Source organism: Harpia harpyja, chromosome 5 (assembly GCF_026419915.1).
Source record: "Harpia harpyja isolate bHarHar1 chromosome 5, bHarHar1 primary haplotype, whole genome shotgun sequence".
In the NCBI taxonomy this organism is placed as follows: Eukaryota; Metazoa; Chordata; class Aves; order Accipitriformes; family Accipitridae; genus Harpia; species Harpia harpyja.
This window is the reverse complement of record NC_068944.1, coordinates 17,326,260-17,470,438: the sequence shown is the minus strand read 5'-3', so window position 1 is coordinate 17,470,438 and position 144,179 is coordinate 17,326,260. Positions and strand designations below refer to the sequence as shown.

General features: G+C 37.7%; 1 protein-coding gene across 2 annotated transcripts; it reads left to right on the top strand.

Annotated features, from left to right (window-relative positions):
- Window positions 1–40,369: 40,369 nt before the first annotated feature.
- Window positions 40,370–122,921, top strand: LOC128142187 (cadherin-7). Of its 2 annotated transcripts, none has more exons than XM_052788061.1 (12): window positions 40,370–40,571; window positions 49,419–49,817; window positions 78,831–79,125; window positions 86,475–86,594; window positions 88,898–89,065; window positions 90,427–90,614; window positions 100,500–100,753; window positions 104,656–104,792; window positions 107,329–107,450; window positions 108,928–109,045; window positions 111,122–111,373; window positions 118,030–122,921. In XM_052788061.1, the coding sequence occupies exons 2-12, from the start codon at window positions 49,608–49,610 to the stop codon at window positions 118,521–118,523; spliced, it is 2,358 nt and encodes a 785-aa protein (XP_052644021.1). In that variant the 5' UTR covers window positions 40,370–40,571; window positions 49,419–49,607; the 3' UTR covers window positions 118,524–122,921. The 2 variants fall into 2 exon arrangements, with proteins under 2 accessions (XP_052644021.1, XP_052644022.1); XM_052788062.1 differs by lacking the exon at window positions 40,370–40,571 and adding an exon at window positions 47,675–47,776.
- Window positions 122,922–144,179: the final 21,258 nt, after the last annotated feature.

Below are 144,179 nucleotides of genomic sequence, written 5' to 3'. Positions count from 1 at the left end.
TGATAACAGTACATGGAGGTGAAGGATTATAAGGAAGCCCATCTTCTTCATTTACATCCTCCTTGCCTTTTTTTGACAAGCTTTGTTCCCCCAGCAAATAGGTTTCCCTTGCTTGTAATAGCTTTATTAATGTTAATTTCCAAACCATTTACAAACCACTTATGACACTGCCCAATAACAAATTAAGTGTGTAGATCCTGGTTTTAAATCTAAAAGGACTAGTACAAGGCACAATACATAATGTGTTTGGAGATCTGTTGAACCCCCAGGACCTGCTGCTGGCCCAGCAATGCAAGCTACTGCATCTGCTTGCAACACGGGAGCTTTGACGTGTGCTGCTGAAATAGGGTTGCAAATGTTTCCACGTGTGGGTGCAAAGCCCCAGCCATGTCTCTCAGCAAGGAAAGAGCTGCCTTGCCCACAGGAGGACTAACGTGGTTGTGAACCACACAGATTTGACATGTTCCTTGGAAAACAATTGCAGGAACACTCTTTTTGACTGCACAGCCTTTTGCAGGCAGATGTGGCTTTGCTTGGCCCATCTTCTGCTGTGGAGTAGACGTGACATGGACATGTTCATGCAGTAACAAGCCCAAGGTGAACAGCAGCTCTGCGTGAAGCTCTGGCATCTGGTTCCTACCGAAAAGCTTCCCCTGCTGCTGCAGTTCACGAGCTACCCTTCCTCCAGCACCTCAGGTTGCCCAAAGTATTCTGGCCTTGCTCAGAGGTGATTCTCTTTACTTTCCCTGTGAAACACAGATGGTTTTTTTCCATCAGGCAACAAAAGAAGGCAGTGCGAACCTTTGCACATCATTCCATGTAATTCTTGAACTCTAGGAGTGTGTCCTAATGCTTTGCAGTCCTTTTGGGCTTTGAAAACAGCACGAAAGGGCTAGAAATAGTGGTGGAGGGGAATATTCTCTGCAAGGTCACAGAACTGATCTAGCTGTTATTGATATTTTTTGGTCTTACAACCACCCCTCTAAGAATAGAATAAAATCCCTGTCATTTATCTCCCTCAGTGGATCCTAACCCTGTCACAATCCGAAAACCATTTCCTTCCCACAATAGATAGTGCTATTCCTGAGCAGTAGTTAGCAGTTACTGTGTCAGTGCAAACCAACAGGCAACTTTGATAAGTAGATTATTGACATAGTAGGTGGTAATTTTTCAGCTGGAACAATTGTGTCAATACACAGTTTTGTAGTTTGTAGTTCATGGAAATGCTATCAGTAGGTGATATGTCATTGCGGAGAGACCTTTAGTCCACAGGTTCACACAGGTACTGCCATGGTCTGTTTTAGCAGTGAATCGGTGCATTTAAAAATGAATATACTAAATAATCACTGTATTAACATTAATGATAAATATGCATCCTAAAAACAATAGAAAGGAACAAACATAACACGGGAGAGTTTTAAAGCTTAGATCTTACTGCTACATTAATAGAAAAAAAAAATCAGTCACTGATCCTAATTACACATAAACAACAATAACATTTGTGGATTTCCCTTTCAAAGCATTTGAGCTACAGTAGTGATGAAAAAAACATCCACAGAGTGTCTTCCTTTTTCACTCTAGTCTCATGTAACTTCATAATATCTGAACCAATTTAAACCTGTATTAATAAAAATGCTTTGAACTGAGACCTTACATGTCAACTTGCAACACAGAATGAATTTTAACTGTCAAGTTATGATCCTCTAAATTAGGAGATGCTTTATAATTGAAATGCTGACACAGACTTCTAATTGTAGAGGTGTTGGCAGGTGCTGCTATGCTAGCATTATATTAGCAACTTTTGCGTGTGAATATTGTTCATTAAAGGTTATGCTTATATCACATGCATACAGATTATAGGCTGTAGAATGACAGCTGTGTAAAATCAGTCAATTTAGAACACACACTATAGATGCAAACAGTCACATATTAAACAGATTAAATTAGTATCCTTCAAACTTTCTTTCACTTTAAAAATATACATGGCAAATATTTTTATGGCTAGGTGCTTAAAAATAAAGCAGTTTATGAAATAGTTTCTGATACAGCATTAATAATAAAGGGAAAATAAAAATAAATCTTCTCTTTTAACTAAACATTAAATTAGCTCAACTATAGTAGTTGCCTGAATTGCAAGTGAATGTTATAGAGCATGGATCTAATTACTGTAGTGTTCCAACCCTCCAAGCAGTGCAGATGTTATGCAAATAGTTTTGTGTTCATTTTCAGACTGTAAAATGTGGTGGGTTTTGCAGAATCAGAATGGTTACCAACATGCATGCACACACACACACATTTTAAAAAAAAAATTACTGAATTCCCTTATGTCTGATTACTAGAAAAACCTTTCAAAGCACAGCCTTCTTTTATGCCGTGTTAGAGAGTGATCCTCACCAAAACTCTTGATCAAAAGATAGTAGACTTAGATAAAATTCGGATCTGAAGTTCACTGGGGCTGCTGGGTCTCACTGTGTGTTTGTGTGTGTGCATATAGAGAATGTTTGGGCTATGAAGTACCAGCGTGGTATGCGGCTACAAATGTCTTCGTAATCCTTTTCTACCCTGTCTCCATCCTGTTGAAAGTCATGGTCCCGATGTACAAATTGCTGATACGTTCTGCTGGTGTATGTTAGCCTATTTCCATCATAGTCTAGTGATAATTTATCATTTAAGTGCCTTAGAAATGAGACCTGTGTAGGTGCTGAAATACATAAAATTTTCCCAGTTTTGAAAATTGTGTAGCTTCTTTCAGTTTTCTAATGTTTCCATAAGCCTTCAGTGGGGAATTCCAGCTATTCAGGGTTACACTGCAGATGCTAGTGCACTTAGATTATTTAAAATACAAACAAAAATACAAGTAGAAAAGCAAGTTTACATCTTTTTTTTAACATTTATCTTTTTTTTTCTTCTTTTTTTTTTCTTTTTTTCTTTCTTTTTTTTCAGGAAGATAGTTAATTTGATGTTAAAAATACATATATTTGTTAAGTTGGTTCTGTGACATTAACTTAGCCTTTTTACATAGAAAATATATATATTCAACAAGTCACCTCCCACTGGTATGTTTAAAAGCTTTGTTATTTTTAGTAGCTATTTTCTTAAGTAGTTTTCATTATTATATTTCCATGTATGTTTTATTTGACAAGGAGGGGGAAAAAAAGATGCCAAGATAAAAAGATTATTTCATGGTAACATTTCAGTGTTATTCATCACAAGAAGTTGGATTCCTTATCCATCCCAACTATTCCTAACCTATTGTATCTATTCCTTATCTATACCTATCTTTAACTGCTCGCTCAATTACATAGATTTGTTTTTTCTCAGTTTAGCCCTATGTGTATATGTCTGTGTGTTGCAGTTCACTCCTATAGTCAGGCATCCACATATAATTATGAATTAGCACGTCTTGGGCTTATTTGTTTAATTCCTAGCCCAGCTCTTTTGCCACTACCACCTACCATAATTTGTTATGTCTAGCTACTTTTTTCTTTTGTGTGATTCATCAGCGTATTGGACCACAGGGACATATCTTTGATAGTATCATGGAGAGTGTGATTACCTGAAATTTTATGTTTGGAAATTTTGAGAGAATCACTGATGACTTTGCATAAATTGTCAACATAAAATGTACTAAATATTAATTAAGTCTTTTATCAATATGATTAGTTTTAAAAAGGGCAAAATTCTGATAATGGAGTTCTTTTATTTGGCAACTGCCTCAAAATTCTTTTGTCATTGGGGTCAGCTTCTATATAGAACTACTTGTTTGGGGATTTTTTAGGTAAAGTCAAAGCTTAGACATTTTTTCTTTGGATAAAAAGCAATTTAAAAAAAAGAAATGAAAGAAAAGAAGGCAGCTGGATACATTTTCTATTCCTGTTCTATCTCAATTTATATTTCTTACACAATGTGTTCAAGAGGAGCGATTAAGATCCTGCAACATAGCATTTTCTCTTGCTGTGGTGAGGAGGATCCTCACACAGCAGACTGCAGATATACATTCAGATCTTCTCTCCAACTGAGTCAGTGCAGAGAATTGAACAAAAGATTTGACCTATTACTAGTCATTATTATAATTCAAGGATAAGTTGAGCTATGAGTAATTTTCTTATTAAGAAGTGACTAGGGGCATGACAGTTACTGGAGAGATGCTTGCATAAACTGTCAGAGAACACAGAAGACAGGCATTTTTTTTCTTTCTTTTTTAATGATTTGTGTAACAGATCATACTTCCTCAAGAAAAATTAAATGCATGTAATTGAGATGATTGAATTAACATTTTCTCCTTTACCAGAGGAAATACAGGACAGAACAGGTGAGGCAGTTATAATACCTTTATCAATTGCTCAAACACCTGCTGCCTGACTGGTATAAGTAACTTTCAATTAGCTAAATAAATGAACATGCAAAGCACTTTTTTTCAAAAGTATGTATTAGCCACAAATAAATAAATAAATTGAGGTTGAAACCAAACAATAATTACATTTTTGCTTCACTTAGTATCTGGCACTTTTTCCATTGCACTCACAGATGCAGTGCTTGTGCTTTACCTGCAGAAGTGCACAATATTTTCCTCAGTTGTAATTGGTGGTGGCTTTAAAATTGCCTTTTGTTTAACAAAATAAGATGATAAGCGATGAAAAAATAAACCAGAACACTCACAAAAGTTTTATTGCTCTAAGCATGCTGAAATGCCAATTTAATTTCACCTCTGCCACCTGGAGGAAGCAGAGCTTAGTTTCTCATCCTAATGCCCATCACTAAATTTCTTTAATATATGACAGCACACTGCAAAGGGCAAGGGCAGTTTGGTTAGGGCAGGTGCCTGAAAAAGAGGGCTCCTGAGTTCATTTTTGGCTGTGTTTTTGATTTGGGGTTTGTTTTTTGGTTGTGTTGTTGTGGTTTGGGTTTGTTTGGGTTTGGGGTTTTTTTTGGGGGGGGGGGCAGAATTAGTTAATTTTTCAAGAGAATCCTAATACCTTGGTAGAAAAGTGCTTTTACAAGGTTTTACAGTACTATTGTTACTGTTATTATTACTTCTTCTTCTACTACTACTACTACTATTAAGCAGTTTTGTTAAAGTGAGATATCCTGCTGTACATAGATTTCTAAAAAATTAAAACAAAATTTAAAAAAAAAAGCAAAAAGGAAAATTGCCTCCTTTATAGGCAACACAAACCTTAATCATGTGCTACTGAAACAGACCTTTCTAATTTAAAGCAAAGACAAGGAAATTAACTGAAGTTATAATGTCAGTGGTTGATCCATTAAAATATCACCATCCTCTGATGCTGTTTTCTCTAACTATGCAGCATAAATAAACAATCAGTTCTGTAGCTAAGATTCAGGGGTGCTTTTATTTGATCATTTTATGACCTCATAAGAAACTGGAGATCATTCATAAGGAAAATGCTAGTTTGCTGTGCCTCAAAAGATGTATTAGACAACATTTGGATAGCGAGTGAAATCACTGTAGAGTGCATCTAGGCAATATTGCACTCATAGGTGAATAAAACTGTTGTCACCAAAGGAGTAACAGTAGATTGGCATGAGCCAAATGAGTTTGTGTATACATATATATATATATGTATATCTGTATGTATGTGTGTACACATACCTGTGTACATGTATATATAAAAACATGTGAAAATATATGGATGCGTTTACTCAAACACATTTACCTTTTTTATAAAACCAATACCATTCCTTTTGTGTTGCAGCAAGATTAAACACTTGGATCCATTGAAGCTATTGTTCCACAAAAATAAGTAAATAATGTATTGCAGCATGTTTTAATGATGGTTTTGTTAGCAGAAAAAAACCCTCTGTTGAAGGCAAAAATATTTTCTGTAAGTAAAGCACTTCGATTCAAGGCAAGGGTGGCTTTAGTTAAAACAATCTGTTTGTGGTCTGACACTGATTTATGAGGTGTAGCTTATTTATCTTCTTTGTTTGAATTGTCTTTTTCTCTTCTGGTGATCAGATATATTTTTAATATACTTTGTTTAGTTTTGGCAGAAAATTAAGTCCTCTGAGGATTAGTGGTGTGCTACACCCTGAATTAACTGCCAAAGATGCAATAATTTTTCCCTTCTGCTTAATTGTATTGTGGAAGCAATCAGTCATGCAGCAAAAGCAATTACATTTTTGTTTTTATTCTATTTTCTTACTATTTTCGTTAATATCAAAGTGCATACAGTGTTTGAAAAGATGCTCTCTCTCAAGCACACTGTCTCTGTGAGAGCAAGGAAGCAAAACAAATCCAACAGCAATGAAATAAGTCTTGGTTTTGAGGTAGGGTACAGGGTAGAAGAAAGAAATGCATATTCACAATTACCTCATCAAAAATATTTTATCAAAACATATTTAATAGATTTTGACAAAATAAAATAAAATTAGAAAGACATGTCTGACCTCTGCAGAAAATTACATCTACTCAACAAAAACAAAACACCTGAATGTCGGAAATACTCAGCCGAAATATTTTTATTCACATCTGCTGATAATAATGCCCCATGGGCATTCAAAAGTCTCATGCCACTACTCTCGGTAGGTTTGATTCATTAGCAAAGATTTTTCCCCTTGATGCACTTTTGGCCAACATGTAACATGACTGTTTTTTTAATGTACTGAGTTTTCAGCTCCTGGGGGAAAAATATATCTATTTGCTAGAAGTTGACACTATTATTGAAAAAATTCAGTGATTTTCTAATTGAAATATTTTATATAGAAAACAATCAACTTCTCAGGCAGTTTTATTTGTAAGCTTGGCATTACAAAGATCCAGTGCTACAGAGTCCGATACCAGCCAACTAACTAACCAACAGGCTGGGATTCCAAACTCAACTACTCCATGGTATGGATAGGTGTTTCGGAAAACTATATGATTTCAACCTATATCATATTTCAACAATAATCACAAGAAGGCTGTCCACTCATTTGTAATGCACAAAAAGGCCTTAGTCCATTGAATACTACATCCAAATACACTGAAATAAATCTGTCTTCCCCACTGTATACTGATTGTACTGTATACTGTCTGATTGTACATCATTCTTCTTCATCACTCAGAGGGTCAGAATTATTCACAAATTACAAGTAAGTGATGCTCTGAAATCTCTAAGGATCCAGGAAAGGTGTTGATGAGAAGAAACACCACAGATTTCTTTGGATCACATTCAGTGATTTCTGCCCTTGATCTCACTGAATCCAACATTAACTACATACACTACGTTTGATAAGTCTAGTTTTCTCCTGGTATAACCTGACGGAAACTAGAGAGGATGCTCTAGTGGAGAATTTGGCTATTGAGTTTCTCATATATTTGTACGGTGAATGTACTTGCTAGGTGTTAAGCTTATCAAATAAATGGCATCCAACATGGGGAAGAGTAGACATTACACATTAAATAGAGCACAAAGAATCCAACCATTCCTGGCTATACTTTAATCTTATATCTTGTAATTTTATGAACTTTCATATGAGCAAGTTTTCATTTTCAAAAAATGCAGCAGCAAGAATAAAATGTAATCATTTTGATGTGTCAAAATTTAGTCATTTTGACGTGTCAAAATTTAGTCATTTTGACTTATCATCTCTAAATAGAGTTTACTAAAGCATTTTTTTAAACATGTCAGAATTCATCAAGTTCAAAGAAAATTAAATAAATAGTCTCCCTTTAAAAATATCTTGAACAACAAAGATAAACTCTACATTAACCATGGAAATCTAATTAATAACAACCCATTCACACACTATAACTCTCAACGTGCATGCAAAACAATAGCTTCTGTTGATGTCTCATTATACTGTTCATCAATTGTAATATATTTTCTTACATTTTGTATACAGTATTTAAAAATATCTTGTAAACATTATTTTTTGTACTGTGGGCTTGGTTGGAAAATCTATGAATATATTTACCAAACAATTCATTTAATAGGTTTTACAATTTTTCAGAATAAGATATTGAACATTTTTTTCATTATTCCTCCAGCCCTTATTATGTAAAATATTGCACATCTTAACATTATTGATTTTTTTTTCCTTTAATGGAATACTTTGGCATTCAAATTAATATTAAGTAACTTTCTTTAAAGCTCTTTTGCTCAACTCTTGAGCTTAATAGGCTGAAATTCAATTTAGTGGAGCAGAGAGGAGGGTGCTGGGCAGGGAGAGCACAAGCACAGTGGGTTCGGGGTGCGCAGGGCAGCTGTGTGCAGCAGGACTCACGTTCTAGCACCTGGGTTTCCCCTTCCATGCTCAGTGCAGACTATTACAATATGCTTTATTTGCAGGATGAAGTCAGAAAATGCCAAGTATTTAAATCAGTGCACTGCAAGACCGGTTGCCTTTTATACTGTACAATTCACTGGCGTCAGCTCAGCTGGACACCAGGTGCCTCCCGAAGCTGCTCTATCGTTCCCCTTCTTAGCTGCACAGGGGAGAGAAAATAAATAGAACAAAAGTCTCCTGGGTCGAGACAAGGACAGGGAGAGATCACTCAACCCATTACTGTTGGGCAAAACAGACTCAACTTGGGGAAAATTAACTTAATTTATTACCAATCAAACCAGATCAGGGTAATGAGAAATTAAACCAAACCTTAAAACACTTTCCCCCACCCCTCCCTTCTTCCCGGCTCAACTCCACTCCCGGTTTTCTCTTCCTCCTCCCCCCCGACGGCGCAGGGGGGCTGGAATGGGGGTTGGAATCAGTTCCTTACAAGTTGTCTCTGCCGTTCCTTCCTCCTCAGGGGGAGGACTCCTCACTCTTCCCCTGCTCTGCCGTGGGGTCCCTCCCATGGGAGACAGTTCTTCATGAAATTGTCCAAGGTGAGTCCTTCCCACGGGCTGCAGTTCTTCATGAACTGCTCCAGCATGTGTCCCTTCCATGGGCTGCAGTCCTTCAGGTACAGACTGCTGCGGCATGGGGTCCTCCCCAGGCTGCAGGTGAATATCTGCTCCACCGTGGACCTCCCTGGGCTACAGGGGGACAGCCTGCCTCACCATGGTCTTCCCCACGGGCTGCAGGGGAATCTCTGCTCCGGTGCCTGGAGCACCTCCTCCCCCTCCTTCTTCACTGACCTGGGGGTCTGCAGGGTTGTTTCTCTCACATATTCTCGCTCCTCTCTCCGGCTGCAGTTGCTGTTGGGCCGTTTTATTTTTTCCCCTTTAATCTGTTCTCCCAGAGGCACTACCACTGTCGCTGATGGGCTCGGCCTTGGCCAGTGGCAGGTCTGTCTTGGAGCCAGCTGGTATTGGCTCTGTTGGACATGGGGGAAGCTTCTAGCAGCTTCTCACAGAAGCCACCCCTGTAGCCCCCCCTCCCCGCTACCAAAACCTTGCCACGCAAACCCAATACATATGGTTTTAACAAAATTCTTTTTAACTGCCTGTTTCCTTAGCAAGTTAGGAAAAAGACCCTCTTGAAAGGCCACCTTCTCTCCTTCCCCCCTGTGACCAGTAGCCTGAGCAAGCCCATAGCCTTCTTGTGCTGAAGAAGCTGGTGCTGCTGCAGGGTTGGCAAGCCCAGCCTGTTCCAGGGGCCTCCCATCCCAGGGCTGGGTTGGAGTTGTGTCATCGCCAGGAACTGGCAGACCTCTGAAACCCTTGGCAGGGTACACTGGAGGACACATTTTCAAAGGAGAAAATAGGGCCTGAAACAGATTAGGGAAGGCTTTTAGTTTGGGTACTAACCATTTGATTGGAATACTCTGCTACATGCTAAAAACCAGGAAATAAATTACCGTAGCACTTCAAGACTCTATCTACCGTAACGGCAGGAGCAGACCTGAGCTCTTTGAACATAGGAACAAAGCTGCTCTGTGTCCATCCAAAGATTACAGAAATCATCAGGAAATCTCAGGTACTTGAGACAGTGCTAAGGAATGATAACTGTATTCTTCACTGAAATGGTTTTCATTTAGCCCCATCATTTGGAGATGATGCAAAAAGGGAAATGAAAGGTAAAAGACGAATGGACCTACACAAAATGGTATAAGTATGCCTGAAACATGATCCTACACAGCATACCAAATAGAGCTCTACAGCAAAGATCCATGAGTTAATGAGAGTGTCAGTAGTTAATGCATTGCTCTGCACGGGACATGAATCAGGCCATACCTTCCCATGGTAAGGAAAGTGTAATTTCAACTTGTCTCTGATATCAACATGCAACAACTGTGAGCAAATATTGAACGTGTAACGACAATCACTGCATTTTAATTACTGAATAAATTTTGTTGCATATAATAGACAGTAAACCTGCAAAAGCTTTGCAACTTTTCAAATGCTAAAAATAAAATAACTATAGATGGAGAAAAAGGAATCCTGTTTTCTCAAAAGCACAAAAAAATCAAAGGAAACCAGTACTTTCCTGAAGTTGATAACAATTTTATTTAAAACAAACAAACAAGAGAATTGGAAAAATCCTATCATGGTAGACATGTTTTCCTCCTTCTTATCTTCTACCTTCTCCTCAACTCCTAGTTCAGATAGTCACAAGAGTAGGGCAATTGGGATGACATCATCTGACCTGTGTGGAACACTGGAAGTATGATTTGCATTGCTGAATAATCAGAATTTTTCTCCTAGAATGCCTGTTCTGTAGTCTGAGATAATACACTATTCTGAAAATTGAATATCTTTGCAATCATTTTAATATAGAACAGAACAAAACTATGCTGAAAGACGCTTACATTTAAATAAATTAGAGCACACTAGCAAACTGCAGAGGTTGAGATACAGAATGAATTGTGGGCATAAGGCAACTTTATCTAAAAAGGGTTCAAAACATGTTTTATCTCTGAATTCTTGAGGGGTGAAAGAAAATCAGCAATAAAGTAAGCAATAGAGGAAGCTAGCTTTTTCACACAGTAACCAAACCTTTGTGAGGGCAGATCCACTGGATAATCCCTATTTACTGGAGTCTAAACTCTTGTAGGCAAATGTAAATCTTCAGCACAAGAATGTGTGCACAATGCAGACATTCTTTATTCTTTCAGAGCAAGGCCTCTGTGGTGTAGCTCATTGTCAAGACAAGATAGCTGTCTGTGGAGAGAAAAGAAAAAAAAATACATTGTCCACTTAAGCTTAAACCCTGCTCCAAAATGAAGGTTACTCTAATTTGAAACACGTCATTCCTGAGTCTTGGCATCAAGATATTTTCAGGCAATAAATATGTATAAACAAGCTCCTTATTACAGATTCCACAAAGGGCTTTATTCAGGTCTCTAAACGAAGTTTTTAAGAAAAGCCTTTTTTGCATGTGCATTGGGCAGTTTCCACATTTCTTACATTTGATAAAATTTGTAAACAAAACAGTCAGGATTTCATTAAATTACTGTGGCATACAGAGACACTGTAAATAAATATGACCACTGAACATACTTATATCTGGAGTATACAACGTGTGGCAATCTTTTAAAATTAAGGATTCTCTAGCTCACTGTGTTTGTTCTGCATGTTGTCAGTGTGCTCTAGTGAGAGTGGTATTGTAAAGTTTTAGTTAAGTTAATGGTCATTTTGCACCATGCAGTGTAAACAGCTTGAACGTACCAAAAAAAAAAAAGGGGGGGGGGATATTTTAGAGTATTATTACTCAATCATCTAAAAAGGTTGGTATGTCATATTTTGTCATCTGATAATTATTTTGTAATGCTCTTGGCAGACATATTGCTTCCCTAGGTAGAGATTGTCTGAAGATTTCATTACAAATAGGAGCCTTCAGGGAAGAATGTTGCCTAATGAAATTAATCATTATACAGGTTTACTCTTTAACAGGTAGTTTACTTTATAAGAGATTATTTCTAGATGGAATATATTAGTGCCGATATGCTGATTTGACACTCGCCACAGTATATGAGAAACAGAGATAGCAGGAGAGAAGAAGGAGAGGGGAGGGGAGGAGGGAAGAGAAGGAGAGAAGGGGAAATAACCTCCTTGCCATCCCTTCCTCTCTCCCCCTTGATGTGTACTGGGAATCATTTGACCTCGGCAAACTATCTGGTTGTTGATCACGCGATAGATGGGAGGTGACTACGTGACTGCAAAGAGTGAAGGTATATCCTACAGTGTATCAGGTTTGGTATGTTCTCAAGCTGTCTTTATTGTGCCTCACTGACCCATCCTGACTCCTCATATCCCCTTCCAGATCCCATGTCACTTAGAAGTTTTCAGGTGGGTATTTCTATGCAGGATTCTTCTGGCAATTTTTTTCTGCAGAATCAGAGAGTCATTGGTTCACTTGCTTCTGCTTCAGAGCAAAGCACTTGAACTTTTTTCTTTTCCTTTTTTCTTTTTCTTTTTTTTCTTTGTACTAGTGCACTGTCTGTTGAGCTTGTGTTTACATGCAATTATGCAACTAGGAAGACCTTTGGTTTGGAAATAACAAAAAATAAATCAATTAATCCAAGATGCAGGATAGATATAATTATTGCTTACAACACCTTAAGAACTACTTCTAGTCAAGCTTCAGATCATTCACTGGTGATAGATTTCCCTGAAATCTATTTTGCTTATTTACAAATATATTTTGCTTCCTATCCAATGTATTTTTAACTGTCTTTGAATATAAACTAATATTTGGAGATTAAAAGAGGAAATATGTTATAACTTGCCAGTGACCACCAGCAGTGTTAGCAGATGGCTGATACTTCATGAATTATCGTTCGAGACTTGTACAACTGGAGAGTTTGGTCCTCGTCTTTCTTTTCTTTAGCTTTCATGAAGATTTTGTGTCGCCTCCAGAGTTAACTCTACAGGCAAGAACATCAGCATATTACCTTGGGCATGAAATCAGAGTTGTCCCACAAGTTAAAATCAGGCAACACTGCAAATCATCCAAGGGTGATGGAGTTCGATGCAGGGGCCCATGCTTCAGCTTCATGGGTGTCCAGTGCCAGGTTCGTTCTCTGCAGGCCACATTGGTACAGGGACACATGGCTTCTGCCTCGGTGCTAGAGCAGAAGGAGCTGTCTTTCATGTCAGACAGTCCTACTGGAAAAGGTAGAAGGTGGCCTATTCCTCCCTCTATTTCCATCCATGCATATCACCTTCAACAGATACCTGTTTTGTTCTTTAGTTCAACATTTGTTCTCAGAATTCACAATAAATGACCTTCTGAGGTGAAAACATGCTATACTCCAGCAAAGGGTATATTATGAATTTAACATAAAAATAAGAAATGTTTAAAATAGATAAGGCATAGGAAAGGGCATGGCATTTTACTTGGTTTTATTGTTGTGAACCCAGGTTTAATTCACAGAAATTAGCTAGAGATCTATAGGCTTGGTATTTTTCTCAGATAAAGAACACAATCTGCAAAAGAAAGGAGGAAAAAGCAATTATTTTTGTAATCATAAACTATAAACTATCAAATTTGCTAATTTGGACACTAGCTTCACTCTGAAGCTTAGCCAGTCTTTATAATTTAACAAGTAGCCCTGATAATCTGCTACGTTGTGCACAATCATTGTGCCATTTCTAATTAAAATTGACAACCCCCCTGAAACTTCCCCGAGACAAATGTGGCAAGTTTAGAAGAGCTTGAACTGGTTTAACTCTTTGGGACTGTATTTTTAAATAGGCACTCTTTAGAAGGGAAGCAACAATGTATAGAAAACTCTACAAACCCTGTACAAATGCCCAGAATATCATCACAGACTTCTTGAGATGATGTGTAAACAACGCTTACAAAACCTTTACCATACGAGAAAACATAGTGAAAGCATCATTTTCTCTCTAGGCATGTTAAAGATACTTTGTCCTTATTTGGAAGGGGAGTCTCTGAGAAAAATACTGTCTCATATACAGTGTGATCAGGGCTGCTGTCTGGATGGCTGCTTGTCTGTTAAACTTCAAACACCTACTGCAAAATAATACAGTGTGTGCTAGGGCTCTTATAAATGACCTACTTAATCTTGATAAAGGCAGTGTTGGACCATTTAATACAAAGGCATCGTTTGATACCTCCTCCTCTCCCGCAATGAGTCGGTGTCCTTGTAGAGCAATAAAAGAGTGACTGGAGGGTGACGTACAACAATCTGTGGATCGGGAAGCCAGAATCCTTCACTCTTCCTCTGTACATTACGACACAGAATTATTACAGTCCTGTCTTCCATACCTAACTGTGATTAAAGCTGGTTGTGTAATTCAACATATTTATAGGAAAATATCTTTCTCTACTTCTGTGAAAATAGTTCGGGCCTTAATGACCAATTTTTTGATGAAGCAAATGAGACAGTGGGGAAAAATTTGCTAATATATACATGTGCTGTATACAGTCATGTAAGAGTGTATGCATTTTGCATATTTCAGGAGATGAATTTTGCCTGCGGCAATGCAGTCCATTTCTGGAAGGTACAGAGTAAATTCCTGAGACCATGCATGGGGGAAGGGAGAAAAAGAGTCAGGAAGAAATGACACCAAAATGCAGACCTGCAGCTACTCATATGTTAGGCGACTTCTGGAAATTGATGTTGTTAACATCCTTACAGAGAGAGTACTAAAGTAGCTTTCTGGAAGAAAAGTACATTTTTATTAATAATGGCTCTCTTTTGCTGTATGAATACAGAACAGATGACGCTGAAGCCCCACTCTTGGCTAAGACACCTAGCTAGTGTTGTAATAAACATATAATATAATGCCCATATTCAGTAAGCACCTGATACACAACAAGAACAGAACTGTGTTCTTTGCATGCATGTCTTGCAGGTAGAGAAGTCAGGAGATCGGTTGAAATATGTGGGTTTGCATTCCTACCTCTAAAGACAGTGTAAAAAACAAAAAACCCAACCCAAACCAAAAAAGTATTGGCCAGAATGTTTGTGGTTTCTGAAAAGGTTTCTTTTTCTCTATTTTGCACTTATGCCTTCATAGGTGACAATGAGGTCCAGGAAGAGAGTTCTGTTTCCTTGAGAACTTGATGTCAGAGAAATTGGTTAGGGAAAGGAAGATAGAGTTCTACATAAAAGTTCTGTGATTTAGAGAAAAGAAAATCATTACAAGGAAAAAAAAAGTCCTTTCTCCATCTTTATTTCCCATCTTTGTGTGTGTGTGTGTTTTGTTTTCTGTTACAAATGCATGAAGGCAGGAATTTTGAGAAAAACAACTATTTATTACTTTAATTGGAAACCAATTTTTGTAAGTTACTTGTGAAAAAAGGGAAGATATAGAAGTCCATAAAAAGTTATAGACTCTCAGATTTCCTAGTGCTATAAAATGAGTCTCTTTTTTTATACCTGTTATTCCTTTAGACTGAGTAATGCACCTGGCCTAGCCTATGTTTCCTCGTTTCCATCTTTGTTGATGAGAGAGAAAGACACATGAACAGCATTTATTTCCTGGCTGCCCTCTCCTTCTCTCTCTCTTTTCAAGTACTTGGATTCATGTATAGCATATTTTGGCTTCATGCATCTTCTTGCATGATGAAGCATCTGCCTGTGGTGCCAAAGCTACTGGCAGTGCCTGTGTTTGCCCCAGAGCACATTACAGATGGTAGTGTCATTGCAGATAATGATAGCCTAATATACTCATGGTAGCAACAGGGGACAGATGCTGCTTTTGTTCAGTTTTCAGTGGCAGATCCGCCCTGCAGACTGGGGCAGAGAGGGGGAAACTCCTCTAAAAACCAAGCAGAGCTGGCAATTTAGGTACTGGCCACTGGGTGGGGCAAAAGTGCACATCATTAAAAAACAAAACAAAACCCCAATCAAAAAAAACCAAACCCAAAACGTGGATGATTTGTCGGAAACAACAGGGGAATCAAAAGCAGGACTCTTTAGGGTGGCCAGGAGATTCTCAAATATGTGAAATAACAGTTTCTACATACGAAACAGTAGACATTCTTCATTACTTTTATGACTGCCACAATAATCCACATCAGATTACACAGGGGACCATTTCAAGGCATCTTGTTGTCTCTCAGGATACGGATGTGAATAAATCACACCCTATAATCTTCCATCATCCCCAGTGTTTTTTCCAGGGCGGATTTACACTCACACATAAATAAACACTTAAACCCCTACTGTAGAATGGTAAAGGACGTTTTTTTCCAGAGACTGCAAGCATATGAAGTACATGCTGTTTATCTTTTGCCTTTGTGCAGCATAGTCAGATGAGGAAAGCCTTACCAGATCATTATATTAAGTAGGAATTTATCACTATTTTTATTGAGTGCAATGTTTTAACAAATTGCATTTGTCCTATTTCTCAGTTTAATAGCTTGAGATCCTAAAAGAAAATTTACATGTTTTTAATGATTAACGTGTTTTTAATGCAAAACAGCATTTTTCCCCTTTTAGTTAGCAACCCTAATGAGACCATGGACCTCAGATTATCCCTCATCCATGTGCAGCCAGTGTATCAGAAACATAGGAGAGAAGCCAGTAGCTGAGCAAAAAAAAAATCACCCTGTGCATGAACTTAACTTCTTGTATATCCTTTTACCCATACCCAGATCTGCAGTCTGTTTTATGCCATAATGTGATTGCTCTGCTTGAAGCCCTTGAAGAAACTTCTTCCTATAGAACTGCTTTTCTTTTTGTTTTTTTCTGTGGGAAGGAAAACTGTTGGCCTGATTCCAGCAAGTCCTTAAAAAGGAAGACATAGGGAAGAAAGGAGGAAGTATTATAGACATTTCTAACAACTTTTCCCAGACGTATTCCTGAAGAGTGATCAGAAAACAAACAAATATACAAAAGAATCCCCATTATCTTTATAACACAACTGCCATTTTCTAAATTAGCCAAAGGAACTGATCTGCATGCGGTTGTCCAAGCACTAAATCCAAGGTAGAGTACTGCCCTTTCTCTTTAAAGAAGGCCTTAAAAATACTTCTTTTTTCTCCTCTTCAACTTCTTACCTCTTCATGACTGTATCCATCTATAACTCTAGAAGACCTCTCACATTTGTGAACTCAGTAACTATTATCACTTGTGTCATAGGGTCAGGGGACAGGACAGCTTATAATATACAGTACCATTTTCTGGAGGGAGAAAAGAACACCATATCTTATTTTCAGCAAAAAGACTAAAACAAGGTGACAAAAGCCATTATGTTTCCTCAGTCATTGAACTCCACGGCTGGCACCGTTTTCACTGACCTCACAACTAGCTCTTTTTCTACAAACACCCCAATGAAAGCCACTTCCTGTGACTAAAGCAGCCATGTGCCCATGCTGCGAGTCCCTCTGCCCCTAGACAGGACTATTTTACCTCACTATTTTTAGAGGAACTGACCGCCTGGATATATTTCTGCTTGTGGTGCCTGGCCTACAAAGCGAACTGCTGATTTCAGCCCGTTTCCTGTTCATCAGGCATACCAGTCAGCAAAAATCATCAGAACAGATGTTACTATCTGTTAGTGGCTTTAAAAGAGAAGACACTGGAGAGCTGAACTACCTTGCAGAAATTTCCAGACGTGAAATGGTCAAATGCACAACACTTTCTTAATGCTCCTAACCTGTGGGTAAATTAACTTCATTCTCCACTGTTGCCGGCTTTGCATTTTTCGAAGTATTAAAAACTAATGTGAGGAAAAGCAAGCACAGTCACAGATAACAGTGCTTGGAGTCTGTAGAGTGTTTCAGGGGATACCAGCATGGTAAACAAAAACACCTCTGCTAGTGTCTTAGAATACCTTTCAATTGTCCTGTTGTGGTGGTGCTAAACACTGAAACAGAAAAAGTTAATCTCAACAGTGTATGCAGTTTTACAGAAAGGGGGATGACGACTGAAATATGGAGCCACTACCCCTGGCTCGCCAAGGGAGTTGGATATTGGGTATCAAACTCATAAATTCTGTCCTGTAACAACAAGATCATCTTTCCACTCTGTCTTGCACTGCAAAGCTAAGATGATAATGCTTTTCAATAATGTCATTACTGATAGTAACTATTACTTAGAAGATTACCCAGTGTTGTAGTACAACTGCCATTCAAACTGTATCTGCTTATACCAGAGCTGAATCTGTTTCGTAAGGCATTATAAAATCTGAAGCACTTCAGACATGTAGGTAACCATGACCATATACAGATGAGGAGACTGAAATACAAGTTTGGGATATTCCTCCAGGTAACTCTCTCTATACACCACTACAGTACAAAGCAGAGTCTTTCAAATTAGTTCAGTTTGGGAGCCTAGTATTGGCTTGAGCATACTCTAACCAGGTCTTCCAAGGTCTCTTCTTCCAAGCACTGGAGCTTTGTGAGTTTCTTCTCTTCCAAAAATCAGTCATGATCCCCATCTAAAGTAGCTGTAGCTTTCCGGCCTACACCGGGAGTACATTGCAGAATTCTATTTAGATTTACACCTCCTGACTACCCATCCTTGTCCTCGACCACTGAGAAACTCTGTTTTTTGATAATTGGGTTGGGAATTAAATGTGATATTACATTCAACGTGGGTTCGATAGTCAATAAACAATTGTCAATAGCAACTTGAAATATTCATTTAGGGCCTAAAGTAAATTTAATAAAAATTGCATAAGAGTTAATTAACATAAAACAGCCAAATGCAAAATGAATTAAATAAACTAAAATAAAGTTCATGTTTTAATCAGCAAAGCCTTGTTGCTTAACAGCTCCTCCAGGCTTAATGTTCAGCTTAGAGTCTGGATCACACTCTTTCAAATTGCTCCACAGAGACATAAATCTGACTGTAGCTACTGTATACTCTTGTGAGAGTGAATACATGTGGATATTTTTTGAGTGGGAATGTAAAATATAGTGTGCTGGTGCCCTGTGTGTGAATTAATCTTTTCTGTAGTAGGAAAAATACATTATAATATTTTTCTCTTACAGAACACTGTCAAATATTTTCAGTTTTCTTTTGTTTGAGGTGATACCAGAGAAATTCAAGAATAATATTGGACTCAATTAGACTGTGTGAAAGCAGAATAAGGTTATTGACTTCACTGGAATTTTCCTGAACAGACACCAACATGTTTGAAATCTAATGCTAACCCAAAGTTCCCTCCTTTGGAGTGCCTTCACTGCAATATTTTTCTTTCTTGAGATGAAATAAAAAAAACATTTCACAATCTGTTAATCCATCGATCTAGGACACATGTATTTCAAAATAATGTTCAAACTTACACTTAAAACCATGCAACTAGATGAATGATCTGGATTATGCCACATGTGTTAGCCTGCTTTGACTGTTCTGTTATGCCTCATCGTGGAATCCTCTGAGCGTTGTGAACACGAGTGAAAATGCAGCTTGAGATGTCTTTTCTCCCTCCAGTTTCTTACTGAAGTTTGGAAAAACTTGACCACAACCTGCTCTAAGCAACAAGGTTGCTGTTGTTTGACAAGGTACAGCAACTAAGCGATCAGTACACTAGCTGGTTGTTTCTTGGCTCTGAAGTGAGTGGGCTGAACTCCCAGGAGATGTCCACTGCCTGCCCCCGGGACCCTGCCCTGGCTGCTGTGTCTCTGTCTGGGAAGATGGAGAGAAAAATGTTGTGTAGCTGTATTGGTTTTGTGTGGCAAGGTTTTGGTAGCGGGTGGGGTTACAGGGGTGGCTTCTGTAAGAAGCTGCTGGAAGCTTCCCCTGTGTTCGACAGAGCCCATACCAGCCGGCTCTAAGACAGACCCGCCGCCGGCCAAGGCCGAGCCAATCAGCGATAGTGGTAACGCCTCTGTGATAACATTTTTAAGAAGGAAAAAAAGTTGGGACGGCGGTATTCGGCAGCCGGAGAGAGGAGTGAGAACATGTAAGAGAAACAACCCTGCGGACACCAAGGTCAGTGAAGAAGGAGGGGGAGGAGATGCTCCAGGCGCCGGAGCAGAGATTCCCCTGCAGCCCGTGGGGAAGACCATGGTGAGGCAGGCTGTCCCCCTGCAGTCCATGGAGGTCCACGGTGGAGCAGATATCCACCTGCAGCCCGGGGAGGACCCCACGCCGGAGCAGGTGGGTGCCCGAAGGAGGCTGTGACCCCGTGGGAACCCCGCGCTGGAGCAGGTTCCTGGCAGGACCTGCGGATCTGTGGAGAGAGGAGCCCACGGAGCAGGTTTTCTGGCAGGACTTGTGACCCCGTGGGGGGCTCACGCTGGAGCAGTCTGTGCCTGAAGGACTGCACACCGTGGAAAGGACCCATGCTGGAGCAGTTCGTGAAGAACTGCAGCCCGTGGGAAGGACCCACGTTGGAGAAGTTCGTGGAGGACTGTCTCCCGTGGGTGGGACCCCACACTGGAGCAGGGGAAGAGTGTGATGAGTCCTCCCACTGAGGGGGATGAAGCGGCAGAAAATAACGTGTGATGAACTGACCGTAAACCCCATCCCCGTCCCCCTGTGCCGCTGGGGGGGGGGTGGTAGAGAATCCGGGAGTGAAGTTGTGCCCGGGAAGAAGGGAGGGGTGGAGGGAAGGTGTTCTGAGATTTGGTTTTATTTCTCATTACCCTACTCCGGTTGATTTGTAATAAATCAAGTTAATTTTTCCCCAAACTGAGTCTGTTTTGCCCGTGACGGTAATTGGTGAGTGATCTCTCCTATCCTTATCTCGACCCACAAGCTCTTTGTTATATTTTTCTCTCTCCTGTCCAGTTGAGAAGGAGGGGGAGTGATAGAACAGCTCTGGTGGGCACCTGGCATCCAGCCAGGGTTAACCCATCACAGTAGCATCAGCTGTAACACTGGCTCCAGGATGTATCACACAGGTATTTTTGGTGTGCTCAAAGATATGTCTGAATTTTCTTGACAAATGTGAAAAACCTTTCAGTTTTGTTAATAACTACATGGAAATCTGCTTGTATGGTCAACTAGCTTACACGTATACTAACAATCTAATCTCCTCTGTTCTTCAGTCTATATTTCTGCTAAGGAATTCTATTATCATATAAGTTGTCTGAGGTTTTTTTCCTGATTTTCCCTATCTGTAAGTTCATAATGGTACTATTCTGTATGACAAAGATTGTGAAATAAAAGTGTCAGGAAGTGCTTTTTGAGCCTCAGGTGGAAAGTTTCACACAAGTGGAAAGTGTCTTTTTATTTTCTGAAGTCTATAAATGAATCTGCAGCTCAGAGCAAGCTTGTGAAAAGCAATTCTCTGAGGCAAAATAGTTCACATGGTCCTATTAAGACAAGCAGGTAGTTTCTGTTGTGGAAGTTATGTGCTTCAAGTACAACTGATTGAATTCTAGAAATTTTTATGTGGGAACAATTAATGAATGAAATCATGCTAATATGCTTTATTAATATTAAGCATGACTTGCTTTTTTTAAGCAGTACTGATTTCACGTGTCTCATTAAATGACTGGAGATCACTATGAAAGAGGGTCGCCTCTGACAAGGCTGTAGCCAGCAGTACTATATCTGAAAAGCAACACTTACGGAAAAAAGGACAGTCATCCTTTTACTGTTGATACACCTTAGAGGGTCACTGCATGAAGTTTTCTGGGGTTAATCACATATTTGATGGAAAAGATTTTTAAGGGAGAAATGTAACAATATGTTTAAAGCCGGAAGAAGACAGTCCCTCAGATACACAGTTGATTTTAAACCAAACTGCTAAGATACAAGCTTTTGATGAATGAAGTTTATAGTTCAAAATGCTTTCTCTGGGACCAACAACTCTGCATCAGTATGTCACTGCTAGACCCACCCGGTAAAACTGATGTGAGTGTGATGATGTAGAGGAAGGTGGTCAGGCTTCTTTAGGTATGATTTCCTACAACTTCTCTTTGGTAAAACTTTCCAAAAGAATGAGACCTAGTGGGCATCCAAACAGGTTTAAAGGCATCACAAGTCAGAGGAACATCATGAACGGCAAAAATAACTATTGAAACACAGGTGGGCTTTCCCTGCCTTGTACCCAGGGACATAATGTCACTTGTTCCCGTGGAATCTCATTAGATGGTATGGTGGAAACTAAGACTGATAACGTACTGCCTAAGATGATATTCCTTGGGAAATTTTTGTTGCCTGACGATTGATATTTCCCATAAGCAAGGGTGGTCCTGGTTAAGGTGTCCAAGAAATTGTGGCAAGGGCTTTAAATCTGTTTCAAAGCAGACTACATGCACTTAAACAGAGCAAGGATAGCCCTGGACCTATAACCTATACAGTGTGCAGTCTCTCCACCGAGTTCAGATCCAGCACACGCTGGTGCAAAAAAGTGTCACTGCAAATTTATCAGCAGAATGCCCCCAAATCAACACAAAAATAGAGGTCAAAATAAAAGTGGAGGGCAAATCAGTTATTGAGCAATCTCTAAAGAAAACCAAGGCCAGGTTAAATGCAGCTTATGCAATCCTTTTTAAAAAGGAGATTCAATAAATTTATGGACCTGCAATCCTGATTCCCAGGCTCAAGCAAATGAGACCTGAGTGAAGAATACATTTTCTTCGTATCAATCTTTGTTGTTGTGCCACAGACAACTGACCCTGCGGACGACTCGCAACACAGTTCTATCAGTCATTGGATCCTTCAATTGCTCCGTTTCCTTACCTGGGATCCGTGCCCAGTAGAACATTTTATTTTTTGAGAGATTGTTCATCAGTTATAAGGACAACTATTCAGAGTGAAGCAGAGGATCTCTCCAGACAAGAAAGAGAGGCTAATGTACCAAAATATAACAAAATTTAAAACATTCAATGTCTAAGTTTAGATGCTCTACAATTAAAAATAGTATGATTTCAGAGGACTTGCTTTATTTGCAGAGTTGTTTCATGTATAAATTGCATATCACTCGTTCATTTAAGAAGCTATATGTGCAGAGTAGTGAATGCATTTTGTTACGTATAATGCATTCTCATTTAACCCTTTAACACTCATCTTCATAGGGCTTGTGTTGATTCAGCATCTACAGTAATTCTAAATAGTGTGGGTTTATTGATTTAACTTGTAATGTCCCAGCAGATCAGTTTGATTAATTTTTTCCTCCAAACTAAGTGAATTGACTTGAAAAGTGAATTTACATTTTGGTTTCTGATTACATCTCAGAACTACTGGTCAATATTAGATGAACCAAGCAACTAACTGAATTTGTCATATTCTTGCCCTCCTTATTTTCAGTGCATATTTACATTCTAGGTTTTGAAAGTAACATTCATAATATATCTCCCAGATACATAGAATCTACTTTAAGAACTAAAGGTAGAATGATCAAAGTATTTTATTTTAATAAATGAAGTATCATCTACATCTTCACAAACCTGCAAATCTTATAGTATTGGCATTCTTACTGTCAACTAGCTCATCTGAGTATGGACAGCTTTGCTAGGGACAGACTATATGCTCAGCTTCAACAAATCAGCCCAGTGTTCTACATACGTAGTTAAAATTAGTTTTAGTAATTATGAACATCACACACAATTTCAGGTGCATGCTGTAATGCTCTTCCAGCCAGCCATGAGACTGAGAGGTGGAGTGTTTTCCCAGTTTACACTGATTATTACTTTATATCCAGGGAATTAAAAATCACTGTAGATATTAAGGGGGTTTATTTCTACATAATAAATAGAGAAGCATTCACTCAGATTCTTTTTTATTTCTTTTTTTTTTTTTAAATCAGTGTTTTTCTTCTTGCAAACACAGATTTCCTTCGGCTATTTGTATACTGTATTAAAATATTCTTTTATCTCTTAAATGTATCTTTATGCATTTTTACTCCTGGTTTCTTCATTCCACATTACAGCAAAATAGATGAGTGCATTGAATTGCTTTTTATAGATTTCAGTGTCTGACAGATGACTACGATTTTCAAAAGTATAGAGGGCATTTGATATCCAGTTCAATTGCTTCATGTCTCTAGGAAAGTAGTAACCTCACCAGACATCAGTTTTGTAGGCTCTTTCTTCTTTTCATTTGAGAAGAAATGCTCTTTAAAAATGTGTTTTAATGCTCATTTAAAATGTATGGCAGTAGCGGAATGCCCTTTGCCATAATCTGTCTAATTAGAGATCATGCTTGGGACGGAGCGACCCTGTGTATTCATGATATTTCTGAAGAATATATTTAGTTTGTGTGCTATTTGGGACCACTTCGGTGTTAAGATTGCTGTATTTACTGAACATAAAACAACTAGAAAAAGTACTGTTTAGGTTCTTTAAGGCTGAATTTTTTATCAATGGAAAAGAACCACTGAAGTTAAAAACCTCTAGAAACATTCTACCTCTTCTCTTCATTATACAAAGAAATTTTCTTAATTTCTCTCTATATAAAAGACTTCAGGATGCTCATAAATATTTCTTGGGTGACCAAAACCAAATTCAGAATTCAATTTCAGGAAAATAAACCTGAAACTTATTTTAAATGTATTTAATTGGATATACAAGGTTTGATGGCTTGTGTTTTATGTTTTAAGACTTCTAAGTGATTGCAGTGTGTTTAAACTATGGCTTATTCCTCGTTCTTTTTGATAGGTTTCTTCTGCTACATTATGATGTGCTTTTCACTTAATTTCTTCTGTACACTTTTTTTCACAAAAGATAAGGACTGCCATCAGACCAAATAATTGGACTGCTAAGGACCAAATAATTTTGAACGTGAATCTATAGCAGAGGTCTTCTGCAGTAATTGTGTGAGTGTTCTTACCGTGTCTGATGATAAGGTCAGGTAACCTGTATATCCCTCAGCTATTCTACAAAGGGAAGAACGTTATCAAATTTATTTTGTTACATCAGAGCAGCTGATACATATTTCTGCTCACACTGTATTTCATATACCTTGTATTGGAGTTTTTTGTGGGTATTGCCTTTGAAAGTGGAATTTATCTATAAATTTGTGATTTGAAACAACAAACACCTTTGTATGTCCTAAGTAAGACCATAAAATGGGTTGAAGGCTTTTAAGTCAGGTCAGTAGTTATATCACCTTTGTAACTGTCTCCTAATGGAAAAGCATCACAATTATACTTGAAGTCTAGCCAAACTGTGAACAGTGTTTTACTCTGAACTGAAAATAGCAAAGCTAGTCCAAAACTGCATTTTAAGTATTTTGAGAAGTGTGTGCTCTCAGGATGGCCTAGTCTCAAGTTACACTACAGCTTGGGGTTTTTTTCTCCCCCCTTATTTATTTTTAACCAGAGTAACACCAGAAGAAACACCAGATGAGGTCTGGAGGGAAGTCAAAATATACTGAATGTAAATTAATACATTAATGAAAACTTCTGGACTGGAAGGGAGCTTAGTTTTGGTTTTTTTGTGATGTTCAACCCAGTGGCATATCTTCAAGCTTAAGTAGCCTGGAGGACATGGGGAATATTACTTTATGGAACACTTCATCTGTATCCTAAATCTTCACTTTATGGCTAGTGCAATTCTTCTTGTCTTCAGTGAGAGTTTTGTCAGAATAAGTAGTGAAGGAACTATTCACATAAAAAATATATATATATATACACACACACACACAGAGATGCATAAACATACATATATAAATACGGAATAGGCAAATCTAAAAATATGATAAATGAAAAAGAAGAAGAAGGATAAAGAAAAAAATAAAAATAATGTGAGTGTCAGATTTTAGAACTGGTGAGAGTACCCTTTCAGCTACCATCTAAAAACTACATTTAATTCAACAATGGTGAAATCCTTTTACTTCAAGATGTCGGTGATATTATTCCATCAAAAAGGAAGCTGAAGACATTAGATGAGGTTTTATAAGGAATTTTTAGCATTGGTTTGTCTTGACTGTTCAAGTAAAAGAGTTAAGGGTAATTCACAAATGAAGAATAGTGTTAATGCATACTCTGTTGAGAAAGTATTAATTAGTTCATGCTTATAAAGTGTTTTGAGGAAGCACATTGTTACATAGGAGGCATGTGTTTACCCTAATATCGTGCAGCTCCTCTAGCTATTTCCTGCTTTCATAGTGTATAATTTTAAACTGTTTGGTAATTGATACAGCCTTCCTTCTTGGGCAAAACTTGTGTGAAAGAGCTCATCATTTTGTTCTAGAAAGGTAAAGAAGTGACACTATGTTCACACTTAGAAATGTTCCTGCAAAGTTACAACTAGTTCTATGACTGCCTTATTCTATTATTACGCAGGAATTGCAATACTGATTCAGATCCAAAGCCTATCCTGAGCAAAGTCTCTCACTGAGAAAGTGGCTGGTGTCAGATGCTTTAAAGTGCTGGAGCACTCTCCATAGGCACTCCGTATCATATAGTCTGTCCCCACTTTTGACCTTTTTTTGGTTGCAAGCAGAAAGTCAACCCCCAAGCACGAAGTACTTCAATATGTCTCAATATAAAAAAATCTAATACTTGGTATCTTGTGTGCAAAAGAGCAAAGTTCTCCAGGTAGAGGTGGATGAAGAAAAGTTTTTGGCAGTTGTACACAGAGGCAACTGAGTGAACCAGTAGGTTGCCATAACTCTCATAATCACGTGAGGGATGCTCAAGGAATAACGGTGTGTGCAAGCAAATTCCAACCCTTAGTTGCTTTTCATTCCCTAAAACCATCCTCACCTCTGTTATCCATCATCTCATTTTCAGTCAACTAATTTGCATCCATGTTCTGATTTTACTTCTCTGGTGTTTTATTGCAGTAGCTGGGAATTGTAGTGCGGTGTAACTTTCTGTATATGCTAATCCTCTCAGTCATAAGTCATTTCTTTATTCTGGGCTTAAAACTAAACCAAGATCAAACCCCTTTATAATCTTTTGGTTTGTGTTTCATTTGGATAATTTTTTGATAGATCTTATAGATACTGTCCAAAGACTAAGAGAGTACTGCGCAAGTAGGAATGAGTGAAGTCCCTTCTCTGTGAAAATATGACTGAAGTTGATACTAACCCCTTGATTACGTTCCTAATTCAATGGCATTTCAGTCTATATTCCCTGTATCTCTTATCAGGCTCTATTCAATTTTAAAAAGATGGAAGATGGTAGATTCCTGTGTAGTAGGCTTTTTACTTTGTAGAGAAGTTAAGTTACTGTCGTGGTTTAACCCCAGTCAGCAACTAAACACCACGCAGCCGCTCACTCACTCCCCCCCACCCAGTGGGATGGGGGAGAAAATCGGGAAAAGAAGCAAAACCCGTGGGTTGAGATAAGAACGGTTTAATAGAACAGAAAAGAAGAAACTAATAATGATAATGATAACACTAATAAAATGACAACAGCAATAATGAAAGGATTGGAATGTACAAATGATACGCAGTGCAATTGCTCACCACCCGCTGACCGACACCCAGCCAGTCCCCCGAGCGGCAAATCCCTGCCCCCCACTTCCCCGTTTCTGTACTGGATGGGACGTCACATGGTATGGAATACCCCGTTGGCCAGTTTGGGTCAGGTGCCCTGGCTGTGTCCTGTGCCAACTTCTTGTGCCCCTCCAGCTTTCTCACTGGCTGGGCATGAGAAGCTGAAAAATCCTTGACATTAGTCTAAACACTACTGAGCAACAACTGAAAACATCAGTGTTATCAACATTCTTCGCTCTGAACTCAAAACATAGCACTGTACCAGCTACTAGGAAGACAGTTAACTCTATCCCAGCTGAAACCAGGACAGTTACCTTAGGCTCCTAACTTCAATAGGAGACCAACTGCCATTGGTGGCCTCAAGGGCCCAACAGAGTGACGCTTGTGAACCAAACGGAGGTGATGAGTTCTCACAGGGGTGGCTACAACGGTGTTACAAAGATCACCCATCCCTTCAGCATGGCCATATGCAAATGGGTGCCAGAGCTTATGCTTAGCAAATAATCGTTACTGAAGGGAGCCCCACGAAGGGCTAGAAATGTCTGGAATGAGCACAGTTTGACCCAAAGGGTTCCCATGGATCCATTGTGGGCTAAATCTCTGAATTGCTGTCCAGTGTCCTTGAAGGTCCTTGATTTGCCTGAGATTGCCAACCTAACAAATGTAGGCATCTCATGTAAACACTAAATTAGGCAGGTGAGCATCCTGCATGCCAACCACAGCCAGTGAAAACTGTGGCCTCTGCAGAGAAAGAAGCCACTTCAGAGCTGAATGCTGCCCTTTGGTTTCCATCAGCTGGCTTCAGGTAGAAAGACTATGCTAAAGCTGTAATTTCCTTGTAACTTCTTTCTTCCAGGTAAACAGTCAAGGAAAAAAACTGTAACACACTGTATCCTTTGGACGAGAACATCACTGTATACCCAGTCCCAGTGAAAAAAGAAAGAAGAAAGATTTGAAAGAGTGTTTTGATTTGTTTTTCCTTTAATTTGTAAGCATGCTGGAGAGCAGTGAATGCAGTTTGGTGCAAATAGGGCTTGCTCTGGCACTGCTGTGTAAAGACACTCACCTCTGGGTTGTGAGCTAGAATACATTTCTACTCTGTTTTCTGTCTCCTAATTAGTTTTTAATCCATAACATGACTGTGCATCATCCCCTCTCATTGCTTAATATCCTCAAAAGAAGAAATTTTCAAAAGGCTCTTGAAATTCTAAACCAGTTATATAACCTGCTTCTATTATGTATTTTGTTAACTATCCCAAGTAGCACTAACCCTTTAAAATGTAAAAATCTCTGTAACAATAAGCTTTGTAGTTTTTTTCCTTTTCATGTTGTATACATCAGAGATTCTTATGGAGCTTTGGTCAGTGATACCAGTTAGGAGCCATACACATACAGGAGATCAGACTTCACTCCATACAGTTCTTGTCCGTTCCTATCAGTACTGAAAGTGCCTGGAGTACAATTAATGTGCTATGGACAGTACCTTTACTAAAACATGGCATAGCAATAACCATCCATGAATTCTAATGGTGAGGTTTTTAAAATTTCTTTTCTTTAGTAGCCTATCTGCTTAAATTTTAAGGGCTTGAGTATTTGGGTTTTAGGCTACATTCTGCTGAGGCCTGTATATATAGATGACTTTTTTTTTTAGATATCACCAAATAATTTGTGCACACCTAAATATTAAGACTTGTACCCTCAAAATGAATATATGGGAACTGATATTAGTTTTTAAAATAGGATTTGCCACCCAGAAAGGGCAGGCACAAGCTTTTGCACACTCAGTATTATTTTATTTTTTTTATGCACAAGAAGAAACTGTGTAGAAGCCCAAATGAGAACTTGCTTCCTTCAGAGCATTAATTCAGTCCATTTCTGTTCCCTGGTGCCTAGCTTATTAAAGTGCGTATCACCTCAGACTGACAACTGGCAAATGCCCGTACCCTTTCTACTGTTCTCCTCAGCAGTGTTTGACACTGTCAGTCATACATTCCGGCTTTCATGCTGTACAAATCTGGCAAGTGTAGGCAGAAGCACACTGAAGTGACTCTGATCTTTCTTGTCAGACTAATCCCAGAAGGCCCTATTTCCATCTCCAGAACTTGCCATTGAGGAACTTGCTAAGGTTCAATTCTTCCTTCCCCTTTCTCATTCAATATCTGTACTTTGGGAAGCTATGACTTGGGAGACGCTTGGGAGAAGACCAGCAAGAAGATATACCCCACTAGCAGAATGAGATAAAAAATAGATAATATACCAGCAGATGTGCCCAAATACCTTTTATATTGAGCTTCACAAAGAAGTATGTATGAATTTTCTGAAGGAATCTTATAGTGTAAGTTTAATTTTCTTGCTTCTGCCATCTCATCCCTATTTTTTGTTCTGCATGGTTACATAGGGACTTGTGCTGTAAAGCTGATCAGGGAAGCGATCTATGTTAAATAAAACAAATTTGAAACTTCTCTTTTTTATTGCTTGATTTAACTTGAACCATTGAACTGATCCATTTCACAAGGTGGTCTCACACACATGATGTCACCCCAGCTGACGGGGACGGTGAATGGCAGCCAGGGGGTAGGAAGGAAGGAGAAGAGGAATGTCTCAGCTGGCTTTGTTGTCAGTGACACTGAAACACACAATTCCACCCCTTGCCTAGCTGAAAACCACATCTTACAAATGGGAGTGAGTTTTCAGATGCAGCTCTTCAAAACTCATACATTTAGTATATCGAGTGCTTTAAAGAAAAGGAAGCTTTAAGAAGCACTATGAAGGAAATTTCATGACACATATTTTTCTAGTTATTGTTTTAAAGAGAAAAAGAAGTGAATTCTCTGTTGAAGATACAAGCTCTTTCTGCTTTTTTGTTTTAAAACTTTTCTTTGAACATACAGCATTCTTTTTTCTATTTTCTGTGTGAAAACAGCAGCAAGTAATAGGATGAAATATTAATAAAGGAAGATCAAGATTTACCTCAGTTTTCTGTCTGTAATTCAAGGAATTAAAACTTTTTTTTCTTGTGAAGCCATGTATCAGAGGGTCTAACATAGCCATTTGGACACTTTCTTTTCTCCATCTCAATGTTTCTGAGTCAACAGGCAGATTTTTATATATCTTTTCCCTTAGCTTCTGTTTCTATACCTGCTAATTGAGTAAATATGAAGAGCTTTTTCCTTTCTTCTCTAGCTTACAAAGCTACCTCATGGATAACTGTACTTCAAAGGCCATGTGTTATACCAAGCCATTCCATTGAAATGCAGAGCCAGAGTAAATGCTATAATTCCTCATTTCCCCTGATCTTAAATCCATGGTTCTATGAATTAACATAAACATCCATTCTTTGACCAGCCTGGTGAAATTACCTATATATCCATAGAGATTTTGCTTTCCTTTCAGAGGCATCAAAGAGTGCTTCCTTTTGAAGTGGTAAGTGCTCAGTATCGTGGCTTAATGCAGTACTGTATTGTTTTGTTTGGCCTCAGCCTCAGAGAGCTGTTGGTCTGATCCTTCACACAGCAGAAAATACTGTGATCTGATATCTGGGACTGAACCAAGTAATTGCAGGAGCTTGGCTGCACCAGGGAAAGGGGGAGGGTTATGCCTTCATCTTTCTCTGCTAATGCCTGATGTGTGCTCTTATCTCATTTGGTAGATTAGAAAGAATTTTAAAAGAGGTAAATACCAAATCTTCTTTTTTTTTTCTTTCTTTTTTTTTTTCTTTTAATTTCTTTTTTTTTTTGCTTGGATAACAGCTATGTAGCAGCTTCCAGTCACTGAAACAGGTTTTAATATAGTAGGAAATGGTGATGGTGACTATTCCTTTCCGTAAATTGGTTTCAGAAATAGTTTAGAGAACTTGCAGACAATGTTTCAAACAATATTGGGGACACATACAGAACAACTGATCTTGAATCACACTTATATCAAGAATACTCTGCCAAGGGATAAACAGCAAGTTGTTCCCAAGCCTGAACTGTCAGTGTTACTATTTTAATTGTTTCCCAATTAAATAATTAGGTGTAACTTCATAAATGTTTGAACACCATTTTCTCCCCTCTTCTTTCAGTCCAACTGTCTTGTAGTTTATGTCACTATGTCCTACTTTTCAGCAAAAGCATGTCTTAATATTGAGTGTATCAAATCTAATCCTACGGTTTATTGTGGGCAGCCCCAGTTGGTCCTGTTCTAAGGCTTTCCCTCCCTTTCTGGTGAAAAGCACTTGTACCGGGGTCCCGCTGGTGGCCTGAATCACCTCAATTTGTTCTAGCAATCAGAGGCAGCTGCTCCATGTGAAAGGAGTGTGGACCACTGAACAGAGCATTAGGACTGACCTCAGGCTGAATGCAAAAGGCTCAGCCTTTTCTGCAAGGCCAGTCGAGCATGTGCAAACAGATTTGCTGAAGTACAAAATGGTCCAGTGATTTAAAGCAAGTTCTCTTCTCTCTCTTTCTCTCTTTTTCCCTTTCAGAAATGAAACAGGATAGAGGATAGCCTGGGTACAATCTTAGCAACATCTGTTGCCTTTCACTGGGGTCTTGGCCAAGGACAATATCTATTCAAAGAGGTACTGACATTTTACTGAAAGAGAAAAAAGCCTTAAATAGAGAAGCGTTTGGACATGTTTCCCAACACACACAGTTAGGTCTTTTTATGGGTCAGAATGCTTTTGGAGAAACACTTTTTCCCCACTCTCTCTCTCCCTTTTCTGGTGAAAGTGTCAGAAAACAAATCTTCAGCAAATTACCGAGCTCCATGGGCTTACAACACTGAAGAACAGTTAAATTTTCCCTTGTTTGCTTTTATTCCCTGAACCAAAGGGTGTTTGACAACCGAAATCTTAACCACACTTAATAAGAAGTGTGAAGGAATTTATGCTTAAGATTGTTTCACATCTGTTACTTTCTCATTTCCACATTAATTTATCTTTTAAAACAACTAGTAATAGCAGTGGAGCAACTGCAGCATTTTAGCACTATTGCGATGACTGATATTGTATGAAGATGTATTTTGTAAAGTTATTTGTTATGTTTGTTTTCCTGTGTGCTGTCCCCCCCCACCATAAACATTAATTTCATCCAGCACTTAGGAAGAGGCAGTTACCTGTTTCTCTCTCCCTTTTTTCCTCACATAGCTTTTCACAGGCAATTTTGCTCTGTCCAACCATGACATGCCTTCATAAAAATGACAGATGAAGCAGCTGAGTAACTGGTGGGTATATTATCCTCCTGCAGGCATCTGCTGCTCAAAAGGCACCTATTCTTTTGTTGGCCTTGAGACTGAGGATGTTATGTTGCATCCCATACGTGTAGCCATTCTTATCAGCCTGCCACTACTTGGAAGAAAATCACAGTAGATTAAATAAAAGCTACTCAAAAGAAGTCTAGTAGAGTTATCCAATTACATAGATTAGCAATAAAACTTTATATAAGTACAGTTTTTTAGACACAGAAGATAGATAGTGCTAGAATCCTCAGAAGAAATCCTTTAGTTTTACTGAATTTTGGTTGATCAGGCCGTGGTCTTTAAGTCCAAAGCAACATGAATATGTTTGGATGAACACAAGCTCCATGACATGAGATGACTTAACATAGCTGACTTATGTGTGTATTGTATGCATGTGTGTAGTACATTATTAATAATTATCTGTATGGTGGTATTTCACACTGAGATTGGGGTGCTTGTGCTCTGCCTGTGTCCCATGACTGACATAAAAAATCCTTGTCTTAGAAAGTTCGCAACAGAAATATGTATGACAAACTTCAGTGACTCAAAGAAAAACAAAAGCAGTACTTCTGTTGAAAAACCAAGGCATGTAGGACTAGTAACACTAAGGTCAGTGTTGTTGAATGATTAGACACAGCATCCTAGTGACCAGTGCCTGATGTCTCCAAAGGCCAGACTGGAGGAAATACACTAAAAGAGTGAAGGGGATTGAATGGCTCTTACTTCTGGTGCTAGGGCACTAAACCATTAACCTGCTAAATGTGGGAGGAAGCAGGTTCCAGAGAACTGCTATTTTCTTTCACCTGCCCTCAGCCCTTTTTTTCCTCCCTTATACATACAGGCACGGGTAGAAGTAGGAGGAAATAGGACCTGATCAGCCTCTGTTTTTATTCTTGCAGCACAACTGTCGGTGTAATGCCTTGGGACATGCATCTTCATAGCAATGGGCAAAGATTTCCCCCACCATCTGTAGGAGTGGGACAAAGTGCTGTGCCCCATACTGTGAGCTAGTTTTCTAAATGGCAATGACTTAGATCTTCCATAAAACTTATTCTTCTCTCATTGAATCAAAAGATGTTTTTCCACTGATTTTAATGAATGCAGAATCTAGCCCAAGAACAGATAGAAGCTGGATAGGATTAAGGGATTTATAATGTTTTTAACATTTTAAGTATAAAAGTAATGTCTGAGTTGTCATTTCTATGGAATAAAAAAATTGATGGATACATTAGCTGGGTGGAAAATTGACATATCAAATTATGTCTCCTTCGGCACTCACACCAAGTAATTGTGAGAGTGGGCAGTTCAAGATGATGAAGATAGTCACATTTTTTCTCTAGCTAACTTTGAAGACATTTCCATCTGCTTCCTATACAACTGCTTATATGCCGTTTTAGAATTCTTTCTCCATAAATATTCAGGTATAGGAGTTTAACATTTAGGTTAACATTCAGACATGAAAAGTTTGATTGCCTGAAGGTGAGAAAGAAGGGTCACCAGCATGCTCTCTGCTTGTAGTGTTTGTTATGCTTATAATGCTCAGAATGTACATTTTGCAAATGTTTAGTGTTTTGGGGTTGGGTTGGTTTTTGTTTAGGTTTTTTGTTTTTTTGGGGTTGGTTTTTTTTGGCTTGTTTTGGGGGTTTGGGTTTTTTTTGAAAGAGAGAGGGTGCTTGTCCAATTATTGTTGTGGTCAGGGGAAAAACATAAAAAAAATTGCTTAGTTAGCTAATGTGTTCACATAGGGAAGGTTATGAGCATCTTGAATACCAGTCATGATGCAGGAGTACACCTAGTTTGGGCCAGTTATTCAGAAAAGTCTTCTAAGATTTTAGCTGTAATCTCTGATTTTGTTCATGCAAGTATTCAAGCTTGTATTGACAAACTACACTGGAACTCTGAAATCTGGTTTGGGTTTAGAGGTCAGTGGAGGAGTTATTCACATTAATTTTGTATAGTTGGTGCAGAGTATAGAATCTGACCTGAAATGACACATCCTGCTGTGTATGGGCAGTTACTGGTTTATTTGTGTACATATTGGCATTTTTCACAAGTAACTTAGCTGCAGATTTTCAGATGACTGCTACACAGTAGCAGTCCCCTGAAGCGTGCAAAACTCCCTGAAGTCAATTGGACTTCCTATGTATAACTTTTCATAGAATCAGACAAATGTTTTCAGTCTAGATTGCAATTCCTCTGAAAAATTGACCTTAGTTGTGCCACAGAGTGAATGCCATGCAGAATTGAGCTTAATATCCAGCAGAAACTTATCTAACCTAATTTCTTTCTGCATACATCAGAAAAGAGAGGAGTGCTGATTATAAAAATGGTGATGCTTCTTCTCCACTAGCAGGATCTTACTGGCAGGAAGCATTAATCCGAGATACAAGTGTCTGTGGATTTATTTACTTACAATTTGAACTATTGTGGTCAAGAGATGCTCATAAACGTAGCTAGGTAAGGTCTGTTACAGAGCTACTGTTTAACTTACCATTGCAATGTTAGTGCAGGTCCAAGGATACACAAGTAGTTGGCACTTTGTTTGCACTTCTCAGAAACTGGATTTTCTTCTGCTCCTTCCCTGACTGTGCCTTTCCTAGCACTTTTGTTTGAATAATCTCCTTGAATGAAACAGAAAAAAAGGTTTTTTAAGCATTCTTCCTCCCTTTTGTCTTACAATACCTCATTTCCTAGCTCTTATTCCTAGCTCTTAAAAAAAAAAAATTAAAAAAAATTTAATGTTTTAAAAATATTTTTAATGCTTTTATTCTCAGCACCTCTCTTTGGTTGCTGCTGATTTTGTTCTTCTTCTTTTTTTTTTTCCCCTTCCCCTATTGGTAATCCATGCTTCTTGCAGAGCGCTCGGTGTACAACACTGCCAGCTTTGTCCTGCCGTGTTCTATCTCAGTGCTGGCCAGCTTGGTACATCCACTTATAATATGATGAATAGCATCTGGAGCCTGGCCACACAGCCTACATTCTGGTCTTAGGGCTTTTTTAAGCCATCTATCCTTGCTTGTACAAATAGCCCATTCCTGTGTGGCCATAATGAAATTCTCCATTTCTCTTTTCAGTCTTCTGACAGCCTACCTGCCATTTGCCACCCTCTTCTTGTGAGGTTTTCAAAATTCTTTCCATGCAGTTGTTTTTCATTTGATTTCTCCTTGTGCTGTTCTTACTGCTGTGTGACTGATAAATTACCCTCAATGGCAGAATCTTTTAATTTTGGAGCCTCCTTATAATTAAACAAGCCTGTTTTCTATCTACAGTTTCTTAACTTTACAGGTTCCTTTCCTACAACTGCCTCCGTTGCCTTTGTCTGTTCTTCCTGACAACATAAACTCCATTTTTATCTGCATTCACAGTTTTTACCTTGGGCATCAGTAACTTCTTATTACTTTTACAGTTACACTGCCTTAGATTAACTAGATTTACTTCTGAAGAAGAATACCACTCTTTCACATATATCAGTTACCCAGATTTGCCAGTACACGTGGGCCAAATAGGTCATTAAAAGGTTGTGGAAACTCAAGAGAAGACGAGGAACTCAAGAAGAGAGGAACAGGTGGAGCCATGATGGTAATGTTGAATTGATAAGGTAACACTTCCTAAGTGGAATGGGTGGTTGTGGATACATAAAGAGACCCCATAAACTCACTAGATGAATCACCACTATTTTTATTTGCTACAGTTTAGTTCATATTCTTACGTCTTTTTGGCTTCCATATCGTTAGAGGATATTCTGCAAAATATCTTCTAAAGAACAGGTTGCTGAATTTTTGGAGGTTATTAGGTAGGTCCCCACAATTACTGTGGCTCCACAGGGGGTGGAAAAAACTCCTGGAATATAGGCAACAATGTAATTGCCTCCAAAAATCAGTTTAAATAGCATATTAAGCCATAACTGGGAGGACACAGAAAGGCAGAAACATTCCTGTGTTGAGTATCTTGTTAAAGGCAGTGAGTGTCTTCAATTTCAGTAGGCCTTTTGTCTTTCCTTCTGCTATTTGTAGAGATGAGAACAAAAGAAGACTGAAGACAAGCAATGCTTGGTTCTAGATTTGAATCAGAGCTGGTGTAACCACAACAATGGACAGTGGGTTCCCATGTGATACAGAAGGTGAGAAATTCACATCAGAATTATAGCCACCTGTAAATAATATCTCTGGACAGCAGGAGTACTTACCTAAGAGTCATTTATAGAGATATTTGTACTTGTACAGGGCAACCATGTGCTAATGGTGGTAAGAAGTGTTTTCCTTTAAAAAAGATCTTAAACTGCAAGCTCTCCTACTTGCCTCATGAAAGTCAAATATCCATATAAATTTTTAGGAAAAGTAAGGAAAAGTTAGCATTTTGCCTCTGAGCATAATACATTCTCATATTGAAGGAAATCTGCAAGCTGTTGCTGAGCACATAATGGAAGTTATTTCTGCCCACACAGTCAATGAGTTACCAGCACCCAGGTAGCAGTTACCAGCTGTTGCTTTTTTTTGGAATGTATATTAGAAGTGTACAGGTAGAAATGTTAATGTCACAAGACTGTCAGTGGCTCAGGAGACTGAAGACAACTAAAACTTATCCATTTTCTGCTTCAGGCCCAAATCCTCCCTCAGCAGCGGCCACCAAAGCTCTCACTGTCTAAGAAGCATTTGAGAGCGTGTCGCAGAGCAGGGTTTGTGGTCCTAAATCTGCCTATGGATCCGCTATACAGAACAGCAACACAACTTGTACTGTGAAGAGGCATCCTTGACACCTTCAAGTCAAAAGATGGGAAAGGTGCGAGTAGCAATGCACCCTTTGATGCCTGCAGTCAGTCTTTACAGGGCCTATGTAAGAGACAGTCTAGCATGGTCCAGTGTTTGTTTTTACAAACCGTACACTTTCCTCCGGAAACGGTATACCCGTACCTCTCAAGATGACTAAATGTACTACAGAACATATTAGAAAGAAATACAACAGCACTGTAAGTACAGGTTACAGCCAAAATGATCCAGTCAATGTATTGGAATGGACTGACTCATTGGCAAAACCCCACACTCAAGACAGTCAAGAACAAATTGTATTAAAAAAATATACATTTGCTTACATTACTAAAAATTATAGATTGCCAAAAGTGACTAAGAATAATTGCTTCTTTATATTATATTCTGCCTGTGCAATGAAATTAAATTGGTCTGCTTAGTCACACTTTTTGCTTGGAGTCACTGGGCTGTTTTGCTCCCATGAAAGTCAAAGGGTTTAATGCATTTTATTTTGATACGACAGTATAAGCATTTAGAAAAATAATCAGACAAAAATATCTATCCTATTTTCAACATAGTAAAAATAAGTTCAAATATTTTCTCAGACATACAGTTTAATGAAAGGTTTTGCTTGAGAGAATATAGATTTTTTGGAACATAAAGCACATCCTTGAGAGAGGTCTGTTAAGTTAGTAGGGACATCATGAAATACTCTGTGAAGGTCTACACATGAAAGCTTTTTAATTGGGTGATAATTGGCTATTCCAATTCTCCATTAGTAATATCTGGATCCGAATGAAAATTAATGAGAAAGAATCCTTCCTTTATAAAGAATTTTAAGTGATTGTAAATCTATTTAGTCCCTATTTTGAACCTGAAGAGCAAAGAAAAAGTTTGAAGATGTTAGGTAAAGTTTATGAAGCACGTGACACCTTGTAGATTCTTTTTTTGTATCATCCTATTCCCAAATAATGATTTTTTTTTTTTTTTGGTCTCTTTTTAAACTGTTCTATCTTCACCATTGAAGTCGTAGCTACTGAATTAAGTAGGAAAAGATAAAGTTTCCAATACTGGTTACCTCTGAGAATGAGTTTGAAAGAAGATAAAGCAGAGGTGTTTGTGATATTTAGTGATGAAAAACGATAATCTGTCCTTGAACCTTGTCCTCTAAGGATCAGTGCAAAGAGTCTTATTTTGATTAACTTGTGAAAGATGAATTAGGGATTGGGGGAAGGAGGACAAAGGAAAGAAGAATCCTTAATTACAATCTTAAGCAACTGTGTGCAATCATGTTCCAGGATTTTCTTGCCTGAATACATCTTATTAAGTTGTAACCATGTACTCAGACGCTCCGTAACTTGGAGAATGAAGATTGCTTCTAGTTGCTCTCTTCAAACCATTTCTTCAGTTCACAAATGCCATGATGCTGAATTGCCTCTCTCGGATTAGAAGGGTGACATTGGAAATCACATGTCTGAAAATGAAGCTAAAATACAACATGGCAGTTACATATTACATTTATTAAAATACTCATGCATGTTTGCATTTGTGTATCCAAAGGCTGCAAAAAAATCAGAAATTAAAATGATTAAAAAAAATCCTTTGTGATCTAAACCAATTGTTTTGTTGGTTTTTTTTTAAGAAGTGACTTTATCCTCACATTACTTTATTATTGTTGACACCACACTTCACAGTATAATGTATAATAGGAATGAAAATTAATTATAAAAGGACATTATTAGTTTGTTCACAGTATGTTAAGAATGTTTTTCTGGTGAAGCTATAAATCAAAAGACATTGGCCAAGGCTCATTTCTTACAGTTGCCCTTGGTACGATCCATTGTTCTAAAAACAGTACGTGTTAAAAATATTTGTGTCCGTGGAAAATGTCAGTTCAGCAGCTCCGTCAACATTTGGAACCTCTGCCTTTTTTTTTTTTTTTTTTTTTTTTTTCCAGAAGGCGTCCTGACTCCCGGGTGATCGCGTTTCAGTTGTAGATCTCTTCCATTCTGCAGACCCAAAAGGCTTCAAGCGGTGCTAAAACGAGGCAGAAAGTTTGTCCTGCCGCTTTCCCAGCCGGACCGAGTCCAAACAAAGCAGGTATTCATTTCCCAGAGCGGCTTCCCCGGGCAGCTCTGGGCTTGCGGGGCTGTGCGGGGATGCTGCCAGGCACCAGCCCCAGCGTGACTCTGCGCCTTCTCCTCCTGCCAGTGCGCAGAGCTCCAGCACGTCTCTCTCCACCGTTTATTCTATGAAAGCACCTGCTTTATTCAGTCCATGGTTTTTTGGTTTTTTTTAACACACCCCACCCCCCCCCCCCCCCCCAGTTTAAACAGGGGCCGGGTAAGAGGGACAGCAGCAGTAGGGAGGCAGAGGGCAGCAGGGGTGCGGGGTTTTAGGTGCCTTGAGCAGTCCGTGTCCTGCCCCGGGACCCGGAGAGGGGACCCCGGCCCGGCCCGCTCGCTGCCCCGCGGCCCCCAGCTTCCCCAGAGCCGGCCAGCTGCGAACGGGCCGGGGGAGGAGGAGGAGGAGGAGGAGAGGAGATGTGGGTTTGGCAGGGGGAAGCAGGGAGGGCTGGGGAGACTGAAAGGGCAAAACTGTCAAGCAGGGACCCCGCAAGTTCGGATTAGTTTTGCGACTTTGCCTTCACGCCTCGGGAGCTCAATTGATCGCGGCTTCTAGGACAAGTTGGGGGGGGGGCGGTGGTAAAAAAAAAAAAATTCTTAAACTCTCTCCTTCAGCTCCGCGTTTCAAATGCAAATCGGGAGATAGATTGGCTCCCGCCCCACCCCCTAGCCCGGCTCCTGATTTTTAACCAAAGGACTCCATCTGTATATCCTGTCAAGGAGGAGGAGGAGGAGGAGAGGAGAGGCGGGGGGGAGCGGGGCCGGGCAGGCTGCTTGCTCCCCGGATCCCTTTTCAAGAGCCACCGCTGGGTCTTCGGGAGGTACAAAGAGTCCCGGTGCCTCCTCCGCACGCCCTCGGACGGAGCCGGCAGCCGGCTCCGGCCGCCGAGCGCTGAGATCCCCTGCCCAGAGCAGCATCCCCACCTCCTCTGCCTTCTTCCCTCCCTCCCCCCTCCTTCCCTCCCTCCCTCCTCTTCCTCCTCCTCCTCCCGCAGCCACGATCCGCACCCAGTCGGAGCCGGGCTTGGCACCGGCACCCACTTCTCCCACCGTGTGCCCAGCGGCTTGCCGTTCCGCGCCGTGCCGCGGAGGAGGAGAAGGGGAAGGAGAAGGAGAAGGAGGAGGAGGAGGAGGAGGAGCGGAGCGGCGGCGTTCCGACCTCCGCGGGTGCGGGCGGGCGCGCAGCCCCCATGCCAGGCGGGCCCCCCCGCCGCCCGCAGCCCGGCCCCCGCCTGGGAGCATCCCGCCAGCGCTTCGCCGCGGAGGCACCGGCGGCCCTTGGGATTAAAAGACTCGCTGCGCCGGGCAGCCGAGGGAGAGGGGGAGCAGGTAAGTGCTGGCTGCACCTGTGCCCTTCCTTGCTTTCCTCTCCCCCTTCCCCTCCGCGTAGGCAGGAGAGCGGAGTAGTTGCAGGAAAGGGGGGCTGTGTGCCGTTCGTGTTCCCCCCCCGTCCCTCGCCCTTAACCCGCCCCGCTCGGCAGCGGGGCCGCGGCTCTGCGGAGTGAGCAGGGAAGTTTGGTTGTGTCCCTGCCCGGGGGCGGCGGGGAAGGGGCCGGCGGGGCGGCCCGGGCAGCGGCGGGAGCAGCGGCGGCAGGGGCAGCGTGGGAAGGGAGAGCCCTCACGCTACAGGCGGGCGTGTGTTCACCTTCTGAGAAATAAGAGAACAATAGCATCTCTCTGACTCTTTGGAGAAGTCTCGCAGACAAGGGGGGAGGTGGGGAGGGGGGGGGCGGTGGAGGAAGGGAGGACCACAGACTTCTGCAAAATACGGGCAGCACTAAGTCCTGACTCCCCCGGTCCTTTCTGCCAAACCGGAGCGGCTGGCTTGCTTGATCTCAGAGTCCGGCACTGATGCTGCAGAGCAAAAGGTTACCGAGGCCAGGAAATTTCCCGAGTTCTTTCCCAGAGCTTTCCTCCTTTTGTGTCAAGGATGTTCCAGAGTTTGCAAATGTTGAAATGACGGGAGCGTATTTCTTTGATTAGTATTCAGCTGGTAAGGCTGGCTCTGCAGTCTTTGGCTGTTTGATACCGACCCTTCTCCCCCCCGCCCCGTCCCCCCAGCTATCCACATAGCCACACACGGGCATGTCCTGCTCTACTGTAATAGATTGTGGGCACCGGTAGCAAGCGGTTTGTGATCTGAATCCTCCGACTTCTGGTTGCTAAATGGAGGAAAAAATATCCCTTTTTGAGATAAGATTTAGCCTTTATACTCGTGCTTTCAAAAGGTGAGGTAGTTCAGGTGAGCCAGGATTCTGCAGACGATGCCTTCCCCCTGCAAATTGGGGGATTTAGGGAGGGATGGGAGATGGAGGCTAGCGAGGCACTCTGATTTTGGGAACTGAGATGTTGATACTTTAATCTTTTCCCATCACAAGGATAAAATCTTGTGTTCTGATAGATAACTTCTCAAGTCAAAGCAGAGACTTGAAAGGGCAGCATATACTTTATAGTCTCTCTAACAAGACACGCTGCCTTGCCATTTTTCAGCTAAAACATAGGTGATTGTACAGCTTTGCAGGAAATAAAGCGCTTTTCCAGGACAAATAAGTAAATACATAAAGGAGCCAAACTCTTAACAATGCCAGTTTCTGAAGCAGTCTCTCCTTGGCAGTGATGTGTGACTTTTCTACCCTTATTACATTTACTAATTGTTCCTCTGTTACCTTATTTGAAGTTTGCACGGAATTGTTACCGGTGAAAGCTAGATACTTATTTCTGTTTCTGAAAAAGGTAGGTCTACATAATCTCAGGGGAAGAGCTATTCAGTTGGGCAATAGCATGAAAGTTGCGTAAGTAAATTAAGTTTGCTTAGAATATAGCTTCTGAAGGTACAACAGGTCAACAGATAAAGATCAGTTGGGAAATGATGCTCATCTGCTCTCAGCAATATCATAACAGTTTTAAAGATGCAACAGTGAATTGAGGATGTTTAGAAATAGTACAACCGTGCCTCATTAGAGCTAGTTCAGTACAACGGGTGTGTTACCACCTCTGGGGGAAAAAGAACAAAAAAACCCCCACTAAACAAATCCAAAAGAACTATCTAGGGACCAAGTGTGACATCCTGTTTAAAGTCCTTGTACGGACTTTTCTATCTCTCCAGCCTGCAGCTACCCGGGGATCTAATCTAGACACACTTCTTTTTTAGGGTCATGAAGGAGGGCTAAGTAAGATTTAAGAAACAATTGCAATAAAATCCATAGCAAAGGGAGAAGAGCAAAAGAGCTAAAAGCTGACTCTGACAAATATTAATGTTAAGTATGTGAAATATCTTGGGTTTGAGTACTTAATATAGATTAAAACCTACCTGGAATAGTAGGGAAATACCGAAGGTAATAATCTGAGCTACCATTGCATGTTAGAAGTGTGTGGCAGTTAATGTGAATAAAAAAACAAACATCAGTAATGTAGACTATTTTCTTGCAAAAAGCCATTAAAGATTGCAGTTTTAATCAGAGGGCATTTCACCCTTATAACGGGAGACTGTACTGTAATTAGAGGCTGATGTAGGTCATTAGAATTGTGTTAAGAGTCAGATGACAGCCTCGCAACTCTCTTAAGTCTACTTTTATTGATTTAATAGCAAAGCACTCTTGATTATTTGCTATTGATTTAATAGCGAAGCATTCTTATCTTTCCATATAAAAGGGTAATTGTAAAGTATTTGTATAACTGCAAATTATCCATGAATTATCTGATGACAAGAATGGATATAGCGTCCATGTAGATTTTCGCCTATCCTTTTCATCTATAGCTGTGTGCATGTGCATGTTGTGTTCATATTTTCCTATGTTTCTTCAGCAGTCAGAGACTTGACTGAAGAAAATCATTATTAATGCAAAACCTGAGGTTGTTCTACTCTAAGTTATAGTCCTACTTTGCTATAAACCTGACTAAGCTTTTTCTCAAAGGTATTTGGCTCACAAATTGACTCCAACGTGCAATGAAAATAGAAAATATTTTAAACTTCAAATGGTTTGCAGGTGAATATACTGCTTGGGAGTCAGTTTTGGTGACAGGCTGGCCAGTAAGTTTCTGTGTATGTTTTTGGCTATTGGCTTCAATATCTGCTGTGTTCAGCGGTTCTTCGATGAAGGCCTTTCTTGAGCCATTCGGTTTCCTTTAGTTTATCGTGCACATTTTTTCTCATGTACGCTTTCATGCTACTATTGGGTATTGTTTTTTCGTGGTAATAAAAATCATTAAATTCTAGCTGAGGAAAGGTGCATAAAAGAGATGATGGTTATTTCGGTTCTTCCTGTCAAACCAGGCTTAACTCTGAGCAGTAATGCAGGAGTGCCTCCTCTGGGAATTCAGTGGTTCTGCAAGAAAGTCATCCCTAGGTATTAGTGTGAGGTTCCTCAGCTTGAATGAGGCTGCAGAAATTGAGCTTGTGGAAATTTAAATATTTATTTGACTTGATTGGTCACAGATATACAAATACTGCTAACGTTTCTTTTCAATAACTGATCAAATTAGCATAATCCTTTCCAGCAACTTAGATCTATAAAATGTACCATAGCAAGGTGAAAAACCCACAAAGCACTTTCACATGGAGAAAATGATATTAAAAAAAAAAAAGAAATCCTTCTTTTGTTCACTTTTCTTGGGGGGAGGGGGGAAACTGTCAACAACCCAAACAACTTAGCACTCTAGCCACATACAATCTCATGAGCAACTGCAGAACAGTATGAAAGAGCAAAAGCTGCTGCTTGGTTTCCTTTACGCATTTTTTGAAGCCCTATCATTTATTGTAGTGTGCCTAGTGTTTTTCTGTTGTCTCATCAGGTCCTTTCACCTGAGTCAGAGGGTACTGGAGCCAGTTTAGTGTAGCAGCACCGTATGTTTGGAGCAGTGATAGTTTTTTTCTTGATAACCAGATGCAGACTGCAGGATGTGCACTACATTTACAGATCTCCCATGTGAATATTTAGGCCAGTTAGCGGCAGGAGGTTGTGGTCTGTAGTTGTAATGTCTTCTGGCACAGGGACTTAATAGGTTTCATCATAATGCCTTGACTTGCAGAGCTTCACTTCATGGAAAGGTCCTCACCTCACTTACTCCAAGGCACCCTTCTTTTTTTTTTTTTTTTTTTTTCCCCCTGGAAAAAGTGATACCCAGATGTAGCAATCTACACCCTAATTAGACATATCTTCTCTAAACCCTTTGTCTCAAGGATCACAGAGTCTCTGAGCCTGTGAAGGAGTTTCCTGTGATATTTAGGACGTGTGACATAGAGGACCAGCAGGCTCACAACAAAGGGGAATTTGCTCTGCCACAGAAAGTGACACCCTTTCCAATGGGCATTGTAAAATGGAATGTCAAAACGTAAATATTTCAGTGAGGGTAGCTGAGCTGTCAGGGGGCTCACCTGCTGATTCCACTGTGTTTAAGGGATCATGGTTCAAGATCCAGTGGCAACAGTCACCCTCAGAATTATCTCAACTCACAGGGTCTTATTTTATTGAATGACTAAAGTAGAGGAAAAAAAACCCCTAAACATGGGATAACTGTGCACTATTGACCAAGCTAAAGCAAGATTTACTAGCAGGTGTTGTCTGGGCTGCACTTCCAGAGACAGTGAGGTCCAGATTTACGCAGTAAATTTTGCAATGGTATCAAAAATTTAAGTGCTCCGATGAGAAGAGAATAATGGGAGGGGGGGGAGAGGGAAGGCAATTGGAGTGGAAAACTCTTCAGTGGATGCCCTGAGCTGACAGCGAGATTTCAAAATAGGGAAATGTAATCCAGACTTGGGGAGTTTAGTAATGGAAAAGCTTTTGGATTTCCACTTCTTCCTGAAGAATTTTGCACGTTGGAAAGACTTTAGGACAACATATGGTGAAGGACAAAATTCCCCGTTGGGTTGAAGGGATTGACGGGGAAATGATATGGTTCATAGATTAAGCTGGCACTGTGACACCGGTAGCAATGTGTGACTGGAAGTCTGCAGGAATTTGCGCTTTGGCTGCAAAGGTTAGGTGGTACGAAGATGATCTCAAAAGCCTTCAGCAAACGCCTTCCAAGGCTGGGGAAATCTCAGGGGTGGGGAAGAAGGGCTTCTGTGAGGATATCTGGGAGACTGAAGACATGTTTTTGTCCATACCTACTGGGTGCTGACTGCTGCACACAAACAGAGAGGACTAGTCTTGATGCGTTGTTTTAGAAATTATGGAGCGAAGCAAAATATTCAGAGAGATTTTCAGTGGGTGTAAATTACCCTTAATTGCTTGCAGTGAGGGGAACAATTCCTTAAAGCTGAGGATCTTATTCATGATCTGAATGTTTTCAACAAATCAAGATTGCCCCTCAGAGACAGTGCATAATAGTGTCTTTTTGACACTAGCAGATTGTTTTGGCAAAGTAGAGTAGTAACATTTTTCAGATTAGCAGTGTTCACCAGAACACTTCTGCTACTAGACTGTGGCTTAAATATAGTTCCATTTCTATACAGCAGATGGGAGAAGATGTAAGTTTTATGGTATATATTGAATAAGGAGTTTATTATTTTTTCAAATGTATATTCTTCAGTCTGATGTTTTATATGTCAACCAGCTATTTAAGAACACAAACATGAGAGATTAGGTATTTAGTGGATATTTTAAATTTTTTTTTATTCTTATGGCTGTTCACACTGACAGCGTGTTACTGCTCTGGTAAGACATACTACGTGCACAGTCCAGATCACACAACATACTCTTTGAATTACACACCAGTTTTTATACTTTGTATTTTTCATATTTGTGATTGTCAGGACTATATGCAAAGTGAATAGGGAGTACAAGCTTAGATGTGAAAGGTAGAGCCTAGTGCTTTAAATACACCAGCAGACAAATTTATTTTATTTTTAAAGCCTAAATTACTTTTTATGTAGGCAAAGCGTGAGTGGGGAGACATGATTGCATTTTGCCCCTGTTTGGGGAGGGGAGTAGCATTCTGGAGATGCAGAAACAAGATATAAAGGTGCACTGATGTCCTAGGGTAAGTAATGACATCAGTTACAAGTGCAAATATTTCTCAGTTCTGTGTACGCTGAGTCCTGTTTGTGCAGAAAGTGATACCATTTTATAAAAGAGCATCTTTAAACACAAAATACAAAATGGTTGCAGGTCAGTTTTGCCTTCACTTCACACTCAAGCCTGTAAGCGCAGATGACAGAGAAGGCACTGGAAGCAGAGCACTGCATTCCCTCTATTGCTGTCAGTGTTAGTCATATCCACTGCTGCAAGTGCAACCCTGAACAGTGAAGTTATGCCTTGATGAGAGAAAAAAAAAAAACCAGCACCTTTTAGTTTTCAGTTTTATGAATGCTGTGGTGTTGCTTATGTGGTCTTGTGGACTTCATACTTATGGACTTCATAGAACAGGTGCTGTTGAAGTGATAGTTATGCTTGGACAGAAATATAATATTTTTTTTTTAATTAAAAAATCCATATAAATATGTATATCTGTATCAGCAAGATAGGTAATGAAATGCAATTTAATAAATAATTATTCCCCAAACAGAAAAGGTTTTTAAATACCAGACACTTTTACTTCTACCTTGGGAAGTATCACACTCAAAAGGCAATGCGCTGAAAGAACTATAAATAAAAACCTAAAAAAAAGGGCTCTAAGAGGAATAAGACTTATCCTGAAGAAGGGGAGGAAGAGAGGGAAGAGTGTTTCAGAGCAAAAAGTGCTGCCACACAGCTGAATAAAAATAATTGGAATTCTGGAGATTGTGTGGTGAAAGTATTTGAGAATGAGTAAACGACAACAATTTTTTTCCAGGGGGTGTGAGTACTCTGCTTTTCATCAGATTGTGCTGTCTAGCATATGGACTGTTTTTCAGTTGGTATTTTGGGTGCATTTTTCAGTTCTGTGCTGTGGTATGTGGCTGGGGACCATGGCACTCCATATGGTGGCTTTCATACTTTCCTGCAGGTGTAAAAGAGAGGATATAAGAGAACACTGTTCGAGATAAAGGTTAGAGCAATTCTAGGTTTGAAATGTGTGTTCAGAGCAAGAACAAGACATTTCAAACTGCTTAGTGGAAAGACTAACATATTGTAAATGTTTTACTGACATTTCTTAAGAAAATCCATTTCATATTTTTATCTCTGTTAAATAACAATCTGCTGCCTCTTTGAAATAAACTGACGGTTTATCAATATCAGATGTCTTTAACCTGATGTAACTTAGACACAGAGAGGGAAAGCAAAGGGTGCATAAACAGCCTTTACTACAAACAACGCTTATCTTATTTGAACTGAGCGGTAGGAAGTGAACCTATGACGGAGGAAGCACAGCCGCTCTCCTTGCCACTCATGGCAGCCTTCCCAGTAATTACTATGTCATATGGTCACGATTTACCCGAAAGGCCAGATCAAAACTGAGCTACGACTAGTTGGGATTCATCATTTTGAGCTATGCTCTGCTGAGGATGATGACACCTGCCTGTTAATTCCACTGCGAAAAGAATCTTCGTCCATGTTGGAGAGGCGTCTTTTATAACTGTAGCATCATGTTTTGGAAATCAGGGTCTTTAGGTAAGACATTGCCTATTCTTGTTTTGCCTGTGGGGAGACACTGGATTTTCACATATGGAAGCTTTCAAATTGCTGCTGCTTAGCAAACACGCTCAGTGGGTTTGTGGTTTATCCCACCAGCCTCTAAGCAAAGCCTTTCTGGTGCAGGGCAGTACCACAGAAGGGATTACTGTAAAAAAGGCTTTAAATACAGTCTGTAATCAGAAGAGCTTTTTATTTGTTTCATGTTTCTGCCCTCTAGGTACCTTTGGCAGCATGATGCTTAGGCGTTCTGCAGCTAAAAGAGCCTGACATACTGAAAACAGATAGCAGAGATCACATTTCACTCAGTTTTAATAGTAGTGGGTAGGTAGGGATATAATGTTAATCTATCTAGAGCATTTAATGTGTATGTGATTTAATGTCTAGCCTTTTTAGATTAATTAAATGTAGGAAGAATGAAATCTTCTTTCTTCCAGGGCTTCCTAAGCAGCAGCAGTTCACTCCAAATGAATGTCTTGTTATCTGTTTTAATTTCATCCTCATTTTCACCTTGTGCTTCGCACTTCTTAAATCCTTCTTGTCTGCCTCATTGCTCACTCGGACAAGGGGGATGCCTCTTTCAGAGAGAGCATTGCTTACCTGGGTTTAATGCAGGTGATTCCCCTGAAAGGCAAAGCTATGGTTGGTTCTGTCTGACAGAACTTACACTTTTAAAAACATTATACTAAGTATACATTTTTACTTGGCCAGAGAATGCTCACAATTGTAAAAGGCAGAAAGAAGACTTGTTTAAATATTGAAGGGTTGGGTTTTTTTGTAATTGGTTTTTTTTTTTAGTGAGTTCTACCAGTTATTAAATGATCAAGATTTTGAAATAAAAAAGGACAAGATGCACAAAAAGATGAAAATTGTATGTGTTAGTGCTGAAAGATCATTTGTTGTTAAATCAAGGTTTCATTGAAAACACAAAATCACATTACCCTCTGATCTTTCTGAACATATTTGTGTATAAGTATATAAACTAGTCTAACATGCTTCTTACCGAGCTTGACATTTGCTTTAGTAATGTAGTAAGAATGAGTGGGGAGACTCTGAGCGCTTTTTAGCAGGCCAGATTCAGATCAGAACAATTCATAACATCTGGTGTACTGTGACTAAGAATCAATCAAATTGTTCCAATTCATCTTATACTCCTTTATTTTACTTTTCCATTGTATGGAAGAGAGTTAAGCTAGCATATGTCCTTACCATTGATGTAACTTCCTGCCTGTAGTTGGTTTGTATCATGGTAATGGCAAGTAAAGAAGACTGTAGCAGACAGAGGAGGAAAAATCAAACCAAAGAACTGTAAATAACTACACTTGCTTTGACTATTTTAAAGAGAAAAAAATTCAGCATTTGTACAGGGGAAACTGGTGTATTAAGAGAGCAGTCACAAGAAAACTTTATAGCTGTCAAGTACGGACGTATCAGCAGTAGTAATGCCATCCAAGGAATGCTCTCTAAACTCTCAGAGATTTATTATGTAAACTCGACTGTGTTGATGATGAGAAAAATCATAAACATTTTTGATGCATTATATGAAGCTGCAAAGAATTTGCATTCTTTAAAAAAAAAAAAAAAAAGTTCTGACAACAGTTCTTGTCTTTTTCCCGGATAGGTACCTATTACACCATTTCTTTGGTGAAGGCTATTCAGCAGTGGTGACTTCTTCCAATCGACCACTCTACAAATTATTATCTCTGGACTCCCAGCTGACACCCTGCCGGAGGCTAGAGCTACTGAGACAACTGGAATTGTGCCCGCTCTCATCAAGGTTTTTTCTTTCACGGGGAAATAAAAAAAAAAGATGAAGTTGGGCAAAGTGGAGTTCTGCCATTTTCTGCAGATACTAGCTCTTTTCCTGTGTCTTTCTGGGATGAATCAAGCAGAGCTCTCAAGGTCCAGGTCAAAGCCCTACTTTCAATCAGGGAGGACAAGAACCAAACGCAGCTGGGTGTGGAATCAATTCTTTGTGCTGGAAGAATACATGGGTACAGACCCACTCTATGTAGGAAAGGTAGGGGATTTAAACAATCTTTGGAGGGTGCAGATGCTTGCTTTTTGTTGTGTTTATATGGTGCAACCTGAAAATTGTAATTCTGTCAGCATGGTTGACTTAAGCCAGGGTGGGACAAAGTTTCGTAGTTTGAAAGTGGAAAATGTTTAGCACTTCAAAACAGCAACATATTGCATTCCTGATTCCTCTTGCAATTTTCATTAAGAGCTATTTTCATTTCAGCTATGATTCTTTAAAGCAGTACGATAATGAAAGTGTTTACCACCTTTGATACAAAGAAAAGATTTTATTACTAATATTGGATTATTTTTTATTTTACATAGGAATAGAGAAAAATATTGATGACTGTTCTTTTATAAGAGCTAACAGCTAGTCCCAGACAATAGAAGTTCTGTGTTCTGTTGTTTGCTCCCTAAAGATCAGCACTACTGAAGGCAAGAGAGAAAGAATCGGGCGTCTGGGGGTGTGACAAGTGAAAAGCAGGGCATGTCTGCATTACTGCTTTGCTTTGACGTTGCCTGGCTGGCAGATTGGCACCTTGGGGGCCTTGCTGTCCCTCCGTGCAAAATCTCATGGCTTTACCTTCCCTCCGACGGGCAGCAGGCCAGCGCAGAGCAAGCCCTTCCATCGGGGCATCCCAAATGGCTTGTTTCGCGCGCCCACTGCTGCACATGGGCAGCTGCACGAATGAATCCTCATTCGCTGCCTTGTGCTGGTGGGTAATACGCTTCCTTCAGCAATTACAAAGGGAAAAAAAACAACAAACAAAAATCCCTCTTGTGTTTCTATGTAACATTTATGCGTAATCATCTTATTGAAAGAAAACCCCATTTTTCTATGTGATATCAGAATCAATAAATAGAGTTTCTCATTAAACTATAGCAAATGCATAGAAAACAACAGAGTGACAGCTTTTGGCAAAATGGCACGCTTACAGAAAAGGAGATGAAGTAATCTGAAATCTACTGCTTCAAGTATACGAGTGCAGTGAATTTCAGCTTACTTAATTTGTCCTACTGAGACAAAAACCTTGATGTTTGTGTTAACACAGTTAAGCACTTAGAATTTAATCATGCCAACTGAATAATCAAGTTAAATGGGGAACTGCTCTTATGATTACAACTATGGTTGTATTTAGGTGCTTTTCTGAACTGGGGCTGGTACTTTGCACAACTGAGCCCTTGAGAAAGATGTGCTAGAATCAGAAATACCATCTCTTATTACAGCAGTCCTGAAAGTTTTTGTGAAGTTTTAGGTTATGTAGCAGTGTCCATTCTGATGCCATGCAGCTGCTGCTTGGCTTTGTGAGTTTTGTCTTTTAGGTGAATTTGTTCTCAGGTTGGAGCTTCTCTTGTGTCTCTGGAAAATGGCATATTTGGCATTCTTGCCCACCGATGAAAAAGGAAGTGTGGCTTGCAAATTGGAATTTCTCTCCTGGAAAAGAAGTGTCTTTAAATACTTGACTGAAGACTGGTTTTGATCTGTAACTATTCTCATAGTCATTCAGTTACTATATCGTGGCCAAAGAAGCTGTGGTAGCGCTGGAGTACGTGATATTTCCATGTATGTGGTTATTTTTAGCTTCACAGTCTGCTTTTCCCTGTCCTTTCCAGGAGTCCTAGCATTCATAAGCAGACATCTTCTGAAAAGCAAACCTTTTTTTCTGAAACAATCTGGGCCCAGCCTGCTTTTGTATCAGCAGGAACTCACATTTGTACCAGCAATTCATTTTGTAGGAAAAGCAGATAAAAATTTGCACTTGCAAAAGGAAGCCCATCTTCCTGCAAACAGAGCACTTGCTGAGCGTCTTAGACAATAAGATATGCCCGGTTCCTAACCTTCTCACTGGAGAGGCTTTTTACTGTGTGGTTCCTGAGGTGCAATCATGACCGAAGCTGCATTCCCACGCAGGGAAGCAAAAAGGTGAAGAAGTGATTTTCTTTCTGTATGTTAACGTATTATGTGTAGCACCACTCTGAAGTGAGCAGCAGTCGCCTTCCTCCCCCTCTTCTCCCCTTAAAAATATTGCTGTTCTTGTTTCAAATCCTTTGCAGGCAGGTAGGGACTGAGAAGACCAAGATTTGGATAAGCAGGCTGGTTTTTATTTTTCTTTTTTCTTTTTTCTGTTTCTTTCCCCTTGGTGAGGAAGCTACACCAAGCAAAGAGCTGGCATAACTCGTAACTCACAACTCACTTCTCTCATCAAGTGAAGTGGAAGCAGTGACCAGACACTGCCTCATGTTCTGCAGAGTGCTCTGCTCCTGGGGTGGTCAGTCCTGCACCGCCTTACGTTCAGGATGCTTTGCAGGGTGCCAATCTAACTGCACATCCAGGAATGAGGAACCTTCCTCCAGATTTTAAGGGCTGTGAGATAAAAATGCTTCAGAAACACTCAGGCAAATGGAGCTGCATTAGGGAATATTTTCTCCCCACCACTATTCCATTTTACAAAGCCCTAGGTGATTCTGGTTGGAAGGCAGCATTTGGAGACTGTTAGGATTACATGGCAAATTGTTCAAGAGTCATGAAATACCAATGTTAATTCCATGTTCAGCATTAACTCTGTCCTCCTGGGTGTGTGAATTCTAACACTTTAATTACATGATCATGCGGGGTAAAACCATATTCCTCTTAAATAATGTAACAGGATTCCTATTTGCCTCAGTAAGATGAGTCTTTCGCCTAAAATAATTTTTCAGTGTTTTGTGTTTATTTAACAAGATTTCAGATCCATACCTGAGGTATATTGCAGCCTTCCTTCTTGCATCCTTGACATCCATTTATTGCCAGAATGTTTTTTGTTTGTTTTTTTTTTTAAAAAAAGGTATTTATTTTCTTAAGGCAGCAGGGGCCTGTTTCACATCACTCTGGAGAAACCTCTGGAGGAGTTCCATTAGTTTTACACTAATAGGAGTCAGAGGTGACTGAGGTTTTTTGCTTCTTTTTTTTTAAATGTAGGTCTTTCCTCTCCATGGTATGAATTTTAATCATCTTGGATTCAATCCTGAGTAATTCTGAGTGCCTCTTGGGAGGTGCTTAACATGTAATCAGATTGTGGACTGAACCGCATACAATTTCTTTCTGTCCGTCAGCACAGCATATGTTATGTTCACTTAAAGGGCTGAAGCATTTAACTGTTTAGCCCATTTACCTGTTTGGATAGGTACTGTTATCTTCCAGACATACCATGTAGGAGAAGAGGCAGTTAACTAAGATGCTAATTTAGCTAGAAGCATAGGTGGCTTCTGTTTTCTGGAAAATATTTACTATTGCTTGGTAATACTTTTTGTGAAATGCCTTACTCTCTATTTTCCATATAAATGACCTAAATGGAATCTATTTGGGCATAAAAATAATAGTACAGAGCAATTTAAAATGATGCAATGCATAAACACCTAAAATTAGGAAAAAGTGTATGCTATTATATTGAATATTTGAAAAGCTGTATACAATCTTGTAATTAAAGTCTCTATGGGTACACATTGGCAAAAAGGGGTGAAGTTAAAGTAGAACCTTAAAATTTTGTTGATATCATTTTTGGTTTTGTTATGTAGCTATCAGACATCCAGGGTTTGTTTTTGGTTGTGTATTTTTGTTGTTGCTGGTGGGTTTTTTCAGTTTTAATTCCATTTTATGTGTTCTGCTGCAAGAATGTCAGTCTCCTCAAAAGCATTATAATGACACAAAGTCTCAGCCAGCAGTCCTTTCATTTTTCTTATTAAAAAAATTTAAAAAAAATCAAAAGAAGCCACAAATAAACCTGCAGAAGTGAAACAAGGCTGTGAACTCCATGTGAGATGCTGATTGATGACTGGCTTCACTGTTTTCTTTTGGATCCAAACCAAAGCGCCTTTTCCAATGGCTCTAAATTTAGGTATGGTTGAAGACAGGGAGAGTTTCAAGCTCTTTGCTGAGTTCCCCCCCCTTTTTTTTTTTTCCCCCTGAAACCTCACTAAGATAGGAAGGACTGAAAATAAAAGAGAAAAAGGCATAGGCTTGATTGAGCACAAAACCAAGAAGTTGATATTTAACTTTGTGAGGCTCACTGGTACTTCTCAGAAATAACACTTGGAACTTGTAACGTGCCTTGCATGTAGTTGTTATTTATAATGTATGGGAAAGCAAAACATAAATCCTAACCTGCATTTTCTTGATGGTAAAAGCAAGAAAAAAGGTTAAATGAGGGGACTAAGAGCATGTAGTTTGTTAGAGCTCACAGTCATTGCCTTCCAATTCCATTTTACCTGCCTTTGGTTTTGCTTTTTGTTTTTCGAAGGTGTTGGTCAATGTGTCAATAGGGTGACAGAATTATTCACATATGATATTTATCTGGGGTGTGACCTTATATCAAGCCATAGGGATGTAGTCAGAAGTAGGGCTCTTTTTCTACATCATAGCCTGACACTTTCAGATGCGGCTGATGACTTTTTGGCTGATTTGGATAATAAGTGTCTTTGCTAAAATATTTTAAGGTGGTGAGCTACTCCACTACCGTGGAAGTGCTGGCCCCTCAGTCAAACTCAGACCGATATGTGGGAATATCAGCTGCTGAGAAACTGAGGGAACTTCATCTGTGATGAAAAAGCTGAGGATCTCTGAATAGAAATTAGCCCAAATAGCTTTTCCTCTCTCTAGAAACTACACTACAGCAGTTTTACTGACACTTTGGGAAATGGAGAGGAGATGGGGTGAAATTACAAAAGCGAAATGTAAGTAAAAGAGGCTAAGCTGCCTCATTTGCAGGTACCAGAGCAGGAGGTGGGTTGGTGGGTTGAGTGCGATTCCCTGGAGGGCTCTGTCCCTCCTGCTGCCTCTGGAGGCAACCCACGGGGACCCGCGCTCTCTGCCCAGCCTCAGCCTGGGCTCTCTCCCCTCCAAGCGTCCTGCACAAGATGAATGTTCACGTCTGCTCTGCAAGTAAGCTCCCGGCTGAGAGTAGCTACAGCTCTGCACAGATGGTTTTTGCTTTTCTTTCTTTTTTTTCCCTGGGTACTTCTGGGGGAAAAAAACCCAAACCCAACATGAGCCAACTATTCTTCATTTGTCTTTGTGGACACTATGTGGAAAACAAAGATGGCATAATAACTCAGAGAGAAACTTCCCCTTTGTTGTATTTTTTCTCCTTTTCTATTTATGTTATCTTTACTTTTAGCATAATCTTTGAAGCACTGTTGTTTTATATGCTCCCCAAAGGCCGTTTATGAAAGTGAAAAAGCAAAACTGCTGTATTTCTGATGTTTATCCATCTCAGGAACTCTGTGTTGTTCTGTGCTATGAAATTTGATAACAGTTGACCTTTTAAGTAAAATGGGACATGCCATTCTGGTCAATGTTTTTCTACCACAAGTGCTGCAAATGAAACAAATGAACAGACCAAATAGTCAAGTCCTGCTTACCTGCTTTGTGGATGGAATAGGTCTTGGTGAAGGGATGCTTCAACTGTACAGCAGTGGTATGAATTTACCATCTCAGCTTGTACTACGCAGTCACTAGTAGCACACACTTTTCTTCACTGGCTAGTCACTGTGGGCTTTGCGTTATTCCATGCTTTACTTTATTTGGATTACCCCGAATAACTGAGAGCTGACTGACAATCTGAATGTTTCCTACTCAGCATGCAGGGCTAAAGTGTCTCTGGGGAGAATGGTGAGATTAAAGGCACACAGGAAGAATTATCCAAAGGGATAACCTAAAATCTACTGCTTTTTCCTGGTTGATTTCATTAGCCTGCACAGCTATAGTGTAATTTCGTCTTTCCCTCTTGATAGGAAGTCATCTTCTCACATAGCTGAACGGATACAGAAATGGGTTTTATGCCAGGGATTTACAGTGATGACAATTTCACATGCTCAAGCACTAAAAGACAATTTGTATGTAATTTCATTATTAGAAGCAATAATAGAGTTGAGAGACTTATGGTCGGATACTGAACCAGAACATGCAGCTTTTTGATCTTTTAGTATAATATAGAACATTGATCCTTAACATGTGGCATTACAGAAGAGGAAGGTTAGTGAAGGTGATGACAACATCCGTAAATTAAGTAGCCCTCATCACAGCTTTTTATTCAATGCCACAGCCATGCTATTTATATAATCCTGTAATACCAGTTCTGTATTTCAGTAGACTATTAGGCTCTACCTGCAGTGCTCTCCTCTGAATTTCTTTTGGGCATTATTTAAAACTATATTTTATGGGTCTCTGACAAAATAGAAAAGCAAGAGTAAAAGCTAATTTTGCAATGATATGTAGATTCAAGTCTCCTGTATGCTTGGCTGGTTATCAGAAAATGCCTTCTTTTCATGAGAGCATGAGATTTACAGTTTTGATGTCAGTTAAGCTCATGCTGCTTCAGCTGACTTTTTTTAGCCATGTTGTAATGTTCCTTCTCCTTTTCATCTGCTGAGCTTGTTTTTAGTCCTCTAATTCATGCTATTGGGTGTCACTCAACATCCAGTTTTAACTCTGTCCTCTAGTCTCACAATTGCGTATTAATGACATTAGAAATACAGCGCTGTAAAACTAGGGCTACTAATGAGCATTTGCATTATTCTAGGGCTAAGGAAGTCCAGTCATGAACCAAATCCCCACTGTGCTAGGCACAGTGCAAGCAAACACAACCCCTGCCCTGAGGCAGTGGTCTTGTAAGACAGGAGGCAATAGCAGATTAAGAAGCAATGACAGAATTCAGAGAAATATGGAGATGTTAGTCAACATCCCGAAAATAGTTTGAGAACAATAGCTTACTATTGTTCTTCGCTATGAAGATAGAATATTATTTGTTCTGAAAATGAGAATCATGCAACATTTTTAAACATTATGAACAGATAACAGGGAGTTCTTTCCTGCCTTTATTTTCCATCCCTTATGGATGACAAGTTACTTGAAATTCATAAGTGGAGATCTATTTGATATCTATGTTAGTACAAGGCTACTTCTTCTTTCAGACCGGTGAAGATAAAGGATATTTCTCCATTGCTTTCAAAAGATCAAACTGCATATACTTTAAAGTTTTACATCTTGTAGCCTGCTATCATGCTACCTTTTCCATAGTGCCTTTTTTCTTATACCTGTTCTGATAGACATAATTGTCTGTCTACAGACTCATTGGGCATTTATCCCATGTATTTAGTGCTTTCCATGTGTTACAGTTTAAAAGCGCTGCCAGGACTATTCCTGCCTGGTCAGAATTCTTCTGCTTAATTTCTTCTTTGCTCCACACTATTGGGTTTTTTTGGTGTTTGGTTTTGTTGGCTTTTTTTTAAATATCACACTGCACTCCACGAGTTCCTTGTCTTTTTTTTTTTTTTTTTAGTAATCACTTAGTAAAATAGTACCTGTGTACACGTCAGTTTTTCAGTACCAACTTTCACCAGTTAACAGGAGTACCTGGGACAACATATTTAAAGATCCTGAAAAAATCAGGGAATGGTTCCTTCATGTCCAATAAGTTGGCTTTTACATGAATATACTGGTGATAAATCCTGGAAAATCTCTGCAGTATAATCTTTTTCTCTCAGCATCATGCATTTGCCTGGAAGAGGTGGCTGAGCTAAGTGCAATGGTGGAACTGCTGAGGGAAGAAAGAATTTAATACACTAGGTTGCTCATTTCTCTCAGAATAACTATTAGCTACCTTATGCTACCAGTGTCTTCTCTGTCACTTTTTTACTGGAAGAGGCACTTAGTGTTACGTAAATTAGAGACAAGTAGCTCTTAGAAAAAGCAGTGGAGTTTATGCTGTTAGGAGAACTCTAATTCTGTCCCATCTGTCCAAACCATGGTCGTGGTATGAATACCAGACTATACCATGAGCAGAAGTTTGCGGAGGTCATAATGCTTAATCTCTCATACCTTCAAGGCTGTAAGAAGGAGGATCAGCCAGTTAAAAACCAGGGGTTTTGATTACATGCTATTAAAAATACATTGTCAACACCTAACTATAGATCACTTGACATCAGTCTATAAATGGGAACCAACTTAACCTTCCCAGGCCAAGTGTAAAGTTAGCCAATGAAGAAGCCCCACTGACAACAGAACACATCACAAAAAGGTGCTGATCACCAAAATCAATGAATATGCTCATAAAATTATACAATATATTTATGATTAATTCTTGCAGATATTTTTGACTCAGCTAAAAAATTACTACCATTAATAGTTCCTTCCATATTCAAGTATTTGCTGGTGCTACAGCCCTGTACTGTTGCAAAAGTAATATTGTTATTTACATGGGTGTAAAGCACATAGTATGGTAGTAGTACTCTATAAATCATAAACAATATAGCAAAGAATAAACTTTATTTTATCTTTCAGATAAATAGGAATACCAAGACAAATATAGCTCTTTTGCATATAGTAGTTCATGTGTGATTATTCATGTACCAGAAAATACAAAATCTGCCTTACTGGCTCAGTCTCAGGCTGTGTTTTTCAGAATGCTCCCCTGAGAGAAGAAAGTAGTTCTAAATATTCGAGAAGGCGGCAAAGGTTTTTTAATATGTGTTGTTTATTAAGTTGTGCTGTTCATAGAATAACTGAAGATTTAATCCAGAATCTTGAGATCAGTTTTATTGACCCTAGTAGACCATCTGAGAATATTAATTTTGGAATACAACTATTTGGCTGGTTTAAAATCGAATTTTTAACTGACATTTTATTCTGTAGGTTAGAAAAAGAATAATACTGAGGACTGATTGACAACAGGTAGCAACATATTCCACATTTTGACAGTGAAAAAATAGTGCCTTGCTTTCATATAGTCACACAGTAGTAGAGCACTGAAGGCTTGCATTATTGTGTTTTGTTTGGGTGAATAGGGTATATGTTGAGAACAGCTAAGGGCAGTCCCACAGATCATTCTACCTACATCACAAGAGATTCTCTGGCCCTCTCTGAGTAGAAAGAAATAAATTTAATGTAATTTTCCAGGTGATATAAGGAGATTTTGCTGCATGAAGTCCACAAAATGTTACCATAGTCATACTGTCCCATTCAGTTTTCCTGTTTCTGTAAATTATGAGAAATTACCTTGAGGACTATAGAGACAGGCAATTTTGTTGCTGTGGAGTGCATGTGAGAAGAATTGAGCCCACAAAGTTATTTTCCATTTGAAATGCTTCCAAAATATGGAAAATCTGGTACTTGGATACATGTGTAAGGATGATAAGCTGCTTAAACATTTCATACTGAGGTACCAAATTGTAACCCTGCTGACTAGGCAATCAAGCAATTCATTTTCCTTACAAGGTAGGCAGGTGCTGTACTAGGCAAAGTTTAGCTTGTTATTCTGTAACAATGAAAAGTTTTCAGACGCAGTTGGGAAAAGCAGATGGTCATTTCTTAAGTTTCCATAATCATGGTATAAATGCAATGCCATAAATTAGCAAAATAGTTAACTTGTCTTTCTTATACAATTTACACACATTCTATGGGCAGAGTAGGCATTTGGGAGAGTATTTGGCATATTTTTATGTATCTTTTTTAACTTGCAAGGCTATAATGCTGCATGGCATTTCTATTAAAAACTGTTAAATAATTCCTCCTGCTCCTGGGTGTTCATAATCTTCATGCACATGTAGACTGTTGTCCTCCCCCCCCATCTTTTACCCTTTACCACTTAACTGTTGCTTAGCCAAGCAAAACATATTTCACACTTTTAAAAAGTTTTCCTCATTAGTCAGCATTGCAATCCTGTGTTCACTTTTACTGCTTTTTTATTTATTCCCTCTATTTTTTCAATATTTTCCTCATAATAAAAAGCCATAAACAAAAGCACTTTATTATACCTTCAGCTAAACAGGAAATAAGCCAAGTGAAACTGTTATTTCCTGTCTCATTGTATGATTCAAATTGCACAATTCATGTTTGTTTCTTTCTTTGCAAGCTCATGTCCACTACTGCTCTGAGGATCTTAAAGCCTTATTGTTTTTCTGTTTTATTCTTTCTGCTGAATCAAGTGTACCTGAGGAATACTTCCCACTTGTACTGACACATTTATTCATCTCAGATTTATCTTAAGATTGAAAGAAAATGTAAAGATTCTAGTACAGGAAAAAAGAGATTGAAAAAGTTTAAGAGAAGAAAAAGCATCCCAAAGAGTAAGTGTGAGAATGCAAGGACCATAATGAAGAAATACGCTATGTTTTTCTCACTCCGGAGCCTGATGTAAAGCTGAAAAGAACATACCAAAGCAATCGATGAAAAGATTAAGTTAGATTAATGTATAACAATCATATGTATAGGTCTTGATTCCCTTTGCTCTTTGCTAAGGACTCTATACGTGTGTGTATGGAGCATACATTGGTTCAAGTCACGTCAATCTACCAAGCAGGGGTTCTAGAAAGAAAGCCTTGTAGGTATGCTAGTGGGCTTAATTATGTTAATGCAGATGGGAAAGGAGGGCAGCTAGCCAGAGATCCAGTAACACCCAGGTTTGAGATATGTGCAGGAGACTCGGACTGTTTACTAGCAGATGCGGCTGAAAGGGACAAAAAGGTAAGTAAAGCTCATTTGTAATCGAAAGAGGAAGATGCCATGTACAACGTAATCTGTGGTACAAGACAGCAGCAGCAGCAAAAAAATATCATCAAGAAAAGAACTAGTAGAAAAGTGATTTTGTGTTTCTTTTCTGGGAACAGGGAAGCAACGGATAGAAAAGGAAAGATGTAAATATTTCTTCTAAAACATTACTGGAGAGAGCTAGAGAATTTGGAATTTGATCAAAAAAAGCCTAAAGCATGAGCAACATGGCGCCAAACAACATAGGACAAGAAAGAAAAGCCTTCCATCTGTAGAGATTCCAAGAATTACTGGGTCAAGATAGAGTGTGGATAAGCAAAAAAGCCACATGCAGATCTGGAGGAGCCCAAGCAAGTCTGAGCTCTCAGCAGATGGATGGAAGGATGCGAATATGTGCAGCTGTCAGGGCAGCAACTGGGCCATGTCCAGACTGTTTCCAAATTAAGAGCTGGAAATCAAAAGGATTAATGCTCTGCTCTACCACTAAGGAAGGCAGCCCCCACCTTATGAAGTAAATTAGTGTTTGGAATTAAGGGGATGAAATAATGACGCTTGTGGGTTTTCTAGGTCTTTCAGAAGCTCAGCAGACACCTTTCCTTCTAGACTGGTATTTTGACATTCGTCATTTCATGTAACTGTATTTCCTTCAGTCTGTTTGCAGGGTACATGAGAATTTTTTCCTGCAGACTAATTTCAAAGTCCTGTCAAAATTAGATTTTGTTCCACACTATATGTAAGGAACAGTATCACATTCAACAATTTCCCTTCATCTATTATTTTAGTAAGTAGAGTTGGGTAGGAGATAATGGTCCATTCTGCTAGTCTGATGGCAAAATAATCTTTCCAGAATGTTTTTCTGACAATTTTACTTCTAGTAGCACAAAATGAAATCAATGACTGCTTTTCATGTGGGATGATACAGACTGAGGGCCCAGGTGCTTTGTCTTGCTTCCAAAATGTCTGCCAAGCAGGCAATGAGGAAGACAGAAAGATTAAGATGTCCACCTTGGTGACAGATCCTTCTGGTACCTTTATAGATATAAGAGTCCATATCTGCACACTACACTAAATAATTTTATCTTCTGTTTGTTAGATACAGTGGCCCACCTTCCAGTTCTGACCATTTAATGTGTGCTTTGTACTATGCTTAAACTGCAAATATCAATTTGGAACACAGTTTTGGACTGTAGCAGGATGAGCTAACAGGTTGTGGATCAGATTCAATTCTCCGGAAAATTACTTTGTAAGGTAATTAGCAAGATACAGGGGAAACATGCTGCAGCTTAACCATCAAGGTCGGAAGAGTTAAGTTTATTACAGTGAACAAAGCGATCAGCAGTATTGCAAATTTTCCTGGAGTCAAACACTCTTGCACCTGTAAATAACCTTTACTGATAACAGAACTCTGACAGAACTGATACAAGTGCCATTGTAGAGAGTAACTAGGTGAAACCATATCTTTTTTTCCCATAATTGCTTGGATCTGTTGGAAATGTAAATACAGCTGATGATGAACATTACATTCCATGCTTTCCTAATCTAGTCTCAAAATCAAAGTACACTCTTGGTTTTATTAGTGGCAACAGAAGTAATGCAATAAAATAAGATAGATTTTCTTAAACCCTAAAACATCAAGATACTGTTTAATAATGTTTGGTAGAGGATAACATTATTTTATGAATGATGTTTTGCAAGGCAAAGTAAGATTTGTTCTGTTCTTCATACTCCTGAAGTTGTGTGTCTCATTAATCAATAGACCCTTCCTGATGTTTTGCTGTAAGGTTGGGCTCAAGGAAAACATTCAATACTGTTAAGTTTTTTACCGCAACTGAAGATTTAAATGCCTTCAGGGTGGAGTGTGGGACTATCAGAAGAAGCAGCAGATTGCCATGTGGAAAAGGCAGCTCAGGGCCATGAGTCTTGACATTGGCTTGGAAACCCTGGGTGTCTTCACTAAATACAATATGACTGTCTAGTATGTGTCTGTTTACAGAGTAGCAGAAAATTTGCTCTTAAAAGTGACTGTATAAAATTATACTTTGTAACTCAGTAGATGAATTCTATGTGTGAGTCACACCTGCCTGTTCTGGTGATAATTTTTTTTCTATTTATTATTGCTATTAGTCCTGCTAAGCTAACACAGCTGAGAGACAGCAAATTGCACTCTATTATTTCTTGTGTGTCACCCACAGATGTGTTTGTTAGTTCCACTGACTTACACCTGCGCAACCCAGTTGTAAGCTATGGGACCATACATTTGTACAATGAGAAGAGAATCTGAAGATAGCAGGGTTTTTACTTATGTAAGCGGAGGCCTAATTTGTCTCCTGGAAAGAAAGAGCTTGTCTTTACAAGACTCAGCCAAGGTTGCAATATGAACAGCTTACAGACAAGTTGTCCGCTGAGTCTATTTGAAATGCAAGTCACAGAAAGTCATTGCTGGTTTTATACTACCACTTTTCAGCATGCAGCACATTAATAGAAAGCCTATTTACTGTCTTAATGCCTTTTTTATGATCAAATTGGTTTACTTGGTTAATTCAGTTTGTTCTTTGCCAGTTAACATTGAATGCACTAGATTTGCTATTGAACAGCTACTATCCTTCCACTTGTACTGAAATTTTTGTTTATACATGGACATAACAACATGGCTCTATTACTGAACTGGCATGCTTTCTCTTTGATAAAAATTGGGGAATTTAATAGTGCATTCTGGTTCCTTTATTCTCTTATATAGCCATTGTTTTTGCCGTCCAGTCTTCCACCTGTTTTAAAAGTAGCTGCAGAGCAGGCTGAAGGGTATTACTTATCTTGTGCTGTCATAAGCACTGACCACCAGTATTTGATCACTTCTGTGAACAACGTGCTTTAGCATTTCTTGCATATTCTTCACTGAAAACAAATTAAAAAAAACCCTGAACAATCTTTTTGCCTTCTCATAGATTTTATTTAGCAAATACGAATAGAGATTAATGGAGAAAACAAGAGGAAGCAGCAATAAAAAGGATGTATGTAGGAGAAAAATAAGCCAATATTCACCAACCACAAACTCCAAGAAGAGCAGAGGATCTGTGGGACCATTAGGAGGACAAAGGATTCACCAGTTAGGTATGCGAGGAATAGAGTACAGTTGAAGAAACACAATGACCTTTGAAGATGTATATAAACTAGAGGCAGGTGGGGAATATAAATTCCAGCTGTGAACTACAAGTGAGGTTATTAAGTAATATTTTCTCTTCACTTCGGAAAGTTTGATTTTAATGGTATTTGAAATTTATACCTCCTTGCTCTTCATTAGTTCGACTCATCTGCTTGTGACTTTTCTTTGCAGAAGCTTTTATTTATTTGTGTTATTTTCACAAGCTAGATTTCACCTATTTATAAGTAATGTAACTTTTTACTAAATTGCCATTGTATTTAAATGACAATTTGCACATTTTTGAAGGGAAAAAGTCAGAAAAATAACTTAAATAAGAGGTTTCTGTTTCATGTGCAGGAACAGTTACTATTTGGAAAATATTTACTGAATTTAAAATAACATTTTCCTTTTAAAAGGTATAAAATTTTTGGCAGTATCTATTAATGTGCAAGGCTCAGAACTTTATGAATGGGGGTATAATTAATTATTTGTTTTCCCTTAAAAATATAGGAGCAGATCCTCAATGAATGGAAACTGCTCTCTCCTTCCAGTGTGCAGAGCTGTGCTGATTTACACCAAGCCATATAGAACTTCCCTAAGGGGGGATATTTAGCACAGTTTGTTAAATTAAGTGATCATTTTAATGGACCACACAGAAGGTATGAAACAAAAGTGAAAACGCCTTGAGTATAAAGTTCTGAACATTACAACTGATGACAGAAGGCCTATCAATGAGACAGTAATCCTATAAAAATACAGAAAGATCAGATTGCTTGTCGAATTAGAATTGCTTTAATATGGATGCATGCAAGGGGATAGCAAAGGAGCTGGAAACTTTCCATCTGCTTTGTATACAAAGTGATTAGATTGTGATCACTTAGTCCAAGAGGATAGAAATGATGCACAATTCTGCCAGGATGAGACATGCAAATTGGATCAATTAAGCTTTGAGAGCGCTCAGACAATCTGGTAGAGAAGTTTACATGCTGTGTCAAGTGAAACTTAGCAAAGATCAGTCTTGAATGCTGGGGGCAAGTATTATAGTGATTTAAACTCTAATCTCCAAGAGTAATTCATTGTTTTTGGATTCGGTTATAAAACTGATCAGATACTATAATAAAACAATCAGATACTATAATAAAAGATCCCTTTAGGAGGTGTTTGATGGTATACACAAGGAGTATGACAGACAAATTAGTAACAGTCATCTGAGTTGAAACATTTGAGGTAGATAAGAGTAAATTCAGATGACTGATCTTGTTTGCAGTTAATGGAATACACAATACTAATAACTCCTGTACCTTCATGTTGACCACAATGCTTCGGAAGCAGGCAGTGTTCTCATAAGGAACTCATTGTGTGCTGTATTTTTTACTGAACCAGAGCTCACTCAGAAGGGGAACAATGTGAAAATGATCGTTAGATAAGAGTGCTCTAATTTCATCAGGGACCATCTAAGAATTTGAATTATGTACCCTATGCAATGTCTTTTATAGTGGCAAAAGGACAAGTTGTTTCAGATAATCAGAGGGGTCTTTATGTAAATTGGAAGTTCTCAATATATGTGAAGTACTGGAACCTTCAGAAATGAGTTTCTGAAGGAAGACTTTGAACATTTTCCGTAGAATCCAGATGGCTTTCAGAATTAGAAACAGGTCTGCACAATTTGAATTTTAATGTAGATTCAGCAAGTATACATGACCAACGTAAAATAACACCTCCCATTTCAGTATTTTCTCATCATTTGTTTATCAATGGCACATACATTGATTGTCTTGCCAGCATTTAATGGCAGTGAGTAAGAAACACAGCAAGAATGTGTTCTAGTGAAAACACGAAGAACAGATGAAAAAATCCTGGGTTGGCATCAGCATTGCACATTGCAAAACTATGGATTTTTTTTCTGAAAAACGATAAGTGAATTTCAATTTTAATCCATAAATATCTTCTCCCATCATTTGAAATGTCAAAATATGATTTAAGGAAACAAGGTGTAATGACTGCATAGGAATTTGATGAGATTGTCTCTATTAAACACTCATTGTACTCACCAAAATAAGAAAAGGCATCAGGAGAGCACTGCCCTTTACATACAGCTGTTAAAATCCTTCTAAGCTGCAAGGCTTTACAATTAACCTAGTATTATTCATGTTAAGACAGTTTGTTATGGTTTTGAAATACTAATGCATTATCCTCCCCCTCAAATGTTTTCTGAAAAACAGCACAAAACATGGGCATTAAAAGCATTTCTTTTCCAGCCCTTAATCCTATGGAGTAAAAATGCCTATCAAAATATGAATTACTATCTTGAGATCAGTCTGGTTGTATCTGAAAGCCCTGGCAGACCTGCAAATTTGAATGGTTAAAAAAAAAAGTTAAGAAGAAATCAAATCTTTCAAAGTATTTATTCACAAAGGATCACTTTAAATGATATTAACAGTTTAAGGCAGACTTTCAAATGTCCATACTTACTGTGCATCCCTTACTTCAGCTTGTTCTGAATACTAAACAGCTACAGTGTGAATTTATGTAACATAATCACTTAAGCTTTCAATTCTGCTTCTTACAATTAGTCAATGTGATGCACATTGCTGTTCATTAAAGCACCCTTCCTTTGCACAGGGATTAAGGCTCTGTTTCAGAAAGGCGCTTAGGCATATGCTTAGAACCAACATTCATGAGCCTTAAGCAAGTCCTGACATGCTGTACATGCATAAGGATGATTTCCTAACTTAGAGAATTCTAAACCAGAGATTTCATTTGATGTAGCACAGGGTTAAATTTCCCTACTCTTTGGAGTGAATTTTGAACAATGGGCTGTTAATTAACTAGCCAGTATATACGGATGGATGGATATGTATTTTAGAAACGCTTTTGGGCAAAAATCAATGTAATAAACCATCTTCTGTGAAATACATAAGAGTAGGGGAAAAAAGAAAAAAAAAAAGAAGTTGTCTCATATCCTTCCGAAAAAAAGAAAAATTTATTTGTCATGCAGTGTTCTACCTTTACTGAACTACATTGTTAGTAATCAGTCATAGTAGTTAATAGAAAGCACTACAGAAATGTTAGGGTGTTTAATCAAGCCAGACTGAAAAAGAGATTCCAAATGAAATGTAAACACACTGACAGCAGTAACTTGTGTTTTAAGATAATAAGTTAACCAAGGGATTCTTCTGCTCTTTTTAAGTGAACTCAGTTTAAGACACAAGACAAGTGTCTACAGGAAGGTATCTAATACTGCACTTTATTTGGTCATGCATTGGTTTTTCATGTTACATTGTCATACTAGCAATGAAACTGTAATGATTTGCTATAGATTTTCATTGCTGCCCTTTTCATATGAAATAATTTACTCATTAAAATGTTATAGTAAAATTTTACTTTCAAAATTCTCTGTTCTTGCTTTATTTCCTTGACCCACTTCAGCTATGAGCAGTTATGACTCTCTCCCCAACATACCTTCCCAGGGACTAATTATGTGTGATATGGGCATTGTGTCAAATTCTTAATTTTGCCCTTTAAATCTAGGAGTAGTCCTACTGATCTTAGTGGGAATACTTATGGGATTAGGTTTGTGGAAATGCTTTGAGAAATATCTGGGTGGTGTGAAACATTTTATATCACATAACCAATATGATCATATGAAGAATTATCAATTTCAAGTTGACTATAAATCATTCGGGAAAGTCAGCACTAAGTATTGCATTTATCCAAACATATAAAACTTTATAAAGAAAGACAATAGGAATTCAATTTTTAAGAAGCAAAATATGATAACAAACACTGATGCCCTGACATGTATATTATCATTTATGTACGTTAAAAATGGAGATGTAGACCAACATGTTAACTCTGCTTTGTTTGAACAGTTTCCTAAATTTTATTTAACAAGTCCTTAACTGTTTTCAGGGAATTATAGGTTAGTGTGGTGGTGGACCCAGTTAATTACAGTTTTTCTGTATTGTAAATCTTTCATCATTAAAATGATCAGATCGTGCTGTCTTCTGTAGTCCAGTATTTTATAAGCTTCTACAGACACTATTAGTCACAGTAATTACTTCAACTGCTTTACAGTTACCATTACCATTGTCTTCTAGTCTGTCAGGGTTTCAGCACTTCCCACTAACATGCAAGGTAAGATTATAAGTGGATTTTTAGCAGCATTAAACTTTCAAGAGCAAATGAAATTTGAGGAATTGATACAACATAAAAACAAACCAGAAACAACAGAAAAAGCGCTATACCCTCTGGGTATCTATTCCTTGGTACTAATGTTCTTTGGAAGTAGGTTCCTGTGAGAAAAATCATTATCAACCAAGCAACGCTGCAAGCTATTTTGGATAGTTGAAGCAGAAACAGGATAATCACTCTAAACTATAGATCAGTAGTTTGACAAAAAAGAGACAATATGGGAGGTATAATTTCCACTCTAAAATAAAGACAGTCAGTATAAGTACATTTCTTATCTCAGAAAAGGCTTTAATACCAAATGAATTTTTGTTTGTAAATTTGGTATTATTGATATGGTAGTCAAACAAGAAGTGTGTATGAATATTTTTCCTGCTCAGTGCTATTACAGATAATTTTTTAGATTACAGGGTTAGATATGAAAAAATAGATCCTTTAATATGCTCTTATTTTCCATGGTTGAAATCTTAGGCCTGAATTATCATGGCTAAGTAGAAAAAGCAGTATGGGAGAAACAATTTCTATTTGTATATTTTTGTATATTTGTATACTTTTTGTCTTATTTCTATTTTCAAGAACAGGGAAAAAGTCAAAGCATTCATTTTGCATTATTGCAGGTATATAAATTCTGCTATTGCCTTTCTTGTTTCATCTCCCCTCTTTCCCTCTTTCCTGTGCCATAAGGCAAAGTACATTCATGCATTCTCTGCTCATTAAAAAAATCCTTAAAAATCATAAATAATTAATAAAACAATGAATATATTTTTTACCACATACAGTGGCATAAACACTGAAACTATTCATATCACTGTAAACATATATCTATTTATGCATATATACATATATGTATTTCAAGAAAAGTGTATGCTCAAGAAACAGTTCTTTACCATATGTATATTAATATTGTGCAAGCAGAGATTGTTTCATGTCTAGTGGGGAAGTAATTTGCGAAGAAGAATGAGTGCAGTTTCTTGAAGGCTGTTTCTCTAAGCTGCTACACGTGCATAAACTTTCCAAGCCCATGGACATCTGCTAGCCCTGAGATATTCTTCTATGAAGTATACTAGGGTCTTTGGTATTTATTTGCCATGCTACATATTTTAAGCCTGATCACTTTCATAGAAGCTATATGTGGGGAATGCAGGGAGAGAGCATCTTCACACAGTTTTATTACACTGCTGAAATAGAGAGTAGTGACTTTAAGAGAATTTTGTCTTACAGCTTCAGTGATTCTTGGCAACAAAATAAATCAAATCGCTGGACCAGCAAATACGTTGGTTTAGTATATAATGGTGAGTAGTATGGTGCATTATGAATAGATATGGATCATGTGAAAATACTGTTGGTATGTATGGCAGAGAACTTAGTCCCTTTCCTGGAGAATAAGTGAATGTAGAGACCCCAATACAGCTGGTAAGAATAAACATTCAGGAATTTGTAAATACAATTTCACTCCAGTGGTATTTTCACACGATTTAATTGTTTTAGGCACTTGTATAAATGAGGTTTGAGTCATTGGTTTCTTTAATCAAAAATTAAATCTATTTGTGTAGAAACAGAAGCGGTTTTTATATGGCAAATAGGATAGCAAATCCACTACTCCATGGCTTGGTTTGTCAGTGATGCAGTATTGTTACTGAAATACTCGGAAGGAGCCCTCCAAGGAATAAATACCGATGGACTGAGAATGGTTTGGGAAACAACAAAAAAACCCAAAGCTTAATATTGAACAGGTCTATAAGGATTCCAATGTGCATATTGTTTACAAACGCTGTGCTCAGTTTCCCCATTCCAAATTCTAAAAAGATAATTTCTGAAAAGCTTGAAGTGTGTGTGTGTGTGAGGGGAAAGCAGGTCTCTTTTTTCTATTCTTATTCCGAACGTGTTATGTTGCCTGCAGGCTCTTGGTGGTGCTACAATACAGTATTGCTGTCGTCCCCCCCCCAATAAATATTATGCAATTAGTACGTGATGATGCACAGTATACAGATGGCTTTTACCTCCCAAAGCTGCCAAACTGTCTTTTTAAGAGTGTGAATGACAAATAGTCATTTTGGAGAGTGACATGTCATGATGATGGCCCATTAAAACTCCTCAAGAATACTCAGCTGACTACATATGCCCACTCAGCTCCATCTACAGCAGCAGCTGCTTCCGAGTTCCTCCTGTAGCTGCACTAATCTTAATGGGCTGGCTGCACAATTCCCTGTCGCCACGGGGCATTTCGTGTTCTTCTTAAAACTGGGGGGGGGGGGGGGGGGGAAGAAGGTGCAGATTTGCGAGTACAGCATCTGCAGAGATGGGAAAAGAAGAGGATGGAATAAGGAAACAGATACGTGTGTGCGCGTGCGCACGTGCATGTGTATATATACATAGATACACTTAAATGTATGCATACATTGTATACATAAACACAATTACCATATCACCATCTATATAAAGAGCTAAATTATATAACTATAGACACAACTGGGTGTTATTAAAAGAAAAAATGTCATAAAAATGTGACATGGTTGTTCTTATCACATCCAGTTTTTGGTGTTTCCTATTAATTATTCAACTCACTAGCCTTTAGATGACAGTATCTCTTATTCCTAGAGGAACCTTTCATCTGAACTTTGTCTTCCACTTAGAAGTCTTGAGGGCTTACTTAGATACTAACTGGAATGTTATGAAGTGTAAGATTTAGAATTTTGGTACTGCTATTTTGCATTTTGTTTGAACAATAACCATCAAGGAACTAAAGAAGTTTCACTGTTCTGTTTCCTGTTTCACGCCCCTTCTTGAAAAGGTTGGCAAACTTAAATATTTACTTCACTTCATGTGGCTGAGGTGATAAGGTTATCATCCTCCTAGAGCACTGATCAGTCGCTTAAGGGTATAAGGGCTATATATTTTTCACTAAACCCTTCCACCAACATTTCTGAACCTTTTACTGAGGAAACAACATGGGCGAAGAAGGGGATAGTAACACTTAACTGCTTATTCCAAGTTTGATCACGGGAGAGAATAAGTCTGAGTAAATTAATAAAAATTCTTACTATTTTAATTTTTTAAGCACAGAAACATACATTCTGTAGCAGCAAAAAAGTTCAGAAACTGCATTAATAGGGGAAATAAGGATTTTTTTTTTTTTTTAAAGAATGATGCCTAGTTCATTCAGAACAAGCTGACACTTATGCTACTCTCCCTGCCCATGAGTCCTGTTTCTTATCTTTGCTCCTCTGGTTCCAGCACTTTAAAATCAATGACAATTTAAATGGCACCCTTTTTTTTTTTTTTCCCCTTCCCCTCCAGAGTAAGCCTTTTTTTGTGAACTTGGAGTAGTAGTAATACACACCCTCAGTAAAATGACACATGACCAGATTCAGGTTATCAACCTTTTTAATTCCTGTTGCATTAAATAGAGCATGAAAAGAAGAGGCTGATAAAGTTGTATAGCTTTACTCTCAAACACTGTTCTTGCCTAACACTGATCAGTCACTGAATATCAGCTCCACTTACTACTTCACCTTTTTCTTTCATTTCTTTTCATTTTTATTTTTTCCTTGCTGTTTTGTCCCATTTCAACTTGTCATTCTACCTTTTGCCTGCCTCCTTTTGTCTTCCTCTTGCCCCATCTCCTCTGCCTCATCACATTCATTTGAGGTCTTTCATCAGCCTGTTTCCCATTCCAGTTCTCTCCTCGTCCTTCAGACCTGTTCATGTTCTAATCCACTTTGGGTTTTTTGGTTTGTAGATTTTTTTACCTTGGTTTTTTTTTTAAACTCAGTTTCCTTTCTTCCCTCTTTATCCTTCTTATTTATTATCTTTCTTATCCTATGCTTTCTTAATCTTGCACCTGCATGAATACCTTGATTGTAGATGGAGCTTTGTTCTCACTGGCTTTATATACACTGTTGAATATGAATATCTTGGAAGTCAAAATACACCAAATGACACAAAATTTACCTGCAAGAGGGCTATTAAGGACAAGCTGTGGGATGGCACAGCTGGTACTCCCAAAAGGATGCTCCTGGTTTTACCTTGAATGTGAAATGTGCTCATGTGATAAGTAACCTCTCATTATCTCATTGCCTTTGTGGTGATCCTGGGCAGATCTATCGACTTGTGGTCATTCATAGGACTCTAGTATTATCCATAACAAGACAAAGGAGGATTCAGAGACAGTCTGAGTTCAGGCAGCCTATAAGGACAGTGCTGGATATGAAGAGATCTCAGGAATGTCGTGGACCTCAGTTGTCTCAGCAGCTCTTAGGTCTTTGGTCAGCTCTGAGCACTCTAGACACAATTTTGAGGGTTTTAGATCAACACAGAAGTCTTGTCTAGGCTGACTGGCTTTTGAGCAAGCCTGTCACCAGCTGCTTGTGTTAGATAAATATAATGTGGTTATACTGTGGTCTACAGCATGGGACCTTCTTTTCCCACATGACTATCTCTGCACTTGCCTGAAAAGGAGAAAGTCTAGAGGCAACACAACAGCGCATGAAATTGCTAGTAAGTCAAAGTGGTGAACTGTGCCACTGTGGCACAGTTGTCTGTGCCAGTTCCCTACAATAGTGACAACATTGCTGCAACAAGGAAACTCTAGCAGCATTTCAAACATATTCCTTCTTTTCAAACTCTAATTAAAAATGTTAGGGTTTGGGGTATAGCCATTTATATTGACTTAGATCTCTTGTACTCAGTGTTATCTGTTATACTGAAAGCACAGAACATAAACCAGCATATTTCTTTCGAAGCCCAGGCTTGTACTATAGTTTTACAAAAATTAATAAAATCAAAAGCAAACAAAAGCCCTCCAGGACCTCCTTTATCACTTTCTCAATGTTTCTTGGAAAAAAGACTTTTATAAGAAAATCATTACCTGCTGAATAATACTTTCACTAGTGCCTGGGTGTGAAGTCAATTATATGAATCAGAAGCCTTTGCTGACATCAATAAAATGTTGAGGAATCTGTTTCTGTCCCACATGACTTCTCTAATGACACTGAAAAGGAAATTAAAAAAGACGTCTTAAGCTGTTGATATTGAAATATGGTTACAGTTTACAAGATTGAGAGTTTCATAGCTCCCTCTGAAAACAGCAATTGTATTAGTAACTAATGTGTTTGTGAGTCCCTTAAACGTTGCAGAAATGTGGTATGTGTGCATATTGGATTTTACTTAAATGTTAACTCTGTTGTCTATGATGAATTTTAAATGTTAGTTATTATTTGCATTGAAATTGTTCCAAATCAGCAACTTTGAACCCTTAGTTATCCTGATAATTATCAAATATAGTGTTATATTTTAAAAAAGAAGGAAAAAAAATACAAATATCTAGTACTTTATGAGTCATCACAATTCAAAACACTTACTAGCAGTGATAATCTGAGGGGAAAAGGGATTTCAAAACCTTCTAGGTGCAACCACAGTAAATACTGAATCCAAGAACAGAAGTTTTAAGAACCTAGCTGTTGTGATGAGCAAGATATAGTAGAAATAGCCAAATTAAGTCTTTGTTTCAAATCACCTACTTTCTTTCACATTTTGGCAATTACATGTTTAATCTGTATGCACCTGACAAGTTCCCTTTTTAAGTCTTCCCAGAAAGCAGTGGGTCATGTATATGAAGGCAAGAGTGTCTTCCTCCCACAATCAATTCTCAGTTGTTTTGTGATTGTAAGTTGTGGTTATAAAATGGACAAGAATATTGCTCCTGGCTTGGTGTTCTTTCTTCCTTTTGTCCGTTTTTGCTTCCTAGTCCCTCCTTGCTTTTAGTGAGAAGGCAGGAATAAAGCTGCAGTTGCATCAGTTCCGTATTACCAAGAGCTATGGATGCCTGCACAGTCATGAGGAGGCAGTTTTCATTCCTTTCCTCCCTTTCTAGGTACTTTCACAGCAAGAAAGGGAAGGGTTCAGGCAGGGTAACTCCTCCTTGAGAAAACTTTTCAGTTGTTCTGCAAATAAGTGCACATTTCTTATGGTCTCAGGGAGCTATGGAGCTAGGTTGTACTGAAGCATCTCATGGTTGCTCTGTCTGTCTCATTCTCACCATTACCTGATCCTGCTGGTGCGGAAAACCTGGCAGCTCCTCATGTTCTCCCTGTGCTTTTCTTCTTCACCCAGAAGCTGTAAACTCAGCAATGAAACACCAGCCATGCTGCCGCAGGGAGGAACGACTGCAAAGGTAGATCTTTAGGGAAGAAAAAATGGGGAAGAGAGGCATGTGAACATTGCACCTGCTTTGAGGGAGCCTGAACTGAAAATCAGAGAAATAGCAAACCTCTCATTCAGACCTCAAACAGATTGGTGGTGGCCAGATAAATTGCTTTTAATGCAGTGCAGTATCTCTGCTTACTGATAAAAATAAATGGCATTCTCTATTAAAAATACTGTATTAACATATTTTAATGGCAAGTGACGCAGAATGACGTCAGCATTGGTTGTACAGATCTGTACCTACAAACAGACAAAATCCAGAAACTACTGAGTATTAGGGAACTTGAAGGAAATGTATTATTTAGGTTTCCCTAGAATAATCATCATCCTAAGGGTCCACAGAAACATAAATGCATTAGACAAGACCCTATACTAAGCTATATTGCTGCAGCTCCAAAAAATGTGAGGACAAAATTGCATTCATTAAAGGAGTTAGGGTAATAGTGCCTTTGCTACTGAGTGAACCTGACTGCTTCCTTCTCTCACACATATCCAAACAAGCATTTTCTAAAACTGAGAAGAGTTTTAGGAGTTGGGCCTAAAAAGATATGTGCCCTCTTTTTAGGTTGAGTTCAGAGACAGTAGAGGGCACTTGGTATATTATCTTCTTTAAAAAAAAAAAAAAAAAGTGCACTTCTTATACACCCTGGCCCTCTCTGCCTCCACAAGGCTTGTGTGGCTTTTCTTATTAGATTTATTCACTCTCTGCTAATTTTCCTAGAACATTAAAAAGTTATCCTCCTGTTAAAAATGCAGAAGCTTGCTGCTTCCGTTTTCTGTTCTCATGTACTCTTTCTTGTACATGGTGTAATGCAGGGAACACCCAACACCAAACCTCTTAAAATCTTAATGTTAATTGTATGTGGAATGTAACAAAGAAGCAATAGGATCAGCATATAAGAATTGGATCATGAATCTCATACTGGAAATAAGGTTACTTGAAAGCCAAGGCAAACTGGAGAGTGACCATCATGGATATTGTGTGGACACAGCAATGGGTGAAATGAATTGGAATTATACAACTATCTTTACTTATAGCATTCCCCTTTCAGAAAACAGAGGGAGGAATTTTATTTACAATATTTATTGCAAACTAATTCTGAAAGAAAATTTGCCTGGGATGTTCCAGGATGGGATCAGATGAGATTTACCCAGTGAATCCTGGAATCTTCCATGTCTCTTGAAACAAGAATTGGAAACTGCCTTTGTCTTGACCCTCTACTTCTAAAGTCATAGTCCCCATGTGCAGCTACAGCGTCAGCTGCCGTTCTGTCTCCTACATGAATGTCTCTGTAGAAAGCAGGAGGGGTGATAGACAAGCTAGTAGATGGCACCGCCATAGATGCTTTCTGGGGCCTTCCTGTGAAGTACAAACATCCTGAGGACTAACATTACTCTATATAATTGTTGCCAAATTAATCACAAGAACAAATTCCAGGTCTCATTCTTAAATGTATTTCTTCTTAAAAAAAAGGGAGTTGGGGGGGTGGGATAACACCAAACCATGGTCCTGCCCCCCCCCCCAAAAAAAACCCAACAAAAAAAAGAATGTGCAAAGTGTTTTCTAAAGCCAACAATATAAGGAAAATATTACTTCTCATTTCCTAGGGTGTTAAACTAAATAGCTGGAAGTACGGGTAGTTTGAAGTCACATTTGGTAGTAGCAGAGCTGTAAATATGGTACAGGACTGCTGCATTCAAAAATTTTATTCTTAGTTGCAAATCACTGACGTCTCTGCATTAATGACTTTGAAGATCACTGTTTGGAAGGATTATATTGGGTGGAACTGGAATAAAGGTCATCTGAAAACTGCACCAAACATACATCTGGATTCTGTCAGCCTACTTTAGTTTTGCATTGTTCTCTTGTATTGGACTTTTAAGTTATCTCAGATTGACACTAAAATACTCATAAAGTTGAAAAAAATTATTTAAGACTGCTTTGCACAGAATTGATTGTACTATAGTGCCAAAGATAAACTAAATCTTGAGTGATATTACCTTACTGGGGTTAAGTAGGTAGAGAATGGTGCTTTACTAACTTGAGCATGGGCCAGCATTGTTTTTTTAAAGGCTTAGTAGAATGAAGTTTTAGTAACAGATACAAAGAAGTTTGCTCTCCCAGAGCTTCAACCTTGGAGTAACAAAGGTCATTGCTAATCACTTTACTAATCTGTGTGGTAGCAGTTTTCTACCAAGGCATCATTCCAAAAAGTGGCTTCTGTTCAGCACTTTGCTTCAGGGCACCAGCCACTGTAGTGTAATCCATGAGGAGATTTATGGACCTCAGAGTGGGACTCTTTAAAAAACAATGTGTTAATCAGAGAGCCACTGAGTGAGCAAATGGGAAATGCTGAAGCTACGGAATTTCTTCTTTCTCTGGGTTGTGAAAGCCTTACTCAGTGCATCTTTGAGGATTTACACTTCTGGCCTCTCCCCTGAAGGTCTCTCTTCTTTCAAAACACTGCTAGAAAGTTGTTCAGGATGGGGCTGGATCTAAATACAAGGTGAATGGGAGGCTGTGCAGCCCTGCAGCGTGAGACCCAGGTGTGAGTGCTACACTCTGGTGTGCTGATGGACTCGGCTTCCCCCCATGAGAGAGTTCTATGTTGCTCTCAGCAAGTTGAGACATGGAATCCCTTCCCTCCTCTGCCTGAAGAGATCTACTTGCACATTTTTAACCTTCAGAAAACTGCTCTGCCTGATAAACTGCTGGGTATGCTGGTGTCATCCACTTTTCTCTCATCCAGCACATCCTTACATATGCCACAAAAGGTGGAATAACTTTTACAGGGAGAATGGGAGAGTCTCAGCCACCACAGAAAGACCAGTGCTCTGCTAGAATATGGGATATGGAGAAAACTGTATCACTTCAAGAAGACAAAGGCATTGAATCTTTGTATCCCATAACTTCCATTCTTGGGTGATGTGACACTCAGCATTTCAGTCTAGACTGTAGGATTCTGGCTATGGAGGGAACCCACACAATGCCTCTGTAGTACACAGGAGATTTATGCACCCTGAAGTAGGTCTTAGAAAAAGAAAAGAGGACAAAAAAAAGTAAAAGCAAATCAAACACAAGCCAGACAGATTCTTACTTGCACAGGCCACTGCTCCTTTGTAGGGAAGATGGGTACCTCTTCCAGTCAAGTTTGAAAAAGCAGCAAGAGCCCCAACTGCCAGATTTGGGAAATGAGCAGAGGTATGGCTTAATGAATAAACCCCCAGCCATTAGGGCTGAGGAATATGCAGTGCTGTGGATCTTGAAAGAGCCTGGATGTGAGAGACATTTTACCTTGATCTGCTCACAGTGTCAGCACTGAGTATTCCTGAGTGTGCTGAAAAGTAGGACTTTGAATGTTCGGGGAACTCCACCAAAGAAATCTCGGGCTTGTTTAGGTATCTCAGGAGTTAGGTAGCAGCAGAATGAAGATAAGCCATATTTTGAAACAATGTAGCTGTTCTGGTTTAGACACCCTAGTTCTGTTTTTTGATCCAGTCCAAAGCTCAGACTCCATTTCTACCTTAAAAGAGGGAGGGAGTGCACTGTAATTGCATAAGTATGAGATATCCAGACAGTGTAAGTGAAATAATGTGTAAGAAATAGGCAGCTTTTTATCCAGCTGCAAAATTCAAAACTGATCATGAGTACTTCCCTGCTGAAATAGGAAAAGGTTTTGCAGCTGTGCTAAGCTATGCCTGAGATAGCAATTTTCTGTATGTATTCTGGAAGTGATTACTATCTCAGTGATACTCCCTGCTGAGAGAAAAAAAATGTTAGTGAAGGAAATTATGATGATGATGACAGTGGAGTTAGTTAGTTACCTCCAAACTCAACATGACATGGAGTTAGGACAGGTACAAAGTAGATAAAAGACCTAAGAGTAGATAAGAATCTGAACATCTTTAACATCGTCCTCAGCTATTTACAACTAATAATCCACTTTTTAACAAGCGCACAAGTACTTTGAATTTTACTGATTTTTTTTCAGTTATACCATGTTAAATATGTGTGTGTGTTACTTTAACATGATATCCAGATCAATAAGATTGCTGATACAAGTTTGAGAAGTCTATGAGAATTGTTTGAGTCTGTGTTCTGTAACAGGAAGGTGAGACACAGTAGACATAAAAAAACTACAAAACCTGTGGAACCTTGCTCTGAGCTTTAAATAGCTTGCGTGATGAGGAAGAAAGTTTCTTTGTGTAAATCTCTCTTGCAATTCCAGTGGAAGATACATTTTGACCTACTGAGGTACATTTGTCCTGTGCCTGCTAGGAGTAGTCCCAGGGAAACTATGCCTGACCTTTGATGTTGGTTCAGGAGGTGCCAGGACACTTCTTGGTCTTTCTCAGACTCTGCATTTTTCTGAAGTTAGATAATGGAAAACAAGATATGGAAGTTACTGGCCCATCAGATAGTAGTGAGCAATCTATCAACTAATCCCTTTTAATTAATTTGATGTTTTACTGTTCTACACAGTTAACACTGAGGAAATCAGTATGTCACTTCCCATACGTATGCAGGAGCAACCACACACTGACATTAAGTTTATAGTGACATTTGTCTGAGGTCTCACCCTTCAGTAGGATAATAAGCTGAAACCAATGATGTCATTAAATTTGGGTAGGAATAAAGTCACAGCTATAATCATACATGTGCATGGGTGTATGTGTGTGGCTATGTAAAACCCTGGTGTGAGAAGACTGTAAGACAATATCAAATGCATTTGAAAATGAGATTATTTGCAGGAAAGAATGAAATTATCTTGCTCAAAAGAGCAAGCTGACAGATTCTAATAGTCCCTCATATGCCGTGCACAATAAACATTCAGCTTATCTTTCCAAGAACAATAAAATTTCATGTACTGCTGCTCGACATAAGAATTATTTTTACATATCTCCATGCCACTGACTCTCTTGTAAGTTAATCTCATCTCTCATCAATTTTTCACCAGCTCCACTCTGATGTTGATAAAGGAGATGGTTCCATCAAATACATCTTGTCAGGCGAAGGGGCAAGTTCCATTTTCATTATTGATGAGAACACGGGGGATATTCATGCTACAAAGAGGCTGGATCGAGAAGAGCAGGCCTACTACACGCTCCGAGCACAAGCACTAGATAGGCTGACTAATAAACCTGTGGAACCCGAATCTGAGTTCGTCATTAAGATTCAGGACATCAATGACAATGAGCCAAAATTTCTGGATGGTCCTTACACTGCTGGAGTTCCCGAGATGTCTCCTGTGGGTAAGTGCAAAATACACTGTTGGTGTTGTGGGAAATTTGTTCCTATTGCCTTTTTAAAAATTTCATTATTTTTTACTGTATTGCACTAAGCTACTTAATTATCTATGAGGCACCTGCAACAGTTAGATATTTCAAGACTTAACTGGAAATAACATGCTAGATTAAGTATTTACCCTCTCAAAAATGTTGTGAAACTCAAATAGCTATGTAGGGATTCAGATAAGCATTTTACGGTGTATTTCTCATTCCAGTGCCCAGAGGCTTTGTTTTATAATTCTCATTAACAATAATAAGTTTCACACCTATGCTATGGTACTCAGAGGTGATAATATATCATTTTGTTCAGGTAAAGTCTGTTCTTAACAAACTCTTCAAATTCCTGCTAGCACACAGCTTAATTTTTTTGGTAAGTGTTGCATATGTCGGTAACAGTTTACTGTATGTCTTTTCTAATACTGAAATCCAGCTCTCTGGGAAATAGATGCAAGCAGCAGGGACTGGGTTACAACTTGAGATAGTTTCAAAATTCCTGTGGAATCAGAGAAGAATGGCTTTTAGAGGCTTCAGACCCTCTGTTGGAAAAGAAGAAATGCTATTTTTCCTGAGCTTGAATTAGGGAGGAATTTCAACATCAAATCCACTATCTCTTCATTTTAAAGAGACCAAGTGCTCATCTATTGTCAGGTGCCACTCTGCCTTTGAAAGCTGACTTGATTCAGACCAGATAGGACTTTGGCTCAGAGACATTTTGATAAATTTTACTTTAACCTGAAATTATAAATGCAAGCATGAAGCTAAAAAAAAGCAGAAGAACTTAATCTACTTCAGTGGGACTATGTGTATGGGAATTCTCACTTCAGGTTAGGAGAGACATACAGTGATTGAAATTAGGATTTCCTTTGCTTGACTCATTTTAAACCATAACAAAATTTGATACCCTTACAGTAAGACTGCCCATATAGAATATGCTATGGTTTCTTCTATACCATCTCCTGTCTTTTTGGACGTTAAACAATGTCTTCTAAATTAGAGCTAGAGAGAGAACAATAATCTTCCCTGCCCAAGTGCCCTGCAGCAATCATTAGTCAACATTGCTTTTATATTTGACACTCAGCTTAGGAGCCAGTAGGAGATGAGTAAAACATTGCTAATGACTTTTCTGTTTATTTATTTTACTAAGCAGTGAGCATAGACACTATTTCTTATTTGATACGTGGCATTTGTTCGTTGTCACTCAAACTCTATGTGGATGGCTGAAGAGGCAACAGTAGCCTTGGAAAGAAAGATGGACACCACAGCTTTCAAAGAGTAGCAGGGAGGACATGAAGTTGTGATACAGTACTGAGAACTTTTTACAGTTGCACTTTGGAAAAACAGAGATAATCAGATAATCTAAGCCTGTAAAATGTAAATATTCAGCACTTCAAAAACACGTTCTGTAAAAAACTTATCTTTTTTTTAAATTGCTGTTTTATTTTAGAATTAGATTATTTAAGTGAGCTGTAGCACACAGCAATGATTAGATTTTTTGCACCTTTGCCTTGTGCCCTGAAAAGCAATATGTCCTCCTTTCCCTTTTATAGTCTTTTCCTGTACTACATGTTGACATATGCACAACTACTACAAGTATAGGGGGTTTACCTACACACACAAATCCATGCCTCTACCCCTCACCCATGCTTCATTTGTTCAAAAAATATATTGGAAATCAATCTATGTGGAGTGCCCAGTATGCAGTGGAGAACATAAGGACTATTTTTCAAAACGAGCTGGTTTTGTACATTTTAATGAATCTTTACCAGCGATTTCATCTTCATGAGCTTCCTGAAACTGTACATTTTAAACATCTTCATGGTCTGTATCACACAACTGTGGAATACTGCATTGTTACTGAATTAAGGATTAGCATGAAATGCCTGTGTGGCACTTGTCTTACATAGTCACATCAATTCATAGTTTATTCATATAACACAATTTTTAATTAATCACCTAGAGCTCTTATGAAATATTAAGGAGAAACAAAGTATCTCTCTCCTATTTTGTTTAAAATTATATCCATGACAAGGATTTATAATTGGATATTAAACAAAATGAAAGAGATCACAGGATTATAAACCCAAATTAACTAGAAAGCTAGGAGAACTATAACCTTTAACCTGAAGGGTGATTATGCAAGTATAATGGTTCCGTATTGTATTTGACAAATATTTTAGAACATTATCTAAGGCTAATTGAAGTCAATCTTTTCTGGTATTTGCAATGACTTCGGGTCAGGTTCAAATTATATTTGGGTCAGGCCCAATTATATTGATTATCCTGGATAGGGTAAATATCTTGATGGCTTGTAAATCTATTCATAGCAAAACCCTCAAAGCTATGGCTTATCTGAAAAATCATAGGGCTTTTTTTTTTTTTTAAGTATTTCTCTTAAAAAATCGAGCAGTGTTATATTTCAAACAAAAAGATTGCAAATTATAGTTAAAAGAGTATTAAAAGCGTGTTCCTGTGATGTTGAAAAAAACAAGCTGATGTAAGATGCTGATCTGTTTGGCTTATAGCTGAGGGAACTGGGGATAAAAATTGCAATACCCAACATAGTTCTGGTTTTGTTTAATCTTCTCTACTCTCCAAAGATATCAACAGCTTTGCCTGTTACCCAGCACAACAAACATCTTTCCTGCCACATTTATTATTTCTGATTGAGATGGATAGAAACATTTGATTTTTATAGTAAACTAAAAAAAAAGCTTTATATCATGCTTTAATCTTTGGTACAAGTGGGGAGTGGGTTTTGAGAGCCTCAGTGAAGGGAGAGTGTCTCTCTCCAGTCACAAGCCCCCTCTGCTTCACTTTATCTGACCTTGTTGCTGGGTTGGGACCGGTCTTGGGCTTTGTCCCCAAGTGAAGGCAACCTAACGAGTCCGTGGGAGGAGAAAGAGGAGGTGGAGAGGGTAGAACCTGCTTCCAGGTGCTGTTTCTCCCCCTTCACACTCCTGGAGGGAAAAGACCATGCAGGCATTGCTGCATCAGCTCTGGGTGATACCTGAAATACCAGATGGTATGGAGCAGAACCAGGCTGGGCTGTTGCACTTAAGGATTAAGCAGGTCTTATGGATAACTTGATAGTAAAGGTGTTTAATATTTCTAGTAGCAGCTGATATCATGTAGAAAAGTGATGCCATCATGGAATTGTTTTGTGTATTACGCATATTACACATCATTAATTGATATCAGTCAATGCCTTTAATAACTGACTGCCTTTAAAGGTCTATTTTTAATTTGTTAATGTGGCCACAATTCATTTGATAAAAGTTTGTGCAGTTTCAAAAATAACCATTTGTTAAGTTCATCTGGTTTTAGAAACCAGTTTTCCCTTAAATGATTTCACCAGTGTTAAAAACAGAAGTCACACAAGCATTTCCCATACAAACTCATTTAAAAGCTTTGGTAAAATACCACACAAGTTACTAGCAAGCTTTTTAAAAAGCTCTATGCAGAGGTTTCTAAAACAATAAACTGAGAGACTTAAAAAGGTTCCCTTTGAAGGATCTCCAACTCAAAATAAACTTCAGCAACCAACTTACCTTTATCTGACCCAATCACAGGAAAGGTTGATGTCTGCAACATGTCAGAAACATTGCTGAATCTTGACTTGGGTAAATTAAGGTACATATGATGTTCTAAATTCAAGGTCCTCTCTGCAAAAACTTCTTGCTTCCTTTTGCCCTAATATCAGAATTTGTATAGGTCAAGTTCTCAGATTACTGTGATTCTGTAATACCTATCATTATCTACTAAAGTTTAAGTTAAAAATGATGGCTTAAACATTTTGGAAAAAAACAAATCTGTGCCAGCCACACAAAATTCAATGTGTTATTAGCTAGTATCAATAAAGAAATATGTGGAACACCCTTTGATTAACAGCACGGATTTCCCCTCAGTATGTGCTGCAATTGCTGAAAAAGTCTATGAAATTCCTGCATGTAGAATTCTTCTTAATGAACTGATATTCAAGCTTTGTTACAAAGACAATTGTACCGAAAAATAATTGTACAGAAAAATAATTGTAGAGGAATCCATATCTGAGAGGGAAAGACATTTTTTCAGTAAATAACCCCTATTTATTTTTTCGACCCATATCAGATAGACAAACTGTAAGAAATATTTAAAGTTGTAGTTGTGAAGCTACAGGTTATACCAAGTCACAAATGAAAGTTTGGGATAGGGCTAGTGTCCTGTTTACTCCTGCAGTTTAGGGCTCTGAACAATGCTGCCATAAACAGGATTTGCTGGGACACTCATTTTGTTGGATGGAGTGAAGGTGTAATGCCATTTGTTGGCTGTCCCATGTAACCTGTAAGTCCTAATCTTGGACGCATGTACGACAGCTGACAACCTGTGTTATGAGGTAGGGCAAAGTGTTCAGGAATAAAAAGAAGACTTAATTTCAGTGCAGGAACACGAAGTCTCCTTTTGTAAGGTGATGTAGTTGGAACTACGATGCAACTACTCATTTTTCCTCAACCTATAGATTTATTGACTATCCATGAGCATCCATAGAGCTTTATTGGTTACAATTTTTTTTAAGGAAAATAAGCATATGAATTTGACATCAATCCATTGCAAGAAAAAGTAGGACAGCTCTGTGTTGCAATGATCATCCTCTGAAGGAATTCCTGTTCTTCAAGAAAAATCTGCTTCCTCTGGGAAAATTTCTGGAAATCTTCCTATACTGATCTTTCTCTGCATTATGTTTCCTTGGAACTGATTTTCTATACATAGGACTTTTCACATAGTTAGCATACCTTATGGTAGCTTGCATATTCTTTTTAAAAAATATATTGTGCAGAAATCTCCCTCTAGGCATGGGACTTCTAGAAGCTCAAAGTTTTTGTGTGCAACCGGTAAAGAAATAATGACAATAGCAGTTGTTTTAAAAGATCTTTCCCCCATGAGGTTTGAGAGAAGTGGATTAGCACGAAGGGACTAGAAAAGTATCATTGTTCTTTAGTTGCTGGTTACACTTAAGTGGGATGAGTGCAGAAAGATTTGGTGTTAGAATTTCTTCCTTAAAAAAAACCTTTTCTAAAGGATCTATGTGTTTTAGGAGAGAGCCAATTAGATTCAGATACTGACTTTATTCATCTCATGGAATGTGGAGGGTTTGTTTGTTACATCAATAGATTTTTACAGCAAACAAGCACTTCTAAGCTTGCAGGATTTCCAAAATGTCTGTGTTGAGGTTGCAGAGCCTGTAATTTCTTTGATCTTGTATTGGTTTGGAGTCCTTGAAAGCGGCAAGAGCAAGGAGCAAAGACGTAACTGTGTGTGAGGTTTAGAAGCACTTTTGCCAATATTTGCAGACATTGTAAGCTTCATTGGCAGGGCTTAGGGACTTTGTAAATGTGGTAAGCCTGGCTTTCACAAAGAACACAGGACGTCAAATAGTCATTATGATACCCTTGTACTCAAAAGCTGGAGAGACTCTGGCAAGTTTAAAATAGGTCCCTGTATGAAATTATGTTATAGAGTAATCTGTAAAATCAGTTTGACATGCTGAATCAAAGCTCTTAGTTACCAGTGAACAGAAAATTGATGTATTTTAAGTCCCATAACTGATAAATGACTTGATGGATTAACTACCAATTTCCTTTAAACTTTCCATCTACTTAATAGTTGCATGTGAAATTTCAGGTTGAGAATAACCTTTTCCCTGTCCAAAAATATTAGACAGTCCACAAGAGAGAAAAATTGCATTTAAAATAGAATTGCAACCATAATACTTTGTCATGGATACTTCAGGAAGAGAGATCAGGAATGTGAGTTAGCTAAGCCATAACTTAAGTGAATAAAGTTATCTTATGAATGATCATTTCTAGTCAGAATTCATTCAAGCAGGTCCCATCCTTTGTAATCTGTACCATTTTATGGAGGGCTGCACTTAATCCTCTCTCTCTCCAAGCCTACCACCTGGTCCCAGAACCCATTTATGATCCTCTACTCAACTGAGAACTGAAAAGCTGAGGAAAATGGATGGGGGATGTACTATATCAGACATAAAGAATTTCAGAACTTTCTCCCACCCATTTCCTGAAAAAATCCAGATAAAACTGACAAGAATACAACTTATGTTAAGTTCACCCTGGATACTTGCTATTGCAATTTGTTCTTAAAGAGTGATTTCTAGACTTGCTGCTCTCATTTTTGCATGTCAAAAATGTGTTCATTCGGAAAATGAACGCTCTCTTTAACAAATGCTTTTCTCTAATCTTGTGTCTAAATCCAGTTTATGAAGGAATCTGATCCTCTGTTGAAGACTTTTACTGGGCATCTGCCAAATTGCTACAATATTAATTTGCAACCTAACCTCCAAATGGGTCCCTGGGCTGTTGAATGGAAGGTCTCAATGTTCCAGACAATCTGCCAGTGAGAAAAAATAATCCTTTCTAGCTATCAGAGGGCGGTGACCATGGCCAAGGCCCTGGCTCCCAAGTGTCGTTCTATTCTGCTCTCAGCATACATCACGGAAGCTGTTGTACAGAACAAAACAAATGGGAGCTGACGTGGAGAACATAATAATAGGAGCTGGATGCAGAATGAGGTCCTCACAAAATATACCCTTCTTTCTAGCCAGTTAGACATTTCAGTTTCTTATTCCTGTCAACATAGAGACATTTCTTGCTCAAGAAATGTTTATGCAGCAGATTATTACCACAACTGATACTAAAGTATCGCAGATTATTGAAGGAAATGAGTACTTCTTTTAAAAGGAATTTAGAGACAGCTCTCACCAGTTTTTCTCTGAGCTGAAACAGAAAGTCTTCAGCCATCTCTTTACAAAAGGGTAAATAATTTTATAGGCTAAAATTAATTTTATACATATATATGGGTACAATTATCAAAATATATAATACTTCTGAATGTATGTATATTTGAATCTCTAACTACTCATTACAATTTAGCACGCAGACTTCCCTTCAAAGGGAAACTTACTATATTTCATACTTAAGCATACTCCAGGCATCATCATCATTTAAGAAATATTGTTCACATACCATCCACCAACAAAAGGCAGAGATAGAGCAGGGGAGATGATACTGAGTGAGATGGTTCTTATTGCTGTGAGTCAAAGGCTGAGACTATTTGGGAAGATGGAACTCTGTAATAGCTGATACTACTGGTTTACAAAGAGGACCTTATACTCTAAGTTGAATCAGCATGGAAATGATGGACAGTTGTGATAAAGCCACCTCACACTGTTTCAGATATATATTCGCACAGCATGTTGAATAAGTGTAGTTTAGATTTTTGTATCTTTTATGTACAATAGTCCCTTAAACATTTTGCAGGTACCTCTGTGGTTCAGGTGACAGCGACTGATGCAGATGATCCTACTTATGGCAACAGTGCTCGAGTGGTTTACAGCATATTGCAAGGACAACCTTATTTTTCTGTGGAGCCAAAAACAGGTAACTTGCCATAAACTCTCTGCAGTAATGCTGAGAAAAAAGAAAAGGTGCATTAAAACTTGCTAGGAATTTATTAACATGGTCTTTTGGTTAATTGAATAAATTTTTATTTTGTTGATCTTTTAATCTCTTATTCTTCAGAATAGATTATGAAAACCACAGATCTGAGCTATGTGATGAGCAGACATTGTTGGAATGGGAATTTTTATCTTCTTGTCAATCTACCAGCACCCTGGTCTGCTACCTGTTGCCATCTTTCTGATCAATGAAAATTTCAAGAAGCTATGAACAAGTTATTTTTCAGATGTTTGTTTGAGAAATATCTAAATGTCACATAGCCAGCTTTCCTTAAGTATAGATTTAGGCATGATCGCCTCTCCATTCTCCTTCTTAAACTAAAGTTTTGTTGTGGGAAATGTATCTTTTCTTTATTAGTTTGAAGAAGAAAGCACCACGCTTCCTATCCTTATCTGATACAACATGTTGCTGCCACTTTCAAAACAAGTTACCGGTGGAACTTTTTTTTACTGTTTTCATGAAATTTTGTGAATATTTTAAGCCACAACAAGATTCAGCCTTTAATCCTCTGTTTAAAAAACATTACCCATTCTACTGTATCATTTCATAGAGTGGGAAAATAAGTTCTCACTCTGCTCAGTTCAGTTTGGTGCCTGAACTTTCACTTACACCAACATGAAGAAGAGTTATAATCTTAATTCCAGAGATGGACAAATTGAGACAGAAGAGAAACAATTTACCCTATTTATCAAAAACAATCTGTGATGTGAATCAGACCTGAAAACCAATGCTATGACCAAAAGGTCACACTGTTCAACAGCATCTAAATTTGCAGAAATAAGTACTATAATTATCTTCATTTTGCAACAGGTCCTTCTTCAGCAGGGATATATAGCACTTTCTTTTTCCCCCAATGAGTATGATTTATAGTGGTTTTCCCTCTGTCTCTCTCTCTCCCAATGTATATATATGTACAATGTATATCGTCATAATGATGGCAGACAGCCCTTGAACAATAAAACAGTAGTTTCTGCTAAATCATAATCTTTAAGGATTCAGACTGAAATGTTTGCATACATTTTCACTTTGATGTGATACTCAGATTTCCTGTGTGAATGATAATTAGCTTCCAAATGATTGGTTAATGTTGCCTGGCAATTTAAGTATGATAGAAGAACAAGCAGGTCAGAAAAAACAATGTAGAAACAATAACATTATGAAATTGTATATTAATTGTGTTTTAACACGTCTTGTAAAATGGGTGAAATAGTGCCAGACAGTCTGTTTGTGAAATAAATGTTTCAACCCAGAGATGGTTAATGGCAAGTCCTGCATTCATAAGGGAAGAAAGAAATAAAACTCTAACTAAACATTCGACAAATATCAGATGAAGAGATATGTGTCCCAATGTGCCTCTCCTTTATTTAGTTTGTTTATGTTTCCTTCACTGCTGACACTAAGTGCTGGTGGAGCAAACGGCTGCCTCTCTGGAAATCAGAGTTAGCAGCTGTACTGTGTACTGAGCATGAAATATTCATAAAGTCATCACGTTTTGAGATGGCATATTTATTTTCTGACCTATATCAACAGAACTAAAAGGACGGAACATGGAGCTTTCTTCTGGTTTTAATTTCAAATCAATTAATTACAAATTGTATGCAGATTATCAAATGGATATAACAAAAACTACTTCAGATATTACAGTATTTCCATTAATAAATCAAAAATCTCTTAATTACACTGAGCTTTAGAAGTGGGTATTGTTAAAGCAAATATATGATAAAATAAGATAATTTCATATATATGTGGAGTCTGACATGATATCAATATTAGTAAGAGTTAATGCAGTGAATGACTATTCAAGATATTGTGAAATGAGTCTTGACCTTGGAATCTTAAAAAAGAATGCAGAATATTCTGTTCTTCCTAGCTTTAAAAGAGTGGGAAATCAAATACAGAAGATGATATCTTCCAGGGAAGGGAGTGTTACCCAAGACATGAAGTCTATAGTTCAGGGAGAAGATATTTGGAAAAATACAGTCGTGGATGACACTACCCAAAGAATCTAGTACTAAATAAAAATTGCTGGGTTTCGGTGACTACTTCAGATAAGCTTGTAGTATGTCAGTTTAGGTCCTAGTCAAAACCTGTGATATTAATGTTGAAATGAATTATTTCCCCTCTTGTTGCAATCACTGATCTGCTGCAACCTTTCAAAGGCAAACTCAGCTTCCATGGTAACATTTTTGCTTGTGCAACCATTGACATATCTTGTCTTACTGCAGGTGTTATCAAGACTGCCCTTCCTAATATGGATAGAGAAGCCAAAGACCAGTACCTACTGGTTATTCAAGCAAAGGACATGGTTGGGCAGAATGGTGGATTATCAGGGACCACATCTGTAACTGTCACCCTGACTGATGTTAATGACAACCCACCCCGCTTTCCACGACGTAAGTTACTTTGTAAAAATATGACTTGTAATATTATTCCTAAACATTGTTATTTTCTTCACACGTCATGCTATTTCTAAGGAAAGAGTAAAAGTGCTCAGCTTCCATGTTAAGTATTTTGAGAATCACTGACAGCAAGGTATATTTTTATTATTCTTTATTATTATTATTATTACATTTGAAGTATCTTTTTTCTTTACCTAATATGTTTCATATCAGTTGAAATGATGTACAGCAGGTGCATTTATGAATATATTTTACTTCCTCTCTATGAATAATAGGTCAAAAAAAGATACACCTTAATAGATACTTAGCTCTTGCCAGTTGGACTTCAGGATGCATAGTTCTTTAGCTTGACTCTTAATCCTTCATATTCCTTTGGCATTTTAGCAGGATTTCTCTTGTGCATACAGCATTTCCTGAAGAGTTAATCACAGAAGAGCTGGAAAGTCATCTTCCCTCCATTTACTTTCTTTGACCAAGGTGGCTCTCATCCTAACCAAATAAAGGAGTACACAGATGTATGCTCAAACCTGAAGAGTTCAGTTTATTAATAGCATTCTGTCTGGGGTGCTTTTTTCTTAAAAAAAAAAAAAGGAAAAGAAAAAGAAAAAAAAAGCCCTTGCTAAGTAGAATAAAAATAATATGAAGAATGTATTCAAGTCCACTCCAGCCTCACCTCCAATGAAATAAAAAATAGATCTGTACATAATAGATTTCCTGTTATTTCAAGCCACCAACTGCCTGAAATAATAATAGAATAACTGAAGTTATTTTTGAAGGTGAGGGTGTTATTGGCTACAGGCTGCACTCAGATACCCTTTTGACAGCATATATATCATTTTCTACTTGAATGAAAAAGCTGGAATTTTCAAGAATGCAGATGGTGCACTTACTGTTAAAGAAATGAATATATATCAGTTTCTAGTCATAGTCAGATTGCAAACTGCCTAATGAAGATACACAGCTATAAAAGCATAAGAGTTTATATTGATATTATTTGACTTACTTGCTTTTTTTCCTCTTTTGTGGAAAACAAATTAAAGTATTTTCTGCATTGGAACTCTGTAGCAGGCATTCACCTCATCATTTGCACTTAAGTTTTGCATTATGTTTTTGCATCTTTGCCTTGTACTTCTGTCGTTGTAGGAAGGAATTATGCCCATAGTACTTAAAGTAGAGTCCATCACCAGGAAAACCTAGCAAAGAAAGGGCAATTCTTTTTAAACTGAATATATTCTGGTAGCCTGAGTAGACATGCAAGTGCATGATTTAAAGGAAGGTAGATTTTAAGAAGGCTCGGGGTTTTTTTAGCCTACAGTCCCAGAAGACTGAATTCATTAAATTTTTAAATTTCACAGGTTCATATCAGTATAATGTCCCAGAGTCTTTGCCAGTGGCTTCTGTGGTGGCCAGAATAAAAGCTGCAGATGCAGATGTGGGACCTAATGCTGAAATGGAGTATAAGATTGTGGATGGTGATGGTTTGGGAGTATTCAAAATTTCTGTCGACAAAGACACCCAGGAGGGAATCATAACAATTCAGAAAGTAAGTCTGATTTTTCTCACTGATTCTGTTTGGATCTGTGCAAGATGAGGGCAGCTAATGAGAGTATAAGCTTTTGTTTCTAAGAGCCTCATCTGCTGTGAAAGTTTCTGTTGGCATATTTCATCTTGACTTCAGTGTGTGCGTGCATGTGTGTGATTTTGAGCTTTTTAATGACTTACACTGAAAAATCTTGTGGGTTTTTTTGGCAATAGCTGTATTGTTTTGATGAGTCTTTTTCTTAAAGCTCCTGCATATACAAGTTTGGATGGGAATCCAAGCTTTAGTCTCACTTGTCCTCGTATTAAAGAGAAAATGTGAAAATATATCTTACAGTAAAAATGTAAGCTCCAAGTATAAAATGGATCCCAAATGTAATTAAAAAAAATATATCTAATTGTCTTTGGCTGATGTTGTTCTATTCAGAAGGCACACATTACTAACATTAAAATTATGTATCAGTAAGAATAGTTGTTTTACGAGATAATATACTATAGAAAAGTATTATTTGCAAAAAATGGAACTATTTAAAGAAATATTTTTTCTTCTTAGCTTTCTATATGTACAGTTAGAAAACTAACATTTTAAAAATGAAAATCATGTTTATATAAAAACATTAAAACTCAGTATTCTTACCTTGCTGCAACACATTTTAAAGAGTATCCTTTTACAAAATAAAAATGTGCTTAAATATTTTGCAAGAAAATTTAAATGTTGAGAAGAATGGGGAAAAAACCCAACACTTTAGAAGAATCTCTTCTCATAATTTCATACTTTTAATGTGTGAATGCTTGGCAATGACAATACTCAATCTATGGCCCTAACTCTGCTAAGCACTTTAATATCCCCTAAAATATGGTACTAACTTGGCATTTTAGAATATATGCAAGTATGTTCCTGAACAGGGACATATGCTTGTAGTTAATATGATTCTGTGGTAGATTTTTCTTCCCTATATACTCTTTAATCTCTGTAAACTTCACCCACCAGTTGTGGTTTTGTTTTGTTTGGGTTTTTTTTTTTCCCTTCCTCTGGTGGATCAGTTCCTTCTAAAGCAATGCAAAACTTTAGTAACATTTCTTCTTTGAAAGAAGTTAATATTGCATGATGTTGCAAAGCAATGGGCTAATCCTCTGATGCTCTGAACACCTGCTGAGAGCTGGTAAGCATCCATAGATGTCACAGCAAATGGAAGACGTTCTGCACCCTTGAAAGGTCAGGCTCTAATACGTATAATGTGAATCATCTTTTTTTAAAACAAAAACATTCATCTTAGGCTTCTTGCAAACTGTGCTAATTTCTGCTTAGCACGTTTGAAACACAAGTGATGAAAAGTTAGTCGTCTCTTTGTTCAACAGCCAAATTCAATGTGGCTCCTTCAGTTTGCTCATTTAAGGTTATTGAGCAAGGATCTGGAAGAAAGATGCCTATCGCAGAGGGATACCATTTATCAGTGCCACAGTGAGCAACACTGACTCAGCTGGGGGCTTCAGTGCTCTAATTTGAGAACTGATGAGGTCATATTAATTTTTAGTATGCTCTTGTAGTCGTGGTATTTGTTCCTGGAATATCCTGATTCCAGTGTTGTACAGTGGACCAAATAATTGTCATTTATTATTTCTATAATCACTTTAGTTAGGGAGCTGAACTGGACTTTTCAGTACTGAACATTTATCCTGGGAAGTGCTTTATGAAACAGCTAGTGGAGTTCATTAAAAAGCTTACAAAATTTTGACCTGATGAAATGCTCCAATTTGCTAATCATTTTTAAACCTAGATGCTGCTATATTTTGACACAAGAATTCAGACTTTTTTCTCTGCAGCATTAGAACTTTTCTCTCTCATTGTCCTACTGTTATGGACTTTCTTCCCTCTGCTATACGCAAAGGTGAGTCCCCATGCTGAGGGCCACCTCTCAACCTCTGGATGCCCTTCGCTCTTCACTGGGACTCCAGAGAACTTGGTGCCTTGTCCAAGGCTGACAGATCCTCCCTGCCAGCCCTGCAAGAGAACATTGGCCAGGAGGGAAGAATATAAGTGAAGAGCTCAAGCACAGTGGCTAAAAGGCAACTGTACCTTGTTCTTCTCTGGAGAACAAGTGCATAGAAGAGCATTCATGGCAGTGTATGCAGGTTAAATGGGCCTCAGCCACTGAGCCTCACCTGCCAGATCACTATGGAGTTGAGCAGAGGTTATCCCTGCATGATAATGTGTGATGGTTAGTAAGGAATCAGGGAAAAAATTAAGTCTGTAGCCTGGAATCTGCCTAAACATTTTATTATCCGGCACGTGACGTTCTGTACACCTCTGAGTGTAATTAGCTCTCTCCTTTTCATGCCCCTGAAATCAGCTGAGGCATTGAGAAACAGCTCAGCCCCCAAACGCATGCCCATCATTTTAAATTCCTCTGTATTTTTATGCTCAGATGACATGTCTGTGTACACATCAAGCAGTAAAATGCCAAGGCAGAGACTTCTGAAAAGGCATGCTTTGGTTCTAAATGCAAATGCAAGCTTTAGCTTTGCGTACTTTTCCTTCAATCATACATACAAATCAGCAAGCTAGGCATGAAAATCACCGCCAGTGTCGCTGAGCAGCTGAAGGCACTGCTTCGTTCATTTTTATGCTGGGTGTTGCAGGGAAAGTTTGGCATCTGGTTTTCGGAGTTCCATACACAAACTGAGGATTTTAATTCCTGTTTTTAAAAGGTTAATGCTTTGAGACAATTTGAAAAGTTGACTTCCTCTAAGACTTTTTTTAAACACTTAAGGAGCATCCAGTAAAAAAAAAGTTTTTCTAAAAAAAAAAAAAAAAATTGAAAGAAGTGAGATTTAAGAATTCAGTGAGCAAAGCAAGATTTTTGTATGCTCTAAGTGGATGAAATATGGAAGAAAATGCCTAAGGATCAGCAAAAATTGCAAATAAATTATTTATATATATAAATTCAGGAAAATGAACTTTTTTAAAAAAGAGAGATACCATGAATCGTGATATTAGAAAGAGAAAAATGTTACATGGCTAGGTATTTCCCAAGATTACTTGTGTATAATGGACTTGACTAATACACATATTAGTCAAGTGGCAAACAGTGAAAGGTGGCAAAACTCGTGAACGAGATTTGGGTGTGTTTAAATTTTGGTTTGGGTTGGGTTTTTTTCCACGCACATTTGAACACATTTCTTCTCTGCAGCCTATGGCACAAAGACTTCAAAACATCAAAAGTCAGCAGAAAAAATAATCATGGTTTTACTCTAACAGTGATATTCATCGAAATATGGAGCGTATTGTTCCCTCATTTATCTCTCTTCTGCATTGCTAAATCCAGGTATCTCTTTGGCTTGCATGGTTTATTCAGGATGGATTTTTCTCTAAACAGCTTGAGAACAGTGCTCTTTTCCAAATAGTAGTAGTAGTTCTGCTCATAATTTTTCTAGCCATGGTAGGACTGGGGATGGCATGTTACTGAACATGGTGGTACTGTTGCTGCCTGGTGCCTCATATCAGTCTGTACTAGCCACTAGACTAAACCTCAGCCCAAGGTAACATCTTGACAGTAGGCTGGTACTCTTATAATAACTCTCTTGACCATACAGAATCAGAAAAGAGAGGAATACTTTCTCTGTCTTTTCATCCACTTGGTCTTTATCCCTCCAAAGAGTAAAGAGTAGGATTGTACTACCTTACGCAGCACAACTAAGAAGCGTGCATGCTGTACCACTGCACAATATTTGCTGCTATATGGCTTTCCACATACTTGTGACACCTTATTTTCTTTCATCCTGGTTAGGAGGTTTGAATCAGGATTAAATGAATGAGATGTGAAGTTCATGTATTCCAGCAAGTTGCTTAAGTTCATTCTAGAAAACAAACTTTTAAAAAATATTCTTTGGGACAAGGACTAACTTATGTTCATGAATTTATGTTGTAAATAATAACAAGAGGTTAACTCTGGGTGGAATTGCTTTTTTTGTGAAATCAGTGAAGCTAGGATTTCATCTTATGACAGGAGCTAGTAAAAACAGTATTGAACCATTTACTTGGTTATTACCACTAAAAAATAAAGTCTACCTTCTTCTGCAATACATTAAGTGAATTCATTGAATTCATATGCAAAAATTTTATTCAGCACGTATCTAGGACGGTATATAAAAGAGCAGAAGTTGCTTTTAGGATGCCATGCTCTGTTTCCAACCTGCAATAGGATATGAAAAATGCTAGAAGGCAAACTTTATTTTCCAGATGCTGGTATAAACAACAAGTGAATGGGACCCATAAGCACAGTTCAGAGTGGTATTCTCAGCTTACAGGAAGGGTGGGAAAACTAGTGGGGGTCTTTTCCTGTAACCTACTATGTTCATACAATTTGTTGCCTAGTTGTTTCAAGTCACTGTGGAAACCTTCCCATTTTTTTCTTTTCCCACTTTCTCTTTTATTAAATAATAATAAAAAATGAAAAGTTCTCACTTGGTAAATGAAACAGAAGAAAGCTCTTCCTTTATTTTTATCCTGTACAGAGCAGTCTAAAGGTACCACCTGCTCAAACTTGGTGCTAGGGTTCTGATGTTGCAAATAATGGGAGCGTTTGGCTACTCTCCACCCTGTAGGCACACTTGCTGTAGTGAATTCCTAAGCAGAGCTAAATTAGATGTGTAAGTCACTTTTAAGCAGGATTTAGAAAAACATCCATCTTAGGTGATCTTTTCAGGAAAAGGAAATGTCTTGTGCAGTTTTTGAAAAGGGATTGGGCATTTATATTTCTTAGAAGTATTTGAAAATTTTATCCTAGTTCACACTGTGACTCAGTTCTCCATCTGTAGAGTAGGATCAATTCCTTCCTGTGGTTTCATTTGTAATTTACATTCTGCTACCAATGCTGTTAGCAAGGACTCAGATAATTTGCATAGCTACATTTCACAGTGGTGAGGGTGTTTGGAAGAAAAGTGTAATTTTTCTGAATATATTGGAGTTTGAAAAAGATGTTTTGGATTTGTCTCTGCAGTAGCAACCTTAGAACTGAAGAAACGTTTATGGAAGTGAATGATGATTCAGTCATTTAATACAATAAATCCTGAAGTGTCCATGCAAACCTATGTGTGTACAATTTCAAAGTGAATTCATGTTGACTGTTCACAGAATCCTGATTGTAATACACATGAATGGAAGCTTGGCTTCACTTTCTAAGCAAAATGCATACACAAGACCATATTGTTTGTAGTTTCCAAAGCATTATTACTAAAAATAGGCATCATAGAAGTACAGATCTCATTTTATTCACCAAGTTGCAGGCTATAGTTAGACTTCAGTAAAAATAACAGCTTAGTAGCAAAACATCTTAAGATAAAAACCTGATACATGATCTGTATCCACCTACACCTTTATCAAATACTTGGTGCTTAAAGTAGTAACGGTAATTTAATAATAAAAAAGGCCGCTAGTTATATTTTTATTATATGAATCATATCTGATTTTTTGGAAGGTTATGAGATCTGATTCAAACAGTTTCAAAGTCTATGGAGAGATTTTAGTGGATGTAAGTGCAAAAAAAAAAAAAAACCAAACAAACCTGAAGACTCTATAGACGGTTGTCATGTCTTACTGTAGCAAGTGACAAGCATTGAGAAGATTTCCCATGGTACAGTTATTGCTCACTTGGCCTTCATTTCTCCCCCCAGTACACAGCCCTACCACCAATATCAGCAACCAATTTGAATGTTAAAGGGAAAAATGTGAAAATAGTGTCGCAAAGTACTTTCTCATCGAAATTGACTGCTAAGAGATTATTCTAAAACCTGACTTCGTTCTAAGAGCAATGCTGGCAATTGTAAAAATGGGGGGTTTATGCATAAGCTTTTGAGTGAAAAGCTATCTTTCTATTACTGTTAACATTTCCCTTCTTTTTTTCAGCTAGAAAATTTTCTTTCAATTCTATATCAGAGTTTACAATGTAAGAATTTGAGGCTTCCATGGTTCCTTTGAGAGATAATGTGCATTTGTTTGATGGACTGCAGTTTTCACTATAAAACCTCAACTGGGCTTAAAAATGGGATTTTCACCTCTGAAGAGTACATTATTACAAAGTTACCATACAATAAAAAATGAACATTACAAAAATGGCCTTCCTGTGAATGATAACTTCATATCCAGCCTCTGTAACACAGATGACTTGTTTTGCAATTTCTTTCAGACAGGATAAAATTCTTACCCTTAAAAGAAAAAAGATAAAAATAAAAAGAAAGAAAGAAAGACACCGCAAACCCCCAGATGAGAGAAACATAAATGGATCTTGCATGGGATCTAATCAGATAACACTAATGCACAGATATTAATGAAACTGTCAAGCTGTACTGAAAGACTGAAGTATACATTGTCCATTTAACCTTCAACACTGATGTAGCGATTGGTAGACTGTTGACTTGGTATTCCATTATTGGAATCCTGTGCTTTTGTTATAGCAGGAAATAATGAAGGCATGATCCGAAGGCCAGTTAAATAATGCTCTCTGTATAACAGACATCAGTGATAATTAGATCAGAAGAAACGAGAAAAGGAAATATTTTCCGTTCACTTTTTCAGTCATTCATTAGTCTCTGTAGTATGTAATGTCTTCATTATATTATCTACAAATTGTTGAAACATTTCCACCAGGTCAAGAACTCTTGCATACTAATCATATCTTAGAGGTTTTGTTTATTTTCCCAGATTATGTTCTGCCTCAAAACCTGGTACTTCTGTAGCCACCATAGTATCTGAGCATGTGTATCTTATAGGAACAGACTGAGGAATGATGACTAGCTTTTGTAGACATTTTCACACCCCACAGGAGACAGGCTCTGCTACAAAGAACTAAAATAAAACAATATTACCGCCCCTAAATGTCCCGATCCAATGTCAGGGAAGGTTTTGATATGATTCCAAGAGCAAGGTTAAGACGCAAACAAGGTCAAATGCCGTATACCCAATAATCTTTGAGACAAACAGCTCGAGATAACAATTCAGTCTCTCACACTGTATAAGACAATACCATTTGATGTTGTAAAACCCCTTTGCCAATTCATACTTCCCCTCTTCTAAACACCAACTGTTCCCCACTGTATATGTACATACATTAGATTTTTTTATTTATTTTTCATTAACAAGGACCCCTATATCTTTTGGAAACTATTAGCAGTATGGGGTACCAGAAGATATCTGAGGGAATCCCAGGGCAGGATTCATGTTGCATAAAGCAGATGTTTACTTCTTCCAGTTTTTGAGACTCCCTTACTAGTAACTGGTGAAAAACAGGCATTCAGAAGTAGACCAGCTGATTTCTTCCCTAGAAGAATTTTCCTACACCCACAGTAAGCACCATATGGTGATTTTCTCCCATGTACATGGCTAAGTTAGAGAAGGTGAAACCTGCTTTTAGTAAGCAAGCCTGTTTAGAACATGCATCTACATGATCATTAGTTTTGCATCCTTCTCTATGAGGAAACACCTTTCTAATGAAAGTGGGTTTTGTGTATTCCCTACAAGTCTAACACTCCTGTAATCCAGTCAAATAAAGAATGATCTCTTTCTACATTGCGAGAATGAAATATGATGATTTAAAGTGTGTGTCAGCCCTTGTGATAAACATTCACATAGAAAACACCTGTTTTTATGATTTCCATTATTAAAGTTCTAATTTAGTCTTTAATCAATATAGAAACAGGGGAATGTCTTAAAAAATAATTTAAATAATATTTCATCATTATTGTGCTTAGTCTATTCAAAGTAAAATTTATATAATTTGTCCAACCACATATACTGTGCTCTATGCACTTTCTTTATTAAATCAGAATTTTCGTAATCATTTTTTCTTAGGATGACTCTGGTGTTGACATTAGTATACCATAAGAAACTATCTTGTCTGCAGTTTCATGATGTATTTCCATGTGTTTGATTAAGTATAGCTGTAATCTGAATCATACAATTTCAACAGATATCCCTGATTAATAAGAATTAATTAGCCTTCCCTTCTCTGCTACATATTTTTGTACATTCTGACTGAAAATACACTGTTCACTAAGGGCTTGCTTTTTTTTTTTTTTTTAGTTCAACAAATCTCAGCCTTTTGTCTTTGGCATTCTTCAGGTTATCATTTCTTTAATTAATATGATGCTTTTATTGGAAAATGAGAAGTCTTAAGATATTTGTGTGCTTGGTTGTCTTCTCCTTAACCTTGCTGCTCATCTGGTCATATCAGTTGCTTAATTGTTATCCCCATACAATATAGTTTCTGAGACATTTTTCATCATCCTGACACCGCATTACATTTGCATTACGGCTGTGAGGTTTGTTCCATAGCACACACATTGTACTTGAAATATAAAACCAAAATTAAAATAAAAACCAATTAAATATGCTTCAGTAATAAATACTGACCAGTTGTATCCAGTATAGTGACCAGTATCCAGACAACCTTTCTTTTATGTGTTTGGGGATCTACGGATACTACAGCACCAATTCAGTGCAAGAAGTAAACACTTGCATAACATGAAGATCATAGTATTCCCATTCGGAGAAGCCTTTTGCTGCCACATAGAGTTTATAAAAGTTCACTGCCTTTCTGAGTGTGATGTGTTGCAATTCATTTTTCATTTTTAAATCTAGACTGTGTACAGCTGTATCATAATGTCAGCATAATTGCTGACCTTAAGGTGCTCGTTTGGGATTTATCCTACTGTAACTTGATGGAGAACTTAGACCCTTGCATTTGTAGGTCAACAGATGTGTGTTTCACCTCTGCTGCTCCTCTGAGTGAGTACAGGAGTGTTTTGCAGATGCTGTCAGGTTATTGTGCAAGAACATTTCAGATCTCTGTGATGTATTCAGAATCAGAACTGCAGAAAACCTTTTGTAATCTGTTTTATACACTTGGAATTATGGTTTGAAAAGGTAGTTCAGTAACCAGACTGCAGTTTTAGAAATGCTTGGGTCTCTTACTGCTGTTCTTAATGATTAAACTTGGAATTGCAAAGGAATAGTTAGCCAGCTGTTTGGTGCAAGCTAACAAACTAAGATTATAGATACAGGGTAAATTGTGCAATATTAACATGATGCTTTCTTTCAATAATTGCCTGTGAGGTAAGATGCTTTTGTGCCTCTAAAATAATTTTCTTTATGGGACTGTCCTCCAGATCACAGATATCCTGTTAGTTGTGGAGGGAAATATTCCAAAAGAAACTATACTTTCATCAAAGAAAATTAAAGCAGAATGGAGGTGGAAAAAATTAATGTGCATTTTGTTTAATAAGCAAAACAAACCAAAACAATCTCCAGGCTGCATGTCAGTACAAAATATTGTCATATAAAAAATGTAGTTTAACCAATTGCCACATTTTCTACACAAATTTATACAGAGCTTGGAGTAATAATTGGTTAGTCAATCCCAATAGTATGCAAACGGCCCCTCCCCCAATTTTCTGAATGAGGTGTTTTCAGCAGTGAATATTATATTGAGTTCTTATGTCTGGGTAGTATGGCACATTGTATTTAGCATTATCTTACATAAAATATGAATAAGACAAAAAGAAGTATTCATTCACAGTGATGAAATAATGGGGGAGAATTTGGTTCTCACAGAAGTCGCAGAAAGTTTTGCCATTAACAGAGAGTTCTTGCTTCATTCACAGGCTAGAACTACCTTTACCGTTAAAATCATTGGGGAATATTCACTAGCGAGACACTGCAAACAGTGTTTTGAGAAAGCTAAAAAATGAGCCACCAGCTATGCTCTGCTAATCAAAAGTACTGGTTGTATACACATGGCAAAGTTCATTTTGTACTTACTGACAGTTGTAAGTGAAACAGTTTTGTGGCAACATCACTGGATAATAAAATTTCCAAATAACTTTACCTGTGTAGGAGCTGGATTTTGAAGCTAAGACAAGCTATACCCTGAGGATAGAAGCAGCCAATATGCATGTTGACCCTCGCTTTCTGAGTCTGGGGCCCTTCAGTGATATGACAACAGTGAAGATAATCGTAGAAGATGTTGATGAGCCGCCTGTGTTTACTTCACGTTTGTACTCCATGGTGGTGTCTGAAGCAGCAAAGGTCGGCACTATCATTGGAACTGTAGCGGCCCATGATCCAGATGCCTCAAATAGTCCTGTCAGGTAATTATAAGATGTGTTAATTGTTTATTTCCTTAGCCTTTGTATTGAGGTTGTTCATTTTGTTGAGAGAGGGTCTTTGGTTACACTGAAAGCAATTAGTTAGCCTGTTTCCCTTGCAGAGGGAGATTGAGATATTTTAAGAGTTTGCACATTTTGACTTTTATACTCCTGAACTACAGAACCTTTGAAAAGATAATATAATTAAATCTCTGTAAAACAAAGAAGAGAAGAGAAGATATAATTTCAGGATTCCGAAGGAAAAAACCTCAACATATTACTTATATTTATTTCTCTCTAAGTTTAGGAAGAGTTTATTATTATCTATAACAAGTTATGTTCTCTTAAATCAACCAGGATCTATCTATCTATCTATCTATAAAACATACCTATCTGTGTGTGTGCATAATGATTCATATTCTGCATGCACTATGCACAAAAATGTAATAGCACATAGACTCTTGCATGGTAAACCAGAGCTGGGGTCCCACAGAAAAAAAATCAGAAAAAACTCTACATGAGAAAAATGGATAGGACAACACATCCTGTCCTAGTCAGGATGGTTAAAATCAATAATATTTTGGCTTCTGTAAATTCTGCTGCAGCCAAATATCTTCTATTCAAACGGGAAGAGGTATGAACACTAGAGATGCCCGAACACTGTCAAGGGCCTCTTCCTTTGTCTTCAGTGTGTGAAGATCCTGCAAGTCTTCCACAATTTAATGTCCAGGATCATAAAGAAACCATAAGAAAACACAAAGTATTGATCTTTTGTTTGCCAGAATCTAAGGTCAAAGCTCAAGGACAAAGACTCACCACCTAAGTTAAACCAGTAATGAGTTACTTGTTACTTTTCTTATGGAGAGTAGTAATATTAATTGTCAAAGGAACATGCAAAGGATCTAGAGGGTAACACTTCTGACTCAGGAATTTTGTGAGCTTAAATATCTGCAGGAGGATGAACACAGACAATTAAAAGTTAGTACTAAGTTTCATTTGTTATTATTGTTCATTTAGGGCATACATAGAAAAGAACTTCATGGGTACAGAACTCGTTTCGATGTCACCTTTTTTGGTGGTCTTAAATTTTTGCTTTCATGCACTGAATATGAACTTGGGACTGTAGTGTAGCTCTGTAATTTCTAAAGCAGCAATCTTAAGTTGTAAAAATAAAGCATATGTTTCACTCCTAGAGGTGACGTAAGTGTTCTCTCTCTCTCTTTCATTATGTATTTGCAACATATTCAAAATAGCTGATTCCTGTCATGTATAAACAAGTCCTAGATGGATGGTTGGCATGGATTTACTTGTGAAATTTATCTTTGCTGAGCTCTTTCTTTGCTGTGGCAGTGTTTTCTGGCACTGATGTTAGCATCTGGTATATAATATCTGGTTTAGCAGAATCATGTAGAGTAGGATTAAATCCAGTCCCATAAATGCAGTCCACGCTCAGAATGCTTTTGAATCCTGTGTAAACATAAGGATGAGTTTATTGGCCTTGATCTGGTTAATTTTTACAATTCCAGCATAAAAAATAGTTATATCACTAGCTTAAATAATAACATCTTGAAGATTTCTTCTGCATCACAGTTGTTTGGAATTTGAGAGGGAGACAAAAAAAATAGTGAGGGTTTATCTATATGCTTGTGAACTGGCTGTGTATATTGTCAGGGGTACCGACAGATCATATAATTTAAAGCTGTCCTGCATCTGCTTCAGATTCACCTAAAATTGGAATGTGTTAAGGAGGATTAATCCATAATACTCCTCATGATCTATTTAAGAAGTTTAAATTATCAATCTATAAATAAGTATTCCAAATTCCAAACATTGGATTATATTGATATTGATTAAAAATCAGATTTGTTACAATTCAGAAAATGTTGAAATTACAAGATCAGACACAATTAAAACCTTGACAATGCTGGAGGGGGGGGAAGGGTGAGTGGGAGTACTAAATATTTTGAAAATAAGAGGTTATCTCATATGGACCAGAGAACTATTGATGTTTGAACTAGCTTAAATAAAGGATTTAAAACTCCTGCAGCTCAAAGATTTTCAAGTATTAATGGCTGCAAGGAATTAAAGGATTAAAAGTATTTAAAATATTTTTTTAGAATTTGAATACGGATACACCACTTGTAAATAAGTTGAGGGAAACTGCTTGTTTCCTATGCATAAAAATGATTTTTCTTCTTGTTTCATAAGAATATCATCCAATTTATATAACTTGTTTCCTTTCCCTCCCTCCTTCTTACTTTCTTTCCTTCTTCCTTCCTTCTTTCCTTCTTTCTTTCCTTCCTTCCTTCCTTCCTTCCCTCCCTCCCTCCCTCCCTCTTTTTTATTGCTTCCTTGCTTTCTTTTCCTTTTTCTGTCTTTCTCACCTCTCTTTCTCCTTCTCCTTTTCTCTCTTTCTTACCTTTTTTTTAAGAAAGGTCTTTGGCTCTTCAAATTGCATAGCAATAGTGTTAATAATTAGGAAATCTAAGGGCTGGCAGGAGATTAAATCCCAGCTATGGGGCCTGCCAAGACTGACTACATAGCAGAGGTGACAGGCATAGTCTCAGGGGGAAACTTGCCAGCCACAAAACAGCTGAAGAGCATTGCTGACCAAATAAACAACAGTGCTGGCAGGAAATAAAGTAAAAAATGAACTACAGTTAACATAAAATGGAAACAAAAAAAAAAGAAAAAAATGAAAGAGGGAGAGCCTTAACCCATGAAAACTGCTGTAACTGTTGTTACAACTCTTTGTTCTCTCTCTCACTGTGACATAATATGATAAAACAGTTCTAATTATGTAACAAGTCTCTGCTCTAAGATTTTGCAGCCAAGAAGGTTAGATAAAAACACAGTAATACAACAAAGTAGAAGTTGGTCTATTACAACATAGAACAAGCAAGTAGTCTCATAATATCTGGGAGGTCCCATTTTTTAACTATTTTCCATAATTCTTTCCTTCCACGTTGTTCAAAGGATTTGGTTAATGTTATATTAATAATCTAATATATCATCAGTGTGACAGTAATTGTAATGATCACACTTGGTCTGATTCAGACATTTTAATTCATCCTGAGTGTAGGGAAGTTCTCTGGAGTACATAGTTGATCTAAATGAGAGTACAAGAATCTGACCCAATATTAAATTGAATGTCAAGAATATTCCAGTTGTAAATGTAAATCTGCCTAATCAACTGTCCCTTTCTCTCAAAATGGTCCTAAGCAAAACACCTACAGGCGTTTTGGCCTTTTCCCTTATGCTATTTTCTGTTTGCTAAGGAGCTCATTTCCTCTTCCTAAAACAAATTTGGAGGTAAAAGATATGTTAAGCCAAAGAGTTAAGGGCACGAGCCTGTGTTTCCCTAATGACAGTAATGCACCAGGAGCTGACAGGGATGACATGCAATCCTTTGACCTACTCCGCATCCTCTCTCTCTTATCCCCTACCCCTGCAGCTCTGGGTGACTCAGGAGCTCTTCTTCTGGTGATAGAAAGCTCTGTGCTCAGACTGCCAGCCCCCCCGGGAGCAGTGCCTGGATGGCACAGCCATGTAGCGAACTTCCAACGTGCCTTCTCCTTAGCTGGGGTTCAGGAGGATGCTATTCCATTAATAAATGAAAGTTTGCCTACAGCAGAGGGGAAGAAAGAAAAGAGAAGGCAATACCTATAACCTCACTTAAAAGGACACTCCAGGAATGGATCCTGCCACAGTCAGCACAGGTCACTGTGTAACTCTCTCGCCTTTACATACGGCTTTGCTTCTCTCAACGCCCCAGAGAAACTGGACAAAACAAAACTCAAAATGGGGAAACTGGAAATGCTTTCTCTCTAAGAAGAAATCAATGAAATGGTTTTACCAGCTGTAATTGAACATAAATCAAAAGTTTCTTTTCATCCTTTACCTAGGTACTCGATAGATCGAAACACAGACCTGGAGAGGTATTTTAATATTGATGCGAACAGTGGAGTCATTACAACTGCCAAATCTCTGGACAGGGAAACTAATGCTGTTCATAATATCACAGTTTTGGCTATGGAGAGTCGTAAGTAACAATTTAAAGATTTTATTGGCTGTTCATGTGTAAAACTTCAGGCTTGGTTGTGATCAGCTGCATTGAGACACATTATGACAGTTTCAAACCTTGGCAGAGAAAAATAACTTCTTACTTAATGTAAAAGAAACCTGTGTGATGATAAAAAATAAGAAATGCAACAGATTAAGTATTTGCTCTTTCCTTTGCCTCACACTTTCTGTAGTCTTTTGACTTCTGAAAAACAAGTACAAAAGAAGGTGAAATACGTTAAGTCAGCAGTCTCAGACTAAGTGTCATTAAAGGAAAAGTGATATGGAGTATAGAGGAGAGCAGTTAGCCCATCTTAGTGATGGCACTCACTTAGAGTTGATTGCTGTTGGTCAACCACAGCATTCTTAAAAGATATAAAGGAAAGGGGATTGAATGCTTGTGTGGTTTCACTTTCCTGACTCTATGGTAAGACTGTAGAGGATATTTTGTACTTGGTATCTTTTCTGGTGTAAGATGAAAAGTGTTGAAGAATCGAAACCTTCAAGTGCATACAACAAGAATTCTGTTAATGCAAGTTTAAACCTAAACTTGTTCAGCTCTGAATACATTCTGTGAAAAAAATGTATATTTTTGCCTTTATATTTGAAGAATTTATTTCTTCAAACTTCATCCTTATTACTACCCTGTTGGGCTGTGATAATAAAAGAATTACCGGTTCTCTGGCCTGCTATTTTAAAAATCCTCACTTCTTGCTTTCAGTGAGGTTAATTTAATGTTTAACCTGAAAGATAACATTTATAATTTAGTGTCTGTATGAATTTATCTGTATTCTCAGGAGTAGAATTTTGGTCCAGGAGACCAGCATGGAAACCAGAATTTTCCTGGGTAGTAACAAAACTGACAAGGTAGCCAAGGGGCATACCTGACACAAGCGAGAGTCTAGAGCACTAGTAATACCTTACAATGCTTTAATTTATGTTCATGGCCTGCTTGGTTTTCAATAAGCTTAGATCAGCAGAGGAAAAAGTTGGTGTCAAATTTGCTTACTCCTCTGGTATTTGACATGAAGAATAAAAAACCAAACCAAAACACTTTGTGATCTACATTTCGATGCATTGCTTTAAATACTTGTAATATTTACTAAAATATGGTTGCAATACCCTGTAAAAAGATGGATACATATTTGAAGGTTTGTACAGTTTTTCATTCTGCCCTGCTCTATCACTAATATCACCACTTGTGGTAAAAAAATAATGCAATCTCTCTTCTCCCTGCTCCAAAACAGAAGTGTTATCTAGCAAAACAAGTATAGCACACACTGATGTCCTTTATGCTCAGTCCAAAAATATCTACTGTTTAAGAGTAAATGATGACATTGGACCCTGAACAGATTCATGTTTTAGCTAGAGATGTGCATCAGTTTAAGAATGTCATTCATATTTAAGGTGTTCAACGTGTTAATGACAGTGTTGAAATACTTTGTGTGTGCACTTTAAATACTTTGGGATTTGCTTGGGAATGCAGCTTCCTCTTTTCTTCTGTTATACATAGCTGATCGAATTCTGTTTTTAACTTCTTAATAGCCTGATCAATCTGAATTGCAACAAAAAATTGTTTAACCTGTAATAACCATTCTATTCCCGATATGAATAGTGCTGTTCTGGCTAGCTATACCCATTGGCAATGGCTTTACATCATCTTGCTCTTATCCCTCCATATGATGTGATTTAGATTTTCAGTTTATCCCTGAGAGTAAAATCTTAGTTTAATTGAAGCGGCTGGAAGACATAAACATTGTTTCCACTAGGTGCAGAAGATGAAGCCAAGAGCTTCCTTTGTCTTTCCAGGAGGGATTGTAATTGATTTGATATGTATATGCAAAAGAAGAATGCAAATGAAAAATGTACTGACTGTCCTGGTTTCAGCTGGGATAGAGTTAACTGTCTTCCTAGTAGCTGGTACAGTGCTGTGTTTTGAGTTCAGTATGTGAAGAATGTTGATAACACTGATGTTTTCAGTTGTTGCTCAGTAGTGTTTAGACTAATGTCAAGGATTTTTCAGCTTCTCATGCCCAGCCAGTGAGAAAGCTGGAGGGGCACAAGAAGTTGGCACAGGACACAGCCAGGGCACCTGACCCAAACTGGCCAACGGTGTATTCCATACCATGTGACGTCCCATCTAGTATAGGAACGGGGAAGTGGGGGCAGGGATTCGCCGCTCGGGGACTGGCTGGGTGTCGGTCGGCAGGTGGTGAGCAATTGCACTGCGCATCATTTGTACATTCCAATCCTTTCATTATTGCTGTTGTCATTTTATTAGTGTTATCATTATCATTATTAGTTTCTTCTTTTTCTGTTCTATTAAACCGTTCTTATCTCAACCCACGGGTTTTGCTTCTTTTCCTGATTTTCTCCCCCATCCCACTGGGTGGGGGGGAGTGAGTGAGCGGCTGCGTGGTGTTTAGTTGCTGGCTGGGGTTAAACCACGACACTGACCCAAAGAATAACTTTCAAGGAGCTCTTCCTGACTCTTTTGTTGGCTGCTTTTCCTATAGAGAATCCAGCACAGATTGGGAGAGGCTATGTAGCCATCACTATCCTTGACATCAATGACAATGCCCCTGAGTTTGCCATGGAGTATGAGACAACTGTCTGTGAAAATGCTCAGCCTGGTCAGGTATGGCTTGATAGGGTTTTTTTATGTTTATTTTTATCAGATAGGCATCTATTCCTTACGAAAGCCTGCCAGCCTTAAGATAAAATATAATCAGCTTATGGCAGGAAAAATGATGCTTTGATGTGCAGCACAAGCAAGTATCAATCAAACCCTAACATCTTCACCATACCTCTGAAGAGACAGACTCAGGTGTAATTACTTCCTGAAGGTACTGTTAAAATCTCTGGCTTTCTTACTGATACAACTGACACATTTTGCTAAACTCACCTAATTTTGAATAATACTAAGAATGTGTTTTTTCCTCCTAATTTTGCTGAGAAGTGGGAAGTCCTAACAAGGAGGTTATTCTGAGACTAAAGGCCTAGCATTCCCCAAATGAGTACACACTTTTATTTCCCTGAGGAAGTATGGGCCATGAGGCCACAATTTCACAAGGGACATGTATTCCTGCCATATTCCCCAGTGTTTTTAACTCCCCAAATGTCTTCAAAGTAGTCCTAGACTCCACTAAAAGTATCTGGTGGTGTTTACCCTTGGCATCTCTCATATTTGGACTTTTCCTCTCTACTTTTTAAGACCTCAGAAAATACATATATTTTCTCATTCTCTCTTCTTTCTCCCAGAAAACTAGTAGATGTTTCACTCACATAGACCCCACATACTCCCTGGGAGACTTTGCACTTTTGTGCCTTCTCCCAGAATATTGTCCTTCCTGTGGCAGATGTTATTTATTGCACATTTCAAAATCACAGCATAATTTAAATCCTTAACAGAAAACACTATGATTATTAGCTTGTGTTCATGGGAAACACAGAATATGCATGCTCTTATTGGAGTACCTGTTTGTTTTCCCTGTGGTCTAGTCAGAATGTTAGCTCTGAGTATTCATTATTTATGGATTTTAAGCAATGGTGACATTTTTTTTAGAGGCAGATTTTGATAGAATTTTAGAAAATAAAATTGGAAAAATAATAATAATAATAATAATAATGATAAAAAAGAAATCCCAGAAAATATTAGTATACATATGACTTAGCTTTTTATTTTTCACTATATTAAAAAAAAAAAAAGCACATGAATTAAAATGTTCAAAACCATAATCGTCTCCTTGCGAAAGTTTACATTGATTGCTGCCACTGATAACTACATTAGGGGCCATCCAGAAGATACACTTCTTCTCCTGCTATGCAGTTTATACTCCAAGCTCTGGTGAATGACAGAACCTAACTTTCTCACAGGCCCTGCAGATCGTTGTTTTTGGCCAATAAAGTTGGTACAGGGAAAGTAAAGAGTTGAGTCACATTTTAGTTTTAAGAGTGTCTGTACATGCTTAGGAGATTAGAAACCCAAAATGCAATATGAGCAGGACTTGAGGGAGGGTTGATACTTTGATAGGTAATAGAGGGGTTATACAATGTACATGTATTTATGCTTCTTACCATTCCAAACAATGAAGCCCCAATGCATCTTAAAACAGGTGATCCAGAAAATCAGTGCAATTGATAAAGATGACCCACCAAACGGCCATCAGTTCTACTTCAGTTTAACAGCAGAGGCAGCAAATAACCACAATTTTACACTGCAGGACAACAAAGGTAAGGACATTTTGTTTGGGTAAATATCCACCACTAACACCTTTCATTTTGAATATATCATGCTGATTACGACATCCATAAACTTCTATTCTGGTAAGGACATAAATTAAACTACAATCAGCCTGCAAAATAATTTTATGTGTAGATTATTTGTCAAGGAAATTAAGCTGTTGTTTGAATAACTTAAAGCATTGAGCCAGAGCAGCTTCAAATCTTTCTTTTTTTTTTTTTTTTTCCCAGAAGTCACTCCTCTCACATCTTTTCCTTGTATTTATAGGTTTTTATCTAAACTAGATTTTACCTTGGGGCAATGACTGAAAAATATCCAGGAATTCATGTTTTATTAATATAACTCAGGTCATAAAAAATAAGTGCACAGTAAATCAAAAAGTGGGGTTTGATTTTTTTAATTTTTTTTTTTTAGAAAAACACATCTTTTCAGTAAGTATACCACCTATTGAAGAATGCTTTGGATAATGGAAGCTGCCTACAATATTTACACAGACTTCTTATGACTATTTCCCCAAAGACTTAAGCAAAGACTCCCATTGACATCACTTTTCTATTAGTTAAAATATCTGAGAACACACTTCTAATTAGTGTTCTCATTAGTTGCACTGATGGTATGGCATCTGGGCATGTATCAGTCAGTTTAGCTGTTAGCTGAAGCAAATAGAACCAAATAGACACTATGTTACTCTTGCATTGCTCTTTTATGGCTCAGTACTAAACCAGAGTTACAAAGTCATCCTTATTAATAAAAGAAGAAAAGCAGATATATGGTGGACTAAAGGGTAGTGTTTGTACAGACAGACTTTGAACAACATTCACTAACTATAACATGTGACCTAATAAAAGTTCTCTCACACACCTATTTATTGCCTTACCCTGCATGTAGTTACTGACATGCTTAATTTTCTTCATATGAGCAGCTTGCAGTTTCAAACTGAAGACTGTAATAGTAATAATGATCAAAATAATAAAAATGCATTAGAATAAGACTCTGTTCAGAAATCTGACATTGTTACAAGTACTGTAGAGTATTTAATGAAAAGACAGGCCCTCTTCCAGAGAACTTATAATTTGGAAAGGGTAATAACAGACTTTTGCAATGCCAGTAAAATCAATGGAGTTGCAAGACACAGCAGCAGTTGCCTTTTTCGATGTTAACTAATTTTATGCATATCTCATATGATGCTATATGAAGAAGTGCTTGCATATTTTGCCAGATAGGTCATAATAGATGACACAGTAAGATAAATTTACAGGACTATCGATATATCTGTCTATAAACAGATAGATAAGTAGGTAGACAGATAGATAGACAGTCCGACCGACCGACCTTTTCTATACATTCTAGGAGATGTAACTCCCTACCTCTCAGGAGCTGTCAACCTGTATTGAACACAGTGAGTTTTGCACATATTTTCTGGAACACATGGACTTTTTAATCACCTAACTCAGAGCAGCATCGAGCCACACATTTTAGACTGATTATATTAGTCATCTTGACTCTCAGATGAGACTGAAAACAAGTGCTTGTCTTTGTTACATGTGCAATTACCTGTATTTGTGCACCAATTGGATTTTTTTTGCATTCAAAAAATATTTCATTGGTCTTCAGAACTTGTTCTCCTATTAGTATGTTCATCACTTCCATTAATATGGTATCTATATCTGTAAATAATTGAAATAGATCCTTGGAAATCAGACCTGAAACAGGTATGTAGGTACTTTATCTGATCACTGAAGGGTAAATTTTTTCTTTTTTATAATGATATAATCTTCAACTATCTATCAAGAGTGTGGAACTGTGAGCTTAACAAAAATCAAATAAACCTCTGCAATTTTGAAACAGTCTTGCATGGAAAACAGAAAGCTTTTTGTTTAGTTGGTATCATTTCTCAGCTGATCCTATCTCTGCAGCTTCAAAAATATATGACCAGGAAAGATAAACTTGTTGAAATAATATAAATGTGTTTATAAAGTCTTTTAAGTGAAAGACTGTATTATTTATAGGCTTGTGTTTTAGAAAGGTCACGTATTTTATATTTATCTTTTTATTCCTTTACCTAGATAACACTGCAACAGTATTAACCAGAAGAAATGGGTTCCGAAGACAGGAACAGTCTGTTTTCTACTTGCCAATATTCATTGTGGACAGTGGATCACCTTCACTTAGTAGCACTAATACCCTCACCATCAGAGTCTGTGATTGTGACGCAGATGGTATTGCTCAGACGTGCAATGCAGAAGCATATATCTTGCCTGCAGGACTTAGCACTGGAGCCCTGATAGCAATATTGGCTTGTGTCTTGACACTGCTAGGTACGTCTTCTTCCTGTTACCCTTATTTTCTGTTTAATGTATAGTAGCAAAAGAGATAGCTATGTATATGTATATAAGCTTCAACCCACTCCCCCCTGCCCCAATTTTTGTAAACAGGGACACCTAACATTCCCAGCAGAATGGCATTTTGTATCATGAGCCACACAAAATCTTTAGTTCGGGATTTTCAAGTTCAGATAATTTGTTTCTATGTCAAGCTGCCTCCAGACATATATATGAAATAATACTAAAAGGAAAAAAGATCACTTGCATCAAATGTAATACTTAAGAGATAGCCAATGCAGTTTATGGAAGTATTGTGTTTAGCATAGTCACTGTATAACCAGTACCAGTGTGTGTTCCTTTTTCAGAGATATAACTATCATTAAACATTTATTGATTTGCATAAAAAAAAAAGACATTCAGAAAATAGAACAGATGTAATTTACTGATGGGAATCATTTACTTGAACCTCTTCTACAGAATGATCTTTTGTTACCTCTGCAACTGGTAGCACAGTTGGATTTTATGCCATGCAGTGAGACTGTAACTAGATAAAAGACAGTGGAAAACAGTGGAACAGTGTCAACATCCTGGTTTAGCATTTCTCATTTCATGCCTAGTCCTTAAACAAAATGACTACATAGTAGTAGTAAAGGCCTAAATTGAGGGGTAAAGATGAAGGATCATCTTTACTCCTGCAGAGTGCAGGTGAGCAAAAGTGCAGTTTTGCTTATTGTCAGAAAGTTCACATGTTAATAACGGTACTGATTCAGCACACAAGGATTTTCTTGAGTGCTGTTATCAATGGAGAGATTTTTCTATTCCCTGGCTGTACATACCAGTCTAAGGGGAAGGGGAAGACCATAGCCTCCTCAGGTTGGTATAATCCCAGTGGTGATTTGTCTGTCACTGTTATCCAAGTAATTTGAATAGGTCAAATCAAGAGACTTTGGTCCACATTTCTGTTCATGGTAGTATTTCAACAATTTATGGATGTCTCTTCTTATTGACTTTGATTCACCTCACTGTAAACCATTAGAAGGAAATGTCCCTTCTGCTGCACATATTTCTGGTGCATATGACCACCTTACCATCGATTTTATTTGCCAAAGAATTGGACTTCCAAATTCAGCTGTCTGAATGCGTCACCACTGTTTATCCAAATAAATGTTTGTATGCGCTATCATCCCTTCCAATCTAAACTCTTCCTTTTGGGTGTAGTTCAAAGCTGCAGGTGCAGTTTAGGCTGCGCTTGTATGCTAACCCTGGCTTTGAGTCCTGCATTGGGGTACTGTATCCTGCTGCTGTTTTGTTCCCAGCCAGGTGCCAGTCTTCACAAGGGAGAGGTGCCTAAGCATCACTGCTGCCCAGTGAAATCTCAGTCAAATGCTGTTGCTTGTCTGGTCCCAGAGCCTTTCTTCTTCTCCTGTTTGTTCCTAGAAGACATTTTCTGGGATCAGCTGAATGGTAGTACTACTAGGAGTTTTTCTCCTTTTTCCCTTTTTCTTTTCACATCCATTCCCAAGAAAAAAACCTGAAGATCCACTAGCACAGCATAAAAAACAGGCTTCAGCTGTTGGCAAGCGGTTCTAGGGCTGGGACCAAGGGATGCGCCTTTTTGTGTAAGAGTTTATCAGTGAAAAGAGGAGACAGGCTATCAGATCAATTTTTTTTTCTCATCCAAGGTTACACGCAGTGTAAATCCAGTCACATTCATCAATGTCACTTCAATGTGAGTGTCAGTTTTAAAGTGGAAGAGGCAGGAGATTTGCATAGATGTCATGGATACATGCATTCTGGCACTAGTATCTCGAATTCTCAACAAGCTTTTATCTTCTTAAAGTTAGTATGATGTACTTTGGTATTTCTTCTTTCCCCATACATCCCTTTGTCTAATAAATAACTATTTGTCTTGACCAAGACTCAGATTGTCTCAGTGGGATTTCTTAGTGTTATTATTTTGACTTAAGGAACCAATCAATTTTAGATAAGCACAATGTTTCCACTGATGCTAAGAAGGAAGAATGTTACTAAATCATACTAATTCATTATAATTGGGTATAACATGGTGTAGGCTATTTTTTCAAACTAAAATAATTTTTAAAAGTTAAAAACTTTTTACCAAAATCTTTTTACCTCCTCATCTTGACTGATGGAGATTAAATTCTGAATTTTATTCCACAAGAAATTTCCAGTACTTTCTTAATTACTCAAAAGAGCTTTATAATTCACTCTGCAGTGAGGCTGCGTTTAAAAGAAAAAAAACTAAAAAAAAAAGTGCTTGCAATTTATTCTATAAAAAGCATATGAAAAGCTAGTTTGCATTTGTTTTAGACCGTACATAACTTTTAGAGAAATAAGTAGGAATTTTTTAACTCCTCTGAAAATTATATGGTAATTTAATTCAAGGTAATTTGTTTTTCAGTTAACATCTTCCAGACACAATAATTGCTTTTATAACAAGTGCTTAGCATAAAATGTGTACATAAAATCATACAGAAAAAGAATGTTCACCTGTAGATAACCCAATCATATTTGAGAGGTTAAAGATTTTCTTTGTATTGAAACAATGGAAAGCTAAATTGACATAGTGCTTTTTCATGATTTTTATCTTTCATACTTCTGAATATAATCTATTAGTACCACCTATTTTCTTAGAAATACTAAAGAAAGCTCCTATTAGTGTGGTACTAGAGTTTACAAGTTAATAATACATTGATTAAACTTCAAAATACAGATTTAAATTATTATTTTTTTCAGTTGAAAGACGAGGAATTTGTTATTATTATCACAATACCTACAAGAACCTGATTAAATCAGCACACATAATTGTGTGATTCTTAAATAAGAAGAAACAGTCTTAGTCATAAGGTCTAAACAGGTAAAATGTATACAGAATGTTGCTATCTAGTATGTGTGGGTTTGGGTCTTGCAGTTTTAAAAGTGATAAAACTGTAACTGTTTTAATTTGGGGGTATCCACATTAAGTCATTTAAAAGGGGCTTTAGAATGCAATGCAGAAGCCGTTTTCTGAAAGTTATAGAGACTATTAGGGTCACTCAGTGTGGGCATTTAAAGGTCACAGTCACTTTGCAAATATCAATCCAAACTGATTAAACAACAGTTATATATGAAGCTTGTTAGCTGGGAATTAAATGCAGGTTTCCTGAGTCTTGGCCTCTGTAATCCCCAAATCTCATCTGACTGTACTGGCAACTGCAAGGTATAACTAAATAGGTTATTAGCATGCTGCTTAGATGGCTGAGGATCTCTAGTCTTCAGCTTTATGAATCATGACACACCTAAGGCATAAACCGATGTGCAGATTAGCTTGCAGCTGATGTGGCTTATTGCTATAGTAAATGCCAGGCTTAGGGGCATAGCATATACACGGCGTGGTAACGCTCGGGATTTAGCTCTGTCCCTTACTGTATAGCTCTGCAGGTAGTCTTCTCCCTCAGGTGCTCTCAGGGTGTTTATGGCTTCCTTACAATTATGTTGCAGTTGCCTCGAGTCTTAAAGGAAAGATTAATACTAAAACAGAGAAATATGCTCTGGTGACCTAAACCTGACTTTTTACCAGATAATACCAAAATGGAAATTTCATGCTGATTCCATAAAGCACACTGCAAAATGGCAAAGCAAATATCCACTCTTGTATTCAAAGGTGTTTGTTTAAAGACTGATTCAGGCGAACCGAAACTACTGATATTATCATTACATCTATGCTGACAGAAGGATAAACCTATTTGTTACCACAGCTAATGTAAATACAAATGACATTTTCTCTTGGCTATTGTACCCGTTAAACAAAAATCAACATTTCTAAAAATTCAGGTAAATCAGAACAAAAAGGTTAGTGTAGATCTATCTTTATTAGTTCTGGTTATTTAGTCTTTTGTAAATAGTGACTTCTAATACTGATTGGTTTATGTATTTGTTGAATCGCATACAAAATCAGTATTGCCATTTCATCTCTTTAGCATGAGTTCGGCATACCAGTATGGAGCCAAACTAGTGGCCTCAATGTGCAATAGGTATGTCCCTAAAGCTTTTCCATTGTATTATTTCTTCTCTAAAAAGCATACAGTTAGGTTTTCTAGATGTTCAGCCAGTCACTAATTACTGACTTAATCTTTGCTTTTGTGATAAATGCAGGGTAAAAACCCCACCATGACTTAATGAGAAATGGATAAGCTTTAAAACCATTTGCACCTGATTTAGATATCAGTGAAATTTGTTTGGGGCTTGTATTCATCTCTGCAGTTCCTGCAATGCAGCTGAAGCTTTGTTCATTTAGAGGTTAAACTTTATTGTTCATAGCTGTTGGAAAGGCAGGAAATTAATAATCTCATAAAGCCATCTAAATGCTAAAATATTTAACCTTTAGAAAGACTCCATATTTTTCTTGGCTTCAAGCAAGTGTGAGATGTACAAGGAATACTATATAAATCATTCAACGTATCTTGATTTTTATTGTACCTTTAGGCGAACCTGCCTCCTAAGTTTCATATTTTTCACTTATTAGCAGGTATTTAACTTTCAAAATGAAGTATGTTAAGAGGGCCAGTGGTGTGAAAATGCATTTACACTTAAGTAAAGGAAATGATTAGCTGCATACTTATATGGCAATAAAAAATGTGGCAGTAAATGTTAAAAATAATAATTAAAAAGTTATGTCAATAGCATTCTTGGCTTAAATGTGTATTTGTACTGTCAGCAAGCTAATCTGTCTTTCACTTTAAAATATCTTATAATAAGGAAAAACATTAAGAGTGGAGTGCAATTGTCTCTGATAACAATTTTATGTTCTCTGCTGTATAATTTATAGCTCAATTTGTATCATACAAATATCAGAATGTTTTGAAATTTCACAAGAGCCATTGTAAAGGTCAAAATCTTATATTGTCAAACTGCTTATGTAAATATTGTTTAAAGCAAAATGCCCCAAACTAGTGGCTTCTGAATTCAATACATAAAGCATGAATCAGGGAGATGCCAGGGGCAAAAAAGTGAGAGTGTGATGCTGATGCTGCAGTAATATAGAATCACAAGGCATCTGTTAGTAGATGGATCATTAGATGTGTGCCTGGTAGCTGCTGAAAAAAGGGGAAAAAAGTATTGCCTAATATATTTGTCAAAAAGTTTAGAAAAAATTGAACTTGTTCCAGTTTTGTTTTTAGACATACATGGCTCCAAAGGAAAATGAAAATAATTGCAGAAAATCCGCCTTTAAGTCATCTTATGCTTTAACCAATTCCAAATACTACCATAACATCTGTGGATGTATGATAGAGTTTTCTGCATGTACAGTCTCTGAATGACTGGTTTATTTTAACCAAGTGATCCCAATATTAAATCATGCCTCACAATGACTAGATTGATATTGATTTTAAAAATTCCTCCATGAAAAGAAGGGCTTTCAAGAATGGCAGTCCTACATCATACGATTTATGGAGGCCACTTTTGAGACTGCCTAGGGAAGCTCAAGCTTAATTTTTTCTATATCAGCTTTTGCTTTTCCAGATGTTTCTACAGCATTTAGTTGGCATATCAAAGTACTGTAAGTAAAGGTTGTAAACCTTAGACATATGAATGCATATAATCATGTATTCTTAAGATTAAAAAATAAACATAAAATCAGAAGAGATTAATTGAATGTGGAATAACACTTACTTTTCAACATACTGTTATTTTTTTCAGTCATAGAGATGCCTGCTATTTTCTAGGAGTATCATTAACTCAGCAAATGTTACCCAGATGCTACAATATAGTATTAATAATTTTCTAGGAGGATGATTCACACTCCATCATGTCCCACAGATGGGTGCAATATTCATATTACTGGTTCCATATTTTGTGTGTCAGCAATGATGTTTCTCTACCAAAACTGTATTTGAACAAGAGGAGCCTTGAGTTAGTTTCTCCCAGTTATTTTGGCTGTTACTGCAGTTTAGTATTAGCTTTCAAGCTGAAAGAAACTGTAATCATTAAAATTAAAAAAAAAAATTATATTTCTAACACTGGCTGATCCAATAAACTCCAGCCCTAGCAGTTCTCATTAGATGTAATTCATAAACCTCAAGTACAGTACTTTGCACTTCATAGGAAAGTGAGGTCTTATACAGAGATACTTTTAATCCATGAACTAAGACAGTCTTATTTTATACATTGCTTAACAATTCGCTGTTGTCCAATCTACAATTTTTAAATTTTTTTTTTTCAGCAGAGATTGGCCATATACTTTAATTCAGTCTCTTCCCAAACCATGGTTGTTAAATTCTATTCAGTTACTTTATGAATGTGCTTTTATCGCTTGGGCAATTAAGAGTTCAGGAAAAGGTCTTTTTTTTATTTCATGGCTGTGAGATTGTAATAGTCAGACTGAACCAGTTCTAAAATTTATGTTTAGAGGACAGCATAGATATAGAATTAGAGATGAAGACGTTAATCCAGAATGGTTTTGGAAATAGATTCTTTAACGTCTAAAAAGCTTACAGTTTAAAAGCTGTTTCAGAACCTGCTAGGTTTCAAATCTCATTGCCTGCTATTTCCTTGGGTCTTTGCCATATAAATTAATGAGTACTTCCACCACTAGGAAAAATATGAGGAAACTTTGGCATTGCTAAAACTCCTGTCTTTCTGTGTTACAGTTCTTGTCTTACTGATTGTCACTATGAGGCGACGGAAAAAAGAGCCCCTCATTTTTGATGAAGAGAGAGATATCAGAGAGAACATTGTCAGGTATGATGACGAGGGTGGTGGAGAAGAAGACACTGAGGCTTTTGACATGGCTGCCTTGAGAAACCTCAACATCATCCGAGACACCAAGACCAGAAGGGATGTGACGCCTGAGATTCAGTTCTTGAGCAGACCAACTTTTAAAAGCATTCCAGATAATGTCATTTTTCGGGAATTTATCTGGGAAAGACTAAAAGAAGCGGACGTGGACCCCTGCGCGCCACCCTACGACTCCCTGCAGACATACGCGTTTGAGGGGAATGGCTCGGTGGCAGAGTCGCTCAGTTCTTTAGATTCGATCAGCTCAAACTCTGATCAGAACTACGATTACCTCAGTGACTGGGGCCCTCGCTTTAAAAGGCTTGCAGATATGTATGGGACTGGACCAGACTGCTTATACTCATAGCCTTGGAACCTTTCTCTGAAAATGCACTGAAGAATACTAAAACAGAAAACTCAACCTTACGGACTGAAGAAAGTTGTAAATATTTCTCCATTTTTAACCTTTTAGGTTTTTTTTTGCCTTGGTCGTACATATCTTCATTAGACTTGTCCTAGGGACTGCACTGACCACACAGAATATGAGCATTTGGTGGCATTTTTGATAAAATGAAATGCTCAGCCACGTTCAAATAGATAGCAACCCTCAGGTACCTGCAGAGGTAGCTCACTTTCAAAAGTATGTTATGCACTGTGACCTCACTGAGCCAATGATACCCTGTAGATGCCTTCGCAGTATTGCTATATCTAGAACACATAGTCTCTGGTATGAGATAAGTGTAAGAAGAAACAAATTTACAAATATAACATTCAGTACAACATTACAATATATAGTATTTACAAACACAAGGTTTTTTTAACAAATTTTCTTTACAGTGTTGCATGCAGCTTGCTAGGCCAAAAGCAGAAGGACAGACACGAAAACAAACAAAAGCCCAGCGGGTCATTTTTTTGCTTCTCCCTGTTTGTTCTCAGAGCTATTTAATTAGAATTCTCTGTAATTTTCTGGGTAGTTTTATGAAAAATTACCTTTTGTACTAAGAAATTCCTCAATGTTTGTCATCAACTTAACAAAGTAGTTTACAAACCCCATAAAATGAGAAATATGGAGGGGAATTCTTCTGGTTGAAAAGTTTTGTGATGCCCTTGTAGGTATAGAAAAGGTGTTGCTATCTATTTGCTATTTTTTATTGTCTCTTCTGATTTGTACAGGAGAATTTATCCTTTTTTATTATTATTTGACATAAAGTGTTATATTTATTTTGGAGCTCCAATCTCCACTAAATTCAGGTCCATTTTACTGCCTCATGGTATTAGACTTGTCAGAACATGCTGATTTTTCTCCAGTCTCAGATAAATGTAGGAAATGAAGCATGGAAATGGAGAAATTACAGTAAAGCAATCTCGCCTGCCATTCATCTCTCAGAAAGGAGAGCAGCTCCAAGGACATGCAGTTGTTCTTCTGAGCCATTACAAAGTCTGAGACATTTAAATAAAATATTTGTACATTGAATTTTTGGAAAGAAGACTACAGAGGTAACTGGGAGTGTCTTTAATGCAAGATTTAATTTTCAAGGTTAAACACCCTATATGCTTCAAAGACTGTAAACACCTTGCTTTTCTCCTTCCCCTTCTCTTTTGCTGCTGATGAATCACAGTAAAAGACTCTTCAATTTCTTTCTTATGTTAAGCAATGTAATGCTATTAACTCCAGAAATCGTCTTTAGGTCCTGATGCACAGAAGTATTTTTCCCCAAAGGTGTTAACTCACTACACATAATTTCTACACTGGTTCAGGAGTGCCAAAACAGAAGGACAACTGCTGTTGGTTAAAATACTGTATGATTTTGAAGTAGGATTTCTTAGAATAAGACAACTTTTTTATGATTCTGACAATATTTATACTTCATCTTTCATGATTTATTACTAGATAATAAGGCATTTATTCAAGTAAAATAGTGGTTTTAAGTATTATTTCAGATTCTTTTGTTTTAGATAATCTGTAGGTGAGTTCCTAAGTTAGACTCTGCTCCTGCAAACTTTTTTGCTTGTACCTAACTTAAAATGACTTAACTCTAGCTTGAAATGACTTGATTTGCCTGCAATTACTGAGAGGCATACAGAATTGTTTGCAGGACTCTGTTTGTGGATAGAAGGTACTCAATAGAGGATGATGCTCACTCTAAAAGTACTTCTTTCTGAAAGAAGGATCCTTGTACTAAAATCCTAATGTATGGGTGACACCAGGCTGGGAGACAGGAAATTATCATTAAGGCTTTGTAATTTTTGCAGCCCAGCATTATTAATTAACTATGTGGAAGTGGCCTTCAGCTCCATCAGAGAAAACAAAATAATTTTAATCATCTGCAACATATTTAATTTGAGTTACATTTTGGTAGACAATCATTGTTTCATAATTCAGTAGATTTGCTTCTAGTTGTATTAAATATATATATATATATAGGTGTATATATATATATATATGACAGATTTTGTAATGGAACTGAAAGATGTCACCCATAACTTTTAGTCATACATGTAAGATTTTCAATAAAAAATTCAAAAAAACCCCAAACCCAAAATGAGCCATGTGTATGCAGTTTAATGAGAACGAGATATGCTGCAGGAGTTAAGCAGGTATTAAATCAACAAGGTGCCGAGAGAACAGTCTTTTATTAATCTCGTTTGTGGGAAGATAATTCATGCATCTGGATTAAGATGTCAAAAATGCTGTTTTTAGCACATAACACTCAAAAGAGATTTAAATGTGGTTTAGAGTAAACAGCACAGTTCCCTTGCTCTTCCACCTTCTATATCTGTAAAAAACCAAAAAGCTCCCCTGTTATGAAAGTATGCTAGGGTGCGTTGGGTTTTTTTTTGGTGTGTTTTCTATGGAAAGAAATATGCTTTACTCCAATGCCATAAAAACTCTTGCATATATATATTTTCTGTTGCACAGTTCTAAAATAATCAAGCAAATTTGTTGTTACATTATATATGCTTACCAACTGATTATATTATTGCAGTAAGAAAGAAAGGTGGAAATCCCTTATGTTTGATGACAGATGTTTCCTATAATATATACACACGGTACGCATAACACACATACTATATAATGTTCGCCATAAGTTATCAAGACTGTAGGTTTTATTTATATTACATAGCCTGATGTCATAAAGTAGATTCTACTGACTAAATAGTGTGAAATATAAGAAATATTTTCTCTGTCCTGGAAAGGTTATGAAATTATTTGAGCAAATTAATTAGAAAGGCCTTTTAAAAAGACTTCCTATTTTATTTATTTAACTTTCTGAAGAGCTCCAGTATCTAACTAGAGGCCACTAGTCCTCCTTCAAAAGTATGTCAAACATTGCAACCACTCCCATCTTACAATGAAATGCCAAGATCTCTTTCCTTCTACCATATGACAATTGAATAGGCTTATTTTAAATTGAGATGTTCAAGCACCTTGAAAAGCGTATGGTTTTAAGAGTGCTACTAAAAGAAAATCCATGTAAAGTTAAACCATTTGAAGAAGATTTAGGGCAAGACTCTTTACTCTGCTTTGACCAGTGTAAAATCTACTGAATTCAAGAGTTAAACAGTGGACATTGTGACTTACATTTTTAATTCAAAAGAATAAACTTAGTGTACTTACTCTACTAAGTTATATCCTCACTAAGACATAGCACAGGCCTTCCTAAGCCTACTAATTCTGGTGGCTGTGTTAATACAATCACTGCAGCAGGACTCATGAAATTTGATGATACCGACTGAAACCTCTCCTTCCCCCTAAGAATTAAGGGGAAAAAAAAATTGCTTCCTTTCTTCTTGTTGTTTCCTTTGGTATTTTGAAAGGGGTGAGCGGGATTCATAGGAATTTCCCTTTAAAGTTAAGGTCTTTTCTCAGTTACTTTATCCTATTTACACTTCAGGTGCTGGCACTCATCAATAACAAAATATTTCCTGTCCTTTTTTCTTTTTAGAGATTTTGGATAAAAGCATATTATGAAATATAAAATGGCAGCATCTTATTTTTATGGACAAGTACTCTTGTATGATATAAAGAACAGTAATAGTTTGTCGTTCTGAAAAAGAATTAAATATACTATAACGTGTACAATTACATTGACTTTTAAGATCATTAAAGAATTGAAAGGTGAACACAATTACCTATATCAAATCTAGTATTAAATTCTTGGTTGCAGCCTGTCATGTGGCTGATTTTATTTTTCTATATGTAGAATTTTTCTCTACTTTAGAAACTATGTAGAGTAATAGTGGTTTGAGACAACATTGTATTCACCTCATTAGTAATAGTTAGATGGGGTCACGTATATTTTTATTGGTCTGTGACTCTAAAAGCAAATTGCTAAAGATAGAAATGTCATTTTATTTATTTGACAGAAACAGGAAGGTCTACAAGGTAACCAGAGGTCTACAAGTTGCAGTCTTAAATATGGCATCACCAAGTTTCCCAGATATATATCTAAGTTTCCCAAATATATCCTAAGATATATTTACACCCCAGCACCATTTCTTCGACACCAAGAATTCTTCCTCTGCTCAGTATCAATGCAGCTAAGAATGTATTGTATTGTTTACTGAAAAGTTTTTTATGGATATCTACCTGCAGTTTTGTTCTTTGAACTAGGAGAATCACAGCACACAAGAGAAATAATCTATTTCCTATGTGAAGGGAATGAAAAAACATGTCCACATATGAATGCTATACTTTGCTTTGTGACTATAATTTATCATTTCTCAGAAAAGAGAAAAAAAATCTTTCAATGTGGTACCTAAACTGTGAAACCTTAGATCATACAATTGCAGACAGAAATATATTGGTTGAAAAAACTTGATTTACCCAAGCGTTATATGACACATTGTCGTGGAATCTTTAGGTATCTAATCAAACACAATGAAAGCAGAAAACAGCATAGGAATTTCTTGGAAATCAGAAAAAAATCTGATTTGAAGCCACAGTGGGGTATCATACACATGCTTCTTCTCTTATCTCTCATGTGATCATATATTTCCTAAAATTATTTGTATATTTAAACATTCCACCCACATACTATTTATTTTAAAATACTTTATTTAACCAGAGAGTATCTGAAACAATGAACCTCACTCTCAAAAAATTTATTTATCCTCATTAATGTGTGATGTAGAAAAATGTAGTTTAGACTCAGGCAAAACTTTTAAGATTGCCCGCACAATAAAAGCAAATTGTTTTCATATTTTGACTCAAAATAATTTAGAAGCCATTAGAAGTGTTGCAAGGACTGCTATTTCCATAATGTTTTAAAGCCATAGGTTATTTTATAGTAAAATGGTATTAGATTGAAATTCCTATTCCTAGAAATGGCATAAAGTTTAATGGAGTTTAATATTTAGTTGATTAACTAAGGTCATAAACCTATTGTGCATCATAACAACAAGCTGAATGGTGAAGCAGGACTAGAAAAAAGTCAAGGATTTTATTTTCTCCTTCTACTCCCTACCATCTCTGCCAAAGCCAGAATTTTTTTTCATTGTACATTAGAGCAAAATCATGTTGAGGCTAAGTTAGACACAGGAGGGAATTAGATCTTGGTCTCCTCCTCACAAAGGCTGAAAGACTATTTACTAAGGCGTTCTATTCAATTATTCCTGTCTGATGATGTCTTGACTACTAGGTCATGATAGTTGAGACCTGTGAAGTTGTTGGTTGTTTTGTTTTTGGGTTTTTTTGGTATTGTTAAAACTGGTATTCTTGGTGAAAAGCTTATGTTTGGATGGGGTGACTTTTTTCACTGGATTTTTTGTTTTTCTTTTTCTTTGGTCAAAAACACACCAGTCAGCTATATCCTGACTTTTATTCAGTTTTAACTTCAACCCCCCATTTTCTCTTCTGTTAATAGAACAAAAGAAAGTCCTGAGAAGTTCCTTCTCTTTGATGCCAAGAAGCTATGGAGAAAAAGCTGAACATAGCAGCAACAGACTGCAGTGAAACTAATCTGTTACTTTCTCTAAACACGAGCTCACAAACACTATAGCTAAGCTGCCATTAACACCATTCAAATCATGACATGGGTCTAATCTTACAACTTTAAAATATGCTGTCATTTTCTGGCACTACTATCAGCAATTTTTACACATTTAGCAAAATCAAATTTTAGAATTGTCAAGGTTTGTTACCTGTAGCTCAGTTTCATCATTGTTATTTATATCATGATCTTGGTGCACAGAAAAAGAGGAAAAAGTTACAAAAGTAAAACAGCACAAGTACAATATGCCCCTATGTGCACTGACTTTTAATGCAGTGTTTTAATTATTGCTCTGCCTTAGTACTCCCTAATACATTGATAGCTTTACCTCTCATTGAGACTAACTACTCATCAGTTAGGATAAGTGTGATATCCAGCCAGACATCAAGCCACATTAGACCATTCGAGTCTGACAAGAATGGTCAGTCTGAATTTTAATGTCCTTATATTTCCCTAATGATCAAAGCATCCTTTTTTATTATCACACTGCTGAAATTACGTAGAGAAAGAAGTGTTTACTGATGCACCCAGAAAATGCTAGGTGAAATCCTGATCATGTTGAAGTACTTGGCAGATCTCCCTGTGCCTTTCAAGAAATGTCAGGATTTATACACATTGTTAGGGAAGACTGATAGATGACTACTTACAGCATCAAGATGAGAGATTGTTGCTTTGAGCTGGATACCCTTTCTTTTTACACAATCTCTTCTACTGACTTTCCCTTTCTAGAAGCCACAGTCTGCATCTTTTAGTGGTAATGCAAGTAGCTTAATAGGATGTTTTTAATGGCATAAACTACTTACTATCAGCATAGTACACATAACTTTGCTGTAACAAACAGCACCCTTGCTCACAAACATCATTTCTGTGCACATGCTAAATAAAGACACTGTTACAAAAGGTTTACACTTGATGAAGTACCAATGGTGAAATACTGACTGAAGAAAAAAACCCTCACACCTCTCTCTCCCTAAAATTAAGAACATATAGAATTTCTGAGCTATGAAAATCAAATTATTATACCTTTCCTCAGACTGTGTAACCATCTGCAGCTTTACTGACTTCCATGACTGTAGATACAATCCAAATGAATCATAATCTTCCTGTTTTGGAATCTGTTCTCTCACTGTTGCTTGAGATTTTATTAACATTGAAAGGGGCTGGAGCAACAAAATGGCAGAAAGATTAAGAGTATTAAGCTTTTCCTGGTGTTTTTATTGCTTCATACATGACCTAATGATGTGAAAAATAACATTTTAACAGATGTTACTGGAATACAATTTCCTCTAAGCTAATAATGTTTCCATCCTGTGGAACAGTAGCTTCCAACAGTCTACAGTACTTGATCGGGTCTCATCTTCTTATCCAAATATAAAGAAAGAACTGTTAAGGAGAGAGATTAAATATCTAAGTGATAAGCTTAATACGAATTTTTCTATTCCTCAAAACATTAAGTTTTCCTAGTTCATGTGTGATGAACACATGAATGGAGCTCTTATAGGACATACAACCTGTTGATGCAGTTACTATTTCTGGCTGGATGTTTGTTCATATTTATTTTCCCCTTCAGTTTCTAGCAGAGTTTGACTGTGACATATAGAAAACAACTACGGCAATGAAAAAGTGTGGTATATTTACCTCCAAGGACACTGTGAAGATTCAAACAGTGTAAAAAATAATTTATTTAGAACAGGTTAGTGAAAAGATGAACATTTTGTCTCCTCCTTTCTCTTCTCGCCCCTTCCATCCTCTGTCCCCCCAAAGATAATATATGACACTAAAGCTTTTGCTAATACATCATTTTGCTGTTTTGGGCACACATTCATTATCTTTTGTAGTAGTCACATGTAGAAGGTGAATGGAGAACAAGCCAGTGTCAAAGTCAAAGCTTGGGAATTAGGAAAAAGATTTAATAGTTTCCTACTCTTTTTATATGACCTTGACAAACTAGCTTTGAGGTAAAACTATGATTTTTCTTTCAGTGTAAATTATTATATGATAACAAAATAAAATAATATAAAAAATGATAGTAACAGCTGATAGTGAGAATTAGATTAATATGTATGACATTTTTTTACTGTGCCTTAGCACAGGTCAATATACTTTATTGGGACTCAAAGATTAATGTAGACCATCTTGGCTCATGCAAAAAGCACTTTCATGAAGGGATTTTAATTCAAATAACTACTGTGAAATGTGGGGTTATTTCAACATTCAAAAGCCACAGTTCCTTGGAAGTAAATAGAGGTAACTAATAATCCAGACATCATGTCGTTCTGGGAAGGGGTAGATATACACAGAGAAGACAGGAAGGGAAAGCTTTTCGAATTTAACCCCTGTAGTAAATATATACACAAATCCAGTTGTCTACAACTGAAAGCAAGACAGAAGCAGAGGAGGCATCTTTCAAATGGCATACGTTCTATTCAGTCTCATTTAGCTAATTATTGTAATCTGTATTGAGTTGTCTTCACTTTGTCCTCCGTATACTACAAAAAAACACAGCTTCAGAATCTGAAAAGATTTCTGTTGTCTTCTGGTGAATTTGGACTCACGAAGAGGTAAAGCAAATAATATATACCAAAGCTGTGGCTGACTGGCAGTCTGTTCTCACCTACAATAGAGTTAAGTCTGATGGTACGTGGAGACTGTGCTGAATGACAATGTCTTCCTGTCTCATTCTTCATCCTTTCCTGTATACATCCACTGCTCATCTCTTTCTGTAGTTGCTGTTTTGTAGAGGAAAGTTTTATGGTTTTGAATTTTCTATGTATGGTGCTTCATACACTTGGTCACAGATGATGATTAGGCCTTCTAAGGAGAACAGCAATGCGACTGTTACTCTTACTACTACTAATAATGATGCTGCTGAAAAGAGACATTGTTGGTCTTAGAATCAGAATATCAAGTTATCTGCCCAGCTTTGTCACTGATCTGCTCTGTGACATTGGTTGATTCATCTGTCTTTGTCATCTGTTGATATAAAGGCCTGAAGAGGAATAGAGCCTTTTCAATATTTTGGAGAATGAAAATAGTATGGTAACATCTACATAATAAGTGTGTGTTTGTTTGTTTTCTCTTTTAAATTGAAAATATGAAGTATACCTCTGGATAGAATTCAGTCCTGGCATAAGTCTGGAGTAAACCATTCCTGAGCCAATGTCAGCAACAATGTAATTTCAGTGTTGCATATGGAATGGCAAGGGAGCATCAAGACACAATGAGCATTCCTGAAAATGATTTGGCATTAGAAAGGCATACGAATGCAATATGATAATCATACCAGTGGGATGGAATGTTGTAGAAAAAAAGCACAAATAAAGGCTGCCAATACTTTCATTTCATACATCTTGTGTTCTATAGAGTTTCAGACAAAGAAAGAGATTGAATTAATTTGCTTATTCATTCTGTCTTTGAAGTAAGTGTTCTCTCAATTCCACAATGAAACAGTAGAGTATAAATATATTGGAGGGCTAGTATACTTTGTTCTGAGGTAAAAGAAAGCTTCATATCCTTCTGTTGGGTATACAAGTAGATAAAGACAAATACTGAATTGTTGTTATAATATGGGAGAAACCATATTTGCAAGTAACCAAGAAAGGTTTTTAGAATGTATATTCTCCTCAGCTAATTTATTTCGACAGCTGAAGCTTGTTAAAATCCTTCCCTAAAGTAAAACATGCATCTTTGTAAACCTTATGGTTTAACTAATCTGAGATTAATAAATACCAACTTTATTGACAGGGACGCTCCATCTGAGAAGAGAAAATGAATTCATCCTTCTTGCCATTCAATCATAAAAAACCCGAATGGTTTTGTAAATTTTAAAATCTGTCCTCCATTTGGAAAAGAGAAATTAAAGGCCTCCTCACTAGCAAGTTGTATTGGCAAAGCAATGCGTGGGAAGAGCCAACGGTCTTGAACAGACTACATAATTGAATAATATCTCTAAAGTTTATTTGTCATGTGCATCAGGAATTGCTGCTCTGTTAGGAAACCAAAATGGAGGCAGCTCAGGTAAGCTATCATCAACTTCAGTAACAAAACAGGTTTTGCTCTATCATTTTATCTCTGTAATTTGATGGTGGATGGAAATGATATAAAACAATTGATACGGACAGAATTGATACATGATTAATTTTAAAGGTCATCATACTGTCCAAATATATTCTGTGTGAAATAATTTATCAAGATTCAGGCCAATAAAGCTGGACGGCTCAAATTTTTGCTGAGTGAATTAAAAAGGATGCCAATACTCTGATACCAAAATTATTTTGTAAAGTAAATGGAATCTCACAGAACGTATGTTCCACTGTTTGCTTTCAACATGTTTAAATGAAAAAAAGCCAGGGAAACAGAAGACATAAGAGTTCAAAGAGCTCATACAGGACTTTTTTGTAACTACAGCAGCTGTTTTATTTGTCCAGTAGCTCAGATGATACAGTAGGTCAATAATAAAACTTCTCTTTTTACTATTTGGTTTTTTTTTTAGTAGAATCTAATCTTTTGACACTCAGTGCGAGCTGAAGTGTAAAATCAGAATATCTTATGTTTAGAAGAAAAGCAAGCTAGCTGGGCTTAGGAAAAAACTGTAATAGCTTCTGAAACATCCTATTCTTTTTATTTTTTATTATTTTTCTATAAATAAGATCATATTGACCTTTGCATTACAAAACAGAGAGCAAATTTAGTGGGTTTTATACATATTGTCCAAGGAGCTAGAGACATGTTATTTACAGCCAACAGGCAGAAGAGTGAGTAGGTGCAAGATGACATGATGTTAGACTACAAGGATGCAACTTTAACAAGCTTAGAAACAGGACATCTTGTTTACAATGGAGTGTATTCATCAGAGAGCTGTTAATTATGAATTATTAAACTTAGTGCACTTCAGAAAATGTAATTGAACGCGGGAGACTAAAAATATAAATTATAGTCTGCAAGTAAATAAATGTAACCTTCTCCTAGCTCTAAAACACATATAAAGTATAATATTAGCATACAATTTAAAGGTCAATTAGTAGTGGTAGTCTATCAGTATTATGTAGGTTAGCCATGTTGGCAGCTTGAAAAATAACTGACTGGTCACATGATTTTATAGACTTCTGTTACACCCATACTCCTTCACCTTTCTCTCTTATTTTTCCTCTCCTCATTCCCTTTCACTCTTTTTCTCCTTTAATAAATTTATTTTATTATACAACCTCTCAATCTCTAAAAGGTTAAGATGTACCAGGTACTCTCAGTATTTGGGTTGCAAAATTAGATTACAGCAATGGGTTTCATAATCAGTGCTTCTGGCAGTGCTGCCTTCTAGATCCACCTAGAACAAAATTCTCTACCAGTGTTTACACGTGGTCAGGATTTTGCCTATTTCTTATAAAAGACAGGCAAAAGACATAAAACCAATACACTGCCTGATGTCTTCTCCTTCTGCCTGTGTAGTTTACGAATTCTAAAAGAAAAACTTTTCAAGAAACTATGGTACTTTGTAGAGGAAAGGACAGAGTAAGAAAAGGGAAGTAGTTCAGATAACTTCTCAGGAGGTTAATAATGAATTAGGGAGCCCCCCTTACCTATGTAAACCAAGTTGTGAGTGGGAAGCAGATCCTAGTCAACAATATTTGAAAGACATTACATTACTCTCAGCTGGCTATGATGCAGCCCATGTCAAATGAATTGTGTTTTGAAACTAGGTCATAGAGAATAAGTCTTCACATAACTGCTGACCATTAATTTAACATCTTTGTGGGCAGTCTCAATACAGAAAAAAAGTACTGAATTAACACACACACTAAAATACCCCCTCTCTTTCCATCTGATTTCAAAATGTTCCCTTCAGGTCATTTTTTTTTTTAGTCACACTGGTGAAGAAAACCTGTATTAGCCATCACAGAACAAGATCAAGAAAGCTTCAGATGTTAATGGATTGTTAATTCAGCATTTTTATAATAGCATTAGAAAGAAAAGAAAATAGTTGACCAAGCAAAAATAATTCAAGTTAAGGTCAGTCATAAAACCTTTCTGATATTTAATCAGCTGCCATGCTCAACTTTCAAAACTTCTAGCAGTTATGATGTTCAAATCAGGTCAAAAGTAATCATTAATACAGGTATGTATTTAGACAGAATTTAAATTCATTTTTGGACAAAGTTCCAATGTCTTCCTTTTTTCTTACATCTTTTTCTTTTAACCTATATGAAATTGCAGATGTTCGCTATGCAATAATCTCAGTAAAATTCTGGAAGTAACAAGTAACATAATTATGAAACACTACAATTTTCTAGACACATATTGTGAAAGATATCATAATAACTGTAGGGACAAGATATTCTTGTGCATGGAGCTGGCAGATATCTCTACCAAATACTGAAATGAAACAGTGAAATAAATTCTTTTAGATCAGAAAGTATATTTATAACAGAATTAGCCACAAAAAGTAATCTGTGACTGACGTGTTGAAATGCAAGACAAAAATAAGCCTCTGACTTTTTAGTTTCTTACTTCTAATTGGTGATTTTGATTGGCTTGAGCGAGGAACACAAGGACTTGAATGTAGAACAGGCAAAGAATTATTTTCTGTAAAAAGGGCAAATTTGATCAGGATTTTTTATTCAGAGCAGGAGGGCAAAATAACTGATATGGAAGAAGTACAAGACTTACTGAATGAAAAAACCCAAAAGAACCTTGAACATGTAAAAAAGAATATTAAGGCAGCAAGCACAAAGTATAGAAAAAGAATCTGCAAGAAGGATGCCTATGACACCATTGCAAGGAAGTACAGAGACAGAATGAAAATAGTCAAAATATAGTTAAGCTGAACTTTTTAAAGCAAATTACAACTGTCAGTGACAAAGATAAAAATAGAAAAGGGTCATCAGGGATAGGTAACAGAAGAAAAGTGATACTAATGCATGCTTAGAAAGGAGTAAAGATCAAGGTTAATCTATTCCAGTTGCCAAAGGAATATTTTTGCCTCAGATTTTTTTTTTTTAAATATGACTGGTATACAGAAAAAATGATGGTAAGCTATCTTAAAAAACCAAACCAAACTAAAACCAAAAACCAACAAAAAAAAAGAAGTATGTAACAGAAATAAAGATATCTGAAATGGAAAGAAAGCTTAGACTGCATATTCTAACAAAATCAGGATAGTCCATTAGTCTCTATCCCTGAAGAATCTATTGCTTAAAAGAATCATCACTTGAAATTGAAAGTCCAGTACTATGAATGAATCATGGCAATGTTCTCTGAATGGACAGCAGGAAATACAGCACTGTATGTACATCCTATGTATGTACATAATAGGCCTCAGTGCTGCATAACAGCTTAGAACCTATTTTGGAAAAAAAAAATACCAAATCCATGGAACTCTGCAGACCCTCGAGTAAGTTACAAAATTGTTTTAAAGAGATAGCACATTAGATACACTCCATATACATATGTTTGCAAGTACACATATATGCATATTTTCTGACAGCTGATCTATTAGATCATCACAGTCATCAGTTCAATGTATCTAGATTTACAAAGGCTCTTCGTATAGCTCCCTGTAGAAAGTGATATTTCAAATAGACTTATATTCATCAGAAATTATGAATAGCTAGGTAACAGGAAAGTGACACAAGTTACATCAAACAGACCAGACTAGGAAGAGATTAGACAGTGATTTTCCTCAGTTGTTATTCTTGTGGTAGATTTGTTCAATATTCTCATTACAGACCTTCATGCAGGAAGTAAATGGGTACTCTGAGATGTGCACGTTGTACAGTGGAAAGTATTATCCATATTCTGGAAGACTAGATCAATAAGTGGAAGAGTCAGATGAACTTCTCGACTAAAGCAATGGAAATTGAATTAAATTTAATAATACAAAGCACAAAGATATATACTTCAGGATTAATGAGAAATTGAGCCTATAAATGTCAACTACATCAATTGTATGTGACAAAGGAAAGGAAGAATCTGAATACATTGGTGAGTAATAGGATGACAGTGTGACATGGCTGTGAAAATGCTAATGACATCCTGGGATGCATCAAGCAAGGTATTCTCAGTACAGATAGGAAAACATTGCTCCCATTTTGTAACATGTTGGCAGGATGTTACTCAAAATATTCTATCCATTACTCATCTGGTAATGATGAAATTAACCTGAACTAGGTGCAGAAAAAGGCTATAAGGATGACTATGAGAATGGAAAAATCCTTATGAAATTATGTTAGAAGAGATAGTAAAACAAATGTTGAGAGAAAACTACTTTCTTTGCAAGTGTGAAAAAACAAGAAGGACAAGCATGATCTGCTTTAGAAGACAATGCTCTGCTATGGATATAAAATGGTCATGAATAATTCTGTCATCACAATTAGAGAGTTGTTTCTAAGTAAGGTCCTGGGATAGCCTTTCTAATGTTTTTGGCTTTAACACAAAAGTTGAAAAGTTTATAGAAGAAGGGATCACATAAGGCAAAAATACATCAGTCCTAATTCTCATGATGAAAGACTATATGTATTCAACTCATTTAAATTTTCAAAGGCTGTTGAAATAAACTTAAATGTTTCATTGATCAAAAATATGGACCCTATTTATTTGGTACTACACAGAAGTTACATGTTGTTGAGATTACCTCCTAGATAAACAAATTGGCTCTTTTTGGTGTTCTATTTTTTACTCTCCATCCCAAAAAGCACTTGGAGACTGATCACAGGCTACTGTACAGGTTCACAAGTGGCTCTAGCAATACTGAAAATTTTTCACATGCCCGCATGGTATTTCTTGCTTAGATACTCAAGTGCTCATCACATATCATTAAATTAGTAGTCAGGAAGTCATCCCAGACTGACTGGCAGAAAACATTGGAAATTTGTTTTAATTTGCTATGCAGTGTCCTTACCTAGGTGGCTTCATCTAACAAATGCTCACATTCTTCCAGGAATCTAGGACAGTGTCAATGCCTGTGATGTTCTCAGCTATATTTCTGTACATTTTTGTAGCTTTTGATCTTGTGTTGAAATACTGAAGTCTTTGGTTTGCATAGTGTTATGACTTGTGAGATGTTCAGCTAAGGTTTTTTGGTGCCTATCCAAGTAGGTGTTCTTTAATCTATAACTGGTGAGCACTGGGCTCTATTGCTATAGCTCTTCACCCCCCTCCCCCTCTCCCCAAGCTCTATTTCCTTATTTGTTTGTATTTGTTTAAGGGCTTAAGCTGTATTATTGACTGCTTTCCCAACCTGGTAACAGAAGTAATACCACATTTTGTGTAATTCTTGTTCTTTGGGGCCTTAAAACAACATTCTGGGTCCGTGTTACTGAATGGGTATAAATCTGATTTGGGATTAGATGAAATTCATGTAATATTTTAAAATTTAGGATCAATATTGTAAAGAACAAAATTTTAGCTGTTAGAGTGTCTTAAACACTGCATATGTATATACCTACAAAATCACTGGTTTTGGTTAAGCAACTTTGACTTATCTTTTCTTCCCTTTACTGATACTTACCTCACCTTTCTCAATTTCTGTCATTTCTGGCTGAATATCTGAAACAACCTGTTATCGATCCCCTACTGTATGTCACTCAAGACCACTTTCCCAGTAATTAATTGGGAAAAGACAGCTCACCTGGGGAGGCTCTAGCCTCATATTTGCACACAGGAGTCTTTACCACTCAGGTATCATGACTGATGCTGCTCTATATATCATTGCATAGAAAAGAGCAAGAAATTCAGAAGGCATCTCCAGTATTTTTCTGCACAGTGCTCCAGAAGAGAAATGGGGGAAAAAGTAAAGAGGTTTTGTTAGAGAGAAAAAAAATTGACAAATTGAGATTAAGCAAAGGGGAATTCATATTTCTAATACTGAGGAGGAAACATAAGATTTTCATCATTTCAATCAGCAGTTTTACTATTTTTATATGCAAAAATAAACAAATGTAGACCAGTATGGAAACAGGCTTGTATGTATTTGTTTTTGTTTCTTAATCTGCCTTTTCCACTGCTTCCTCTGATCTACCATGACAAGAAAGTAGCAGGAAATTGTAGGTTATATTTTCTCAATTCATTTGTTGTCTGTTTTAAAACAGTGTTTAATAATTTATACATAATAACTTTACAAAATACATATTTTTGAAATAAATATCATTCTTCTACAGAAAGAAGAATGCCTTATAATATTAGATTCACTGACAGCTGAATCGTGCTTCCTTTAAATGAGCAATGCCATTGTTTCCCTTAATTAGGGAAAGGTCAGTGTCAAATGAGAATAATAATCATAGTGATAAAACTTTACATTTATATTATGTGTTGTGTGTGAATAATTCAAAGTATTTTTCAAGTTTAATAGCATTTAGCCAAGTATTAGAGGTCTATTTACACAGAAGAAGCTAAGAACCAGGGCACAGACAATTTAAGTGACTCTACCCAAGGCCACACGACAATTCAATTCCAGTAAAAAAATAAGATTCTATAATTTGTCTCCTTTTTTCCTAGCTAGACCTCATTCCTGCCAAGCACCTGTCTTATAGACAAATACCCTTGTTCTCAATGGTGAAGTGAAATGAAAGGAAATGAAGTCACCTTCTGTGGTTTTATTAGCTGACCTGTCTTGATGAAATATTGAACCCTTTAAAGATGGTGCATAGAATTTATCTTTCTGGTCCTAAATATGTTAATAATATTCTTTTTCTCTTGTAGAAATTTTGGTTATAGCAGAAATGTGGCAGTGTCACCAGAGGTGTGTCCTTACAGCACCAGCTTTTGCAGCTGGGTGGATGTCATGGTTTAACCCCAGCCAGCAGCTCAGCCCCACCCAGCCACTCACTCCTCCCCCGTGGGATGGGGGAGAGAATTAGAAGGGTAAAAGTGAGAAAACTCATGGGCTGGGATAAAGACAGTTTAACAGGTAAAGCAAAAGCCATGTGCACAAGCAAAGCAAAATGAGGGATTCCTTCCCCACTTCCCATGGGCAGGCAGGTGTTCAGCCATCTCCAGGAAAGCAGGGCTCCATCACGCCTAACAGTGACTTGGGAAGACAAACGCCATCACTCTGAACGTCCCCCCTTCCTTTTACTTCCCCCAGCTTTATATGCTGAGCCTGATGCCATACGGTCTGGGATATCCCTTGGGTCAGTTGGGGTCAGCTATCCCGGCTGTGTCCCCTCCCAACTTCTTGTGCCCCCCCAGCCACCTCGTTGGTGGGGTGGGGTAAGAAGAACAGCCCTTGGCTCTGGGTCAGCACTGCTCAGCAACAACGAACACATCCCTGTGTTATCAACTCTGTTTTCAGCAGAAGTCCAAAACACAGCCCTGTACTAGTTACTGTGAAGAAAATTAACTCTGTCCCAGCCAAAACCAGTGCGGTAGACTTACAAGTAAAAAGGAGCAGATGTGATAGCAAAGGACTAACTGCATTAACAGCTTAAAAAGTAAATGCCATATCAGACAGAAACGTGAAGGAAGTGAAATACCTTCTATCTAAATATACACATGCAGTCACAGCTGTTTCCGAGGTAACACAGTGTGCCTTTCTGAACAGTAATTCCCAAAAGCAGGTGTAACTTTCAAGGGATGAGTCAGTGCAGAAAGACATTCAGACCCATAACATTTCTAACACCAGCAGTTAGTTATTTTAGGTGAATTTTTCCTTGTCACAGGCTTTTATATAATCACTAGCAAAAGTTTGCCAGGAAAGTAACTGCAGTCTTCTGGCAATCTCTCTCTCTGCTTCCTGTAGAGTTGTCTGTGCTTCTCTATGTCAGTAAAAACAAGAACAAAAATAAGTTGATAAGAAAGTCAGGAGGAGCAAGAGTATTTGATTAAGCCTTCACTGCCTGACAGAACAGCTGTCTATAAATCTTCTGTGCATTTTTTACCTTGGCAAAACTGGGCACTAGCCAGTAGCATACGATGCTCTGTAGGCAGGGAATCCAATTCTCTACTGCCTGAAGCCTGCGTAATTTCTCATAGTTTTTCAGAGTGCATGTAAAATACCACTATTCTGATCATACTCACACTTCTTTACACTCAAGATAGTGATTACCTAAGGCAGTGTGGAATCAGACCAAGAAAGACAGGGAAGAGGACTCTTTCCTTATGATCGATATTTAAGCAAGAAAATACAGAATAATAAAAAAACACATGCATTTTCATGAGCTTTCACTTTTTTTTCAGTGTTTGCAATAGCATTAATCAATTTTTAATTATGAATTCAGGCAGGTGTTAAAATATTCAAACTGTATAAAATTTTCCAATGGATTATCACTGCATTCAAACCCACTTAAAATTATATTTTTGTAGCACACCTATAAAAACTGTTATTTAATCATCTCTGCAGAAGGTCTATTTAAAACCTATGCACAGATTCAGAGAACTAGATTCCTGCTGTATTACTTTTGGGTGCAATAATATGTGCTAGTGGACAAAACTATCTAGAAATGCACGGAATGAATATGGAACATCTACTTTTTAATCTTTTATAGTCTCTGAGTACATCTTGCTGCACCTTAGTCGATTTGTCACATACTCTAAGGGTCGTTTACAGTGAAGGACTGCAGATTTGCAATTTTAATGTTTTTTGTGGGCTTGTTGCATAAGGTCCCACAAAAGCTTTGACAAGATATGATTAACTATTTGTTTCTCATTCACACTCATAATTTTCATTCACGGATTCAAAGTAGAGGCCTACAGTCAAAGGAGATGTGACTGGCTGCCTTTCAGCATTATAATGGGAAGTAATCATCTGTCATGTAAATTCTCCCCCCCCACACACACTTTTGCTCTCATGTGGCAATAACTGCAGTCTAGATGAATCTGCAGAGAATATAAAACATCCATGTTCTGCTGTATTTTTGAGAAATGACAATATATTTATGTGAATAATTTTTATTGTTACATCAGCATTTTAGGTAAGAAGAAGATGATGTTATTCAAAGAAGTCTTGAAAATTTGGAGAGGTATGTCAGGACACAGGTGAGATTAAGAAGTTAATAGCCTCAAGAACATAAGAATGTCCATAGTTCAGACTAAAGGCCCTGTAATCAAAAGTGAAAAATTAATATAGAAGAAACCTAGCAAGGAGAGAACATGCTGAAATGTTCTCAAAAGACTTTCCCAGCCTTGAGATGGAATTACAGTTCCAGGACTCAAGGCAGATGATATGTGCTTGTTTATACTACCCAGATGAAAACTGGGAATGGAAAGTGCTTTCACATCTCTGGGCAGATATGTTCTTCTTGTCTTTTATCCCAGTCAGACTTTGTTTTCCTCAAAACAATCTGCCCACCATTGTATAAACATACTACACTTCAGAGACTTCATATTTTTTTCATAATGATCAGTTTAGTAGTCAGAGAACCATGGACCATTACAAGTTCACTCATATTCCTCAGCTGTCACATCTGACCAGACAGTAATGCTTACTGATTTGAACGGTTTGCTTACAAACTATGTAAAAACCGTACTATTACATTTTGAGAAATGGCTTTAATCTATTAGTTGACAGGAGAGGAACAAACAGAAACAAAGGAAATTGGTTCTGCAACTTTCATTTGTAGGGAGCTGCAGTGCAATTATTAAGATTGGTGTGAATGGAGAATGAACAGGATTTTTTGGCTATAGAAGTAATGGAAGGAAAAGCAGAAGAAAACAAGGCCTATAAGGATAGCATGCATTGATAGCATGAAGATTATCAGGTGGTCATCAAGACCCACACACACCTACATGTTGATTCTCAAAACATCCATATCAATAGACAAATAACTGAGTAAATTCTGAACACTCATAGAGGTTGGACAGGATCGAGAGATTAATCTCTGAAGAGGCCAACAGACACATGCAAAACTAGCACATAGGCACCAACCTAAGAAAAACTGAGGAGATGATGAGTAGCTGGTGTTCCTTGGAATCTGTAACATCCTGGGTCCAACTGCTATTGTACAAGCACATTGGTCACTGCATGCTGGAGAGGCTGCTAAGACAAAAAGGTCTTGGTGCCTGTAAGTATGTGAGTATGAGTGTGAGTGTTAACAAGTTAAATTAGTCGGGTTTGTTTGGTTTAGTATGGTTTTTAATAAAATGATCTTTCCCTCCTAGAAGGCCTGCACTAAGTTTTGCTACATTTTCACTATTATGTTATGGCATTACTTCCTACCTTCTCTATTTCTCTTTTGTTCTTCTTATTTTTAATTTTATCATGTATCCTCCTTGTGCATGAGCTGGAAACAAAACAAAACAAAGCAAATAAAAAAAACCCCAAACACCCCAACTAACCAATCAAGATGTGGTCCCTAAACATTTGTTTCACAGATAGCACTTTCCAGCCATAGAGGTTTAGAAGAAAGAATGATGAAAACTGAAGTACAGCCAGACTATGAACAAGTTCCCAAAATGCTTCCCTCAACAGCCATTAAACAAGATGCTTTCTGTCAAGAGGATCCAATTCAGTCTGGCTTTTGGTACTTCGTAGATCTTGTAGGACTCTTTGAAAATCATTGTGTGGAATCCAGTAGAGGTTCAGTGGTTAGTCTGACTCGGTGGTTACATGACTTCACCATCTCTGTAATTTGCAGAAAATTGAAAATGTATCAAAGGCATAGACTCAAAAAGGAAAATGTATTTCTTGGTTATAAAAGCAGAAGAGGAATTGGAATGAAATACAACTACAATGGCTTCCACAGTGTGAAGCGCAGCTGTCCTTTGCACAGCCAGCCAGCTTGGAAGGCCAGAGCAAAGGGGCAACGAAGGCCACTCTTCCAATCAGCTTTTGGGGACATCTTGTTTCTAAAGGGGGGTGCATAGATAAAGTAAATTTGGATATTAAGGATAATTGTATCAGATCATGAAGGATGTACTCCAAAAAAGTATCTGACCCTCTTAAGTATCACAGCATGTCGGAGGGAGTAGACAAAAGACACCAACCCCCTGTTAGTTCTGGAAGTCCAAAGTGAGAGGAAATAAAAAGAAATACCTCAATTAAATGTCCTTTTTTTTTTTTTTAAACTCTACTGCAATTTCTGTCAAGTCAGATAGTTCCAAGCTCTACAAGCTATAAATGAAGTCTGTACATGAATGTCTCATATTTAATTAGTAGGTGACAATTTGAAATGTTAGCCACCAGCTGCCTAGGTGCCCAGATAATTTCAAACTAATTAGGGCCTCCTGAATATTAGGTCAGCTTAGCTGTTTATCACTGTATAGTTAGTGTTCTTCCATACTACACTGCCCCTTAGTTTCAACACCACTGGTATTTGATTGCTCAATAAAAAAGAGGAAAGGAGGAAAGGAAAGAAGGAAGGAGATAGAAAGGTAGGAAGCAAGCATGCAAGATTTAAGAGCTATGAGGTAGTTCCAGATTTTTATTATAACAGCTAGGAAACTTATATATTGGGGGGTGGGGGGAGGCATTGTTGTTTTCAGTTTCAGCTTTTTGCTTACACATTTCAGTGATTCAGTTCTGAATAATGTCTGTGGCTTGATCCAAAGGCACAGAAGCAGTCATACTGACTCCACCTGCCTTCAAATATACCATTGACAACCAGATGTATGGACCAGGCACAGATTTAACTCTGATGTCCTGAAGTTGTTTGTTTCCACGTAGAATAAAAAAGCAGATGAGAACAAGAGAGGACCTGCAAGTCTGAAATTTAGCTTTGTAGCCAATGAAAAAACAGCAGCAGCATTCCCCAGCTGTGCTTATTACTACTGCACAACAGTGATAATTACCAAATTTCTATATTTATAGAAAACTGGTGCCTCATAAATATCCAGCTGCACTTTTATCTAAGTACAATATGTGACCATTTTCTATAAATATGGACATTTGGTAGAAGCTTTTTGTAACTGTTAAAATGCAGGATTAAGTTATAGGAATGTTCAGTAATTTACTTATTTATTTATTTTTAATACAGAAAAATGCTGCCTTTCAGGAAAATCAATATGACTGTCCTGGTTTCAGCTGGGATAGAGTTAATTGTCTACCTAGTAGCTGGTACGGTGCTATGTTTTGAGTTCAGTATGCGAAGAATGTTGATAACGCTGATGTTTTCAGTTGTTGCTAAGTAATGTTTAGTCTAAAGTCAAGGATTTTTCAGCTTCTCATGCCCAGGCAGCGAGAAAGCTGGAGGGGCACAGGAAGTTGGCACACACACAGTCCAGGGCACCTGACCCAAACTGGCCAACAGGGTATTCTATACCATGTGATGTCACATCTAGTATATAAACTGGGGGGAGTGGGGGCGGGGGATCGCCGCTCGGGGACTAACTGGGTGTCTATCGGCAGGTAGTGAGCAATTGCACTGCGCATCATTTGTACATTCCAATTCTATTATTATTACTGTTGTCATTTTATTAGTGTTATCATTATCATTATTAGTTTCTTCTTTTCTGTTCTATTAAACCGTTCTTATCTCAACCCACAAGTTCTACTTCTTTTCCCGATTTTCTCCCCCATCCCACAGGGTGGGGGGGGAGTGAGTGAGCAGCTGCATGGTGCTTAGTTGCTGGCTGGGGTTAAACCACGACAATGACTCGTTGCCATTTTCAGTGAACCCATCACTGATCATTTAGCGATTTTTGATGATGAGGGCTATACAGGGTTTTTCTTTAGCAGCATGTCTTGACACGAAACAAGCAGATTAACAAAGTTTTCAATCATGATGGCTAATGTGAATAGTCAATGACTATGCTGGCTATAATGCTGGAAACACTGGCACCAAGAAATCTATCAGCAGTGTGGAGCTGTATAGGTAGAATAAAACAGAGACATTGATTCAGATGAGAGAGGTGGAACATTTCAATTATTTATCTGCAAAGAACCACAGCAGCAGCAAAACCCTGACATAACATAAGATGGTTAACTTTGAACTTGGAATAGATCTTATAGTCACCAAGGTACCTCAGAGGCAGAAGGCAAGTTGTCAGTAATTAATGGCTTGTGGATTTAAGAAAAAAGCCGAGTGTCAGCATTTACGCAATGAAGGGTAGGAGAATATGTGGGACCAATCTAGCTGACAACTGCAGGGAGTTTTGCAAATGTTTGCAAGTGGCTTCTTAAGAAATATTCATCTGAAAAATGACTATACCTATAAATGGATTATGGTATCTAAAACTCCACATGCCTTTTATTGTCAGTTCTGGCTGCTGGTCTTCTTCCATCTTGCCTAATAAGATTTACCTTAAAATGTTTGTCCTATTTTAACAACAGCTGCAGCCGCTGAAGAGAAGAAAAACAACCAACCCCCTTTTTATGCCAGACAAACCTCTTTCTTTTTATTAGTCCAAATGGTTCCAAAGGCTCTTTTTATATAGTGCATGATGTGTGTGTGGCTGCAGTGGCTATATATATAACATAAGTGCACAAAACTGGCAAGGTGGATTTCAGTCTACCGCTGATGAGGTGGCTTCTTTTATCCCTCTTGCCTCCCCGAAATAAACTGCTAAGCTTTCAAATGCTATCCTGCCTCCATGTAGTCACTCGACTAAACCGGATTTTAAACTTTTCACCTGTTAAAGCTCCTCTTTTTCAAACAGCACTGAGGGAACCCAAAGCAGTAAAAAAACTGACAGAAGTCCCAGTGTCATCCAGAGAGGGGAAAGGGAAGAGCTTAGGAAACTACATTGCTGCTCAAAATGTCAGCAATTAAAATTAACTGAAAATAATCAAGGAACTCCCATCTTCTTGTTCCTCTCCAGTGTTTATTTAATCTTGATATTACTACTATAGGAAGTTCATGCACAGACTGAAAACAAGTTGAAAGCGATCTACAGTTTCATTCCTGATTCTTTGCAGGAGCGTGTCAGGGCACTGTGGGGGCCAGGGGCCATGCGAGGGCAGGGCCTGGCAGCCAGGGCCCGTCCCATCGCCCCAGCCAGGAGCAGGGCGGCCGGGGGGGCACCGGGGCAGCCCCAGCCCCGGGCAGCGGGCACCTCCCTGGGGACAGGGACGGGCCGAGGCCAGGAAGGGAGGTGGGCCCGTGGGTAGGCCCGGCTCGGTGGAGCCAAGGCAGGGCTGTGGGAACAGGGACGGGCGGAGGTCAGTCCAGGGTGCCCCCACAGGGCACTGGGGCCTCTCCCCAGGGCTCCAGAGGGACAGGACCCCCCTGACCATGCCAGCTCTGAGCTGGCCTCAGCCCTCAGCCAGGCGCCGCACTCCAGGCCCTGCTGTGACCATTTCAAGGAGAGGTACATCTGTATGGAGGTCTTTTCCTCATGGTCTGTCGTGACCTGCTTTGGGCAGGTGTGATGTAGGGCCGCCTTCTCCCGTTTCCTCTCCTCTCCTCCACCTATGGAGGGTCTGGACTTCCAAGGCAAGGCTGGTCTCTGCCAGCGTGTGGTAGCTGCTCCGTGTGAAGGTCCCTGGTGCCCCGGGGGCTCAGCAGAACAAGGATAGTGCAGTTTGTGGTCGTTGTCTCAGCCCAGGGGCACCCACCTCTGTAAAAACCCGCAGAGGGAAAAGCAGAAGCTTTCTGGGAAATTACATTTCAGGAATTCTTTGATAGCAAACATATTTTTATCTCATTAATTACAAGAATCCAAGTACAACCAAGACACAGTCATAACCACAGGAGAAATATGTCCTCCTTGCTTTTAACAACTGAGCACTCTTCAATTCTTTGGTTTTCCAGCTAGGAGTTTAGCAACTGAAAAATCAAAATATTTATTCTGAAATGAAAATGGAGGAAGAGAAGACAACACTTTCTAAACAAAAACACTCAGTAGAAGAAAGTGAAACAAGGCGGTAATGACAACTAATATTATTAATTAGAAAAAATAATGTTGTTGTGAAAATTAAACTTTTGAAGCCATCACCTCTTCTTTGTATCTAAAAGAGAAGGAACAAACATCGCACTAAGGCCAGGCTGGTAGTGACTGTTAAGGTTCATACTTCTTCCCCTGGCTTCTCATGCCCTTGGCTTTTCCTTCCTGGGGTCCGTTGTACAACTTGTGGGTGTCTTAGCTGTGACAGTAAATGCTTGTAGGCCACCGGTATAAACCAGATGAGTCAAATGATCCAGAATAATTACAAGCCTTGGGAACTAGCACATGTGGAAAGAACTACATCAGATCGCACCCTGAGTTTAACTTACTTATGTTATGTTTACTGATTTTATATGCTTTGATATTTGATTTGTGTTGAGCAGAAAAAAATGTTAGGCATGGGAGAAGTAAGAACGATGGTTTTGTCTGCAGAACAGGGAGAAATAATTATCACCTGAGAAACATTAATAACTACACTGGAGAAAGGATGGGGGAAAATGCATACAGCATAAAAAGAATAGCCCTGTCGAGCCTTTGATTTTTAATATTAATTTTCAAGGGGGTAAAAAAAAAGATTTTGATGGGAAAAAAGTTTCACTCAAAGTGAAAAAAAAGTTAAAAAAGTTTAATAAACCTGGCTTTGGATTAGCACGTCACAAAATTTTCTTTTTTTTTTTTTGTTAGGTTTCTCGGTTCTATTCTACAGCCAATTTCTTTACCCAGCTGCTATTATTAACGTTATGCCTGTGCGAGCAACAGAACATGGAGCGTTCCTTAGCAATAACTTATCCTCTATGTCTTGCTTTTTGAGATGCCTGAGCAATGAATTTTCTCTACGGGATACTTGCTGTCTCATCAGTTCTTCCTCACGCTTTAAATGTAAACTACTTTCTCCTGTCCTTTGATTCCTTTAATTTATTTCCCAAATTTCATTCTGAATCAGAGCATTTCCTCCAATCAGCTGGTATGCTGCTGGGCTTCTATTTCTTTTGTATATACTGTCAGGTACAGACACATTTAAAGTTGCCCTCGTCAGCATAACTCTCAGCATTACAAGACCTAGTTGTATGGCACAAGACTTTTTGTTATACAGTACAGGCTGGAGCTAACCTAATCCCTTTTAAAGATGAATTACAAGTATAGCAGACTGGTGAATGTGGGCTAAGCACCCAACCTTCCTCAATTCAAAAAAATATGAATATATATAAGTACATAAGACTTGTTAAAAGATTGGCTTTTTATCTCAAGCCATCGAAATTCATGTTTATAGTTTTGGAATT

Bases quoted from the DNA above. Each gene is read 5' to 3' on its own strand.
- LOC128142187 (XM_052788061.1), top strand. From the start codon at position 49,608: ATGAAGTTGGGCAAAGTGGAGTTCTGCCATTTTCTGCAGATACTAGCT. The intron at 49,818-78,830 runs GTAGGGGATTTA...ATTTTTCACCAG, and splicing joins ACCCACTCTATGTAGGAAAG to CTCCACTCTGATGTTGATAA. The intron at 104,793-107,328 runs GTAAGTAACAAT...CTTTTCCTATAG, and splicing joins AGTTTTGGCTATGGAGAGTC to AGAATCCAGCACAGATTGGG.